At 44.7% G+C, this 110,686-nt stretch overlaps 4 protein-coding genes and 1 pseudogene across 4 annotated transcripts in view; 2 read left to right on the forward strand and 3 right to left on the reverse strand.

Moving 5' to 3' along the window:
• Pnrc1 (proline rich nuclear receptor coactivator 1) overlaps window positions 1–477 on the forward strand; it is a 3,414-nt gene extending 2,937 nt beyond the window's left edge. Inside the window, exon 2 of the mRNA XM_041667644.1 lies at window positions 1–477. This exon is cut by the window's left edge and continues 612 nt beyond it. The gene's annotated coding sequence lies outside the window, so the exon portion shown is untranslated.
• Window positions 478–18,588: 18,111 nt separating this feature from the next.
• On the reverse strand, window positions 18,589–19,665 carry LOC121458208 (annotated as a pseudogene).
• An 8,540-nt stretch (window positions 19,666–28,205) lies between these two features.
• On the reverse strand, window positions 28,206–40,535 carry Srsf12 (serine and arginine rich splicing factor 12). Its single transcript, XM_041667593.1, has 5 exons — window positions 40,184–40,535; window positions 33,548–33,652; window positions 32,532–32,635; window positions 32,218–32,359; window positions 28,206–29,813 (listed from the first exon to the last, which is right to left on the reverse strand). The coding sequence occupies exons 1-5, from the start codon at window positions 40,420–40,422 to the stop codon at window positions 29,444–29,446; spliced, it is 960 nt and encodes a 319-aa protein (XP_041523527.1). The 5' UTR covers window positions 40,423–40,535; the 3' UTR covers window positions 28,206–29,443.
• A 28,471-nt stretch (window positions 40,536–69,006) lies between these two features.
• Window positions 69,007–81,254, forward strand: Pm20d2 (peptidase M20 domain containing 2). The gene is made up of 7 exons (XM_041667831.1): window positions 69,007–69,676; window positions 71,409–71,557; window positions 73,117–73,259; window positions 75,211–75,365; window positions 77,637–77,772; window positions 79,277–79,384; window positions 79,527–81,254. Exons 1-7 carry the CDS (start codon window positions 69,224–69,226, stop codon window positions 79,679–79,681), a joined length of 1,299 nt encoding a protein of 432 aa, XP_041523765.1. The 5' UTR covers window positions 69,007–69,223; the 3' UTR covers window positions 79,682–81,254.
• Window positions 81,255–88,693: 7,439 nt separating this feature from the next.
• LOC121458405 (gamma-aminobutyric acid receptor subunit rho-1) lies at window positions 88,694–109,369 on the reverse strand. The gene is made up of 8 exons (XM_041667679.1): window positions 109,264–109,369; window positions 107,551–107,618; window positions 106,295–106,518; window positions 95,162–95,244; window positions 94,115–94,255; window positions 91,871–92,023; window positions 90,528–90,724; window positions 88,694–89,210 (listed from the first exon to the last, which is right to left on the reverse strand). Exons 1-8 carry the CDS (start codon window positions 109,280–109,282, stop codon window positions 88,917–88,919), a joined length of 1,179 nt encoding a protein of 392 aa, XP_041523613.1. The 5' UTR covers window positions 109,283–109,369; the 3' UTR covers window positions 88,694–88,916.
• Window positions 109,370–110,686: the final 1,317 nt, after the last annotated feature.

Consider the following 110,686-nt stretch of genomic DNA (forward strand, 5'->3'; position numbering starts at 1 on the left):
CTGTATACCATGTATTATGTGTATATTGTTCATACTTGAGAGGTACATTATAGTTTTGTTATGAAAGTATGTATTTTGCCCTGCAGATGTGGTGGGTGTTTTGTATATATACAGTGGAGATATTTCAAGTGGGTGCTTACGGCACGTGGAAGACTGTTCGCATAGGTACATAAAGTTTTTTAAGAACAGCTCTCAAATCTCAAAAGTGAAGACCTAAATGTGAAACAATTTACTATGTACTACTGAAAGTTAGATCTGGCACAATCACTGTAAACATGGACTTCGTCTGTGTTTCTCTAAATTGACTTGCCTTTTAATCTGTAATTGCTAGAAAATTTCTTGTTTTTACCAAACTTGATTTCTGGATATCAATATATAGCCATTATTGAGATTTAAAACTCCTCAAATTTTAAATGCCAACAAAATTGGTTGTAATCAAATTTTAAATCAATAATAATTTGGCCTCCCCCCTTTTAAGCTAGTCCTGGCTTTTTGTGTATGACTGCCGACTTGAATGAGTGTGTGAGCAGGTGACTGTGTGTGATTGGACTTGGAAGATTTTACTGTCTTTGTCACTATGTTAAAATACCAGTCTTGCTACAAAATTTAAATGTGACCAATAATCTAACCTACCTCTGAGAGCAAGAACTTCCCGTCTTAGAAATAGAAAAGGAAAACTGGTTATAAAAATACAGGGAATTAGGACAAGCTGTGGAGTTCAGGTAACCTGGAACTTGGGATTCTTCTGCCTCTGCCTCTCCTGTGCTGGGATTACTGGCATACCCCACCTCCCCTGGTTGAGGTAGTGCCAGGGATCAAACTCAGCTTTGTGGATTGATCTAGGCCAGCAGGCATCCTTTCAGAAGACTCTATCCCTAATCTAGAATACATAGGTTTTCATTTTTATTTTGACTTTTTTTTTTTTTTTGAGTTTTCCAAAGTGTTCTTGAACTTGTCTAGTAGTCCAGCAGGCCTGAAACTTGTAGTCTTTTTGCCTGGGCCTCCTGAGGACCTGGGTTACAGGCAAGGTTCTACAACTGACTTAGAATTTACTTTCATATAGGAACTATTAACTGCTTGGCTTATATGCTTTTTAAACATTTTTATTTAACGATTAATTTTTAATTACCTGCATGTGAGTGTAGTGTCCTTGGAGGCTGGAGAAATTGGATCTCTGAAGTTCAAGTTACAGATGGCTGTGGGCTGTGAGTGCTGGGAAGTGAACTCAGAAGAGAAGTGTGTTTAACCGCAGAGCTCTCGCCTGTCCTGCATTTTTCATTGAGAAAATACTACAAGGGATGGGGAAATGGCTCAGGGTAAAGGAGCTTGCCACGAAAGCCTGATCCTGAAACTCAAAAGGTGGAAGAAGAGAAGTGACTCCACCACTTGGCCTTTGAGGTCTACTTGTGTACTGTGGCACACATAGTTGTTAAAGTGTTTGATGGAGACTTTGGAATTTAAAGCTTACGTGAAGATAAATGCCAGTGGGAAGGCAAGAGGCAAAAAGATCCCAAGGCTCCCTGGCCAGCCAGCCTAGCAAACCTGGATGCCCCAGTTGGTCAGCAGGTGTATGTGCTACTGCACAAACCTGACAACTTGAGTTTCAGTCCCAGAACCCCCATGAAACAACTCAAAAGTTGTTCTCTGACCATGACTTGCTGTGGTACATCATCTACATATGTACACAAGATAACAGCCATTGAGTAAGATATACACGAGGATTGATGCACGAATGCCCATATCCTAGTCCTCCTAAGTTGCAAGCAGGAGGCTCAAAAAAGTCATGATAGCTTTTCAGTGACTCTAACCCTACTACACAGTGCCAAGACCAAGATACAGTGATCCTTTAAAACTAGTACCATGTAGGAGATTCTTAGACATTATTGGCCAAGTTCTCATGCCACCTAGAGTTAGTCTTGGCCCCCTAGACCACGGTTTGCGTGGCTGCCGTTCAGGAGCTACTCCACTGTCGCAGTGAAATGCAGAGGTTTCTACTTAGTGATGCTGGTTATTCGCAGCTCTTTCAGCCCCAGCAGATCCATTGTCTAGTATGTCAAAGTTTTCACGTCAGTGGTGCTGTCTCCTTGGTCACAGCAGACCAGAGGCTGCAAATTCTTGATCTGGAATGTCACTCTGGTTCACAGACTTCTGCTTTTGTCTGAAACTTAAGCCACACCTCTCTTGCCTGACTTCCCTCAAAGGTGGCCACCACTTTTAATTGCAGTACTGACTAGACAGGCAAATCTCTTGTGAGCTCAAGGCCACCCAGGCTCTCACAGAACTAAATTCCCAAATTGCTTCTGGTCATGCTGTTTACCATAGAAAAGATGAGCTCTTAAGTTTTCGTGCTGAGAAAAAACAAATCCAAGGTCCCCCTGCAGGGTTTCTCCTGTTGAGCACAAGGCCCAGAACGGTTCTGTGAAGGGTGCAACCAACTAAACACCCACCCAGTAGGAGTGGTGATCAAGAGCACCTGCTGGACTGACAAGGTTCCTGGTCCTGGTGGTACTGGCACAAAGCCAGCAACCCCACCCCATCCCCAGCCCATTCCTGATTCACAAAGGGGTGCTGGGGAGAAGGGTACTTAAGGTGACATTACAGAAAGGGAAACCAGTTTTGCCAGGGAAAGTGGACAGTTAGCTGCTCTCTGTTGCTGTAATAAACAAGATGAAAAAGGAACTTGGGGCTTGTGCCTTTAATCCCAGCAATCGGGAGGCCAGCCTGGTCTACATAGCAAGTTCCAGGCCAGGCAGGGAAGCAGAAAGAGGTCCTGTCTCAAAACAAGAAAAAATGTAACTTGATGAAGCAAGGATTTATTTTATTTTGCAACTCACAGGTCAGGCTGTGACTGAGGGAATTAGGGCAGGGCCACCAGAGGCAGGAACTGAAGCTGACCAGTGAACAACACTGCTTAGTAGCTTGCTCCCTATGACTTGCTCAATCTCCCAAAACAGAAGCTTCCCCCAAGTTTCCATCTCAAACCTCTGGAAGAAGCAGAGGGGCTTTGACAGTCTGCTTTGTCATGCATCACCATTAATTAGACATTAAACCCACCCCTCACCAAAAAAAAAAAAAAGTTCTTTTTGTTTGGTTTTAAGTCATTGTCTCACAGCACTGTAGTCCAGGAGTTCACTGTGAGGCCTGCCTCAGCCTCCTAAATGCTGGGATTACAGGTATGCACGACCATACCCATCTCTAAAAGTTCATCTTGTGGGTGTGGGTGTGTGTGGTGCAGAAGAGTAAACTGGGCTTTGGGCATGCTGGCAGGAATGGTAACATTGAGTTATATACCAACCTCTTCTTGATGTTTCACTTTGAGACAGGTCTTTCTATGGAGACCAAATCACCTTGAGTTTGTGGTCCTGCCTGTGCCTACCAAGTTGGGATTACAACCGTGTCCAGCAGTAGGCTGGGTGTATTGAATGCTTCGTCGGGATTGGGTATATAGTTCTATGCTAGAGTTCTTGCCTACCAGGCAAGAGGCTCTAGTTTCAATTTCCCATGCTGAAAAACAAACAAATATTTAACAACCACTAAATTATTTGCCAGACATAGCGGTACATACCTATAATCCCATGCCATAAGCCCCCCTCCCCTACACATACACACAATAAATTTTCAACATCTATTTTCTTTTAAAATGGGTTTATAAGGTCATACTGCTTCACTAATGAAAACGTACCTATAAATATTCCAGGTAATCCTCCAGAGCTGCTTGTGCATACACGGACAGGTACTTCAGTTACAGAGAGCTCCCCAAGGTTAGCGCGTTAAACTGACTGTCAAGTGTGAGCCGCAGCTGTGTCCTTGGCAGTCTCCTGTGTTGGGAGGAAAGACAGCCGCTCAAAACTATTTTCCTTTCATCTTCAGAATTTGTTTTTCATTTATAAAATTTCCCATTTTTGCCTACATCTCTGTAAGCACATTGCATGGCTGCTGCCCACAGAGGCCAGAAAAGGGAGTCAGGTGATGCTGGGACTAGAGTTAGGGATGTTCTTGCTGGAAATCTAACCACCTCCTCTAGGGAAGCCCTTAACCACGACACCATCCCTCCATCCTGAGGTTTTTGGTTGGTTGTTGGGGTGTGTATGTGTTGCTTTTAATTGACGAAGCTGGTTTGGAAAGACGGCCACCTCCCTTCCTGATCTGAATTACAGGCATGCACTGTGCCTGGTTATTTTCAGTTTTTTTTTTTTCTAACAAAAACTTCCCCCTTGTATTTTCACTTTCGTATTTTATTTTTTTTAAGTAACAAAACTTGATTTTGCACACTTTGTCTTCCTTATTCGTTCATTTATTTATTTATAGGCGGGGACTGCTATAGCCTAGGCTGGCCTCAAGCTCCTCATTCTCCTGCCCCTGCCTTCCAAGTGCTAGGGTTGCTGGCGTGTGCCATGGTACTCGGTTTTTTCCTTTCAGTAAACATTTTGACGGCTTTTGGTTATCTCTGGCATACCTCAGCTGTAGAATGCTTACCTAGCATGGGACAGAAATAAACAACATCCCCTACACTCTACTGTTGTCTGAGGTTTCTGTCCTGCCCGGTCCTGCAGTCATTCAGCCAAGAATCACACAGAGGTCTACATCAATTATAAACTGATTGTCCCAGTATCTCAGGCTCTTCTTATTAACTAATTCTTATAATTTATATTAGCCCATAATTTTTGTCTGTGTTGGCCATGTGGCTTGGCACCTTTTTTGGCAAGGCAGTCATATCTTGCTTCCTCTGCTCCTGAGTCACAGCTAGAGACTAAGCTTCCCTCTTCCCAGAATTCTCCTGTTCTCATTGTCCTGCCTATACTTCCTGCCTGGCTACTGGCCAATCAGCATTTTATTAAAAATAATACAGCCGGGCAGTGGTGGCGCACACCTTTAATCCCAGCACTCAGGAGGCAGAGGCAGGCGAATCCCTGTGAGTTCAAGGCCAGCCTGGTCTACAAGAGCTAGTTCCAGGGCAGCTAGGACTGTTACATAGGGAAACCCTGTCTCAAAAAACAAAAATAAAAATAATACAAGTGACAGGATAAATGACCATTGTCCCACGGCACTCTACCCCTATCCCAAAACCTATGTGAGGTGACCGCAAATTGCCCAAGGTATTTAAACAGCAGAGTTTTGATGGTGGTTGTGGTGGTAGTGGTGGTTTTTGCTGTTGGTGTTTTGTTTTTTCATTTGTAATTTTTGAGATAGGATCCAAATGGGTATTACAGTCATGGACTACCATACCCAGGTGAACAGGAACATATTGTGGAATTTACTTGAAAACGTGAAATCATAGAGAGCCTTGGTTTTGATCCTGACAAGGCTAGATGTGGTAGTTTATGCCTGTAATCCTATGTGGTGCGGGAGAATTGTCTGTATTCTGTCAGTCATGTTATAAATAAATGCTGATTGGCCAGGTGGGAAATATAGGTGGGAAAACCAGACAGGAAGTAGAAATGATGTAATGAGAACAGGAGAATTCTGGGAAGGAGGAAGTTAATTCCTCCCACTCCTGCCCAGACCACAGAAGCAGCAGGATGTGAGCTGCCCCACTGAAAAAAGGTACTGAGCCACATGGCTAACATAGATCAGAAAAATGGGTTAATCAAGACGTGAGAGTTAACCAATGAGAGGCTAGAGCAAATGAGCCAATCAGCTTTATAACTTATTGAGATCTTTGTGTGATTTTCTTTGGGACTAAACAGTTGTGGGGTACTGGGCGGGACAAAAACCCCAACAAACAAATAAGCCAGCCCCATCATGTTACACTATGTGTTCTGGAGATTGAGGCAGGAGGTCAACGTCTTTCAGGATGACATAACTGATTTAGAATTAGCAATACCCTTTCTTAAAACAAATTAAATGGGGCTGATAATATGCTCAGTGGTGGAATTCTTGCCTAACATACAAGGCTCTGGGTTCATTCTTCAGTACTACCCAAAACAAACTACACACACACACACACACACACACACACACACCTCAGACAAGTTGGGATTTTTCTTGTTACAAAACAAGGGTTCACCCTGGTTCTGTAAGGGAGGTTGGCCCCCTCAGAATTGTTAAAAGAAACACCCAGATACCAAAGTCTCAGCACACAGGAGATTTATCCAAGATGGGCAAGTAGGGGGTGGAAGTAGCAGTGGGGGGGCTCTACAAAGGCAGGCAGACAGCAAGCAGCAGGTGTTTTTTGCAGGTATCGGTTTTTAAGAGGAAAAGGGGAGAGTGTGTGCTAGGGTGTGTTAGTAAATCCTAACTGGACATGTTAGATAAATAATGAATTTTGATTGTTGGACCTCAGTGTTTTATCTCAGGAATGAGTAAGTGGTCAAACAAGGGAATGGACTTTGAGGGCTAGCTTTAAGAATGCAATCTAGGGTTTAGCAAGAGGGAAGAAGGGTAAAAGGCAGACCCTGTCAGTGCCGTCTTTGCCATGCCTGGGCCTGCTAGAACAATTCAGGTTCCTTACAAAGGTGGACAAAATAAAGCTTACTCTTCAAATACTAGGCTGCTCTTAAATGATAGAAGAGATCAATCTCAAAATGAAATTGCCTTTCTCCGCACCTTTCATGGCTCTTAAAACCACTGTTCATTCAGGCCAATGTCCTTAATCCTGTGTATTATTTTATTTTTCTTTTGTTTTCAATTTTGATTCAAGTTTCATGTAACCCAGGATGACCTAAAACTCTGGAGGTATCTGAGAATGACCATGAACTCTTGATCCTCCTGCCTCTACCTCTCTTGTGCTTGGATTACAGGCACACACACACACACACACACACACACCCCACTCTGGTGACTTGAATAAGAATAGTCCCCAAGCCGGGCAGTGGTGGTGCACGCCTTTAATCCCAGCACTCGGGAGGCAGAGGCAGGCGGATCTCTGTGAGTTCGAGGCGAGCCTGGTCTACAAGAGCTAGTTCCAGGACAGGAACCAAAAAGCTACAGAGAAACCCTGTCTCGAAAATCCAAAAAAAAAAAAAAAAAAGAATAGTCCCCAAAGTGCACACATTTGAATGCTTGGTCATCAAAGAGTGTCACTACTTGAGAGGCGGCGTGGCCTTGTTTAAGTGTGGCCTTCTTGAAGGAAGTGTGCCACAGGGGGGTGGGCTTTGGGGATTCAAAAGCCAGTCCCAATATCTCACTTCTCACTCTTCCTGCTGCTTGTGGGTATAGATATAGAACTCTCAGCTGCTTCCCCAGTACCATGTATGCCTGTATGCTGCCATCATATTCCTCCCCATGATAATAATGCTCCCTGCCATGTGACAGTGGACTAAACCTCTGAAACTGTAAGCCAATCCCAATGAAATGCTCCCTTATGAGTTGCCATGATCATGATGTCTTTTTAGAGTAATAGAGCATTGACTAAGACAGACACCATGCCTGACCCTAAGATATCATCTATATTGATAGGAGGCAACTTTCTATGATGCACGGTCAACTTTCACCCAGGGCCACAGCCCACACTGAAGTCCACGGGCATTTTAAAATGTATTTATTTGTGAGCATTCACACTACAATACGCTTATGAAGGTCAGAGAACAAGTTTTTTGGAATCAGTTCTCTTTATATGGATCCCAGGTATTGAATTCAGGTCGCCAGGTTTGCACAGTGCAGCACGCCGCTACTGCCAGCAGAAGAGACGACTGCAACAGGATCCTTCTCAGAACGCCCTTTATTGGAGCACTTACACTTGAGGTTTGAAAGAGGCAAGAAGACCCCGTCCCCGTGGAAGCAGAAGAATATATACGGTGCCAGACAAAGCCCTGACATGTCATCAACCCAATGGCTCAGGCCAGAATGGAGCGATAAATGTGCTAAATAATGATTGGCCAGATCGGATGGCCAGATCGAAAGACTCCCCGCGCTGGAGGGGGGGGAGCTTGTGCGCATGCGCACAAGTTCTCTCAAGTTTGACGTGGAACAGCAAACGGCGTCCAGGCTCCGTGCCCACGACATGACAGTGCCATGGTGCACGCTACATCTGACAGCGCCATGGTGCGCGCTACATCTGACAGCGCCATGGTGCGCGCTACATCTGACAGCGCCATGGTGCGCGCTACATCTGACAGCGCCATGGTACGCGCTACATCTGACAGCGCCATGGTGCGCGCTACATCTGACAGCGCCATGGTGCGCGCTACATCTCCCCCTTGTATATTTTAAAGCAGAAACCCGATCTAGTTTGAGACCTCATGATGTCCCCAATGATCAAGGGTTAGGGTGCGCTGTGCGCGTCATGCTGTGTATCCTCTCATGTGCAATGGCAGCAAGGCCTATGAGGTGCAAGGACTACCAGCACGTTTAAAAAACATTGAGAACTGGGTGTGCCTGTCCCAGTGCAATGTCTCTAACGACTTGGGGTGCGGAGGCCACATCCAGTTATAGGTCATGCTTGAGGCTAGCCAGCCAGACCTGAGGGGAGATGCCATGTTCGAGGGCGGCAAGGGCCTGGACTATAATTGCTTTGTCCCGAGCTTGCCGTGCACGAAATCGGCACAGAAGCCAAAGGCAGAGAAACACGCCGAGGCAACATATGGCACCGAATATACCAACCCCCACCCACTCCTTAAAGAAAGAAAAAGCGATTGCAGCCAATCAGTAAATTGTCCAAGGGTTATGGGCTGTATACGAGTATCGTTCAAGGTAGCAATCTGCAACAGCTGGTCCTGGATCAGGTTCTCCGCTTCCTTGGACCGGTTGCCGGCAAGGAATTCGCCCAGGATCTTTGATTCATTTCTGGAATTATCAAAAGAAAGTGGGGTTATGCATACATGCTTTTGATACGAAATGCAACCCATTTGAGCCAAATCATTAATTTGACTTTGTAAAAAATCAATTCTTTGATTAGCTGCCTCTATGCCTGACAGCATGTGTCTATTTATTCTGCTTTGAGTATCCAGCACTGTAGCGGCCTGTGCAACCACATTATTAATGGTATCTGCAGTTTGTACTTGATTGGTCATAGCCACTGCTGCGGTAACCGCGGCAGCCGCTGACACCGCTATCGCTGTTACTATAGCGGCGGTGAGTCCAAAATCCCTTCGTTCTCGTAAAAGAGTAACGAGTGGGAACGTATCAGGATCCGTTTTAACAGGAATTGGCACAAATGTTGGTATCCTCATAACCACTACAAGGTTCCATGAAGCATTCCAGCATTGAGCTAGAAAGCAATCGGTACTCCTGCAATCTACCTCTTGGGTAGCATTAGTAATATTAGTTAGCAGAAACACAAAAGGAGAAGGCACACACACTGGTGCTGCCGCCAAGGTAGTATTGGCCAGCTCCTCCTCCTGAAGTACACGAAGTCGCCTACCAAGGGATGTTTCGGTTACTATACCAGAAACATTAATCAGCCGGGTGGTGAGCTTTTGGATTTGGGCTAAGGCGGAAATGTCTGCTGTTGCTCCTGCCTCATTGGAAAGCAACCATTGATACCAGGACCACCCATCCCCTATGGTTGAACTTTTGTTTGACTGATTATAAAAATATCTCTTCATAGACGGAGAAAGGGAGAATCCCTGTGAAATCTGTAACTCCTCCCATGTCCTGCCCTGACAGGCAGTATAGGTGGGAGGGAAAGAAAAATCTGGGACACAATGTGGGGATGCTTTAAATTTAGTGCTATTATAATCTCTAAGAGAGGGATCTTTCATAGGCACCAACAATGTGGTATTCATAGCCAAGGTGGTAACGTTAACTGAAGTTGCATTACTGGATGTACCACCGCCTGATTGGGCACCCTGAACAATCTGATTTAAAGCTGATGCCAATATGCCTATATTCACCTGACTATAAAGCAAGGGATCCATCCAATTAACCAAATTCTTTTGTTTTAACAGAATGCATGGGGTTTTATGTTCCAAGGAAAAACAAAAGGTCCCATGAAGCACAACTTTAGTTGAATTAAATCGTTCTATCTTATCATCTCTTGGGACCATACAAGGGGCTTCCATATCGCATGAGGTGGAAACCAAGGTGGGAATAATAGAGGAATTAGCGTGAACAGGCATAGGTATTGGCCATGCCCTGGTTACTGCCCACAGTTGCGTCATTTTCATCTGTATCATTGGCATCCACAGGAGGAGAATCAGCACCACGAGAGTCGTCCTCATTGTCCTGTATCCATTTCAGCTCTCTTGTCAGTCTTGCCGGGACCCAAACCGGTTGTTCCTGGCCCTGCGGAAAAATACAAACAGCTCCCCTGGATCTAGCAATCACTGGATCCGGGCCACACCATGTGTTATTTAACACATCTTTCCACTTTACTTCAACGTTTTCGGTGGGTAGAGCCCCAGCATGTCGGCTGTCCGCTGATCGTCCCTGATCATCAAGGTTTAAAAAATTCAGAGTGAAAGTAGCTAGGGATATGGCATTCTTGGGTGAATAGCCCTGGGCTACTCCCCCTTTTTGTTTTTGTAACATTTCCTTTAACGAGCGATTAGCCCGTTCTACAATGCCTTGCCCTTGTGGATTGTACGGCAGGCCAGTGTGATGGCAAACACCCATCTGAGAGCAAAACTGCTGAAAGGTTTTGGAGGCATACGCAGGACCATTATCAGTTTTTAAGCGTTTGGGTTTACCCCAAGCGGCCCATGCCTCCAGGCAATGAGTTATAACATTAACCACCTTTTCACCTGTAAAGGGTGATGCATGGATCACACCAGAACAAGTATCAACTGATACATGCACGTATTGCATACGGCCAAAACTAGGTACATGGGTGACATCCATTTGCCAGAGGTCACCTGGCAGCAGGCCTTTTGGATTGACTCCAACATGTGGGGGGTAGTGAAAAGGGACACAGGCCTGGCAAGATTTAACTATGTCCCTAGCCGCTTGTCTAGGAATTTTAAATTTAAGCGTTAGTGTTCTGGCGGGCACATGATATAACTCGTGAAATTGGCGTGCTGCTGAAAAAGGATCTGATGTTATCATTGGAAAAGCTCGGGTGGCTTCGTCGGCGCGAGCATTGGCCTCTGCCATAGGACCTGGCAGCAGTGTGTGCGCTCGTATATGAGCCATGTGAAAAGGATGCGACCTCTTTCTAATGGTATCACATATGGACAACAGAATGGAGACCACGGGGCTCCTGTCAGAGATCACTGCAGAAGATTCAAGTTGATTTATAGCATTGACCACATAATGGGAATCTGAGTAAATATTAAGAGGACCTGTAAAGGTGAGAAACACCTCCAGAACCATTTGACACTCTACTAGTTGTGGCCTATTTGGCTCAAAATGTTTAATGACTGTCTCCCCTCCCTGGACAACATAGGCACCCACACCAGAACTTGACCCATCAGTATATACAGTAACTGCATTATCCAAGGGGCAAGGCTTGGTCACCTTAGGAAAAATAACTGGATGATTCATGACAAAATGTAACAGTTTATCCGATGGATAATGATTATCAAACCTTCCAGAAAATGCACAGACAAAAACAGCCCAATCATCTAGTGTTGCACTCAAGACTTGTATTTGTTTAGGGGAATATGGCTGGATCAACAACTGTGGTTGCATAGCAAAATGTGTTAAAGACATCTTTATACCCATCATGGCAATAGACGCCACAGCCGTGGGGAAATACTCAATTGTTTTGCGAATGGAGGCATGAGCATGTATCCATAACAAAGGCCCATCTTGCCAAAGGACAGCTGTGGGTGCTGACTTAGTATGCAAAACACACAACACTAATTGTTTATTCGCATCATATCGTCTTAACTGTGCATTCTGAATGGCCTGTTCAACCCTCACCAAGGCCTCTCTTGCGTCCTGTGTCAGCATTCGAGGGGACGTCACTCTTGGGTCTCCCTCCAAAATTTTAAATAGGGGTCTCAACTCAGCTGTAGTGAGCCGAAGGTACGGCTGAAGCCAGTTGATATCACCTAGCAATCTTTGAAAATCATTAAGTGTTTTAAGATTGTCAAGTCTCAGACTTATTTTCTGCGGTCTTATAGCTTGTGGGGTTATAATAGCTCCCAGAAATCGTCCCACCTCTTCCTTCTGTACCTTTTCAGGAGCAATTTCCAGCCCACATTTCCTAAGTGCATCAACGGTGGTAGAAAACGCCAAATCAAGCACATCATTAGTAGGGGCAGCTATCAAGATATCATCCATATAATGGCATAATCTCAAATTTGGAAATTTTAAGCGCACTGGCTCCAAGGCCTTTTGAACAAACAACTCGCACATGGTAGGGCTATTGGCCATTCCTTGGGGGCAAAACCCTCCATTGATACCTTGCATCAGGTTGTTCATGACTAACGGATGGAATTGTAAATGCAAACCGAGGACAATCCTCCTTGTTCAAGGGTATCGAGAAAAAGCAATCCTTTATATCAATAATAATGATCGGCCAATCTCTAGGAAGGCTAGAAAGCAAAGGCAATCCCCTTTGCACTGATCCAAATAACTGCATTTGCTGATTAACTGCTCTAAGGTCATGTAGGAGCCTCCATTTCCCTGATTTTTTCTTGATCACAAAAATAGGCGTATTCCAAGGAGATTGAGACATCTCCAGGTGCCCCAGAGCAAGTTGCTCTTTTACCAATTCTTGTGCTGCCTCCAATTTTTCTCTAGAAAGGGGCCACTGAGGGACCCAGACCGGGATGTCAGTGGTCCAGGGTATAGGGATGGCATCCTCAGTGGCCCCTAGGAAAAACCCAGGCCTTGACGTCCAGGACTCATTGAAGGCATAATCGGTTCAGGGGTGCCCTGAAGCCCCTTCCCTAGTCCCTTGCCTGGAACATATCCGGACTGCAGCATTAACTGTTGACTAACATCTGAATACTGTGTAACAAGTTTTATTCTCATCTGACTCAAAACATCTCGCCCCCATAAGGAAATGGGGAGATCAAGCACGAAAGGTTGAAATAGTCCCTTTGGCCTTCTTCATATGTCCAAGTTAATTCTTTAGCACTGACCTTTGGCATATTGGCATACCCCAGGCCCTGTAATGTTTGAGATGATAGCTGAAGAGGCCACCGCTTCGGCCAATCCCCCTCTCTAATAATGCTGCGGTCTGCACCTGTGTCCAGCAAGCCTTGAAACGTTTTGCCTTCTATATTAAGGGCTATGATCGGTCTTTGATCTAAACCCATAGACAGACAAACAAGATCTGTGCCAGTGGATCCAAACCCTTGATCCCCTCTATTCATAGCCTTGGCTGGAAAATGGTTATGCAGACTAGGCAAGATCAACATTTGAGCTATGCGATCCCCTGGGGAAATAGCTGTAATGCTCCTTGGGGAGGAACACATGATCTTAACTATGCCAGTATAATCAGGGTCTATAACACCCGGGGTTACTACCAGCCCTCTCAGAGCAGATGATGAACATCCTAACAGTAAGCCCACAGTGTCTCTAGGCAACGGACCTTTAAAGTCTGACTCGATGGGCTGCACTCCCATTTGTGGTGTCAATACCAGCCTGGTGGCGGCACAGATGTCCAACCCTGCAGAGCCCCTGGTTGCCCTTCGGGTTTCTGAGGTGGCTGCTCTGCCTGATCTTGCAATGCCCCATACATTTGAGGGTCCTGGGGACGTGGGCCCCTCTTGTCGTTTGTTGAACCTGGTGGATTAGTAATGGGCCGGCCAGAATCTGATGGATTAGTAATGGGCCGGCCATTGATGTCTTTCACCGACCGGCATTCATTTCCCCAATGCCTCCCCTTTTTGCATCTCGGACAGAGGCCTGGTTGATGTCCTCCACCTCCCTGCCTCCCTTCTCCATTCGGACATGTTTTTCTTATATGACCCGGCTGGCCACATTTAAAACAGACTCCTGGCCTATTGCCAGACATCCGGGCAGCAGGCAAAACAGCAGCTGCCAGTCCAGAATTAGTCAATGGCCCTCCTATTTCCCTGCAAGCTTTCATCCATGCTTGGAGTCCTTTTCCTTTCCAGGGGGTGATTGCTCTCCTACATTCTTTGGTACATTGTTCATAGACGAGTTGCTCTACTAAGGGCATACACTGGTCCATGTCGCTAAATACTCTTCCTGCTGCCTTCATCATTCGAGTGACAAAGTCTGAAAATGGCTCTGCTCGTCCTTGTATTATCTTGGTTAAATTACCCGACACTTGGCCCCTGTTAGGCAGGGTTTTCCAGGCTCGTATGGCTATTTCATTAATTTGTTGGTAAACTTGAATAGGAAACACGGTCTGATTGTTTATCCACTGTCCTTGACCTAGTAACATGTCTGCCGTCCAGGCAGCATTGCCGTTATCTGCATTAATACGGGCCTGTGCATAAGCATAGTCGGTGTAAATGGACCTGAAGTCCAAGTATTGGCCTAAAGTAACACACGCCTTAACAGTACTCATCCAATCGGCAGGTGTCATTGCCGATTGTCCTAGGCGCTCTACAAGTCCGAGCGTGAAGCTCGCAGACACTCCATAAGTCTGTGTGGCCTCAGCCAAGTCCTTCAACTGTTTATAAGCAACTGGCTCATGAAACCTCTGCCCTGTGTTGGGATCCTGAAAGACGGGGAACGCAGCAGCCAATCGGCTCCATGTGCCAGGCTTAATGAAGGAAGCTGACGTGGCAGGAGGTGCCGTTGGGCCACTCCTGGTACCACTAGCTCTAGGTGAATCATATGGCGGAGGCTTAGTACGCTCCGGACTACACTGTCCCCGTTCATACTGAACTGCAGCTTCCTCTAGATCTTCCTCTAGACCTTCCTCCTCCACCTCTAATTGGTCCTCATCCTCGGAGGACTCATCTATACAAAATTTAGGAAATTCCTCCAAGAGTGGATACCGCGTATCCTCTAGCTCCCTGTCTTTCTCTGGAGCTTTCTCTTCCCTCTTCCGAGAGCTCTTGTCGCCCTCCCTTTTCCGAGAGCTTTTGTCGCCCTCCTTAGGCCTATGTTTTTTGTGTTCTCCTGTCATTTCTTCCTTGGTATCTAGCTCCGACATGCTATCCTGGTAGTCTGAAAGCGCTCTTTTGCCTTCTTTTACTGCCTCGATGCATTTCCCGTCCGCAAACAGGCTCGTACCAATTTCCATAATGGATGACTTCCCGGCCGAAGCTTACCCTCTGCCTTTGCTGTCTCAAGGGCCCTACCTAGCTTGTTCCAGCAGGGAAGATTGATGTCCCCCAAACCTCCAAACCACGGTGCTACTCGATCCACATCCTCCAAAAACTTTCTTACGGTACCCTCGGAGATTTTTAGATCTCGGTCCCTAAGCAGCCTCTGGATAGGGCGCGAGAAAGGCGCCATGCCAGCGGGTCCAGATGCTACATTTCCCATGCTGTACGTTATCTGCACACCTTATGCACGAGTTGAAATGCCTACCTATCTACACCGGGCTTACTTTCAGTTTCACTTACTGCCGGTCCCAGCAAATACACTCTTGACCGGCTCTATGAAAACGTGGAAAAAAGGCAATGGGTCAGCACCAAGACGACCATACCCCGAATGACAGGGGCTCCCCAGAGCGGATTCACTCCTCCACTCAGCACGTCAGAAGTAATACTCACGGAGAACTCACCGGCGCCGCCGCTCCGAGCGTCTAAGTTCTGAATCCTCCTGCTTCCGCAGGGGTCTCTGCCTGATGCCGTGATGGAAGTCCCGGGGTTCGGCACCACTTGCAGCACGCCGCTACTGCCAGCAGAAGAGACGACTGCAACAGGATCCTTCTCAGAACGCCCTTTATTGGAGCACTTACACTTGAGGTTTGAAAGAGGCAAGAAGACCCCGTCCCCGTGGAAGCAGAAGAATATATACGGTGCCAGACAAAGCCCTGATGTGTCATCAACCCAATGGCTCAGGCCAGAATGGAGCGATAAACGTGCTAAATAATGATTGGCCAGATCGGATGGCCAGATCGAAAGACTCCCCGCGCTGGAGGGGGAGCTTGTGCGCATGTGCACAAGTTCTCTCAAGTTTGACGTGGAACAGCAAACGGCGCCCAGGCTCCGTGCCCACGACATGACAGTGCCATGGTGCGCGCTACAGCACAGCAAGTATTTTACCCAGTGAACCATCTTGCCAGCCCTCCATATGTATTTTGCCCCAATTCACTTCTCTGGTTTTCCTCTAGACATTGTTTTAGTTTTAAGGTTATTTCTTGGTTGTTTTTGTTTATTTGTTTTGAGATTAGAGGCTTAACTATGTAGCTGTAGCTGGCCTAGAACTCATTAAAGCTGCTTTGGCAAATGGTATGCACAGTGCTTAGGTAAAGAACTCTAAATGAACTTTCCCTCAGCTTCCCAGTTGTAGCTGTGTGTGTCCCTGTAACTAATCCTTCTGCATCTTAGCCTCCTTATTTGGAATGGTATTTTTTTTTATTATGTAGACATGGTCAGCAGTGGTATGAGATTGAGCATCAAAATGTATAAAATAAAAGACAAAAGGTCTCTGGGGGTGGAACCATATTCCCTCTTTTTGTGTTTTATGCAAATAGGCTTTGCTTGACCTTGAAGATTATAAGATATTCCTGTTTTATGAGAAATAGAGAACTCAGAGCAAAATCTAGCAAAGCCAGTGTGGTGTAGGCTGGCCCATTATTAGTTTTTACAGTTTTTGGAACTCCCATGTAGGCAAAAGCCTGGAGACAATGACTTCTAACATCCTGTAATTCTTCTCCTGTATGGGCTGAGGCAAAAATAAGATGAGAATATGTGTCCATGATTACGTGAACATATTGTATACAACCAAAAGAAGGAACATGGGTAACATCCATTTGCCATAAATGATTGGGAGCAAGCCCACGAGGATTAACTCTCAAATGGGGAACAGCTAAAAGTTCTGTACACAAAGAGCATTTTTTTAACAATTATCAGTGGCTTGCTCTCGAGATATCTTAAAATGAAATCTTAAAGATTCAGCATTGAGATGAAAACGATTATGAGCTTTTTCTGCAGCTTCTTAAGATTCTTGACTAACTACACAAATTTGGTGGGTAAGCTGATCAGCCAATGCATTCCCCTCACTCAAGGGACCAGGGAGGTCAGTATGAGCCTGCAAATGCCCTCGTAAATGGGAACAGATCGGGCCCAAAGCAATGTTTGAATAGCCAATAACTGCATCTGGACTTGAGATACAGAAGCAATATAAGCTGCAGTTTCCAAAGATGAAAGAATTTTGCTTATATATATATTGACTGTCAGTAAAAAGGTTATATGGAATATCAGCATATTTCTTTAGGGTCATTTGTACAGCGACCAATTCAGCGACCTGAGCAGATTTAGCATTAACAGGCTGAATATCAAAATCAGGAGGGAGGCCACCACAGCTCTCTTAGTGGAAGACCCATCAGTAAACACATTCCATGCCCCTGCTACAGGTTACAAAGAAATAACTTTAGGGAAGCATACCAGATGATTTTTGAGAAAAAAAAAGTGACCAACTTATCAGAAGGATAATGATTATCAAACCTGCAGGAATTAGTGCTTAAAAACAAGGTCTAATCAGCAAAATTTTGCAGCCAAGTTATTTCTGCCTGGGTATATGGTGTAATAACCTTATCAGGTAACATTCCAAAGGTTTGCAAACTAAGTTTATACCCTTTCTGAATAACACATAGCACAGCTGATGGATACGAGATAGCAATTTTTACAGGTGACAAGGACCATAGGATGGTTCCTTGCTGCCAGAAAACTCCAGTAAGACTATACTGAGAGGGGAAAAATTATCAACAGCAGAGGCTGACTTTATATATAGAATATGAGCAGAGGCAAGCTTTTCTTCAATTAAAGTAATACATTGCCTTGCCTGGGGTGTCAACTTACAGAAGGAGATTTGGTCTGGATTCCCCAGCAGAATGTCAAAAAGTGGTTTTAAGACTCCCGTAGGAATTCCCACAGGCTGAGGCAACCCAGGTTGGGTTGCCCCCATTATTTCCATACAATCATTTGCTGCTCTAAGATCTTGCAGCAACCTCCATTTATCAGACTTTTTCTTAATACCAAAGATAGAAGTATTTCAGGGAGAAGTGGATGGCACTGCGCATCCTGCACTTCACCTATCCATAACAACAATCTCCTCTGGAAAGACAGGCTCAGCAAAGCTGCCTTTCTTCTTTTTTTAGCAGTATAATCTCCCTTTCTAAAGGTTCTTCTTCCTCTTCTATATCTCCTTTAGGACTTGTAACTTCCTGCTCCTCAAAACTCTTAAGAGAACCCACAGATTCTACATCCTGAATCTCCTCAAAGGTTTTGTTCGAATTCTCTTAATTGCTCTTTTACTTTTACATCATCACTGAGAAGAGCATCTCTGACTAAGCGCCATAGTGAAAATATCGCTATGGGAAATTCTTCTGGCCCTTGCTCTTTCAATACTTTTTGAAGGTCAGCCTTTACCTGCTCCCAATCAGTAATACTAAAGCCCCCTGCATGGTTTTGAAGGCACCCACTACAACCATACACTTTGACCAAAACTTGACATGCGATTGTTCTGAAAACAAGCGCCCACAGGCAGGCAGCTGCTGTGTCAAGTTCGACAAAAAAAAAACGAAGTGAGAGTTCTCATACTGCAACACAAGCTGGGCAGCAACAGAGCAAAGACTTAAGGCAAGAAGAGGAGCTCCAGAGTCAACCCCACGGCCTCCAGTAGAAATGGTTTCTAACAGCGTGTGTGGTGGGTGCTTCTCAGCTCCTAGCTGTCAGGCACCATTTCCTCCTCGTCATCCTCATCTTCCTTCCTGTCTACTTCAGAGGGGTCTGAAGACTCATGGAGCAAGATGTATTCTCTGCTACTGAACCCAAATTTAAAGACATCTTTTTCTTTCAGTTCATAGTATCTCTGTGGCTTAATACGCTTTGGTATTCAAGAAGGTTCCGTTGCCTGAGCCAAGGTCAATGATGCAGGGCTTCACTCTTCGACCAACCGTGCCGTCAGCTCGATGGGAATGTCGGAGGTGCAGCGATCTCGACCCAGAAGGTAAGCACTCCGCCAATGGATGAACATGACCGGAAGTAGCTCATCATTTTTAAAGGGGTAGAGACGCCACCGTTTTGGGGGATCCGTGCTTCTGGGGACTCGTTGTACTTAATAACCACATCCCAGAAGGTACTGGTGTCCTCAAGAAGTGCCCCAGAAAGTTCAAAGCTTGGTTTTTCTTTGACAGACACCTCTTTGCTTCTGTTACCAGCAGGGCGAGGGATCACCTCCTGAGCCTCACTGCCAGCACCTTCATTCTGCTGGCGATGCTCCCGGTGCCTGGCATTATAACAGTCCCTCTCTTTTTTCTGGGCCTGTAGAATCTGGCTGTCTGGTCCCGGCCCTGTCCACTGACTTGCCTCTCACCGGAGCTACTTCTTTGGCGGGAATGGTCCCGGTGCCTGTCTCTCTCCCTGTTACTACGAGCTCTCCTTTGTTCCTGTTCTGATGGCTCCTGGTGCGGTCCATCCTCTCCTCCTCTCCATGGATGGTCCTCACGTTCCTGCTTCACTGTAATCATGACATAGTGGAGACTCCGGCTTCTCTCAGTCGGTGGAGACTTGTTTCTCTCTGAGAACTTGTTTTTCTTTTTTAACGGGGACCGCCTCGCCCCCCGGGCTCGACCCCCGCGGTGGCCACCGCAGCCTGTCTCAGCGCCCGGCGAGGACAGGTTAGAGGCTGGGACTGCGTGACTGGTTCGGGGCTCAGACGCCCCTGCTTCACCACCATGGTCGCCAGTTTGTCGTCCGCCCGGTGTCGCTGCCAGTCACTTCGCTCCCGCTCGCTCTTCATCCTGCGACCCAACGGAGAGCCACCAAGGAAGTCATGAAAAGCATTCGTTAATATTATAAATTAGTTTAGATTGAATGGCCACTCTGTAAAACGTGGTTCTAATTAATCTTATCAATAAAAAACCGGGAATCAGATGTTAGGGTGAAAGCTGAATTTTTAGAAAAGGAGAGTAGCCGTCACAGTCTCTTCTTAGCGCTACAAAATCTCAGATCAGGTGGGGGGGGGGGGGGGGCGGGAAATCCTATCTCTGCGAATCCTCAGACTGAATGGGGCAAGATCCTGTCTCCACCCACCTTATGTTCTTGTCTCACCTCCATCATGATGGGATTAAAGGTGTGAGCCTCCCACATGCTGGGATTAAAGATGTAAACCTGTACTGCCTGGCTGCTTCTCTTTCACACAGGTTCAATCTCAGTTAACCCAGGGTGGCCTCGAACTTCGCTTCTTCCTGCACCCTCTTCCCAGGTGCTGGAATAAAAGGTCTGTGCCACCACTGCCCGGCCTCTATGGTTAACTAGTGGCTTTCTCTGTTCTCAGGCAAGCTTTGTTAGAACACAAAATGTTATACAACAATGCTGTTTGATGAACTATCGCCTCTTCTAATCAAGAGGTCTCTCTTGCTAGAATTTAATCTTTTTTTAATTTTGATGGCATGCGCAGCTTTTCTTCTCCTGTGGAAACAACAACAAAAGAGCAAACAAACCTTTTCCCAAACATAACACTTATCCTGGTTTCCATTCTGAGGTCAACACGTCTTTAAAGTATACAAACTGATTTAATTCAACAATTTTCTTTTGTCTACTATCCAATGTCTCTGTGCAGCAGTTTCTCATGAAAGCATTTAGAAAACTTAGAATAAAGTATCGTGCAATCTGTTAGGATTCCTGCATTGGACTAGCCCTAGCTGACGGCGGTGACTGCATTCCACTTGCGCAGTGCTCTTGTCATCGTCCCCCTCCCTGCCTCCTCTCTTCCCTCCGCCGCCCCCCCGCCCCCCCTCCCCACCCAGCCTTGGTGCATTGAAGCCAGAGCCTGCTAGGCCCCTCTCCTAGGACCCTCCAGCTGGAGCCGCGCCTCTGCTGCAGCATTCCCGCGTCCTATTCCTTCCCCTGCTGCCTCCACTGGAGCCGCCTTGCACGCTGTTGAAGCCGCTCATTGGTCCACAGTGTACTCAGAATCGTTGGCATTCCCAAAGGCCGCCGGCCGCACAGCAGCAAGACGGTCACCAGGGGCACAGAGCAAGATGCGCACCAGTGGCACAGAAAAATGGCCACCAACAGCACAGTAGATGCTCAGCGGGGCCACAGTGGCAGCATAGCACTGCAGAGTCTCACTAGCTGCACGGGCGCGAGATGCGTACCAGTAACCCAGCTCTGCAACCGCTTCTCTCCCCGGGGGAGATTCCGCACACAGTCCCAGGAGCAGATCACACGGTGAACAGTTGCCACCGTCCAGATTGTCACTCACCGACAAGGCCTGCCTGCGGCTATCAGGAGATGACCCTGGCCAATGGCCACCCAAGGCAGCGAGGAGCCTGGGAGACTGCTGGTCAGCATTTCCTTCGCCTTATCCCTCTTCTTCCCTAATAAACTACGTGGGTTTGTCTGCCACAGAAACAACACTATGTCTGGCGGATCTTTATTACCCTTTTCTGTTTATTAAGCATATCTTTTAGAGTTCAAATAGATCTTTCTATAACTGCTTTCCCCGTAGGATTGTGGGGTATACCTTTAATATGCTTTACATTGTAATACTAGAGACGTATCACTGGTCTTAATTCCCATAGTGGGCATAACTTCTAACAAATGCACGATTACAGAATCAGCCTTTTCAGAACTCAAAGCAGTTATTCATTGAAATCCTGAATATGTATCTATGGTGTGTGTACATATTTTAATTTTCCAAACTCTGCAAAATAAAATATACCCATTTGCAAAATTTAATGTCTTTGGGTTACTTCCTGCAGGTAGTGGAGTTTCGTTAATTTCCTTATAATTTCCTTGGCTTGTTGCCAAGCCATGGAAAATCTTTTTTCAAGCCCTTTCTATTGACAAGGTGTTTCTTATGCAATTCTGAGGCTCCTAGAACACTTCCTACTAATAATTGATCAATTTCATCATTATCTTGTGCTAGAAGGCCCATATGGGATCTGATATGTACTATATATCAGGGTTGATTTCTATTTCTGATTATTTCTTGTAATTAAACAAATAACAAGGTCAATTCTGAATTTTCTGGAATAAATTCAGCAGTTTCAACATGTAAAACAACTCTGTATAATGAGAGTCAGTAACTATATTAAGAGGTTCTGGAAAATCTAATAATACCATGAGAATAAAATATAATTCTGACTTTTGAACAGAATTGTAAGAATTTTGAGCCACTTTATTTAAATTTACTAACTTATAACCTTCCTTTCCCAGATTTGTTTGCATTAGTATAGAATGTAGGGGCTCCAGAAATTGGCCTTCTTCCCCATACAGTGTGAGGAAGGATCCAATTAATTCTCTTTATAAACTGAACGCTCTTCTTTTGGGATAATTGTTGTTAGTCTCTCCTAAAAATTGCTACAAACTCTTAGCCCATATTCATTTTTTGCCCATAAAGAGAACATTTCAGCATTATTGAAAGGTACTACAATTTCTGCTGGGTGTTTCCTGCTAATTGACAAAGGCTCAATTTTCCTTTTAGAATCAGTTCAGAAACCCTTTCTACATACATCTTTAATTTTTTACTCTGTGTGGTAAAAATACCCACTGTAAGATATTATCTTCTCTCTGCATTAAAAGTCCTGTAGGAAAATGCATAGAAGGTAAAATAATGTAATTAAGTCCAGATCCAAATAATACACATGTGCATCCTGTAATTTCTCTCCTACCAAAGCCAATTCTCTCTCAGCCTCAGCTGATCATTTTCAGACAATTTAAGTCCTTATCACCTTGTAAGGTTTGAAATAAATCAGTTAGTTCTTGAGTTGTCAATACATTTGTGGGCTGTAGTCAGTTAATAACTCCCAGCAATTTTTGACTATCATTAAAGTGTTCATAATTGATCTCTCATGATTTGTAATCTCTGAGGTTGAATTTTTTTGTAAGCCTATCTTATAGCCTAGGTATTAGAATCTCTGTATTTTTTCAGGAGCAATTTTTAATCCCCAACCAGGCAAAATTTTCTTTACTTCTTTAACATTTTCTCTAAGGTATCTACGAGTAAGATATTGTTCATATGATGGTAAATTAATAGATTTGAGGAAGCTGTTTATGAATCATTTCTTGCTGCAGCCAGGGCAGCCTGGATAGCCAAGACTGGTGTGTGGGGGGGGGTGCCGGGATTGAGACACAGAGGCTTCTTTTCAGATGGAAGAACAGCAACCTTTAGTTTGCACAGCCAAAAAGAACACAAACATCCTTGTCAATTACAGACCACAAGGAAGTTCCTCTCTCAGGGGGAGTGAGGGGAGCTGGATCACAACAATTTCTGACTTATGTTAAACAAAATAATGGCACAGGGTGAGGTTGTTTACATCTCTTGTGGGAGAATATTTCAGTGCTATCTTTTAGTAGGCTGAGAATTATCATTAGTAGGCACCGTGAAGGCAAATCTTTCCCCCATCTTGTTCTTGTAAAGGTGTAGTGAAGAAGCAGTCTTTTAAGTCAATCTCTATAATGGACCATTTTTTAGGTAATAGAGAAGGCAGAGGAATTCCAGGCTGTAGAGAGCCCATCAGCTGAATTACTTTCTTTATGGCTCTCAAATCCACTAACATTATCTATCCATTTTCCAGATTTCTATTTAATGACAAATATAGGAGAATTCCAAGGACTGGTCAATTCTTCAATATGTTGAGCATTTAGCTGCTCCTATGACAGCTGTTCTAAAGCCTCTAATTTTTCTGATGTCAAAGGCCATTGCTTAACACATACAGGTTTGTCCATTAACCATTTTAAAGGTAGGGCTGTTGGTACCTTTGAAAGATCAACAGCTGTTGTGCCCTGCTTATGTTGTGCTGACTGAATGGTCAGTGACTGTTCTTTATAATACCTTTTAATGCTTTTCCAGGAATATACATTAGCTTATAGTTTGTTTCTGAGATTGGAGGAATGTTAATCTGAGTTTTCCATTGCTGTAACAAATTACATCCCCAAAAATGCATTGCAATGTTAGCCACATATGATTTTAATTTTCCATTCTGGCTTCTGGCCCTATGTATTCAACCAACACCTCTTGCACTTTGTTTTACCTGAGTTAAAGTTCCAATACCCCCCCAAAAAAACCCAAAACAAAACAAAAAGCTGAACATTTATCTCCTGAAGAGGCCAGTTTCAAAGCAAAGATTCTGATACAAGTATTGTTACATCTGCCCCTCTGTCTACAAGACCCTCAATTACAATGTCATTTATTCGTAGTCTGTCCTAGGTAGGGTTACTATTATGCAATGAAACACCATCTTTTAAAAGACAGCTTTCAAGAGAAATCATTTAAATGGGGGGCAGGTATCATGGTGGCAGGCAGACAAACATGATGCTGGAGAAGTAGCTGGAAGCTTCCATTTGACCCATCTGGTATGCTGAACAGATGGAGGCAGGAAGACTATGGAACCAGTCCAAGAGAGAAGTGTGTTGTAGCCAGAAAAGCTGGAAGGAATGGTAATACAAATAGCCCTCTAATAATCCCTTTGACGTTGGCATGGACAAGTGGGATTTGAGTTTGCCCTGGTGGTTTTCAGTGTTGCTTCGGTTCAGCGTTTCCTTATTATGTACCCTTCCTCCCTTTTAGAATGATAATTTATATTCTATGTTGGGAGTATATAATCTGCTTTTTGATTTTATAGGGGCTTCTAATTAAGAGATTGCTTTGAGTCTCAGAAGAGATTTTGGACTTATAAACACTGTTGAGACTAGGAAGGACTATGGGGACTTTTGAAGTTGAACTAAATGCATTTTTGCTTTATGATATGGCAAGAGCCTACAGGGGTTAGGGAGTGGTTTGAATGAGAATGGCCCCCAAAGTCTCACATATTTGAAAATTTGGTTCCCACCTGGTGGACTATTTCAGAAGGATTAGGAGGTGTGGCTGTACTGGTCGGTTTACACAAGCTAGAGTCATCAGAGGGGGAGGAGCCTCAGTTGAGGAAATGCCTCTATGAGATCCAGCTGTAAGGCATTTTCTCAATTAGTGATCGATGGGGAGGACATAACTCACTATGAGTGGTGCCCTCCCTGGGCTGGTGGTTCTGGGTACTGTAAGAAAGAAGACGGAACAAGTCACGTAAGCAAGCCAGTAAGCAGCACCCCTTCATGTCCCCTGTATCAGGCCTGCCTGCAGGGTTAGCCCTGTTTTTGAGTTCCTGTCCTGACTTCCTTTGGTGATGACAGCAATGTGGAAGTGTAAGCTGAATAAACCCTTGCCTCCCCAACTTTGGATTTGTGTCACTATAGATGAGCCTTAAGATTTCAAAAGTCCAAACCAAAGCCAGGCAGTGGTGGCACTTGGGAGAGAGAGAGATAGGCTGATCTCTGTGAGTTTGAGGCCAGCCTGGTCTGCAAGAGTTAGTTCCAGGACAGGCTCCAAAGCTACAGAGAAATCCTGTCTTGAAAAACGAAACCAAAAAAAAAAAAAAAAAAAAAAAAACAAAAACGTAAAACAAAAAAGTCCACGTAAGGCCCAGTCTCCCCCTGGGAGACATATACACTCTGCCTACAACTTTTAGATCAGATGTGAGCTCACAGCAATGCCCTGCCTGCCACCACACACTCTGCCATGAGCAAGCCCCCAATTAAATCTATTTTTTACAAAGTTGCCTTGGCCAGGTGTGGTGGCACACACCTTTAATCCCAACACTTGGGATGCAGAGGCCGGTGGATCTCTGTTAAGTTTGAGGCCAGCCTGGTCTACAAAGTGAGTTCCAGGACAGTTAGGACTGTTACACAGAGAGAAACCCTGTCTTAAAAATGAAAAAAAAAAAAAAGTTGCCTTAACTGGACAGTGTTATCACACGCCTTTAATTCCAGCACTTGGGAGGCAGAGGCAGTTGGTTTTCCAAATTCAAGGCCAGCCTGGTCTACAGAATGAGTCCCAGGACAGCCAGGGTTACAGAAAGTAGTCCTTTTTCATAAAACCACCCCTGCCCCCCATGCCAGAAATAAAAAGCTGCCTTGGTCATGGTGTTTCATCACAGCAGTAGTAGCCCTAACTAAGACCAAGACCAACAGGAAGGGTGGGTGGGGCCATCCCCTGGGCTTGGGTTTCAGAGTCTAATAAAAAGGAGAAACTGAGCACACGCATTTATCCGTTGCTTTCTGTATCTGCCGATACGATTTTCCCACTATCATGGATTGTGTATTGAACTGTGAGCCAAAACAAATCCTAGCTCTTAAAAAAAAAATCTAATTGAGGCTAGAGAGATGGTTATCAGCACTGAAATGCGCTTCTTGGGAGCTTAGGTTCAATTCCCAGCACCCACATGGTGACCCACAACCATATATAACTCCAGTCCCAGGGATTTGATGCCCTATTCTGGCCTCCCTGGGGCACCTGGCACACATGCAATGCACAGACATACATGCAGGCAAAGCACCCATACATATAGTAAAAATTTTAAATAAAAAAAATTTAAGCCACATTTCATTCAAACTGAACACTGTCCTCATCAGCACTAGGGACTGATGAACCAGCCAGTCTCCATCTTGGGCTTAAAAGCCATTTTATAGTAAAGACAAACTAAGTTTATTCCTGTTTATGATTAAACCTCTGTTTCTCAAGGATTGGATTCTGCCCCTCTTGTAACCTTAGCTACAAATGGTTCTGAACTGCCTGTTGCAGGAAATGACAACCATGCTTTTGTTTCGAGAGGTTATATGACCACCTATGACAAACCTGTGGTTATGACACCCTTGTTATGACCACCTTGCAACCATGTATTTTTTTCAGGAGGTCATTATGACTAACTCATTATGCTTATGTTCTGCGTCTCTAACCCCACCTATTACCTGTCAAATCACCCATTTGGAAGCCCCTACCTCCGAGCTATAAAATCCTTCTCTGCTTCATATCCAGTGCTCATCTCTTGAACCTCGACTTTGGTGGGAGACAGCCTGTGTACATGAATAAAAAAAGCTTGCTTTAATTAATTTGGCCATGATGATTCGGGTCAATGACCTGACCTTTCTCCTTGGATCTTTGGGATTAACAGTATTTTACTGAAAAACCAAGTCAAACATAAGTGGAAAATTTAAGCATGTTCAGGATTGTATTAACTTTTTCCTAAGTGTTACAGAATGTTGTTTTCTGGGCATGACATGGCCATTGCCAGGTGGAAATCAGAGCAGGCATGGTAACTTCAGAGGACCCTCATAAGGCTGGGCTCACTAACACTCCCTGGAGAAAGGGGAGGAAGCTCATGAGACAGCCTATAGGACACAGAAACAGTTGCTAGGGGAGGCTTTTCTTCCACAGCCTGTAAGCCTACTTCTCCTCAGCAGCTCGCCAACCGAGACTGGGATGGACTGTTGTTAGTAACCTTTCTAGGGTGACTACAAGTTTGCTCAAGTTTCCCCAAGAAAAGTCATGCACCCTTGAGGTAATGGTCCCTTGATAAATGGATCTGTGAGGGTAAAGACAATGTAGAAGTACAGTGAGTTCCTCGGTTCCCTGCTCCCACTCCTGCAGTGCTGGGATTGAGGAAGCCAAGGCTTTACATGTGCCACTATTGAAGAGCAGCGTATACGTACGCACGGGCCAGGATAACTTCAAACTCCTCAAGCTTCCAACAGTCTCTCAGGCTTTTATAATCGCTTTATTACAGAGGAACATCAGAGTGAAGTTTGGAAATAAATAAATGTTGCTATGGTTAAATAGACAAAATATATCCAGAGAGTATAATATACATTAATTTGCATTACTTCTCCAAGTATCACCAATGTACAAATTATTTTGTGAAGTTTTTCTCACATAAAGGATTTAAAATGCAAAGACTATGGAACTCTATATTGGAAATTAATAGAAGCAACATAGCTCCAAATACTGAAAATGTAAGACAGGTTTCTTAGGTATTCCAGGCATACATATTAGCTGTAAGGGCTGACAGTGTGTTTCAGCAATGTGATTCAACAAAGCTAATCTGTAAACATATCTCCTATGACAATCAGATGCAAACCATTCTATCACAAATCTGCAAAACCCTCTGAAATGTAAACCTCAATGACATGGTAAAAGAAATTCTAAGTAATAACAACTACAAAAGCAGTAACTGTCAACAAAGTTATTTGGTTTTTAAGATGTAGCGTAGCATAATGTAAAAGTCAAATGCCTCACCTAGAAGCTGTTTTTATGAAGACCTTTTTCTTTGTGTGTGTGTGTGTGTGTGTGTGTGTGTGTGTGTGTGTGTGTGTGTGATGGATCTCAGTGTTTCCCAGGCTGGTCTCAAGTTCCTGCCTCGGCCCTGCCTCGGCTTCCCGAGTCCTAGGATGGCAGGCATGTATGTGTACTACATGTCTGGTTTGAAGGTATAGTTTTGAACTTAAAGTTTTTGCATACATTTATGTGTGTGTGTGTGTGTGTGTGTGCGCGCACACACACACAGGCCATTGCACAGTGTGGAAGTCGGAGACAATTTGCAGGAGCCAGTTCTCTTCCACTTCTGAGTGGGTTCAGGAACTGAACTCAAGTTGCCCAGCTTGCACTCGGGTGGCCAGGTGTGGATGGTGAGTGGATTTACTCACCGAGCCATCTCATTGGCTAGCATTTCTTAATATAATGTACTATGTGTTTAATTCTTTTCTTTAAAAAGACTTTGTATATAATTAGGATATTGAACTAGAGCTCTAAAAAGAAAAATGCAGATGAAAATAGCTATATAGAAATAATGGTATAAATGTGAATTTATACAAAATGTACTGTTCTTCAACTATGTAAGGCTTAATATGAGTATTTGTGGGTTCTGAGTGTTCCACACCATAGTTTTTAGAGTAGTCGTAAAGCATTTAAAATCTAGTACTTCTAAAATGGTTTCGCCTTTTTAAAAAGCATCTGTTTATTTATTTCTAGACAGGGTCTCGTGTAGCCCAGTCCATGGTGGGTTGACCCTCTGACCTCATCTCCCAAGCGCTGGGATTGCAGGCATGTGCCACCATACCCAGCTTTGTTTTCGTATTTTCAGCAAACATGGATATCATTTCATGCCAACTGGTCTATGCTGCTGTATTCAAAAACAATGAAAGGTTCTTTATCTTTTAAACATCTTTTAACTATTTTTTGAACCGCTGCAGAATCTATATAGATGTTTTTTCTTTTGAGATTTCAGAATGCTGTAATTTGAACTAATTAATGCCTACCAAGAATTGGCCCAAGCTTAAACAGAAGTCACAAGAAAGACACAGGTGTCAAACAGTTTAAGTCTGGCCTATGCAATTACATAGAATCACGATTACTTTTTATGTGAAAAGTGTTTCAGAGTAAAAAATACTTTTGTAAGGAATATTATTGATAGTATTTCATATCTAAGTAGAATTTTTATACTGGGTCTTGCCTCTTTCCTTTGGGAAGTACCTGCTTGCTACAGCGTGAACCAAGTACAGCCTACGCTGGCCATGGTGACTTGTGGGTGAGCCCTTAAATTAAGATCAAATACTTATTAGTCAAAGCTAGGGCGATGGTATTCCCCCCACATGGCCAAGGTAACTAACACCAGTTCCCACTTCTGTAAGCCTTGAGGAATTTTAACCACAACGAGGTCTAATAACTCATAGCAGAGCGTGGTGGCTCTTCCGGAAGCGGCTGTTCACCAACTGTTTTTATGGTGGTAACCCCGTGATCTGGAATGCGACGGAAAGTGAGAATGCTTTGCTGTCTGTGTCTTGGTTCCGGAGCTGGTGTACCCTCTGGGAGACTTGCATGGAGATCTTGCGAAGGAATCACAGTGCCGTCCATGTGGTCTGGATTTTGCTCCTGAGCCAGTCTGCTTTGGGGGTGAGCGTGACTCTGATTTTTCTATTGACTTGGACCTTTTCGGTAAGGACTTGGATCTTGACCGGCCTCTAGATCCAGAATTCCTTCTCGGTGTTCTCGACTGCCTTGCTGAGGTAGACTGCCTTGGTAGTGATTTGGAGCGGGATTTAGACTGACTGTAGGAAGATCGCCTGTGTCGAGACCTGAAAGCATGTGTAACATTAGAGCGTGTACTTTATACAAGACAACAGGCTGAGAGACAGCACTTTCTGATGGGCTTCATAGTGCTATGGTTCGAATAGGAAATACACCCCCACGGGGCTGTCAGAGTGACTCAGGGGTTAAAAGCATTTGCTGTTCTTCCAGAGAATCTGGATTTGAGTCCTAGCACTCATGTGGTCAGTCACACACAACTGTCTGTAACTTTAGTTCCAGGGGATCTGGCACCTTCTGAACACTGAAAGCATTGCATAAATGTGAGGCACAGACATACATACAAGTAAAAGACCCATATGGATAAAAAGAAAAAAAATCCTCCCCAGACTCAAGTATTAGGGGCCTGATTGCCAGCCAGTAGGCTTTGGGTGTGTGACTAGATTCTGAGGGATCTGACCTAATCACTGGGTTGGTCCCTGATGGACTCACAGTGTATGGAGTCATCAGGAGGTGTGAGGTAGGAGGGGAGACGAAGTAGTGGATCCCCAGGGGTGCTTTCAAAGCCTGCTTGCTTGCTTTCTCCCCCCCCCCCCCCCCCCCGTCTGTCTGTCTTTTGAAACAGGGTTTCTCGGTGTAGTCCTGGCTGTCTGAGAACTTGCTTTGTAGACCAGACTGGTCTTAAACTCAAGGATCCACCTGCCTTTGCCTCCCAAGTGCTGGTATTAAAGGCGTGTTGTGCTACTGCCTGGCAACAGCTGTTTCTTATCACCTGTTCTATCCCCCCCCCCTTACTGTTTGCCATGAATTGAGCAACCTGCATGATAAGGTCACTGGGTACAATAGTCTGCCTCACATCAGGCCCACGGCAATGGATCTAGCCTCCCATGGGCTGGACCCTCTGAAACTCTGAGCAAGATAAATCTTTCCTTCTTAAGTTCTTCTTTGGAGTGTTTGTCATCATGATGGGAAGTCTGATTAATACATTATGTTCATTATGTTTTAATAGATTAATGACAAGACACTTTTTTTTTTTGGCAGCACTTGGCCTAGAACCTGGGGCCTTGTGTTTGCTCGGCAAATACTCTACCACCAAACTACACCTCTAGCCTAAAAGAAATAATTCTAATTTTATCATTCATGCTTTTGACTCAAACATACATAACAAGTCTGTAATATCTGTTATACTAGAAAATATGCTCAAAACATTTTTACCTTGTGACGCTATATCATATGCCTTAGTTCTACAAAAAAGTCCTGTATTATCCTGTTCAACCTCCCAAGTGCTGGAATTACAGACATGCACGCAACACCCTGCTGGGTTAAACAACTGTTAACAGGCATAAAAATTGGAAGAAGAAAAACCTTATAAATAAGGAAAGAAAGGAAACAATCATTAAAAGTTTACAAATAATGCTTGTAAAAGCAAAAACTGCTGTATGAGTTAGCATGATGGGAAATGCCTATTGTGACAGCATTCCAAGAGACCAAGGCAGAAGGATCTCAAGTTCCAGACCAGCCTTGGCTGCACAGCAATGCTCTCTATGAAAAGAAAAGCAAAGCCACCCTCTGAAAGCATGAGAGAGTGATCAACATAAGCAAAAGTTGAGCCCAGAAGCCTCAGAGTTCAAAGCTACTGAACTGGCTGGGACTTAAGGGACAAAAAGCTTGGATTATATAGCATCTTTAAACAGTTTGGAGGCACTGGTGCACATCTGTGAACCCAGCAATGGGGGGTGTAATGGGGTAGAGAGAGGTGGACTTCAGTTCACTGGACAGGCAGTCTAGCCTGAAGCATGAGCTTCAGGTTAAGTGATAGACCCTGTTACCAAAAACCAAGGTAGAGAGTGATCAAGAAAGACACCTGAGCCAGGTAGTGGTGGCATATCCCTTTAATCCCAGCACGTGGGAGGCAAAGGCAGGGGGATCTCTGTGAGTTCAAGGCCAGCCTGGTCTATAGAGCAAGTTCCAGAACAAGTTCCAAAGCAACACAGAGAAACCCTGTCTCAAAAACTAAAAAGATAAATAAATAAATAGACACTTGGTAATAAGCCTCTAACGTGCATGCATACGCACATGCACACAGTGCACACACATCCATAAGCATGTACCTATAATACAAACAACCAAAACAACAATAACAAGACCCTGCCTAAAGCTAAAGAGTCTACAAATCAGGGAGTGCTGGGAATACAGCCTCAGAGCCAGTGTAGAGGTCCAGCAGAGCACCTGCGAGCATCTGCCAGGTCCTGAGTTCAACCCCACAGCCCAGGAAAACAAACAGAACCCATATGTGATAGGGAAGAGCATGTCTTTCTACAGAAATTTGTTTGTCCATATTAAACAAAATCATTGTCTAAGTACCTCCCTCCCCCACCCGCCCTAGTAATTCTTTAAAATATTTCCTAGAAAAAGGGAAGAATGAAGCTGTGTGCTGTAGCTCTCAGTGCTCACTCTTTCAGGCTGTCTGAGCGCCTCCGGTCTCTGCCCCACGATGAACTTCGACTTCGAGACCTCCTCTGGCTGGGGCTTCTGGATCTCCTGTGGTCACTCGGCGAGCACAGGTGGCGTTCCTTCGACTTCATTTGCCCAGGTGCTAGAACATGAAGAACAAGGTTCCTAACAGTTTACCCCTGAAAACCACAGTCCCTGCCGCTCGGTCGGGACCTTATTCTGAAGACCTTTAAGTGACACACTACTGTTGCTGACACTCGGAAACAGTAACAGCTTGGCTCTGTCATGGAGAGCTAAGGGTCCTTTACACTTACTTTTGCGATCACCTTGGGCAAACTGTATCTCGATTTGCCGGCCACAGACCCACTTCCTATTGAGGTTATAGAGTGCGTCTTCAGCATCTCGAACATCTTCAAACATGAGCTGCTGTTAAGGACACTTTGGACATCAGACAGTAAACGAAACTGTTTCTGGGTATTATTTACATGTGAAATTCAATCGACAATAAAACCAAGTTCTGGCTCCAATATGAATAACCAGAAAAGCTTTTCTGTTTTATTATGAAAACAGATGCACTCTTGTGATTTAGAAGCATGAACAAAAGAACAGAATAGCAGATACAATTAGCAGCATAATTTGAAATGTGAGGAAAGAAATTAATCTCAAATTTGCTGGCATTATAAAATCAGGAAATAAAATAAACTGTTTAGGGCTTAACCCCCTTTTCAGAGAAAGGATTTATCAGGTTTTCAGTGGAAATATCAGCACGCAGAGCTTTTATTCTGCAAGTAAAAGTCCTCTATCGCTAAAAGTCTAGTTATGAAATGTAAGAGAAATGACTCATTATAAACAGAACTGCAATAATAAAAGCAAGCTAAGACAAAAGATGACCTTGGCTCTTTGAGGGTGGTGCCCACCTCTGAACCTACTACTTTCAACAGTCCCCTATGTGCTACTAGTTAGTTGTAAGTATAAAGTAACAGGAAACCATAGAGGTCTCAAAGAAACCTGGCACAAATGGCTACCTGAAGCGCCTATTAACATATCAAAGGGGACGCTGGCTACCAGTCTCTCCCATCGCTTATGGTTGGAGTCTAGCTAACAAGCTGGTCCAGACTGGGGGAAGGGGAGCTCGGAGAGGGTGGTAAGGCGATGGGGGACTGGGGGTGGAGGCACTGTCCAGCTACTGCAGACTGTTGTAGAGTTTCTGAGATAAAGAAAAAATACATTTAATAAGACAATGTTGATCTTATAACATCCATCCCTAAACACGTATGTGGATAAGCACACTATGAAGCATGTTTGCATGTGCACGTACAGTAGAGGATATTGAACATAGGCGAACCCTCGGGGGCGGCGAGTGTAGAAGTCAAGCGGGATGTAAACGTCCACTATGGGGCCGTACCGACCAAACTCTCGGCGTAGGTCCTCGGGCCTGGAGCGGTACAGAAACAAGGCAAGTAAATATAAATAGGCTGAATAACACTTGGCCTACAGAAATCCAACTGAAACTTTCAAAACAAAGCGTATCGTCCAGCCAGTGAGAGGGCCCAGCTCACTGGGTAAAGGCTGAGTAGCTCAGCCTAAAGACCAGAGTTCAAAACCTTAAGCCCACATGGTGGAAAGAGAATCATCTCCTGCAAGTTGTCTTTTACTCTTTAAGCATGGAGAGAGAAGAGGAGGAATAGAACACAGAGAGAGGCCCACACACAAATAAAAGTAAAAAAAAAAAAAAAAGAGGAAAATGAAAGTATATTGTCTAAACTTCCATATCTACAGCCGTCTCTTATAACAGTTACTCACATTTCTTTCTCTTTGCAGGTGGGGAAACCAAGCCTTGCTATATGACCAGGCTGGCCTTGAACTAACAGTCCTTCTGCCTTAGGTCCCCAAGTGCTAGGACTGCAGGTTGCACCATCAAGCCTAGTTTCACCCAAGGCTTTAAAAGGAAAAAAAAAATCTCCTCTGAGTCCTTTCTTTCTTGGAGACCCTAATCCAGGAAGTCTGGATGGGGGACCTGGGAGTCTGTATTTTTAAAAACATTTTATGTGGTTGTTAACTTAATTTCAAAAGGCCTGGCCCAGCACGTCCACTCTTGAAAATTACTTCCATCACAAGACTTGATGTTCATTTAAGAATGCATTCTTGTCTCACTATAACTTCATGTTTATTTGAATTTTGTTTTCAGAAAGCAAGAAATTAGAACCTAAAGCAGTCTCAGAATTATTTCTTGGACTTTAACAACAACAAAAAAAAGTGTGTTCTTTCCGTATACCATAAAGCAAAGTTAACTACTTTATTCTTATAGCTAATGATATTTTGAACCTTCTGTATGTCTTCTACCATTATAGGTACAGGGCTTACTTAAGAAAAAGCAGAGAGAGACAGAGAGAGAGAGAGAGAGAGAGAGAGAAGTCAGAGGCATCTGAAGGAGTCCAGAGCAGAGAGAGAGAGAAGTAGAGTGGACATGACCTGTAGTGAAGAGGCAAGAAGGCCTGCTTTTTGTCCTGCCCAGCTCCCGCATGGTTAGCTTTACACCCGAAATAACAACACACAAACTGTATTCTTTTAAACACTGCCTGGCCCATTATATCTAGCCTCTTCTTGGCTAACTCTCATATCTTGATTAACCCATTTCTATTAATGTATGTAGCACCACAAGGTGGTGGCTTACCGGGAAGATTCTAACCTATGTCCATCTTGGGCCAGAGCTTCATGGCGACTGCCTCACTGCCTTCTACCCAGCATCCTGTTCTGTCTACTCCACCTATCTAAGCTGCTGTCCTATCAAAGGGCCAAGGCAGTTTCTTTATTAACCAATGAAAGTAACACATAGACAGAAGACCTTCCCACATCAATGACCAGCAGGATGGACATGACCAGGACTATCTGTGAGAGAGGGGAGAATAGCAGGGGATAGGGAGTAGAGAAAAGAGCGAGAGGAAGAGAGTCTAGAGAGAACATAATAGGAATAGCAGGGTTATAAGGAAAGTGAGGAGCTTTGGAGGAGGGAAACCTGTGAGCTGGAGGGAATCTGTGAATGGGGAACTCCTCCTATCGTCCATGTTGAGCTCATTTCTGGGTTTTTGAACTGCTTTTTGGAGTTTGGAGAATTGGCATTTCCTTTGAACCTTGACAACAGCATTATTTCTCTTTGTGGAGCGACAATTTAACTGGAGGCACACATCTAGTTGTGCTAGCTGACAATTACATACACAAGAAGCTGTTTGTCTGAATATGACTTAATTCCCACAACTCTGGCTGTTTACACACAGATTAGTCTGTCTATAATGTCACTGAGCTAGCAAGTAATGGAGATGGAATCACACACCTGTCTGTCATCAATCACTGTCACACACAGCCTGAGAGAGCTCACAGAGGCTCAGCCTTAAGTTCTAAGCATGCATGGTCCTGAAGAAAGAAGAGAGCTTTAAAAACAATGCAGAAGTGACTGCACAGCTTCTGGTCCCGGTGAATGGAAGGAGTTGTTATCAGTAACAGTGATGGAATATCAGTACCAGTGGTGGAATCTGGGGATCAAACTCAGGTTGTCAGGATTGCACATGGAATGCCTTTTCCTGAAAACAAGAACCCAGAAATTAAGTCATCCACCTATAAACACCTGAGTTTTGACAAGGAGGCCAAAAATACACACTGAAGAACAGACAACACCTTCAACAAATGGTGCCGGTCAAGCTGGATTGAATGAAAGTGAATGGAAGTTACTGAGTGGAAGAATGAAACTAGACCCGTATCTCTTACCCTGTGCAACACTCAACTCAAAATGGACCAAGGGTCTCAGCAGAAGACCTGACACCCTGAATTGATGGAGGAGAGAATTGTAATATAATAGCTCTTATAGGAACAGGAAGGAATTTTCTGAAAAGGGATCCACATAGCAGGCATTAGTACCAATAACTGACAAACGGGACCTCATTACACAAAGCAACTTCTGTACAGCAAAGGACACCATCATTCCAGGGAAGAGCAGCCTACAGAATGGGAAAAAGATTTGTCAACTATATATAATATACAAAGGAATAAAAAGACCTTAAACACCAAGAAAACAAATAACACAATTAAAAAATGGGGTACAGAACTAAACAGAGATTAGTCAAAAGATGAAACACAAATGGCCGAGAAGCAGTTTAAGGAATGTTCAGCATCCCTAGCCATCAGGAAACTGCAAATTAAAATAGCTTTGAGATTTCATATTACACCAGTCAAAATGGCCAAGCTTAAAAAAAATGACCCCAGATGCTGGAGAAGAGTCACAGAAAGGGAGCTCTTAGTCACTGCGGATTGGAATGCAAACTAGTGCAGCCGCTATGGAGATGGAAGCTGAGAATCGACCTATGTCAAGATCTAGCTGTAGCACTCTGGGCATACACCCAAAGGACTCCATCTTACCGTAGAGACACTTGCGAATTCACAGAGAATGAAGACACAGCACGCACGGAGCCTGGCACTGGTCTGCATCAGTTTGGGGTCCAAGGACTGAGGAGACGTGGACACAGGACCCCATTCCTAACCCAGAGCAATCTCCAATTTGATGATCACTTGCAAATGAAAATTCCATTTCCTCCAAAGGAGTCTCACTGGGGAAATAAACTACTCTCACTGGTCGGCTGCATGCCCAGGAGTAGATGCCAGCAGAAAATGAACTCAGTAGCATCTCTGGATGTCCCTTGTCTCATGATGTCATGTCACATCTCTTCATTTAAAATAATTTATTATTTATATTTTCTTTGTATATTTTTCCTCTCTTTTACCCTACACGTCCTTTGCATATCTATTATGACTTTTGTTTTAGTACTTTCTGGGATTACTGAGTATGCAGATGTGTGGGCCTCTGCTCCTCGTGCCTTCTCTTGGCCTCATAGAGAAACTCTGTCTCTAAAATCTGAAATAAAATGTAAACATACACACAGTGTACTGGCTTGCAGTATGTCAGCCTGAACAAGCTAGAGTGGAGGAAGCCTCAACTGAGAAAATGCCTCTATAAGATCAAGCTGTGGGAAGACTGTAGGGCATTTTCTAAATTAGTGATTGATGTGGGAGGGCCCAGTCCATTGTGGGTGGAGCCACTCCTGGGCTTGTAGTCCTGGATTCTCTAAGAAGGCTGAGGGAGCCCTGTGCAGCAGGTCAGTAAGCAGCAACCTCCTCATGATCTCTGCATCAGTTCCTACCCTAGGCTCCTGCCCTGTTTGGGCTCCTGCCTTGGCACCCTTTGATGATGAATTGTGTGATGTGGATGTATACACTAAATAAGCCCTTTTCTCCCTCAGTTGCTTTTGTATTTCATCACAGCAGTGTTAACCCTAATTAAGGCATACGGGATGACAAAAACTAAATAAGATGATAAATGTGAAGCTTTTAAAAATGACATTTACTCTCTGCATGGGTGTATGTGTTGGGCACAGATGTGGAGATCGAACAATAGCACGAAGCAGTCAGCTCTCCTGCCTTGTTTGCCCTGGGGACTGAACGCGGGCTGTCAGGCTTGGCCACAGGTGTTTGACCCGACTGGGCCATCTCTGACTTATTCTAAGTTTTTCACCTGGCACTTGTCACACAGTGGGTATTTAACAAAAGCGAGAAACTATTATTCTCTTGATACAAAACAATCTCAGTTTTGATTACCTCCCCAGTGTCGGACTAAAAAGTGATGAAAGAACAGAAAATAGAATTAGTAACTCTCAATTATCAGTTTAAGCACTCAGGGGAGGGTTACCTGGATCCAAGGTTCGTAGTCACATGAAGACATGTTTGTTTTGTTGTTGTTGTTGTTGTTTGTTTTACTTTGTGGTGCTGGGGACAGAACCCAAGGCCTCACGAATGTAAGGCAAGCAATCTGCTGAACTGCACCCCCAGGCCAGATGTGTTTTATTCAGAATGCACAATGTTGGAGCATTATAGAAATATGAAATATCCACTATTTTAGAGCTTCTAAATCTACAAAGAAGAGAATCCACATTATTCAACTGAATACATCTTTAGCGTGGTGTGTGCATGTGGCTTATGTGAGGTCGGAGGATAACTCGAGGGGCTTGTTCTCTTCTTCCAGCACGTAGCTCCCAGGGCTAGAACTCAGATCCTCAGGCTTGGAGGCAGGCATCTCTACTCACGGAGTCATCTTGCTAGCCCCTTATACAACTTAATAATAGCGATGTTTTCAAAGCTAGTTCAATATACACAAAAATCCAGGTTTCTGACTTCTCTTGAAAGTAAGATGAGGCAAGGCAAATTGGGGGTGCTAGTGGCATATGCTTGTAATCACAGCTAGGGGAGAGGTTGGGGGTGCTAGCGGCATATGCTTGTAATCACAGCTAGGGGAGAGGTTGGCATGGGAAGCCCAAATCCTGGTTGCTGAAGCGATGTCCCATTAGCTATAGATCAGTAGGGAGCCCAGCATGCACACAGCCCTGGGTCAGAATCTCTAGAATTGAAAAGTGGGGGGGAGGTAGCAACATGACTTCCCCATTAGATGGTGCATACTCATTTGCTGCAGTCCGGGCCATTCTACTATGCCTTGTAAGCTGGCAGCCTCAGTCACCTGCATAGCTCTTGGGGCATCTGATTTGGAAATGTCTGGGGTTTCTTTTGTAAACATGCCATGAAGACCTGGCGCTAATTGTCCAAGTTGTCTAAGTGTGAGATTTTTTAAAGCCTACCCAAATATTAAATTCTGCTTCTCTATGTAGCAATATATTGATAAACAGGGTAAGAAAAAAACCATAAAACACAGGCATCTTAAAATTCTATTAACCAACAGTCTATAGTTGTGGCACATATATTTATAGTGATCAAATTTGAAGCACTTAATATCCCTAAAAGTAGATTATCAGCTTAGTGGTGGTGCACACCGGTGATCCTAGTACTTGGGAGGGAGGTGGAGGCAGAAGGATGAGAAGTTCAAGGTCATTTTCGCCTATGTAGGGAATTTGAGACCACCCTGGACTAGATGGAGACCCTCTCTTAACAAATCAAAACTTAAGTCATGATTATTCCAGAAACCAACATGTGAAGAAATGCATAGTTTTGTGCCTATTTGGGTCCAGGCACAAAGGTTAAAACCTTTGAACTTCAACTTTTCCTTAAGTGGACAAGATGGTAGAACTAGAAAGTGGGATTAAGTGATTCCAGTGAAATTAAGGTGTCTTTTAATGTCACCTCTCCCATTTCCTCCTACTCCTATTAAAGGAAAAAGTGCTCTATGAAAAAGGACATTTCTTAAGCTCTATGCTTGACAATCCTCTAGATTTTCAATGAGGGCTGCAGGAGACAGACTCCCAGGATTGAAACTGACAACTTAACCAAGATGAAGGGCTAAGACTGTCTCCAGCACTCAAAGAAAAACAAGAAAAATATACATCAGATAATCGACTAGTCGTGTGTGTGTGTGTGTGTGTGTGTGTGTGTGTGTGTGTGCGTGTGTTGGCTTTTCAAGACAGGGTTTCTCTGTGAAACAGCTTTGGCTGTCCTGGAGCTCGCTTTGTAGACCAGGCTGGCCTCGTATATTAAATTTGGGCCGTCAGCACTGCCTGAACAGCGCAGAGGAAATTGCAAGGCCTAAGGTGCGCATCCTGAGATGAGACAGCCCCAGTTACTCCGGAAGGTTAGTGGGCGGCGTCTGCAGGACGCAGTGACAACAGGGCCTGAGCATGCACTGCCACCACGGCCTGCACCTCGGCCAGCATCCTGTCATCATGACAGCACCCCAACACCTGGTCAGCACCCCAATGCCCGTACACCCCGTAGTTCGGTACACGGACACCTGTCCATGACTCCAACACCCGGCCAGCACGCCAACACCCACTGGTACCCCGACACCCAGCTGGCACCCCGACAGCCTGCAGCCGGGCACCGAGGCACCCGGCCGGCATGGGACAGCCCACCACCCAGCCCGCACCCAGACACCCCTCCATCCCGACCCGTACTCCCGCGGGGTCCCGTCTTGGCTCACCTAGTGGCGTCGGCGACGTTCCTGACGAACAGGGAGGTGTTGGGGGGCCTGGTGTAGCGAGACATGCCGCTCGCGGCCCCGCTCCCAGCCGCCCGCCGCGCCCCCTCCCGGGCCGGCCGCGCAGCCGCAGACGCGGGCTGGGGGCGCGGGGCCTGAGCGGCCGCGCCAACATCAACCTGGACACTGTCTCGGCCGCTCGGGAACAGACCCAATATCCACCGATCCAGACCGGGAGACATGCCTCATCCATGCAGTCCCAGAAAAGATCCCGGACAGGGCTTCGAAAGAGTCATGAGTAAGGGGCAGGGCCCCTACTGCGAGCATGCAAGCGTAGCCTCAGCGTTTCCCTGAAGAGATCAACTCCATCCTCAATGGAGAAGGAATGTACACACACGAATAGCGAAGAACAGCTACAGTACTGCGGCTTTAAGTGTGAAGGCCCGCAGCAATCCACTGGGGTAGCATCAAAGAAACCCAGACAGCAGATCTTTTGTTTGTTTGCTTGGCATATTTTTGTAACAACGTTTCAGGCCTAGGATCCCTTATGTATTGTGGCTGCACACCAGGCTCCAGCTGGACTTACTAAGGAGAAAGTTGAGAGTACTTTGTATTGCTTAGCTGGGCCGCTGTAACAAATGCAACAAACTTGGTGACTTAATGAAATTTATCCTCTTAGGACTGGGGGGGGGGGGGGGGAGGATTGGGAGAGGCTCGGGTAACTCAGTTGGAGTCTTTGCCCAGCATGCAGGAGGCACGCTGTTCCAGTACCTCCTAAAACCCGAATGGTGGTGGCACCTGTAATCCCAGGGCTGCTGGGGAGGGGATGGTAGAGAGATCCTCTACGACAGAAGGAGTTTGAAGCCAGCCTGGTCTTAGTGAGATGTGTCCTCACTGATATTGCTTAGACCTCCTCTTTCCATTTCCAAACATGTTTGAAGCCTCTAAGCATTTTTTTCAGAACAACAGCATTCCCTTTGAGTGCCTGAGGCAGGAACATTTTCAAGAGTAGACAACTCAATAATATTACACCAGGGTGGGGTAGGGGTAGGGGCTGGAGAGAAGTTTAGCAGTTAAGAGTGCTTGCTGCTTTTGCTGTGGTCCTGGGTTCGGTTCCCAGCATCCACATGGTCACTTACAATCTCCTTAACTCCAGTGTCAGGGTATTCAGCACCATCTTCTGGCCCCTGTGGGGGCACAAAACACACGTGCAATGCACATACATACATAAATACATAGATGTAGGCAAAACACTTATGAACATAAAACAAAAATAGTTTGAAAAACAGAATACTGTACTAAGATTACCCAGTGTCCTAAGCAGTTATGTTCAGTAACTGATAAAACTGAGCTTCATTGTTCTTTTGATGTTTCCTGAGGGCCCAGACTAAAAGCCCTCCCAGTCCTAGATTTAAAAATGAAACAACAAACAAACAAAACCCCCACATTTAACCAGAGAAAAGTGCCCCCTTGCTGACCCATGTCTTCACGCATCAGATGACCCGTCACAGAGTGGCAAAGGCTCATCCAGGAGTGGACTCGGTCCAGTGACTGGGAGAACAGCTCAGGAGAGAAGCAGGCTTGCTGTGCAAACATGAGGTCCTGGGTTAGAATTCCCAGCACCCATGTGATAAAATCCTGAGCATAGCCACACACCTGTGACCCCAGCCTTGTGAGGTCAGAAGCTCACTGGGCAGCAAGCCCTGCAGAAGTGAAGAAGTACAAATCTTCAGGTTTAGTAAACGACTCCATCTTCAGAGAAGAGAGAGAGGTAGAGTAGAAGACACCTTGTAACCTCCTCTGGCCTCTGCACAGGCACACATCTGTGACTCCTCCCACTAAAACAGAAACATTTTAAATTAGGAGAATAAAGAGTTAGTCTAGAATGACAATGTGGCTAGAGACATGTGCCCTGTGAAGGACACAAGAGTCTGTGGACCTCTTTGCCCATCCTCACCTTCAAGCCTCATGAAGACAAGACTTATATTTTTAAATATTTTAAGAAACTACTTATGTAGATTCTAATTGTTTTGCCTTTTCCCACTTGAAGACAGGGTCTCATTATGTAGCATTGGCTGGTTTGGTACTCACTGGTGTAGCTCCAGCTAGGCTTGAATTTACAACAATCCTCCTGTATCAGTCTCTGTAGCACTGGAATTACAGGCATGTATGCACCCCATACCTTCCTATTTCACTTAGAAAAAAAAAGTTAAATAGTTGTGATTGAGCCAGGAGTGGTGGCACACACCTTTAATGCCAGCACTCGAGAGGCAGAGGCAGGTGGAGCTCTGTCAGTTTTAGGTCAACCTGGTCTACAGAATGAATTCCAGGACAGCCTGGGCTGTTACATAGAGAAACTCTGTCTTGAGAAAAACAAACAAAACAAAACAGAAATAAACAAACTCAAAACTTGTAATTGAAATCAACACAGAGCTGGGGATAGAGCTCAGGATGGCAGGGCACTTATCTAGTGTGCATGAGGCCTTGGGTTTGGGTACCAGCACTGTAAAAAACATGAGGAAGAGGAAGGAGGAGGAGGAGAATATTATAGCTCTACAAAGAGTACTGTAAAAAGAAAAAGGCAGAACCCTTTTTCAACCGTTAAAGCTTGCTTTAACGAACAAATTCTTAATTTTTTCTTTTGAGACAGGGTTTCTCTATGTAGTCCTGACTGTCTCTGAGCTAACTCTGTAGACCAGGCTGGCCTTGAACTCAGAGACCTGCCTGCCTCTGCCTCCGGAGTACTAGGATTAAAGACATGTGCCACCACTGCCCGGCTACACAAATGTAGCGCGCACCACGGCGCTGTCAGATGTAGCGTGCACCATGGCGCTGTCATGTCGTGGGCACGGAGCCTGGGCACCGTTTGCTGTTCCACGTCAAACTTGAGAGAACTTGTGCGCATGCGCACAAGCTCCCCCCTCCAGCGCGGGGAGTCTTTCGATCTGGCCATCCGATCTGGCCAGTCATTATTTAACACGTTTATCGCTCCATTCTGGCCTGAGCCATTGGGTTGATGACATGTCAGGGCTTTGTCTGGCACCGTATATATTCTTCTGCTTCCACGGGGACGGGGTCTTCTTGCCTCTTTCAAACCTCAAGTGTAAGTGCTCCAATAAAGGGCATTCTGAGAAGGATCCTGTTGCAGTCGTCTCTTCTGCTGGCAGTACCGGCGTGCTGCAAGTGGTGCCGAACCCCGGGACTTCCATCACGGCATCAGGCAGAGACCCCTGCGGAAGCAGGAGGATTCAGAACTTAGACGCTCGGAGCGGCGGCGCCGGTGAGTTCTCCGTGAGTATTACTTCTGACGTGCTGAGTGGAGGAGTGAATCCGCTCTGGGGAGCCCCTGTCATTCGGGGTATGGTCGTCTTGGTGCTGACCCATTGCCTTTTTTCCACGTTTTCATAGAGCCGGTCAAGAGTGTATTTGCTGGGACCGGCAGTAAGTGAAACTGAAAGTAAGCCCGGTGTAGATAGGTAGGCATTTCAACTCGTGCATAAGGTGTGCAGATAACGTACAGCATGGGAAATGTAGCATCTGGACCCGCTGGCATGGCGCCTTTCTCGCGCCCTATCCAGAGGCTGCTTAGGGACCGAGATCTAAAAATCTCCGAGGGTACCGTAAGAAAGTTTTTGGAGGATGTGGATCGAGTAGCACCATGGTTTGGAGGTTTGGGGGACATCAATCTCCCCTGCTGGAACAAGCTAGGTAGGGCCCTCGAGACAGCAAAGGCAGAGGGTAAGCTTCGGCCGGGAAGTCATCCATTATGGAAATTGGTACGAGCCTGTTTGCGGGACGGGAAATGCATCGAGGCAGTAAAAGAAGGCAAAAGAGCGCTTTCAGACTACCAGGATAGCATGTCGGAGCTAGATACCAAGGAAGAAATGACAGGAGAACACAAAAAACATAGGCCTAAAGGAGGGCGACAAAAGCTCTCGGAAAAGGGAGGGCGACAAGAGCTCTCGGAAGAGGGAAGAGAAAGCTTCAGAGAAAGACAGGGAGCTAGAGGATACGCGGTATCCACTCTTGGAGGAATTTCCTCAATTTTGTATAGATGAGTCCTCCGAGGATGAGGACCAATTAGAGGTGGAGGAGGAAGGTCTAGAGGAAGATCTAGAGGAAGCTGCAGTTCAGTATGAACGGGGACAGTGTAGTCCGGAGCGTACTAAGCCTCCGCCATATGATTCACCTAGAGCTAGTGGTACCAGGAGTGGCCCAACGGCACCTCCTGCCACGTCAGCTTCCTTCATTAAGCCTGGCACATGGAGCCGATTGGCTGCTGCGTTCCCCGTCTTTCAGGATCCCAACACAGGGCAGAGGTTTCATGAGCCAGTTGCTTATAAACAGTTGAAAGACTTGGCTGAGGCCACACAGACTTATGGAGTGTCTGCGAGCTTCACGCTCGGACTTGTAGAGCGCCTAGGACAATCGGCAATGACACCTGCCGATTGGATGAGTACTGTTAAGGCGTGTGTTACTTTAGGCCAATACTTGGACTTCAGGTCCATTTATACCGACTATGCTTATGCACAGGCCCGTGTTAATGCAGATAACGGCAATGCTGCCTGGACGGCAGACATGTTACTAGGTCAGGGACAGTGGATAAACAATCAGACCGTGTTTCCTATTCAAGTTTACCAACAAATTAATGAAATAGCCATACGAGCCTGGAAAACCCTGCCTAACAGGGGCCAAGTGTCGGGTAATTTAACCAAGATAATACAAGGACGAGCAGAGCCATTTTCAGACTTTGTTGCTCGAATGATGGAGGCAGCAGGAAGAGTATTTAGCGACATGGACCAGTGTATGCCCTTAGTAGAGCAACTCGTCTATGAACAATGTACCAAAGAATGTAGGAGAGCAATCACCCCCTGGAAAGGAAAAGGACTCCAAGCATGGATGAAAGCTTGCAGGGAAATAGGAGGGCCATTGACTAATTCTGGACTGGCAGCTGCTGTTTTGCCTGCTGCCCGGATGTCTGGCAATAGGCCAGGAGTCTGTTTTAAATGTGGCCAGCCGGGTCATATAAGAAAAACATGTCCGAATGGAGAAGGGAGGCAGGGAGGTGGAGGACATCAACCAGGCCTCTGTCCGAGATGCAAAAAGGGGAGGCATTGGGGAAATGAATGCCGGTCAGTGAAAGACATCAATGGCCGGCCCATTACTAATCCATCAGATTCTGGCCGGCCCATTACTAATCCACCAGGTTCAACAAACGACAAGAGGGGCCCACGTCCCCAGGACCCTCAAATGTATGGGGCATTGCAAGATCAGGCAGAGCAGCCACCTCAGAAACCCGAAGGGCAACCAGGGGCTCTGCAGGGTTGGACATCTGTGCCGCCACCAGGCTGGTATTGACACCACAAATGGGAGTGCAGCCCATCGAGTCAGACTTTAAAGGTCCGTTGCCTAGAGACACTGTGGGCTTACTGTTAGGATGTTCATCATCTGCTCTGAGAGGGCTGGTAGTAACCCCAGGTGTTATAGACCCTGATTATACTGGCATAGTTAAGATCATGTGTTCCTCCCCAAGGAGCATTACAGCTATTTCCCCAGGGGATCGCATAGCTCAAATGTTGATCTTGCCTAGTCTGCATAACCATTTTCCAGCCAAGGCTATGAATAGAGGGGATCAAGGGTTTGGATCCACTGGCACAGATCTTGTTTGTCTGTCTATGGGTTTAGATCAAAGACCGATCATAGCCCTTAATATAGAAGGCAAAACGTTTCAAGGCTTGCTGGATACAGGTGCAGACCGCAGCATTATTAGAGAGGGGGATTGGCCGAAGCGGTGGCCTCTTCAGCTATCATCTCAAACATGACAGGGCCTGGGGTATGCCAATATGCCAAAGGTCAGTGCTAAAGAATTAACTTGGACATATGAAGAAGGCCAAAGGGACTATTTCAACCTTTCGTGCTTGATCTCCCCATTTCCTTATGGGGGCGAGATGTTTTGAGTCAGATGAGGATAAAACTTGTTACACAGTATTCAGATGTTAGTCAACAGTTAATGCTGCAGTCCGGATATGTTCCAGGCAAGGGACTAGGGAAGGGGCTTCAGGGCACCCCTGAACCGATTATGCCTTCAATGAGTCCTGGACGTCAAGGCCTGGGTTTTTCCTAGGGGCCACTGAGGATGCCATCCCTATACCCTGGACCACTGACATCCCGGTCTGGGTCCCTCAGTGGCCCCTTTCTAGAGAAAAATTGGAGGCAGCACAAGAATTGGTAAAAGAGCAACTTGCTCTGGGGCACCTGGAGATGTCTCAATCTCCTTGGAATACGCCTATTTTTGTGATCAAGAAAAAATCAGGGAAATGGAGGCTCCTACATGACCTTAGAGCAGTTAATCAGCAAATGCAGTTATTTGGATCAGTGCAAAGGGGATTGCCTTTGCTTTCTAGCCTTCCTAGAGATTGGCCGATCATTATTATTGATATAAAGGATTGCTTTTTCTCGATACCCTTGAACAAGGAGGATTGTCCTCGGTTTGCATTTACAATTCCATCCGTTAGTCATGAACAACCTGATGCAAGGTATCAATGGAGGGTTTTGCCCCCAAGGAATGGCCAATAGCCCTACCATGTGCGAGTTGTTTGTTCAAAAGGCCTTGGAGCCAGTGCGCTTAAAATTTCCAAATTTGAGATTATGCCATTATATGGATGATATCTTGATAGCTGCCCCTACTAATGATGTGCTTGATTTGGCGTTTTCTACCACCGTTGATGCACTTAGGAAATGTGGGCTGGAAATTGCTCCTGAAAAGGTACAGAAGGAAGAGGTGGGACGATTTCTGGGAGCTATTATAACCCCACAAGCTATAAGACCGCAGAAAATAAGTCTGAGACTTGACAATCTTAAAACACTTAATGATTTTCAAAGATTGCTAGGTGATATCAACTGGCTTCAGCCGTACCTTCGGCTCACTACAGCTGAGTTGAGACCCCTATTTAAAATTTTGGAGGGAGACCCAAGAGTGACGTCCCCTCGAATGCTGACACAGGACGCAAGAGAGGCCTTGGTGAGGGTTGAACAGGCCATTCAGAATGCACAGTTAAGACGATATGATGCGAATAAACAATTAGTGTTGTGTGTTTTGCATACTAAGTCAGCACCCACAGCTGTCCTTTGGCAAGATGGGCCTTTGTTATGGATACATGCTCATGCCTCCATTCGCAAAACAATTGAGTATTTCCCCACGGCTGTGGCGTCTATTGCCATGATGGGTATAAAGATGTCTTTAACACATTTTGCTATGCAACCACAGTTGTTGATCCAGCCATATTCCCCTAAACAAATACAAGTCTTGAGTGCAACACTAGATGATTGGGCTGTTTTTGTCTGTGCATTTTCTGGAAGGTTTGATAATCATTATCCATCGGATAAACTGTTACATTTTGTCATGAATCATCCAGTTATTTTTCCTAAGGTGACCAAGCCTTGCCCCTTGGATAATGCAGTCACTGTATATACTGATGGGTCAAGTTCTGGTGTGGGTGCCTATGTTGTCCAGGGAGGGGAGACAGTCATTAAACATTTTGAGCCAAATAGGCCACAACTAGTAGAGTGTCAAATGGTTCTGGAGGTGTTTCTCACCTTTACAGGTCCTCTTAATATTTACTCAGATTCCCATTATGTGGTCAATGCTATAAATCAACTTGAATCTTCTGCAGTGATCTCTGACAGGAGCCCCGTGGTCTCCATTCTGTTGTCCATATGTGATACCATTAGAAAGAGGTCGCATCCTTTTCACATGGCTCATATACGAGCGCACACACTGCTGCCAGGTCCTATGGCAGAGGCCAATGCTCGCGCCGACGAAGCCACCCGAGCTTTTCCAATGATAACATCAGATCCTTTTTCAGCAGCACGCCAATTTCACGAGTTATATCATGTGCCCGCCAGAACACTAACGCTTAAATTTAAAATTCCTAGACAAGCGGCTAGGGACATAGTTAAATCTTGCCAGGCCTGTGTCCCTTTTCACTACCCCCCACATGTTGGAGTCAATCCAAAAGGCCTGCTGCCAGGTGACCTCTGGCAAATGGATGTCACCCATGTACCTAGTTTTGGCCGTATGCAATACGTGCATGTATCAGTCGATACTTGTTCTGGTGTGATCCATGCATCACCCTTTACAGGTGAAAAGGTGGTTAATGTTATAACTCATTGCCTGGAGGCATGGGCCGCTTGGGGTAAACCCAAACGCTTAAAAACTGATAATGGTCCTGCGTATGCCTCCAAAACCTTTCAGCAGTTTTGCTCTCAGATGGGTGTTTGCCATCACACTGGCCTGCCGTACAATCCACAAGGGCAAGGCATTGTAGAACGGGCTAATCGCTCGTTAAAGGAAATGTTACAAAAACAAAAAGGGGGAGTAGCCCAGGGCTATTCACCCAAGAATGCCATATCCCTAGCTACTTTCACTCTGAATTTTTTAAACCTTGATGATCAGGGACGATCAGCGGACAGCCGACATGCTGGGGCTCTACCCACCGAAAACGTTGAAGTAAAGTGGAAAGATGTGTTAAATAACACATGGTGTGGCCCGGATCCAGTGATTGCTAGATCCAGGGGAGCTGTTTGTATTTTTCCGCAGGGCCAGGAACAACCGGTTTGGGTCCCGGCAAGACTGACAAGAGAGCTGAAATGGATACAGGACAATGAGGACGACTCTCGTGGTGCTGATTCTCCTCCTGTGGATGCCAATGATACAGATGAAAATGACGCAACTGTGGGCAGTAACCAGGGCATGGCCAATACCTATGCCTGTTCACGCTAATTCCTCTATTATTCCCACCTTGGTTTCCACCTCATGCGATATGGAAGCCCCTTGTATGGTCCCAAGAAATGATAAGATAGAACGATTTAATTCAACTAAAGTTGTGCTTCATGGGACCTTTTGTTTTTCCTTGGAACATAAAACCCCATGCATTCTGTTAAAACAAAAGAATTTGGTTAATTGGATGGATCCCTTGCTTTATAGTCAGGTGAATATAGGCATATTGGCATCAGCTTTAAATCAGATTGTTCAGGGTGCCCAGTCAGGCGGTGGTACATCCAGTAATGCAACTTCAGTTAACGTTACCACCTTGGCTATGAATACCACATTGTTGGTGCCTATGAAAGATCCCTCTCTTAGAGATTATAATAGCACTAAATTTAAAGCATCCCCACATTGTGTCCCAGATTTTTCTTTCCCTCCCACCTATACTGCCTGTCAGGGCAGGACATGGGAGGAGTTACAGATTTCACAGGGATTCTCCCTTTCTCCGTCTATGAAGAGATATTTTTATAATCAGTCAAACAAAAGTTCAACCATAGGGGATGGGTGGTCCTGGTATCAATGGTTGCTTTCCAATGAGGCAGGAGCAACAGCAGACATTTCCGCCTTAGCCCAAATCCAAAAGCTCACCACCCGGCTGATTAATGTTTCTGGTATAGTAACCGAAACATCCCTTGGTAGGCGACTTCGTGTACTTCAGGAGGAGGAGCTGGCCAATACTACCTTGGCGGCAGCACCAGTGTGTGTGCCTTCTCCTTTTGTGTTTCTGCTAACTAATATTACTAATGCTACCCAAGAGGTAGATTGCAGGAGTACCGATTGCTTTCTAGCTCAATGCTGGAATGCTTCATGGAACCTTGTAGTGGTTATGAGGATACCAACATTCGTGCCAATTCCTGTTAAAACGGATCCTGATGCGTTCCCACTCGTTACTCTTTTACGAGAACGAAGGGATTTTGGACTCACCACCGCTATAGTAACAGCGATAGCGGTGTCAGCGGCTGCCGCGGTTACCGCAGCAGTGGCTATGACCAATCAAGTACAAACTGCAGATACCATTAATAATGTGGTTGCACAGGCCGCTACAGTGCTGGATACTCAAAGCAGAATAAATAGACACATGCTGTCAGGCATAGAGGCAGCTAATCAAAGAATTGATTTTTTACAAAGTCAAATTAATGATTTGGCTCAAATGGGTTGCATTTCGTATCAAAAGCATGTATGCATAACCCCACTTTCTTTTGATAATTCCAGAAATGAATCAAAGATCCTGGGCGAATTCCTTGCCGGCAACCGGTCCAAGGAAGCGGAGAACCTGATCCAGGACCAGCTGTTGCAGATTGCTACCTTGAACGATACTCGTATACAGCCCATAACCCTTGGACAATTTACTGATTGGCTGCAATCACTTTTTCTTTCTTTAAGGAGTGGGTGGGGGTTGGTATATTCGGTGCCATATGTTGCCTCGGCGTGTTTTTCTGCCTTTGGCTTCTGCGCCAATTTCGTGCACGGCAAGCTCGGGACAAAGCAATTATAGTCCAGGCCCTTGCCGCCCTCGAACATGGCATCTCCCCTCAGGTCTGGCTGGCTAGCCTCAAGCATGACCTGTAACTGGATGTGGCCTCCGCACCCCAAGTCGTTAGAGACATTGCACTGGGACAGGCACACCCAGTTCTCAATGTTTTTTAAACGTGCTGATAGTCCTTGCACCTAATAGGCCTTGCTGCCATTGCACATGAGAGGATACACAGCATGACGCGCACAGCGCACCCTAACCCTTGATCGTTGGGGACATCATGAGGTCTCAAACTAGATCGGGTTTCTGCTTTAAAATATACAAGGGGGAGATGTAGCGCGCACCATGGCGCTGTCAGATGTAGCGTGCACCATGGCGCTGTCATGTCGTGGGCACGGAGCCTGGGCGCCGTTTGCTGTTCCATGTCAAACTTGAGAGAACTTGTGCGCATGCGCACAAGCTCCCCCCTCCAGCGCGGGGATTCTTTCGATCTGGCCATCCGATCTGGCCAATCATTATTTAACACGTTTATCGCTCCATTCTGGCCTGAGCCATTGGGTTGATGACATGTCAGGGCTTTGTCTGGCACCGTATATATTCTTCTGCTTCCACGGGGACGGGGTCTTCTTGCCTCTTTCAAACCTCAAGTGTAAGTGCTCCAATAAAGGGCGTTCTGAGAAGGATCCTGTTGCAGTCGTCTCTTCTGTTGATAGTAGCGGCGTGCTGCACACAAACTCTTAAATCTTTGTGTATGTTACATGTATGAAAGCAGATGGTGTCTGGTGAGAAGGCTCAGCAGACAAAGGCGCTTGCCACCAAGCCTGACAACTTGAGTTAGAGTCCAAGGAGCTACGTGGTGGAAGGAGAGAGCAGACTCCAACTGCTGTTCTCTTACCTTCACATCCACACACACAAATCAACAAACTGTAATTACAATATTAAAAACAGAAAACAGAGGCACATAGGAAATTATAGCTGATGTTTGGGTATTGTATGACTTGTGTCTGATAAAATAGCTAAGAGTAGTGGTCACCATTTAGAATCTAGGATGTAGCTAAGGCCTTTCTGCTCATTCTCTGTTTGCTCCCCTCTGCTGTCTCTCCAGGGAACCTCTCCTAAATAGTGCACGAGAACACAGCTTTCTGGGTTCTTTCTGTTGCTGTCATTGTTGAGACAAGGTCTCAATCTACAGCCCATGCCGTCCTGGAACTCATTATATAATACAGCCTGACTTTACCATGGTAATCCCCTACCTCCACCTCCAAGTACTAGGATTGATTATAGTCCATAAGTCACCATGTGTTGTGTGACATTCCTGCGGCATGTGAACAAATGCGTACTCATAACAGACAGCACGGAAGTTCAGTTTGAACAGATGAGTTTTATTAGGGGTGACCTGCAGGGATATGGGTAAGGGGTTACTTACGGGAATGACTTAAAGACAGTTGCAGCACCAAGGTCCGTTCTGGAATCTATAGCAGCTCAGAAAAGCTGGTAACCAGCTCACCCAGCAACCAACAAGCAACTAAACAAATCGAAAAGTATTTTCTAGGCAGCTCAGCTGGTCTGAATCTCTTCCAGGAGCTTAGCTTGTCCGAAAGTGTATCTAAACAGTCTTTGCACACTATAGACGCTTGAGGAGGGGGGGATCTTTGTGTATCAGATCAGTTTCGGGGACTTTCTGAATGAAGCCTTTGAGTTGTCCACTTCCTGAAAGTAAGGAATTTGTACAGTCCAGGTCCTGTACTCTGAGACTGTCCCGTCTCAGCCCGTGTCACCGCACACAGCAGACTGGTGTAGCTTAAGCAGATTAATTATCTAGCGTTGGTTTTGAGTGTTATAGTGGGAAATCAAGTTGTGCTTAAGCCTCTGTGTGCGCCTCCAAGCGTGTGTGGTAATTTGAAGAATTAATGCTGCAGTTCCCCAGCAGGTGGCGGTAACTCTCCTCTAGTGAGAGCTGCCACAAGCTCCCTCAACAGTGAAGTGGGAGGTGATGGGAGGCTTGGTTTTTTTTTTTTGCTTGCTGATTTTGTTTTGTGTGCTGTATTTGTTTGGTGTGTGCGGTACTGGGGATCGAGCCTGGACTTTATGACTGCCAGTCAAATGCTCTATCACAGACCACGCCCCTCAGCTGATAGATTTATATAGGATGGATTATAAATCCCCCCCCCGCATTATCTCACACTGTTTAGAAAACACCATTCATATAGCCCAGTTGGAGAACATGATTGCCTCCTATTATGAAGTTTATACTTATGCTGCGTGTAGGAAATATGTAAAATCTCATTCTATGACAACCTAAGTAGAAGGGGTAAATTAATCTCTTTCAGAAGTCAGTGAGCATGTTCCCTAACGTGTATGAATCTAGATCTTGAATGTGTTGGATATACAGGTGTTTCTTCATTTGCTAATTTTTTATGGTTGATTTACTGTATTCAAAGTGACTATATTACTATATATATAATTAATATATTACTATATTCTTACCTTTCCTTCCAGTTTTCTGCTTTGTTCATCTTCAGTTGCCCTCCTGTTTATCAAGGCCTGCTCTAGAAGCCACATCATTCAGCCAAAGAGACTATGTCACTCAGCCTCCCTTGCTCAGGTGTCAGCGTGACTGTGTTCTGATCAAATACATGTAAACAGAAATGTTCTACAGAGACACCTGGAATAGCACCTGAAAGGGAGTTTGTTCAGCTTTTGCCCGATTGCCTGGAGTTTGCACGGATAGCTACAACACTGTGACTATCTCCCACTCGATTGCCTGGAGTTTGCAGGGGCAGCTGAAACACTGTGAGTATCTCAGACTCAATTGTCTGGAATTTGCAGGGATAAGTGGAACGTTGTATCTCACACTCGATTGCCTGGAGTTTGCAGGGATAACTGAAACACTGTGACTATCTCAGACTCAATTGTCTGGAGTTTGCAGAGATAGCTGGAACACTGTGAATATCTCAGACTCAAAAGGATTTCTTGAGGAAGAACTCACATACTTGATGGCAGCAGAATAGAAGTATACTGCTTAGTCCCTGAAGACAGTGAACTTGTAGCTAAGATAGACATCTTTTATGTGAAATACTCTTGCTAAATTATCTGTTATTTTGAGGGCTTTTTTTTGAGTAAATGATGCTTTTTTATTTTTGAGACAAGGTCCCACTATGTAGAGACTACCCTAGAATTCACTGTGTAGAGAAGGCTGGCCTTAAAAGAACAGAGATCTTCCTGTTTCTGCCTTCTAGGAACTGAAGTTAGAGATGCATGCCGCCATACCTCACATAGATAGATACATGGTGTATGCAGAGAGGAAAGGCACATTTGATTTTGTGGACTCCTGTGTTTCCTATGATTTGTGTTTGAATCTGTATTGGCCAACTGTCCAAAGTCTGCCAGAGCTGTCTTCTTTGCATACAGGGCTTCTGACGACCACCCTGAGCTTTGTAATGGTGGGCAAGGCAGATTCTCCCACATCCCCAGGATTCCCCAGTTTGTATCTCCTGAGGTAGCTAATGAATGGTATATCTTGAGGGCTCCTCCCAAGTGTGTTGGGAATGTGGGAAAAAGCCACAGTCCTGAGATCTGAATAGGTGAACTTGGCTTCATAATTTCAAAACCCACCAAGTATCAATCACCCTGCTGGAGGAATACAGCTGTGGATGTCAAGCACTCTGTTGGAACCTCAGTATTTGTCAATTGTGTATCAGTGAGTTTCATGGAAGAAAGGTGGTAATGGAAGTTGATATATCCACATCTCAGGCTCAGAGTTATCAAACTCCACATTTGTGGTGATATTTTGTTTGTGAACTAACAAATAAAGGTTGCCTGAAGATCAGAGTGCAGCATTAAGCCACTAGTTAGTCATAGAGCCAGGCAGTGGTGGCACACACCTTTAATCTCGGCACTCGGGAGACAGAGGCAGGCGGATCTTCGTGAGTTCAAGGCCAGCCTGGGCTACACGAGATTGAATCTGTCTAAAAGAGAAACAGAGCTCACACAAAGGTTACCCCAGCACTGTGGATCCCATGCCTGTAATCCCAGCATTAGGGAGGTAGAGACAGGAGTGATATGACTGGGTGGAGAGAGGAATCTAAGGCAAGAGGAGACAGGAGCTCAGATGCAGTCTGAGGTTTTATAGAGACAGATGCCGTCTGAACATCCGTAGAGATAGGATCACCCCTTTGGTCTGAGCATTGGTAGAGGTAAGAACTCTGTAGTGAGATTTCATTTGTATTTTAATAAATAAAACCTGCCTGGAGATCAGAATGCAAAACAGCCATACTAGTTAGCCATATAGGCCAGGCGGTGGTGGCACACACCTTTAATCCCAGCAGCCATACTAGTTAGTCACAGAGGCCAGGAGGTGGTGGTGCACGCCTTTAATCCCAGCACTAAAGAGGAATATAAGGCGGGATGAGACAGGAGCTTGCTCCTTTTCAGTCTGAATTTCATAGAGGAAAGCGCTCTCTAGTGGCTGGCTGCTTTGCTTTTCAGATCATCAGGTTGAACCCCAAGATTTGTCTCTGGGTTTTTATTATTGTGCTACAGAACTCTCTAGTGATTGGCTGCTCCATTTCTCTGATCTTTCAGCATGAACCCCTATATCTGACTCCAGGTTTTTACTGTTAATACCAATTACAATTCAAGCTACACATATTAATTTCATTTGATGCGTTCTGCTCATAGGCCCTGAGGTTAGGGTTACCTTTCCCTGTATCATCGCTGCCTGGGCCTAACCATTCCTTGCTTGTACTTTTTCGCCTGTGAGCATTCAGCACTTGTGCCCTCCACAGCCTCCTTCTGGGCTGTCTGTCACCATGGACCTGAGGCAGGTTGAATCTAGGCTGCCAGGCTGGTGACCATTCCCTGTGCCCCAATCCTTCGGGAAGGTTCAGTTTTAAATAATAGATTTCATGTCAGAGGGGCACCAGCCACGGCCCTCTGAGGTCTGGGAACTCCTTCCAGGGATGATCCATCCCACCCGGAGAAGTCACGGTCTCAGCAAGCCCAACAGCTGGATTTGAGGTTAGTGAGAGCCGCAGGCTTGTCCTACAGCTGGGACTGACAGTCTCTTTCCACCACGGCCACTTGGAGAAGGCCTCTGCTCCCCTCCTGTCCTGGAGAGCCACATTGGGGTTGCACTCAGCTCAGCTTTCTCATGGCGGGTACATTGCTTCTGCGCTTGTCACTCCTTGTGTGGGTTTCTTGAATCTTTTCATCTCCCCCTCTTTTTGGAAGAGCACCTTTCTGGTTCTAATACTGGCACTTCTCTGCTGGATCACGTGGAGGAAGCCTGCCATCTCACCTGGAATTCTTTTGAAATAGTATCTTTTAAAAATAGAAATAAAACAAAAACATTGAGAGAGAAACAAAGCTGAGTATGCCGCTTAGGAGTGCTTGCCGAGTACGCAGGAGGCCCTGGGTTTGGTTCTTCATATTACAAAAAAGTGGGGTGAGGTGGGGCTGGGGGTTGGGAGAGCAAAAGAGTTAAAATGTTGATGGGAAGGAACTTCCCAAATCTAGAGTATACTTACTTTTTCTTACCCCTATACACTTTTCCATATCCCTATACATATCTCCCCAAAGTTCAAATTAAAGAAATAAAGGAGGGGCTGGAGAGATGGCTCAGTGGTTAAGAGCATTGCCTGCTCTTCCAAAGGTCCTGAGTTCAATTCCCAGCAACCACATGGTGGCTCATAGCCATCTGTAATAAGGTCTGGTGCCCTCTTCTGGCCTGCAGGGATACACACAGATAGAATATTGTATACATAACAAATAAATAAATATTTTTTTTAAAAAATAGAGGAACCTAAATCATTTGAGGAGATACTGGCTGTGTCTGGCCAGGATAGGATCCCAAACTCCTTGCTACATTAATAGAGAATATACAAGTTAAAAGCATGTTTTGAAGATGCAGGCTTAGGAGGATTGGGAAGCATTTTGGCAATGTAGTCTGTCTACTATGTGCGTGCCTTCCCCACCCCTACAACATGTTTTGTTGTCTGTCTGTCTATCTATCATCTATCTACCTATATTTATATCTATCTATCTATCTATCTACTATCATCTGTCTATATCTATCTATCATCTATCTATGTCTATCTATCTATTTATCTATCTCTTTATCATCTATCTAATCTCTTTTTATTTATTCTTTTACTTTGCCACTCTAAATACTTGAACTCACTCATTCAACACCAAATCTATGCCTCTCCCAGAGTACTCTCTAGACTGTATATTGTGTGCCAGTTTCCTAGGAGATTGGAATATTCCATCTCCCAGAGAAGCGCGGTAAGATAAAAAGTGAAAAACTCAAAATAGCTCCAGGAAGTCCCTGAAACAGACTAGATTCACTAGGCCCCTCCCTCCCAAGAATAAATGATAAAGACTGCTGAGAGTTACTCTCAGAGGAGCTGCTTAGATAAGCCCAGCAGTATTGCTGATGTTACTTTAACTATGTGAACGTGTGTTACACTTGTTTCCTCTGCCTTTGTTAACAATGTAAAAATGTGTCATATTTGTTTGTTCTGCATTTGTTTAATTATGTCAAGTTGTGTTGCATTTGCTTGGCTTTGCCTGCCTAAGGTATTTGATGGATCTAATAAAAAGCTGAATGGCCAATAGCCAGGCAGGAGAGGGATAGACAGGGCAGGCTGGCAGGCAGAGAGAGTAAGTAGGAAGAGAGAAATCTAGGCTCGAGAGAAGAGATGAAGGAAGAGAATGAGGGAGAAATAGAGGGACATCCCTGGAGCCAGAAGCCGTGCTGCTGCTAGCCAGCAAACAGCAGGACGTACAGAAAGGGGAAAAGCCCTGAGGCAAAACACAGATGAAGAGAAACAGTCTAAGGCGTAAGAACTAATGGGACAAGCATAAGTTAAGACGGAGCGTTCGTAACTAATAAGACGTCTCTGTGTCATGATTTGGGAACTGCTTGGTGGTCCAAAGGGCCTGGTAAACACTGGCCTGAAAGAAGCAGGAATCCCGAGCTACTTGTGAGCTGTCTGCAGGCTGCGCAGTGAGCTCTCGGTTTCCTGCTTTTGTGAGCTGTCACCCATGCTGGAGTAGGCTTTGGTGATGCTGATGTCTTCGAGTCATTCTTGTTCCTGCAAGTTACCCCTCGCTCATACCTCTGGAAGTACCCCCAATAGAACTCATTGGCTCACCTGTGCTTTGGTTGTATCCAAACTTTGGTCTGTCGTGGGCTCATATCTGGGGTAAGTGTCTGTATGGTGCATGTCCCCAGGAAAAGTCTGCCACACAACTCTGTACAACACAGAGACATAAAACGAAAGGCACCATGTAAGACCTTTGGAAACACTGTAACTGTATTTTCCTAATAGGTTTTGCTAGAAATTTCAGATTTGCACCCAGCTTCATCTTCTGTAATGCCTGTAATAGCTGGATGTTTTTAGACCACAGACAGCTTAATTTATTAATAATTCTTCTTTTTGGAAGAAATGTTTTTTATAAACATTTAAATATAAACATTAAACATTTACATTTAAATGTTAAAATGTGTACCACCCAAATGAGTGGGAAGTGTGAGAGTGAATGTTAGTGCCAGAAATGATTAACCAGGGTACGCCCACATCAAGCTACACGCATTGGGGATGGGGAGATTGGTACAGGGAGTAAAGTACTTGCCATGGACATGCAAACACCTGTGTTCGCATCCCTAGAAACTATATGAAGACATACATGGTAGCATGTGTCTGTGTCCCAGGCCAGCTACCGCAAGCTGCTAGTCGAGGCAGGACTGTCCTCAGTACCTCATGGGGCCAGCTAGCCTGGCAGAGGCTTCAATGAACAGTGAGTGACCCCTTTTTTTTTTTTTTTTTTTTTTTGGTTTTTGGTTTTTCGAGACAGGGTTTCTCTGTGGCTTTGGAGCCTGTCCTGGAACTCGCTCTGTAGACCAGGCTGGTCTCGAACTCACAGAGATCCGCCTGCCTCTGCCTCCCGAGTGCTGGGATTAAAGGCGTGCGCCACCACCGCCCGGCCAGACCCCGTCTTAAGTAAAGCGGAAAGCAAGGACAGTCAGTTGCCGGAGGGTTTCTTCTACTTTGCACGTATGTACTGTAACATGTGCGTGCCCGCACATACATACATTTACACACACACATACGTACGCACACAGTAAACCATTGTAAGAATTTTTAAAGCCCTATATGTTGCTTGAGAGATCAAAGCAAAGAGCTGTCACAGGTCTTTCAGGGGCTGCTCCCAGCTGGGTCAATGGAATGAGGAGCAGTATAGTGATATTTCATTTCTATTTTAATAACTAAAGCTTGCCTGAAGATCAGAGAGTAAAACAGACCCACTGGTCAACCTTACACACCAGACAGTGGTGACACACACCTTCAATCCCAGTAGTCACGCTAGTTTGCCATAGAAACCGTGTGGTAGTGGTGCACGTCTAAAGAGAGGAATATAAGATGGGAGGAGACAGCTCTCACACACCGTCTCATTCTGAAATTCCTGGAGGCAGGATCACCATTTCAGACTGAGGTAGAGGTAAGAGCCAGTGACTGGTTGTTTTGCTTTTCTGACCTTCAGGTTGAACTCCAAGATCTGTCTCTGGGTTTTTATTAATTGTGCTGCAGAGCAGTTGGCATTTTCCACTCATGACCCTTAACAGAGAAATATCCTAAGTGTTTGTGTATTGGTCAGGGGGGTTAGCACAAAAGAGAGGCCTGTCTCTGGATGGCCCTTTACTGTCCTCGTTTCCAAGAATGGCTGTGGCAAGCAGAGCAGCTAATCTCACTTGGCAGGAGAGAAGGAAGCCCACGGGAGCTTGAGGTCACTGAGCACTGGGACAGCCAGGACATTGAAATAGCTGCCTTCCTTTTGTGGGTCCTTTGAGAAAACCTGGACGGAATTGAAAACAAGGGGTAACAGACTCTGCTGGCTAGGTTTACGTCAACCTGACGCACACTAGAGTTATCTGAAAGGAGGGAACCTCAGGTGAGAAGATGCCTACATATGCTCCAGTTATAACACGTTTTCTTAATTAGTGATTGATGGGGGAGGGCTCAGCCCATTGTGGGTGGTGCCATCCTTGGGCTGGCGGTCCTGGGTTCTATAAGAAAGCAGGCTGAGCAAGCCATGGTGAGCAAGCCAGTAAGCAACAGCAAACTCCCTGATCCTTTGGCTCTTAAAAACTTTCTGCCCACTCTTCTGCTGTGATCCCTGGACCTTGGACGCTGGAACTGTGTTGTAAATGTATCATTTGGGACTGGGCTCCAGAACTCTGCGTTTGGATTGGTTTTAGTTTTCTGTAATGGTCTCCATCTATTGCAAAGAGACGTTTCCTTGGTGAGGGGTAGTGACTCCACTTCCCAGGCCGCATCCCAAAGAAGGATCCCCCTTGTTTACTTAGTAACTTTGCCACATATCCAGCTGTTAACACCAGAAACCTGGTGCCATTTCTCTGCTGTGCCCCTCTTCCAAGAATCAGATGTTCAACCAGGCATCAGCTGAACTGTGGAATGTTCCTGGGATTGTTGGGTTAGCAGGAGCCTAGTAGTTTCGCTCATACTTAAATGTTTCCTGTTTCTAATTCTTCTTTCATTTAGTCTCCAATTAGTCCTGTTAACAAAATTCTGATAAAATTTAACACACCCAGTGGTTAGATTGTGGGTTTAGTTTGGTAATCCTAAGTAGCATATATAATTCCTCTCTGTCCCTGTGGTTTGAAAGAGAATGGCCTCCACAGACTCATACATGTGAGTACTTGATCACCAGAGAATAGAACTGTTTGATAGAACTAGAAACTAGGGGGTAAGGTTTTGTGGGAGGAAGTATGTCACGGGGGTTTCCAAAGTCTATGCCAATGCCAGCCTCCCCTCCCCACTTCTCTTCCTCCCCCTCCCCCCACTTCTCTCTCAGCTATTGCTCCAGCCATAGAGAGAACGATGCCATGTTCTCCACCATGATAATAATGTACTAAACCTCTAAAACTGTAAGCAAGCTCCCAATTAAATGCTTTCTTTTATGTGATTTGCCTTGGTCAAGGTGTCTCTTTATATCAACAGTGTAAGCGTTACAGCTAAGAAAGGATTTTGTGGCCCGATGTTGGTGAGCTGTTTTTTGTTTTTGTTTTCCTGTAGGATGGGTCTGGACCATTCTCTTGCCTCAAGGGAGTAGAAATGACTGTGAATGCCCTTAGAGTAGTGGGGAGGGGGAGCATAGGGCCTGGCCACTTGTATGCCTCAAGAGGCTGGGAATGGCCATTAGAGAAGTCAGGGTGGGGGTGTTATGCCCAAATCTGTGAAGTCCCCCAAAAGCCAACAAGGAGACTGAGTCCCATATGTAAAATCAAAGAGCCTTTATTTTATGCAAGTTCGCAAACTCAGTCTCTCTGCATGTCCAATGTATACTAGTAAAGATGGGGGTGAGGGGTTTCTGAGGTTCAGGACCCCTGATTGACTGACATTTGTCTAGGGGTGTCCCAGTGAGTGTGTGCTGGCAGGTGATCCTATCTACAGCAGTTGGAATGTTAGGCATTTTCTTTGGATGGTCTATTCTTGGGTGGTGCTCAGGTAATCTTAGTTTATGGTCCTTTCTGCAACCAGGCATTGCTTCAGGGTAAACTATTGAGACTCAGGTGATTATGGTTGGGAGTAAAGAACTTCCTTTGGGTGATCTGTTCATATTTAGCTTATCATGGCTGGCTCCTACAGGGGCTAGCTGTTCAAGCCTGCAGGGGCTTATTAATAGAACAGTGGCTAAGGCAGAAGTTGGTTCCAAGGTCTGAGGTATTGTTGTGAGGGGCCTGACCACGCTGTTTCTTGTAAAAATATGGGAGACTTTGGGACTTTGGAATAGAAAAGCTGTTGGACACTTAAAGTGAGGCTTAATGGACCATTCTAGTAGGAGCATGAAAAATAGTACTGAGGACGATTTGAACTGTGGGGGCCCAGTTCAAGAAGTTTCAAGATGGGAGAATATCAGTAAGTGGCTAGAGACCATTCTTGTGATATGTTAGCAAAGAATGTGGCTACATTTTGCCCTTGTCTTAAAAATCTGCCTGAGTGCCCATCAAAATCCCAGCAAAATTCTTCAAAGACCTCGAAAGAACGGCACTCAACTTCATTTGGAAAAGCAAAAAACCCAGGATAGCCAAAACAATTCTGTACAATAAAAGAACTTCTGGAGGCATCACAATCCCTGACTTCAAACTCTACTACAGAGCTACAGTACTGAAAACAGCCTGGTATTGGCATAAGAACAGACAGGAGGACCAATGGAACCAAATAGAAGATCTAGATATAAATCCACACATCTTCGAACACCTGATCTTTGACAAAGAAGCAAAAAAATATCAAATGGAAAACAGAAAGCATATTTAACAAGTGGTGCTGGAATAACTGGATATCAACATGTAGAAGAATGAAAATAAACCCATATCTCTCACCATGCACAAAACTCAAGTCCAAATGGATCAGAGACCTCAACATAAAGCCAGTCACACTAAACCTTATAGAAGAGAAAGTGGGAAGTACACTTGAAAGCATCGGCACAGGGAACCACTTTCTAAATATAACCCCAGCAGCACAGACACTGAGAGAAACAATAAATGGGACCTCTAAAACTAAAAAGCTTCTGTAAAGCAAAGGACATGGTCAACACGATAAAACAACAGCCTACAGAATGGGAAAAGATCTTCACTAACCCCATATCAGACAGAGGTCTGATCTCCAAAATATACAAGGAACTCAAGAAATTGGACACCAGAAGAATCACATAATCCAATAAAAAAAAATGGAGTACAGACCTAAACAGAGAACTCTCAACAGAGGAAGCTAAAATGGTTGAAAGACACTTAAGGAAATGTTCAACATCCTTAGTCATCAGAGAAATGCAAGTCAAAACAACTCTGAGATTCCATCTTACACCTGTAAGAATGGCCAAAATCAAAAACACTAATGACAACTTATGCTGGAGAGGTTGTGGGGAAAAGAGAACACTTCTGCATTGCTGGTGGGAGTGCAAGCTGGTACAGCCCCTTTGGATGTCAGTGTGGCAATTTCTCAGGAAATTAGGAAACAACCTTCCTCAAGACCCAATAATACCACTATTGGGTATCTATCCAAAGGATGCTCAATTGTGCCACAAGGACATGTGCTCAACTGTGTTCATAGCAGCTTTATTTGTCATATCCCCAACCTGGAAACAACCTAAATGCCCCACGATTGAAGAATGGAGTACTATTCAACAGAAAAAAAAATGACAGCTTGAATTTTCAGGAAAATGGATGGAGCTAGAAAACATTAGTTTGAATGAGGTAACCCAGACACAGAAAGACAATTATCATATGTACTCACTCATAAGTGTTTTTTTTTTTTTTTTTTGGTTTTTCGAGACAGGGTTTCTCTGTGGTTTTGGAGCCTGTCCTGGAACTAGCTCTTGTAGACCAGGCTGGCCTCGAACTCACAGAGATCCACCTGCCTCTGCCTCCCGAGTGCTGGGATTAAAGGCGTGCGCCACCACTGCCCGGCCCATAAGTGGTTTTTAAACATAAAGCAAAGAAAGCCAGCCTACAAACCACAATCCCAGAAGAACTTAGACAACAATGCGGACACTAAGAGAAACTTACATAGATCTAATCTACATGGGAAGTAGAAAGTAGAAAAAGACAAGATTTCCTGAGTAAATTGGGAGCATGGGGACCTTCAGGGAGGATTGAAGGGGAGAGGCAGGGAGGGGAGCAGAAAAAAATTTAGAGCTCAATAAATATATAAAAAAAAATCTTCCTGAGGCTAAATTGAGTTTTGTGTGATAGGATATTTGTACACTGTGAAAATGTATTGCTGTGATTGGTGTAATAAAAAGCTGAATGACCACTAGCCAGGAGGTATAGGCTGGTCTTAAGGGCAGAGAGAGAATTCTGGAAAGAAGAAGGTGGAGTCTCCAGCCAGACATGGAGGAAGCAGCATGAGCAGACAGAGAGATGAGGTAATGAGCCACATGACCGAATATAGATTGTAAGTTGGTTCATTTAAGTTAAAGGAGCTAGTGGGACAAGCCTAAGCCAAGGCTGAGCTTTCATAATTAATAATAAGTCTCTGTGTCATTATTTGGGAGCTGGCTGTTGGGACAGAGGAAGACTCGTCACAGTTTTGGCAGAGGGAATTTCAAGACAACCTCGTATTAACTTTGTCGTGTGGAATTTAGTGGTCATTCTTATGCTGATCTATAATGAAAAGAAAGAAACTGGAAAAACAGAAACGCAAAATATAAAGTGTGTGAGATGAAAAGGTTGGAGCCAAGCCAGGGCTCAGAAAGATAACAAGTTTAAAGAAAAGTCTGATGCTAAATTCCTTAAGGGGAGTGGTGACCTCAAAGCAAGACCTCATGAGTTAAAGTAAAGCTCAAGCAGTGAAGGAATTCTGAAAGATGATACAAATGTTACTGAAAGAGGGGCCAAGTTCAGCCCTGTCAAGCAGTGGCACCTGGCAGCTTCTAACACGTGGTTCCGGATTTTGAATGAAGGCTACAAAGAGGTTGTGGAATACCTCTCTGCATCTGAGGAAAGCCACCGAGGCCAGGTGTGCTTCACGGGTGATCCTGAATGAAGGCCCAGAGAGGCCATTGTGTGAAGCTGTGAAGGTGAAGCCTGGGTTGCATTGGAGACCCCAAAATGTTGGAGAGAACAGAGTCACAGGAAACCTGTCAAGGACAGCTACAGGCCAGGTAGGGAACCAGCCCAAGAGAAGTGTGTTACAGTCTACAAAGCTGAAAGGAATTGGAGATAGGAAGACAGGTCAAGACAGGGCAAAGTTTCCTCCATCTTGTATTCTTGTTGAGGCCATTTCAAGTTTTACTAAAATTTGATCTCCTTGATGGAGCATCCTATGGGAAATTATCCAACTCTGTTCCAGGAACCCAAGGTCAGGGTGTCCTAGCTAACTTATATTCTGTTAAACTGTTTGTCCCCACTCCCCCAAGCTGTCAAATGAGATGCCAGGTTGTGTCTTCTGCCTTTAAAAGCTCATGTTCTGGACACTCAGAACCATATCTAGGTCCCTGAATACCTGGATGTGCTCCCATCCAGTTGGAATAAAGACTTTCGACTGGTTAAACCATATCTAAACACCCAGACAGAGAGATGCAGAATTTGGAGTTTTCCCAGGTGGTTTTCAGTCTTGCTTTGGTCCAGTATTATGCTTCTATTGCTCCTTTTAGAATGGTAACGTGTATTCTGTGTATGTTGGAAGTATATGTTCTGCTTTTTGATTTTTGTTTTACATGGGGTTGCAATTAAGAGATTGCCAAGACTCTCAGAAGAGACTGGACTTTTAAACAGTGTTGCTACTGTGGTAGACTATGGGGACTTTTGAAGTTGGACTGAATGCATTTTGTTGTTGTTGTTGTTATAATATGGCTACAAACCTATGGGGATCTCTGAGTGGAATGTGGTAGTTTGAATATGGATGGCCCTCCTGGGCTCATATATTCGAATGCTTGGTCCACTGGGGAGTGGAACTGTTTGACAGGATTGGAAGAATTAGGAGGTGCGGCCTTGTTGAAGGAAATATGCCACGGGGGATAGGCTTTGCGGTTTCCAAAGCCCGTGCCAGGCCCAGTCTCTTTCTCTCTCAGCCTGTGGATCCAGGACGTAGCTTGCAGCTACTGTTCCAGAATCACACATACCTCTGTGATTTCCATAGTGATGATGACGGACTAAACCTCCAAAAACTGTAAGCAAGCCCCCAATGAAATACTTTCTAAGAATTGCCTTGGTCATGGTGTCTCTTCACAGCAATAGAATAATGACTAAGACACTCCTCCAACCCCAACCAAAATCCACCTTTCTGGTGACCTACTCTCTTAGCTCTCTGCTTTCTGCCATGTGGCAGCTAGTTCTCCGGACACCCCGACCCAAATGGGTTTTTAAATTGTATGGTACGTGTTTATTTCACCTAGCCATTCTTGAGATGGTGAAGTGCACTGGGGACTGGTTAGGAAGATTTTATCAACAATATTCTCTTGTCACACAGTATTTCTCTGCATTCAGGTAGTGGCAGTCCCCAAATCATGCCATGGTTCTGCTTCATTCTCGACAGAATTGTTCAGGATCAAAACACCATAGCTGGAAACATTTTCTTTATTTCCTATTTTGTTTGGGGAGAGGACACAACTGCACTTTATCCACGAATCAGATCTTTTTCTCTCCTTCCGTATGCTGCTCCCACCAGCGTTTCTGGCTGACTTTGCTTTCTCCTTAATTTTCTTTACCACCCCCCCCCCCCACCCCCATTCCGCTCCACTTTCTGTGACCTCTTTTAGGTCATGTTTTGTCAGTCTGATGGGGATTTTATTTAGGGATTATTTTCATCCTACCCAAAGCATATAAACCATGCTGAAGCCTGTCATTTGTCAAAAGGAGGTCTGAATCTGAAGCTAAAATAACATGTAATACAACCATGTATAATTTGAATGGTATTTCAGTTCTGTTTTGCACAGTAACTGAACTTTCTCCCCCTCAGTTTTTTTTCATAAACACCTATTTGTCAGGAATTTTCTATTTCAAAGTTTTCATTTCCTATGATGGGGGCTTGTTTTGTGAGTATCTTGGGAGAAAAGACACATCTTCATACTTTAACACTAGACAACCCATAAGGACTACTAAAGTATTTCTGTTTGCCCTAGGTCCTTCCCTCCAAAAAGGAAATAAACAAACAAAAAACTTAGTAGTAAATTGTGTGTTGTTTCTTTAACTCCAGCCCCAGGTAAAGAATGGGAATTTTTCTACATGCTTTCGTTCCTAGCGACAACAATAACAGTTCAGTGTCCTTGGTGGCATCATAGACAGGGCAGACAGTTGTTTCGATAGCAGATGTAGAAATGAAAATAATAGTAAAAAATACTGAACTGGCCGGATTCAAGAATGCCACATGTCCAACCCCAGCTGTGGGAAGATGCTCTTGATCTGGGAAGATGGCTCAAAAGGTAAAATCTCTTGCTCTGCAGGCATAAGTTCAAATCCCCAATGACCATGTAAAAAGTTGGGTATGGTTGTGTGTGTTGGTTCTAGTTCTGGGCGGTGGACAAGTGGATCCTGGGAGGTTGGCCAGCCAGCTTAGCCACAAGAGGGGGCTTCGATTGATTTAGTGAGAGACCCTGTCTCAAGGCAATAAGATGAAGAAGACACCTGGAGTCCTGCTGTGGGTGCTGCATGCACACACACAGGTGCAGACACACACAGGTGCTCACACCCACCTTCCCACTCACACACACAACAACAACGACAACAAATACATGACATTCTTTCTTCACACCCAACTCTAAGCTCAGGTAAAAGTCTGAGAATCTGTAAAGCCACATGGAGTCAAGGTCTCTGTTTCTTAGACTGGTATAGTGTAACGGGTAATACAACCCTTAGAGTCAAGAAGAATAAGCACCCAAGAAATGTCACAGAAGAAGGATGTCTTAGTCAGTGTTCCGTTGCTGTAAGCAGATACCATGACTATGGCAACTCTTATAAAAGAAAGCATTTATTGGGGCTGGCTGACAGTTACATAGGTTTAGTCCATTCTCACCATTGCGGTGAGCATCTTGGCACACAGGCAGACGTGGTGCTAGAGAAGAAGCCGAGAGTTCTACTTCCAAATCCGCAGACAGCAAGAATAGAAAGACAGCGGGCCTGGCTTGGGCTTTGAGCCCCTAAAGTCACCTCCAGTGACAACACGTACTGCAACAAGGCAACAAGTAATCGCTCTCAGGTAGTGCCACTCGCTGATGACCAAGCATTCACACAGAGAAGCCTCTGGGGACCATCTTTATTCTAACCGCGACTAGGGATATGTGATCTATGCCGTTAGGAGATAGAAAATGAGAGAGTATGAAGACTGGAGAGAGGGCGTGCATTCAACAAAGTATCATACTTCAGTAAAGAGACTCAAGAATGCAAATGACCACGAACAAGAAATCCATGCTGCCCAAAGTAGAAATTGAACGCATGCGTGTGTGTGTGTGTGTGTGTGTGTGTGTGTGCGCGCGCGCGCGTGCGCGTGCACATACATACTCAGGAGGAACAGAATTAGCTCTCTTTCCACCACCTCAGATGACAGCACTGTTAATGTGTAGCAGGCGACCTAACTAGTAGCTTGTATTTAGAGTGTGTATACAAGTCTGTCACCAGCTACTTAGTGTTGCCCAAAAAGAACAAAAGGGATTTCCACTGCTCTTGGCAGAGCTGCTGCCATAAAAGTTATTCAAGATGATTCTGTCCATTATGATGTGAATAGATGCGTTTATGAATTCAGATGTCTGTTTACAAAAGCAATCAAGCGCAGTGACTAAACATTGTCTGCTATATAATACTGGCCCCAGTATTTAGTAGGCTGTGTAATCAAATGGTCACGTTAATAGCCTCATAGGTTGGGATAAGGACTAAGTAATAATGTCTAAAACACCTGGAAGAGCATTTGGTACAGAGTAAGTGCCTTTTTAATTAAAATTTATTTGTTTTATGTGCATTGGTATTTTGCCTGAACATATGTTTGTGTGAGAGTGTCAGATCTTGGAGTTACAGACAGTTTTAGCTGCCATGTGGATGCTGGGAATTGAATCTAGAACCTCTAGGAAGAGCAGTCAGTGCCCTTAACCCCTGAGCCATCTCTCCAGCCCAGAGTAAGTGCTCTTAATATTATTCTGACTTTTCGCCAGTTCACTGAGCAAATTAATCTCGAGTCTTAGAGACGCTGGAGGATTTCTACAAGATGTGTATCAGAGTAAAGTTTATTAAGAAAAATGGGGGGGGGATGGAGAGAGGGTCCAGGCAATTAAAGTCTATGTTGTTCATGCCAGAGGACCAGGGTTCAGTTCCCAGCGCCCACATGGTGGCTCACAACCATGTGTATCTACAGTTCCAGGAGATCTGATGCCTTCTTCTGACCTCAGGCACCAGACACACACTGCTATCACTTTTATTATGTTTAGGGCTGAGTATAAGTTAGGGTGTTAACTGAGGACAGTGTTTACATGTTAGAGTGTGGATAGAAACTAGTAAATCCTCATCACTTTCTTCCGGAGACAGAGTTTACTCTGTGAAGCCTCGGCTGTCCTGGAATTCACTCCGTAGACCAAGCTGGTCTCGAACTCAAAAATCTGTCTGCCTCTGCCTTCCTAGTGCTAGAATTAAAGGCATGAACTACCTCAACGCACTCCTTCAGACTCTTTTTCAAAGGTACAGTTGTATTTTTACGTTATCTTTTTTTTACATTATATATCATATCTTATTTAATCTAGTTGTGGCAAATTAAGAGCTGGTAGGATGGGAAGGACCGGCTGAAGCTTTTAATACTAGAAAACCTCAGATCACCAATTAGGCGTATCATCAATAACAATATTTTGAAATTTGTATCACTCTGGAAGAAAACGAGTGCATGACTTCTTGAATTTCTTCATCAGATAACTTAGACCTGCTATGATATGAACACAAGCTGTTATTGTCAATCAAATTTTTAGATTAAAAACTTGTCAGATACAATTCTTTTTCTTAGGAGGAGTTTAAACCCCAGCTCCACGCCCAGCCTGGAGGTGGAGCTGCCTGGCAACCCCTAGCCTGGAAGGTTCCAGTTAGGGTTAGTCGGACGCAGGCTGCCGAAGCCACTGCGTGCTGCCGAAGCCACTGCGTGCTGCCGAGGCGCCGAGCGTTGCCGAGGACTGACGAGGACCGCCGAGTGTTTCCGAGGGCCTCCGAGCGCTGACGAACCTGTCTGAGAGCTGACCTGGGTAGAGCGCCATGGGTCCGGTGGTTGAGCGGCCGGCGGCTGAGGCGGGCACGAGCGGCGTCGCCGAGCTGGAGCGGCTGAAGCAGCGCGCCGCGGAGCGCATCGACGAGGCGGCCGAGCGCCTAGGCGCGCTGAGCCGCGCCATCTGGAGCGCGCCCGAGCTGGCCTACGAGGAGCAGCGCGCGCACGGCGAGCTCACGAGTTTCTTCGAGCGCGAGCCTCCGGCGGGGTCGTGGGCTGTGCAGCCGCACTTCCGGCTCCCCACCGCCTTCCGTGCCGAGTGGGCGCCGCCGGAGGCCGCCACGGGGCCCGGCGCGCTGCAGCTGGCCTTCCTGTGCGAGTACGACGCGCTGCCCGCCCTGGGCCACGCCTGCGGTCACAACCTCATCGCGGAGGTCGGGGTGGCTGCTGCTCTGGGCCTGCGGGCTGCCCTCGAGGGCGTCGCCGCGCCACCGCCTGTCAAGGTGAGCCACACGGGGCTGCAGCGGTGTCTGTGCGGACCCAGCTCGGAGCACCGCCCCGGTTGTTTTTGGTGGCACACAGCTGCAGTTTGCTGACTAGGCTGTGCGAGCTCTGGACAAAGTAAAATTTTGTAGACTCAAGAAAGAAAAGAAAAAAGAAGAAAAAAAAGGATTTTGATTTGAGTAATTGGTATTTGCATAGTAAATCTTAGTCTTTGGAACTACCAGACTACCAAACTTCTGCAAGAGTAGAAATAACGAAGAAGCGAATAAATATTTATTACGTAGATGGGGTCATATTTAAGTGTTGATCTTTATCTCACAATTACAAGAGGCGTCTTGGTTCTTGAAGCAGAATGTCATGCCGGTCTGCCCTCTTACTCCTCAGATGGTATAGTTAGTTATTCATTCTGTGAGCCAAGAACCGGCTGTCACTCAGCCGGGTCCCCCACACCACCTCCATGGCCAGTAATCCTCTATTGGCTTAATCTCTTGTGGCTCTTTTCTTTAGCTACCTTCTCTTTTATGCCTCTGGGTTTTTGTCTTGTTGGGGAGGGTTTGAGACCCTGGGCCGACTTAGAAAAAAGTTCGCAGCAGTCATAAGGCCCGTTAGGTTCGGAGTAGGAGCAGCTCAGTCGCCAGGCGTGGTGGTGCAAGCTATACGGACCTCTGAGTTAAGCCTGGTTTACAGATGAGCTCCAGGACATGGGGAGAGACTGTCTCAACCCTTCCCCCTACCCCAAAGCAGCTCAATTTAAGAATTTCGATACTTTATAAATTTAAAAATAAATACAACCAGATTTGAGAAATATGCCAACTTCAAATGGTTGTTCTCAGCAAGGTTCCTCTCCTATCAGAAAATTGTAAGTGGATTCCCTTTGCTCATAAAGCCTTTTTTTTTAAAAAAAAATCAACTTGTTTCATTGTATTTTTATACATGGTCTTGAGAATACATTCATTTTATGAAGATAATTTGTCTTTGCTTAAAAAAATTGCTTGAAGAAGTTAATTTACATATCAAAGTAAAATGTTTATTCTGTAAAGTTCTCTTTTGTTTGATTAGGTGTTTGGTGACCATTAAATCTTCCTGGTTGAACTGGTGGAATCGAATTAGTAAGTTTGTGTAATAGCTGGCGGTTTCTAACCATGGTACTGAGATTGTTTAATGCTCAACAATGAAGGCTTAATGAGCTAGGCCTTTCTAAGTTTGCCAGTAAGGAGTGAGAGTTAGCTGAAGCCAGGGCAGCTATCTAAGATAATTGCAGTCAGGAAGCCTAAACCTCCCGGAACCGGTCCAGACTGCTCACCAACCTCACAGGGATGTTGTGAGGGGAGGGTCACAGGTCACATGCAAGCTCCTTACCAGTCAAGCTATGACTAACTATCTACCTATCACATAGTATGCTAACAGGCTTAGCTTGAAGAGACTGTAACAGATGAGTCCTAGCTAATGTTGAAGAACCTATGCACATAGAATCCTTTTTTTTTTTGTCTTTGCTATAACTTAGTTAAAATTGAGTTATAAAATTGGGGAAATTTTCCTGTAGCATTTCTAGCATGCATTTATACCAGATTACTATAATGATACAAATTGAACTTTGTGATATTTACTGTGTGTGAGAAAATAACTTCTCTTAAGGGTTTAAGGACTTAAGTATATACATTCTAAGTATGCACTATATAATGTTTTTTCTGTTACGAGTCTCTTTGTGCTAACATATATATTTCCTTATAGGTCATTGTCTTGGGAACCCCTGCAGAGGAAGAAGGTGGTGGCAAAATCGATTTAATTGAAGCAGGTGCTTTTAAAGATCTCGATGTTGTTTTTATGGCTCATCCATCTCAAGAGGATGCCGCCTATCTACTGGACGTGGCCGAGCATGAGTGAGTAGTCACATTGAAGATACATTCTTGGTGGACAGCAGACTGAAGAGTACTCAAAACTAGGGCAGCGAGATGGATTAGTGGGTAAAAGCACTCATCAGGTGAGCATGGCAACCCAAGTTCTATTGTCAGAGCCCACCTCGGGTTAAGAGCTGTCCTTTGGTCTCCGCGGGTACCCCATTGCATGCTTAGCCCACTCCCCCATCAACACAGACAGAATTTAAAAAAGAAAAGGAAAGGGAGCCAGACTCTTAACACTCTGCATTTATACATTTAAAAAGTGAAATGACCTGAGCGTGATGCGACTCACCTGTGATCTCACCTGTGGACTGAGCAATAATGATGTGACGTTTGTCCTACATTGGCAATCGTGATTTGTTATCATGGTCATAGTCGAACTATTAAAGGGGTATTAAACAGGGGTACCAAACACAGTGTTCTCTTTTAAGTTCAGTCTGGTTTTTGGAATACAGTTGTCCCTTCATAAGGAGTTGTCTGTACAAGGGATGGTTTACTGGACCTGGGAAGAAAGCCCTTCTCCATACTGTTTTTAGCTTGGTTTTATGGAACTGGAGGAGGTTAGTCTTTTATATGTAGAAGGACGTGGCATTGGACCACAGACGACAGTGAGAGTAGTTGTGGTGTGGTCAGTGGTCCAGGCCCTAGGAGCCCCTGCTAGACTGTGTCGGCTGATTTCTGTGTGGCGGAGACTCTGGGGAGTGGCAGTAGAACTTCCCTGCAGAGTCGTTGAGCCTACCAGACCTTGTTTTCAGAGGGCAGTAATCTTGTCGTTGTGCTATCTTTCTTCATTATCAATTTAGAATTAGTACTGTGAGAGTAGAAACATTTCACTTTGTGTGGAGGGGGTGGAGATAGTTTTATCTGTATTTCTGGAAAATAATAGAGATTACAAATCTTTGCCTGCACTTCTGGCTGGAGGGAGCCTGCAAGCTGTAGGCAGGTTTCCTAGACTGTTAGGATTAGATATAGGTTTTATTGTCTTGATATTAAAGTCAATCCACTTGGCTCCACACACCCCACCCCCTCAGTTATGGTCTGATGTATAGCCCCAGGCTTGCCTGGAATCCACTGTGTAACTGAGGCTTTCCTTGAATTTCCTATTCTTCTGCCTCTGTTACCCCATGCTGGTACTGCAGAGTGAACCTGCATGTCCTGTTTGTATGGTGCTGGGGAATGAATGAGCCTCAGACATTATATATGCTAGAATAAACACTGCCATCTGAGCTATGCTCCCAGACCAGCTTTACTTTGTTTTTTCATTTAAGCAATCTTATGTAGCCTAGGCTAACCTCATATTTGCTGTATAGCTGGGGATGATCTTGAACTTCTGATCCTCTTGCCTCCTAGTGCTGGGATAACAGGTTTACACCACTGTGCCAGAGATTGAGCCCTGGGCTGCAAGTGTTCTACCAGCTGAGTTATATCTTTGTTAATACCTACACTACACTACACTACACACACACACCACATCCTGGGGTTTCTTATGTTAATGATGATGGGGGAAGTAATTTCCAGTGATTTCTCCTTCTATTTCCTAGTGTTACTGTGAAATACTATGGGAAGGCGTCTCACGCTGCTGCTTACCCTTGGGAGGGAGTGAATGCCTTAGATGCTGCAGTCCTTGCCTATAACAACCTCTCTGCATTAAGACAACAGATGAAACCAACCTGGAGACTTCATGGTATATGTGCCAAATGTTTGTATAGTAAATTATATCTCAGTGCAGTGAAATTGTTTAATACTAGATTTTTTTTATTTTAAATCGGGGGTTGGAAGCCAGGCAGTGGTGGTGAAAACCTTTAATCTCAGCAGGCCGAGGCAGGTGGATCTCTGAGTTCAAAGTCAATGTGGTCTACAGAGTGAGTTCCAGGACAGCCCGGGCTACACAGAGAAACCCTTTCTTGAAAAACAACAAAAATTGGGAGCTGGTGATGTAGTTCAGTTGTTAGAATGCTCACCTAGGATGCAGTGTGCATTGGGTATGATTCCCAGCACTACGTAAAACCTGGCATGTGTCATACCTGGAATTCCAGTACTTGGAACCACATCATCCTCAGCTACAGGTGGATATGAGGGCAGCTTAGGATAACTGAGATCCTTTCTCAAAAGAGAAAAAAATAGCAGTTGCTAGTTGTATTTACTCAGGGACTAGTATAGTACACTCTTCGAATTCTGTGTGTATAAATATAGTAGCATGGTCTTCTCTTAGGGGTACACATTTCCTCCTTCCCAGTCTGAGCTACCATACTGATTTAAAATTTTCTTTCTTTTCCTCCCTTCCTCCTTCCCTTTCTCAGTTTATTTCTTTATAATCTAGTAAATCTCTATTCTTTACCCATTTTTGCTATATGTAAAATCGTTTTGTAATTGTGCTTTTGCTACTTTCTTGTCTTAATTTTTTCCTGGTGTGGGTAGCAGTTGGTCTGAGATAGGCTCTCACTGTGTAGTCTAGGGCGCCCTTATATTCAGGCAGCCCTGCGTTAGCAGCCTGTACACGTACTGCATACTGGCCTAGCCCATCTCACTGCTTACCTTAATTCCCTCCAAAGGGATTAGAGTGGAAAATTGTGAATTAGCTAATGGAGAATTCAGTTTCTCTGTATTTCTTTCTCTCTCTCTCTCTCTCCCTCTCTCCCTCTCCCCCCCCACACGTTTAAGAAGAGGTCTCCTATAGCCCAGGCTATAACCAAGGATTACCTTGAACTCATGATATTCTTGCTTCTTCAAGTATTAGGATTATAGAGTTTCACAATTATCTGGAATTAGTTTGTATATATCTGTTTTAGTTACTGGTAGAAACAAATAAATCTTGATTTTGTGTTGTCCCAAATGTGTGTTTTGATAGTTTGTAGTATTTAGGAGTCTTTGTTCAGTTTTTGTTTTTATACACGATTACAGCCAAAAGGCTGAGAAGTGATTGTAGAAGTGTAGTAGATTGGTGTGAAAATTATTTCTCCACTGCTAAGTGTCATTTAAAATATTGGTAAGATTTTTCAAATAGGATGACGGTTACAGAGCCTCATGCAACTGTAAAAGATTATGTCAAAAGTTTATCAAATCACAACTATAATAAAGCCTACTGAGATAAATTTCCTTCAGAAAGTTTAAAACTACTGCCAGGTTGGGCAGTGGTGGCACACGCCTTTAATCTCAGCACTCGGGGAGGCAGAGGCAGGTGGAGGAGCTCTTTTGAGTTTGAGGCCAGCCTGGTCTACAGAGTGAATTCCAGGACAGCTGGAGATACATAGAGAAACCCTGTCTCAAACAACAACAAAGATACTACTGTCTGTTTTGTGGCTATAAAAGTCTGTGTTTCTTTATAATTTAGATTATCATCTTTCTCTCTTCACCTCTTTTTTTTCTTTCTTTCCAGTTCTTGGAATTAAACCCGACTCACACGCATGATAGGGAAGTGCTCTGTCTTTGAACTTTACCCTCAGCCCAGATTGTGATTCCTTAGAATAAAGTACATATAGACGATTTCCCCTTATTATCTGGGAAATAACTCCTCTCTGTGGAAGTGTTGTACAGTGTATCAATTATGTATAAATTAATTTCCTTTTTGTAAGGGCTACAAAACTTTCTTTAAACAGATCATCAAATTTAACCTCAGTAATGTGGTTCTTTTATAGGTATAATAAAAAATGGTGGTGTAAAGCCCAACATCATCCCCTCTTACTCTGAATTAATCTATTATTTCCGTGCACCCTCAATGAAAGAGCTTCAGGTTCTGACCAAAAGGGCAGAAGATTCCTTCAGAGCTGCTGCTTTGGCTACAGGCTGCACAGTAAGAGCTTTTCAGAGTGAATTATGGTCAGTTACAGTGGACCGTGCTGTTTGCGCTGCTGCATTAAACCCTGCTTTGCTTCTATTCCGTGCAGTGGTTTTTGTTTGGGCCGGTGGTGGTGCTGGGAATCTGTCTCAGGGCCTTGCCCTCACTGGTGATGTCTTAAACCTGTAAAATGAGTTGGCTAGATTTTTAATGTGAAATTTTTTAATGAACATTTAATATTTAATTAATTTTTAATTTAATATTTAATTCTTGTGCATTTTCTTAAGTGTCTGCAATAGAGAAAACTACAAGTCACCTTACTTAGACAGTAGCTAGAGGGCTTAGCAAATCACTGTGCTAGAATCCCTGCCTCTTACATCACTTTGTGTAGTTCTCACATAGGGCACTTTATGACAGTATCTGTGTGTCTCTTTGGCAAAGCATTGGGCTAAGTGTGTGTTTGGCTTGCTGGGATGGAAGTTAACACAGACTCAGAACAAAGGAGATTTTGTTGACTAGAATCGTAACTCAGAAACATTTCAGTATCAGCTGTTGGGGCTGCAACAGGGGATGAAGTTCAGATATTGCAGTCGGGTTGGAGAGATAAGATCTTAGATGTTGTTTTTAGAGAGAAACAAGCTCCTGTGTCTCGGCCATGAGAAACAGTATCTCTGGGGCTGTTTCTCTCTCTCAAAAATAGGGGTAATATTGAAATCTCCCCAGGTTTCTGGAGGGAGACAAATGAAATAGCATCTGTGAAGAGGCCCAGCCCAGCCTTCCTGGGTCTGTCCTTGGCCTGGCAGTGCACGGCTTGTTTGCATGGTAGGAGTGTCTCTGCAGTTATCGTTGTAGTCTGTACTTCCTGTCTCAGAAGCAGACACTGTTGGGAGGAACAGAGCAGGTAAAGTTTCAGGGTGGGAACTATAGCTTAGCCTGACAAGCACAAGCCCCTGGGTTCCATTCCCAGTTGGTGGGATGGAAGGAGAAGGTTTCCTGGAAGACTGCAGACTAATTGAGCTTTGAAGGATAATCATACTCCAGATATATGAACAACAGAGAGATCTAGATAAATACATGGCTAAGTGTGGCAGTGAGGACATATCCTCTTAGGCTATTGGCAAAGAGATTTAGTGTGCAACTGTAAAGCTTCCACAACCTAGGAAAGCTAAACACTTATTCCCTTATAACTGTAAATAATTTAAATATTTTTAAAGTTAGATATGTAAACTATCTTTAGTTAATATCAGGATATTCCCTAAGCTAAGGAGTTAAGGGCTGGAGAGATGACTCAGCAAAACACTTACATTGCAAGCTGAGGACCTGGTTTGATCTCTAGAACCAGCGGCAGCTGTGGTATAGTGCACTTGCAATCCCAGCTCTGAGAGGCAGAGATAGGCAGATTTCTGTGCTCACTAGCCAGCCAGCCTTCCTTGCTTGGTGAGCTCCAGGCGAAAGGAGAGGGAGACTCTATCTCAAAACCCAAAGAGGATGGGCTCCCGATGAATGTCACCTAAGCTTGTCCTTTTGTCTTTCACATGCAGCCAAAAAATAATAGGATTTACGGTTGGATTTAAATCTATATTTAAGTAGTCTTTTACTAGTTTATATTTTGGCTGATGTGTAAAATTTAATTGGGTTGCCATTATTTATTCCTATCTTAGATGTTGCCAAGAATAGAAGAAATTTGATCTCTGCTGTTTGGTAATTAGTTTTTGCTTATTGAAAATAAACTGTTAAGTGCGCTTATGCACTCATGTAAACCTGCTTCTGTGTCTTCATGTACTCAATCTATAAGCAAGGCTCATTGTGAGCCTGCCTCCCTAAGTGTCTGTAATCTCTGAGGGTCCCTTTGAAACGAGGCTGTGACATCAGGGACAGTTCCGTGTTAAGTGTGTTGAGTTGTTTAGATGCTCCGCCTTCTCCTTTTTGGAGACTGAAGTATAAGCAGTGTCCATCAGAGTGGTTTGGATTACCTGCATCAGAATTGCCTGGAGGTTCAGGTTTTAAAATGGAAGTTTCTGGGTACTCACGATGACCTTTTTAGGTGACTGAAGTTGATTCTTGCTGGCCAGGATGGAGTTTAGTGACAGTCTATGGTGTGGTGCTTTTGTAACAGAGGAAATGGGGCATTAGGAGCTCTAACTTGATAACGCACTGTTTGTTGGGTTTTATAACTGGGATGAAAAGTGCCCGTTCTGAAACTTTTTCTGTTGGAAACCATCACTGTTTTGGACTTCGTGAATTTGAGTTTTTAATCCCTAGCTCTGTTTTGTCATTTTTTATTAGGTGGAAATTAAAAGTGAAGCACATGATTATTACAATGTTCTTCCCAATAAGACACTGTGCAGTGCATATGTGGAGAATGGGAAGAAACTGGGCATAGACTTCATCTCAGAAGATGCAGTATTGAATGGCCCTTCAGGTACCTAAGCCGCCGTAGAGTGAGCTGTTTGAACAGGAGAAATGCCAGCTTAGGTTGGGCAGTCTTCAGGAGTAAGGAAGAGCTGCTGGTGTGTCTGCTTCAGGCAGGGCCTTGGTGTAGCCCAGGCTGGCCTCAAACTCCGCACATAGCTGACACTGACTTGATCTTGACCCTCCTGCCTCTGCTCCCCAAATTCAGGGATTATAAACCCGTGCTACCACACCTCGGGTTTATTGGATGCTGGGGATTGAACCCAGGTTTCGTGTATGTTAAGCAGGCACACTGCCAACTATAATAATGAGTATTTTGCCTGCATAGGTATGTGCATACCATCAGCTTACCTGGTGCCCTTGAAGGCCAGCAGAAGGCATTGTATTCTCTGGAACTGGAGTTACAGGCAATTAGGAGCTACCATGTGGGTGTTGAAGCCCAAGCCTGGGTATTCTGCAAAAGCAGAAAATGCTCTTAACTGCTGGGCCATCTTTCCATCTCCATGATGATATTTTTTTTAATTGTTTTGATTGAGCAATTATTTTTCTCTGCTCCCCTCCCTACAGTCTCCTCTGCTACCCTTTCCGTAATCCTCACACTCCCAATTTACTCAGGAGAGCTTGTCTTTTTCTCCTTCCCATGTAGATTAGATCCGTGTATGTCTCTCTTAGGGTCCTCATTGTTGTCTAAGCTCTCTGGGATTGTGATTTGTAGGCTGGTTTTTCTTTGCTTTATGTCTAAAAGCCACTTATGAGTGAGTACATACGATATTTGTCTTTCTAGGCCTGGGTTACCCCACTCAATATGATGTTTTCTAGATCCATCCATCCATTTGCCTGCAAATTTCAAGATGTCATTATTTTTTTCTGCTGTGTAGTACTCCATTGTGTAAATGTACCACATTTTCCTTATCCATTCTTTGGTTAAGGGACATTTAGGTTGTTTTTCCAGGTTATGACTATGACAAATAATGCTGCTATGAACATAGTTGAGCATATTTCTTTGTGGTACAATTGAGCATCCTTTGGGTATAAACCCAAGAGTGATATTGCTGGGTCTTGAGGAAGGTTGTTTCCTAATTTCTGAGAAATTGCCATACTGATATCCAAAAGGGCTGTACCAGTGTGCACTCCCACCAGCAATGGAGGTGTGTTGCCTTTACCCCACAACCTCTCCATTATAAGTTGACATCAGTGATTTTGATCTTAGCCATTTCCTGATGATATTTTTAATGATATTCCTTTACACTTAGGTTGAAAAGAAACTAATAAATGGTTCAATGAGTGTAGAGTGTTAAAATAGCAACATTGTTTTTAAAAAATGTTCATTCTGCTAGGCATATTTTTGTAGTAGGCATTTACTTTTGGACTGCCAACCAGCTCCCATATAAAGATACGGAGACTTATTATTAATTACAAATGCTTGGCCTTAGCTTAGGCTTGTCCCACTAACACTCCTCGTTGGAGGAGGCTGCTCATTCATTTCATCCTTTCCTTCCTTGTTTTGTTCCAAGGCTCTACTGATTTTGGAAATGTCAGCTTTGTGGTTCCTGGGATTCACCCTTATTTTTACATTGGGACCGATGCCTTGAATCATACGGAACAGTACACGCAAGCTGCAGGTGAGCACGAGGCGTGAACACACGGCTCTCCCTCTAACATCGCTCAGAAGTAGGAGAGGCAGTTTCAGGAGGTAATATGTGGAATTAATGAATGCATCGTAGTATAGGGAAAGGTATTTAATTTGTTTTCTCTACCTTCTAGGATCACAAGAAGCTCAGCTGTACACCTTGCGTACAGCCAAAGCTCTGGCCATGACTGCACTGGACGCCATCTTTAAACCTGAGTTGCTGGAGGGAATCAGAGAAGAGTTTAAATCGAAGCTTCAAGAAGAACAGCTTTTAAACACACCAGCGTAGAAGGAATGCTAGGGACTGCTCAGGAAGCATTAAGTTTTGTTTGTTTTACCGCTAATACTTTTTCAATGCAAGAGAGCATACTTGTTTCTCAGTTGTGGTGAGGACAGACTATAGTGAAGGCCCTAATGGAGTTTGTGATCCTTCAGACATTGGTCTGTGATGACATGTGAGTCTATAACATGGTAGTGCCTTTTGTATAGCTTTACAAATCCCACAGGTTTCAACACGTAACACTTGTGAACTGTGTTCAGAGAAGTGATATCTTCTCAGCAGTTCAAAGTTGGGGGAGTTTAAGTCTAACTGTATCTGGTTTGATCTCGAGAAAAACTTAAACAGGTGCCTGTAGGACACACCTAGAATCTCCAGTACAAAGAATTACTTTTCTTTAACATTGTTTTAAAAAAGAAAATGTTCTTTATTTGCATGTAATTACCCCAAGAAGTGGCATAGGAGCAGTGTAACAGCCAGCAACAGAAGTGACAGAAAAGCAGGGTGGGGAGGCTGCCATGTGAGAGAGGAGGTCAGACTGGGTGTGTACTGGTCTCCAGTGTCCTGCACTGTGCCCACCACCCAGCAGCCTCCCGCCCCACAGAAGCCCCCTAAGCCCCTGCTGGCCCAGTGGCAGTAAACGTGGAAAGGCGGCCTCTTATCCCCATGCTGTGACTTAACTAAGTTTCTGGCCTTCTCTCTGGACTTTCTCTTTGCCTTCTCAGCTTGCTTTCTGCCTTTGTGTCACCAGAGCATTCTGGAAAAGCCAGGATTTTACCTAGAAATTTGAGACATTCAGTGGTTGTCAGTAAAATCACTGGAAAAGAGGGAGAAAGTCACATAAAACCACCAGTATCTCATGATTCTTACTTGGCATAAATTTCTCTGTTTCAGACAAGTGTTTCCTTCTGCTCCGCCCTCCTCCCTTTCTTTTTTTTTCTTTTTTTTTTTTTTTTTTTGGTTTTTTCGAGACAGGGTTTCTCTGTGGTTTTGGAGCCTGTCCTGGAACTAGCTCTGTAGACCAGGCTGGTCTCGAACTCACAGAGATCCGCCTGCCTCTGCCTCCCGAGTGCTGGCATTAAAGGCGTGCGCCACCACCGCCCGGCTCCTCCTCCCTTTGTAGCTGCAGTCTTGCTGCCCATCAGGTACTGGGGCCGTAGGGATGAGCATGCACTCCTGCCGTGTAGAGTGAGCTTCTGCACATGATTAGAGATCTGAACCGCTGGTGAGACAAACCCTTAGGCACAAGAGAGAGAGCTTGGGTGTGGGACCCAAATAGAGCTGAACTCCTTTATGCATCACGTGCACTGCCGTGTACACATAGCTGGAAGTGTCCAGTGCTTTTAGTGTGCCTGAGATTTAACAGACCTCTTTGTCCAGGCCAGTTGTGCAGTTATCTGCCTGCTCATACCACTAAAAAGGTTTGAATTTTGAAGCATTTTGGATTTGAGGTCAGGTGTGTTCAACTTGTACTATTACTAATAAGTTGCTATGTATTCTATGACTGTAGCTAATATTTAGCTTGCCTCAAAATTTTTAAACTGATTTTTAGTCTTAATAAATTCTCTTTATTGAATGAACTACACAGGAAATTTTTTTAACTTTTTCTGTCTGTAGCATAAATGCTAAGAGTATTTAAGGTAGACATTGCATGTTTTTATGAGGATGTATAAACATGAAGGGGTCCCCACACTCTCCCAGGGTGTTCAATGGTATAGTTCCATTGGTTTAGAAAAAAAACTGTACAGTATTCTTTAAAAAGAATAGCTGTCTTTGTAACATTTTTTAAAAGAAAAAACCTCTCTGATGGTTTTTATGTCTTGTATTTCTGACTTTTTACTTGAAGCAATCTTCTGAAACATGTCCCAAATCATCAGAGTAAGTTTTGATGGGAATTATAATCTTTGTGCCAGTTAGCAACTGTGGTCATTTGTGAGATAGGATAAACTCACTACTTTAGGCTCTGTGATCTAATGACAGACATATGCTACCTCAGGTAAGGAACCGGTGACAGACCACAGAAAGGACACCATCAAAGTCAGGGAACCGGTGACAGACCACAGAAAGGACACCATCAAAGTCAGGGAACCGGTGACAGACCACAGAAAGGACACCATCAAAGTCAGGGAACCGGTGACAGACCACAGAAAGGACACCATCAAAGTCAGGGAACCGGTGACAGACCACAGAAAGGACACCATCAAAGTCGGGGCTGGGTGTTGCCTGGTGGGAAATTTTCTTTGGACCCGGTAGCTGTGGTCACTAGGGGTTCTGGATATTGGGAGCTGACTCTTAAGACTGGGGACAGGCTAGGGGTCTGAAGAGGTATGCCTTCAGGCCCTGAGGCTCAGGGAATGCCTGCTGGTGTTGGAGGCTGGGATACTAGGATGAATTGGGGAAAGAAGGTTGGAGATAGTCTTTGTGGTCCTTGGAGATGGAGTTGGAGAGGAAAGGGAGACAGCAGCAGATGTTCTGCTACAGAGTTGGGGATGAGACTGAGGGGGCTGGGTATGGAGAGGCAGAAGGAGAGATCTGAAGTCAGCCTGCTTCCCTGAAAGGAGTGGCCTTTGAGTTAGCAGGGGATGTATGCCAGCTGGAGTTAGGTTAGGGTGAAGGGCAGGGGGCAGGGAAGGTTGTAGCAGGATTTCTGTGGCAGAGCTTGGGATCAGACTGGGGAGCTGGGTCTCAAGAAACAGAGGGAGATGAGACCTGCAGTCTGCTTACCTGCAGGGAGTCCCTCCAAACACTTAAGAAATGAATAGGATGCAGAAGGATCTTTGCTGTTGAAAAAAGGAGGTAAATGGGTGCTGGGGATTTGAACTCAGATCCATACACTTACACAGCAAGTTCTCTACTCTAGGCAGGGTTCTCTAGAGTAACGGAACAGAATGTGCATAATTAAATGGGACCACTAGGGTGGCTTATTATACAACAGGGGTGAGCAAGCTGTCAGTGGTCGTGTATAAGCTAGAGAGGCTAGGAACCTGATTGCTGCTCAGTCCATAAACCAGACGTCTCTGGAGTCCCAGCCTGGCACTGATGGCCTAGGAGACTCCGGTGGCCCTAACAGAGTGGGAGGGAGGGCGGCAGCAGCAACAGCGGCGGTGGATGCAATACGCTCACCAGCAAGAACCTAGGCAGGCAAGATGGACTTTTGCTCGGATCTTTTTACATCTAGGCTGCAGCTAGAAGGTTCTGCCCACTCTAGAGAAGGGTCTAATCCACTCTGGAAATGCTCTCATAGATCAACCAAAGACATGTCTTTAAGTAGATTCCAGATCCTGTCAAGGTGATAAGACTCACCATCACAGTATCTTGGTACATGGCTGTGTTATCAAGATAGTTCTTGTCTATTCATGTGACCCTGAACCCCAGACTTAACACACCTCAAAATTCCAAAGCTGGGGCTGATGGTGGGCTGCACCAGGAGGCAGAGAGTCACCAGGAAGCCTGTGGGCCAGCTGGGCTGGGGTACACAAGTGGCAGAAACAATCAAACGCCCTGCCTCAATGAGGCAGCAGAGAAGCAACTCCTGGAAAGTTGTCCTCTGACGTCCACGTGTTGTGTAGCATCTTCCTGTCCATCTTAGAGGAAACCCATTGTTAAGACATAGGATGCTCTACAGAGAGAAAATAGAAACCAAGGGACAAAGTACTCACCCAAAAGAAACAAATCCAGAAACCAGCACCTAGACTTATAGTCATCCCAATTCCAGATACCTAGAGGCCACTGTAAAAACAATAATATTAGCCAGGCAATATATCCCCACAGAGCCCAGCTATCCTACCACAGCAGGCCCTGAATACTCCAACTCTAACATAGCTGAAGCACAGGGGAAAAAAAATCCTTAAAATTCTCTATCTGGAGATGGATGATAGAGGTCCTTAAAGGATATAAATAAATTCTTTAAAGAAATACAGGAAAACACAAGCAAACAGTGGAAGAAAATGAACCTAACTATTTAAAATCTGAAAGTGGAAATCAAATCAATAAAGAAAACCCAAAATGAAGCAATTCTGTGCTGTGGGACAATGGTCTTGTACACTAAAGATTTGTCAATTCAAGCAATGGAAGAGAGAATCTCAGGCATTGAAGATATGATAGAAGAAATGGATATATTGGCCAAAGAAAATGTTAAATCTAAAACACTGACACAAAACATCCAAAAATCTGGGACACTATAAAAAGACCAAATCTAAGAATAATAGGAATAGAGAAAGGAGAAGAATCTCAGTTCAAAGACTCCAAAAAATATTTTCAGCAAAATCACAGGAAAAAAGCTTTCCTAATCTAAGAAGGAGATTCCTATAAAGGTGTAAGAAGCATACAGAACTTCAAATAGATTGAACTAGAAAAGTTCCCTTGGCACATAATTATCAAAACACTAAATGTATAGAACAAAGAGAATATTAAAAGCTGCAAAGAAAGAGGCCAAGTAACATATAAAGGCAGACCTATCAGAATTACACCTGACTTCTCAGTGGAGACACCAAAAGCTGGAAGGGTTTGGACAGACATGCTACAGGCTCTGAGACACCACAGATTCCATCTCAGACTACTATACCCAGAAACACTTTCAGTCACTAGGTGGAGAAAATAACACTTTTCAGAGAAAATGAGACCTTGGAACACACATCTAAATGGGATGTCTCCATCAACTCCCTCCCCTCAGAGTATCCTGTGGAAGAGGTGACAGATTTAAGAGTCGAGGGGATGGAGCACACCAGGAGAACAAGGCTCTCTAAATCAACTAAACAGGGTTCCTATGAACCCACAGCCTGAAGCAGCAAGCACAAGGCCAACCCAGGTCTGTACCGGGTCTTCTGAGTATATATTATAGCTTCCAGCTTAGTATTTTTACAGGACTCCTGAGTGTGTGAATCAAGTGGGTCTCTGATTCTTGTGTCTGCTCTTGGGGCTCTTTTCCTTCTGTTGGGATTCTTTTCCCAGCCTCAATGTGATGGTTTCTGTTTTATGTTTTATTTTGTCATGTTTGGTTGTTGTCTTTTAGAAGCCTGTTCTTTTCTAATGAGAGATAAAGGGAGTGGATTTGATTGAGGGAGATGGGGGAGAGTAGAAGGAGGGAAACCACAATCAGGATATATTATGTAAGAAAATCTATTTTCATTTGCTTGTTTGTTTTGATTTTTTCGAGACAGGGTTTCTCTGTGTAACAGCCCTAGCTATCCTGGAACTCACTTTGTTGACCAGACTGACCTCAAACTCACAGAAAGAACCTATTTTCAAAATAAGAAAAAAGAGTTTGGGGCTGGAGAGATGGCTCAGAGGTTGGGAGCACTGGCTGCTCTTCCAGAGGTCCTGAGTTCAATTCCCAGCAACCACATGGTGGCTCACAGCCATCTGTACTGAGATCTGGCGCCCTCCTCTGGCGTGCGGGCAGAATGTTGTATACATAATAAATAAAATGTTTTTTAAAAAAAAAAGAGTTTGGAGGGTTAGAGAGATAGGTCAGTAGGTAACTGATTGCCGCAGACATGAGGTCCTGGTTCCGATTCTCAGAACCCATAGGAAAGCTGAGTATGGCAGTGCTGCACCCAGAGACAGGGAGATCTAGGGCCTCACTATTCAACCAGGTTAGCCAAAAAGCAAGCTTGAAGATCAGTGAGAGGGAAGTGATTGGGAAAGACATCCCGGTGTTAACTTCTAGCCTCTACACATTGACACAGACAAGCACACACACACACACACAGAATTATCAAATGTAGTTGGGTTTTCTTATCTACAGGTTCTGCATCTATTCAACTAACTTTGAATAAAAACTTATTGGTAATACCACATTATTATTGAACACAGGCAGACATTTTCATGTGTGTAAGTATGTGTATATGGCATGTGCATACGTGTATGGTGACTTCACATGCTGGATGAGCACTCGAAAAGACCAGAGAAGACTATCAGGTGTCTTGTTTCATTACCATCCACTTATTTCTTGAGACACTGTCTCTTCCTGAATCTAGAGCTAGGCTAGTGGTCAGCAAGCTCCAAATGTTCCTCCTGTCTCCACTGTGCCCCTTACACACACACACACACACACACACACACACACAAAGCACTAGGGTTGCAGGCATGCACACACATGGCCACACACAGTTTTCTGGGTGGGTGCTGGTGATTTCAGCCCAGTTTCTCAAATTTGGTAGCAGTGCTCTTACCCATTGAACCATCTCTCCAGTCCCCAGAATTTTCTTGTCATTTCCTAAATGCTATAGTATAACTATGTATAAAATATTAGGTGTACTGTGATGCCAATAGACTTCCACGGGCATATGCTATCGAATGTACATGATAGTGTTGTGTGACACTGTTCCTGTGCATACGTGAGCAAACATGTACCACTCCAGATAGGAAACCAATGACAGACCAAATTAAAGATACCACCAAAGTCCAACTTGGTGAACCAATCAGCTTTATTGGGGTTACTTAGAGGTGCAGAAATTATTCAAAGACAGCTGCATCACTGAAGCCCACCCCATTATGGGTGAAAACCCACAATAGCTGGAAATCTGGAGCTCATTGCATGACTTGCAGACAGCTGGATGTGCTGGAATGTGTCCCCTCCAGATAGCTTAGCTGGTCTTTGCCTCTTCCTGACAGCTTGGATCACCTGAAAGTTACTCTCAGTGGCTCTTATTGCTTATGTTTATTTGGTGGAGGGAGATAGTTTATCTATTTAGTTTCAGGGGCTTCCTGAAACTTTTGAGTTGTTTGCTTCCTGAGGTTAACTGTGGGATGGAGGGCATCACCTTTTGTTAAGCGCATCCTAAGGAGCTTCCCTCCAAGATAAAGTATTCTAACTTGGAGGAGATTGCTATAGAAAAATTGATCTATAGACAAGGCTTCTAAAGAAGTACCTCAGGTTAAATGAGGCCATGGATGTGGGTCCTGACAAAATATAACTAGGGAGAAAGGGATCTAGACATTGTTGGAAACAAAGGAAAGAAGGCAAGGATATAGCAAGATGGTGGCCATTGGAAAGTCAGGAAAGGAGGCCTCTGGGGAAAGCATATCTGCCAGCACATTCAATGTGACCTTGAACATCAGTCTCTAGAACTGTGAGAAAAGAAATCTCTGTTGATCAAGCCATTTGGCCTACAGTCTTTGATATAGCAGGTTAGCAGACTAGTAGAACATTCTACACACTGCCTCAAATGCTAGAGTATCCCAAACAGTAGGTAAGGTTTAGTTTAGACAACTCAGTGGCCCTAGTGGTGAGGGAGAAGACAGTGGCAAAGATGTTGACTTTAATGATAAATGTTTCACAAAATAAAAATGAAAACTAATCTTTTTAAACCTCACATAGCCCAGGCTGCCTTCCAATATGCTATAAAGCTAAGACTAGCTTTGAACTCCAGGTCCTCCCACTTCTACTTCCCAAGTGTTGAGATTTCAGGCATGTGTAAACTATGCTTGGTAAAACAAACAGTCATTTTGTATATCAATGATAATTAATAGTTTAATTTATGCCCTTCTAAGTTTACTACTTGTGTTTGCAAAAAGCTTTTAGTGGCCTTACATTGGGGAAAATGAAAGACCATCTAAGTAGGACTCTCATTGGGGAAAATGAAAGACCATCTAAGTAGGACTTTGCAAATAGTTCTTTAAAAATCAGAATAAAGAATAGGCATGCATATATCATTTAGTGTTGATCCATCAAGTTAACTTTGAAATGATGGGAGATAGAAGGACATATATGAAGGGCGGCTTCCTAGCACAGAGGGTGGTGGCTCCTGGATGGGTCTCTTAGACCACCTCCTTTTTATTAATATGTCCCATAATGTTAAATTATCATTTATGTTTCACTAAACTCTGAACACAACCACAATTCTCTCTCTCTCTCTCTTTTTGGTTTTTGAGACAGGGTTTCTCTGTAGCTTTTGGGTCCTGTCATGGAACTAGTTCTTGTAGACCAGGCTGGCCTCGAACTCACAGAGATCCGCCTGCCTCTGCCTCCTGAGTGCTGGGATTAAAAGCATGCGCCACCACTGGCCGACAAACACAACCACAATTAAAGGGCAATGTCTTAACTTGTTTTAGAGGCTGCTGGGATGTGAACAGATGCTAAATAGACGTCTCTGTCTCTGTGAGTGAAAGATGTAGCCCAGAGAAAACGCCATACTGTTAATGACTTTTGGGCAAGTTTGGTTGGACTTATTGTATATCTTCTAGATAAATAACATGAAGCCTTATTTTTTAAACATTATTTTAAAATAACACATCAAATTACAAGTGATGACTGACATCATCATCTGGTCTATTGAACGCTCAATCTAGATGATAACTGCGCTAGTTCCTAGACAGTGTTGGCTCTCAGAGTGGAAATGCAGACGTCTATCTGTTTCTTTTGCTTTTTGATGTTATTTTCTCTTAAGAAATTGTGTGCTTCTCGTTCTCATGAGCTGTATCACCTCAAGTTTCCTTGAAATGCTGATTATTCAGAAGAAATTAATACCTTTTCGAGCTCCTCCGTGATAATATCATGCTACTGAGAAAACAGTTCATTTTGAAAGAGCACGTGCTCCGTGGTAGAGACACAAAACAGTGACTAGAAAACAGAGAAAGGAACACGGTTCTCTAGCACACTCAGCTCCACAGGACAGACAGAATGCATACACGTATCTCCATCTTCAGAGTTTGTCTGCCAGAGAAAAGTCAACCATCTAAAGAGCATTTCTTATAAGGGGAGATTATCTATAGCTTGTTAAAGAGAGCCTGTGAACAGCCCTACCATACATTAACTATGAGTGGACGGAGGGACAGACTGAGGCATCAACACTACAGTACATTAACTGGGGGGGGGCGAACAGGTGCAGGGACAGACCAAAGCACAGCTTGTCACCAGAGGGGCTTATGTGCACGTGAGCTAAGTGCAAAGGAGTTTTATTCAGGTGCTCTCCAGTTCCACATAGTCTAAAGAACACAGTGCCGCCCACGAAGGAAGACCTCCATGAGGGGAGAACCCAGAGCCCAGCACTGAAATGCAGCATGACCATGTGTCCTCTGTGCTCTTCCTGAGCACAGCTGATCTGGGAACAGCTAATACTGTGTGTACAACTGATGCTTAATACATAGAAAAACGCTGTCTTGTCAGTGCAGCTTTGCATGGCTGAAGAAGGGACAGTGAAAGCCCAGGGGGGCACTGGGGTGGTTTTCATACTTTGTCATTCACAGCAATTTCTGTAGTGCATACAAACCATGAAGAAGGCGAGGTTTACAGAATTACAGACATCTAAGAGAAAATTGACCAGTATATCAAATTGAATAAGATGTAGGCGGCTGGGAAGACGATCCTGGAGTATTTATCGATGGCATGGGTGTTGATCTTCATGCTCACATAGCTGCCTCTCTGGCTTTTCCTCTGGGGAGAGCCCCTCTCAGGGGCCAGGGTCAGCTGCACCATCATCCTGTCGGGTTTCTCGCCATTCTCAGGCATGTAGCCACTCAGGTCATTCACCTCCCCGTCACTGTAGCTACCATCCAGCATCACTGCCCGGGGCTGGGCCAGTCCGCAGCTGCAGGAGACCTGCAAACACATGGGGCACGTGAGCTGAGCGCTGTCCCTCAGGTGCCCGCAAAGTACTGTGTATGAAGGGTGTTACCCTCTAGCCTCTTTTATTCTCAGCTTTAGGGAGAAGGTAAGAAAAATGATGATGGTGTCACTGTGAGCATCCTAAGACAGCTGTGAGTACAGCCCTGCATCTGAGAGCTTACCAGCAGCCTCAAGATCAGGGTGCAAGCACTAGCATGGTGCTGATGGGAACTGGTGTTGAACTGTTATCTTCATGCTAACTTGTAGGAAAGAGCACACTGCTGTACCAGAGACGGATAAGACTAGCACCAGCTAGCCCCGTCCTCCATGAAGTCATAATCCCTGAGCTCATACCATGTTCCCTTTGGGGAAAGTAGCGACAGACCCAGGGTCTATATGCTAGACAAGAGTGATATCCTGAGCTACCCCTTTTTTTCATTTTGAGACAGCCTTGGTAAGTTACCCAGGCTGGCCTCCAGATTGTGACTCTCCTCCTGAGAAACTGCAATACAGGCTGTTGACTTTACACCTGGCACCAAACGAACCCTTCATAAAAACGTTTACAGATGACGCTATTTGGTGTTTGCCACGAGGGTTGGGACTGAAAGGCAGCAGTTTGGGAATAGTGTTTCGGTAAGGGATTGCTGGAGGAGAGAGGCTCTACACTGTAGGCTGGGGAGGGAAAGAAAGGGCAGGAGCAAAGATAACTTAAGAAATGGTGGGAGAGGGCTGGAGAGATGGCTCAGAGGTTAAGAGCATTGTCTTCTCTTCCAAAGGTCCTGAGTTCAATTCCCAGCAACCACATGGTGGCTCACAACCATCTGTAATGGGGTCTGGTGCCCTCTTCTGGCCTGCAGGCATACACACAGACAGAATATTGTATACATAATAAATAAATAAATAAATAAATAAATAAATAAATAAATAAGAAAAAGAAAAAAAGAAATGGTGGGAGATAGGAGGCCTTATATGAAGGGAAGTTTCTTAGGATAGAATATGGTACCCCTGGAGAGGTCTTTTAAATCACCTCCATATTTGTTAATAATATGTTCCGCAGTGTTAAATTATCATTTATTTCCCTCACTAAACTCTGAACACATCCACGATTGAATGGGCCATGTCTTAATTTAGTGGCACTGGGATGTAGGTGCTGAGTGAATGCTTTCATTGAACAAAAGATGTAAATGTCAAATATTCATGACCATGGCTGGAGGTAGGCTGAGGAGAGGGCATCACAGCCTCATTTTACAGGGAGGGTAGAACCTGCCCACCATGCCAAGGCTAGCCCAGTCTATGCCATGGCAAAGTCACCTTCTCCCGTAACTTCCGTTCCTTTCGCTCCTGCACTGTGGTCAGGTAATTGACAGCCGCGTACTCCAGCACTGAGAGGAACACGAACACGAAGCTGACCCAGAGGTAGATGTCCACGGCTTTGATGTAGGACACTCGGGGCATGGAGGCATTCACGCCCGTGATGATGGTGGACATGGTCAGCACCGTGGTGATGCCTGCCACAGACGGTGAGAAATAAGCACGTGCTCACATTTGCCAAACACTGTGTGCCTTGTCCCTCTGTGACTCCGCCTTTTGTTCTGCCTGCTCCCTCCTGGTGACCATCCTCCTGTCTTCATGAGCTAGCTGTCACTGATCTCTCCCTGCTCCTCTTCTCCTCATTTCCACTTTCTCCTCTGCACACCTGGCACATTTGTTACAGCCCCGGACACTTCAGCATGAAGGGATTGCCTTCCTTTGTCCCAAGAAAGGAGATACGGATATAAGCAACCATGTGGTAAAGGAAGTCATTTCAACACTGTGTCCTTGGTGCCATAAAAGTTCTATAATCCTGGGCTCGTCTCTTTAGCTGACAGCTACCCCATGCTGGGCCTGTGTGCCTATCCAGCAGGACTACCTCAAGCACCTTGACATCAGGTTTATCAGGATCGCTTTATTTATAGGAGACAGATTTTAATGAGCTTGCACATGCGCTCTGCACAGTAGCTGTTGGAGTGCCAGCTAACTGCTGAGGAACAGGGCATCATGGGTGGGAATTTGCCCAGGATTGCAAATTAAGCTCAGAACATTCGCTTGGAAAACATTAAATCACACACGATTGGGGTCACCTGAAGGGCCAGCTCCAAACCCTTTCACTGAAGCCTGGTGGGACACCCTGTCACTTGCAAACCTGAGCCGTCTGAGCTGTAGTGGTGGCTGTGACCTGCGGGCTCAGGGTTTACGGTGAGGGCATTTGATGGGGTGCTGAGGAAGGAATGGAAGGAGAGCAGGAAAACTCAGGGATTCTGACTGCAGATATGGTGAAGCCCAAGACTCCTCGTTTTTAATAATTCCCTCAAGGATTCTCTACTGCAAAGGTTCCTTGGGCCACCCTTTGAGAAACCTTGTTGCAGAATACCTTATACAGACCAACAAGAAGAGCACACCAAGACTGGGAGCCCCCTGCCCAGGACCACAGGGAGCTGTGTGGATGGACAGCCCTGGGGCCTGGATAGATTTCCATGTGGTGCTTAGATTGTATGGTGCTACTTAAACATTTCCAGGTTATTCTGTAGAGAGGAGTACAGGACCCTCTTGAGAAGGGCGGAAGGAATGCCTTGGATTTCCAGACACGTGTAGTGTACTCTTGAGATAGTCCTTACCTAAGGGAACTCTGGCAGGCACAGCTCTGCGGTCGATCCAGAAGGACACCCAGGACAGCATGACCATGAGGGTGGCAGGGAAATAGGTTTGGAGCAGGAAGAAGAAGATGTGGCGGCGTAAAGTGAAGTTAATGTACAGACGGTTGTACCAGCCTGGGGACAAAGGAATAAGAGAGAGAACACAGTGTAGCTGCTTGGCTCCTTTAAAAGACAAGGCTTATTTATAGAATCTTAAATTTCTTAGAGCTCACTCTGGACCCCTACCTTAAACAGTGACTGGGCCATGTGGCAACCCTCACCACTCGTGTGAAGCCACTGTGAGGAATCTTTGTCCCTTTCGTAAACATGAAGGGAACCCTTGAGAAAGTCACTTAAAGTTTTGTTTCTCAAAATATGTCCTTGGGCCTGTCTGCCTCACAATCACATGGGAGCTTCTTAGAAGTTCAGATGTAGCTCATGGATAGAGTCCTTGACCAGGATACACAAGGCCATACGCTCAGTCCCCTCCCCCTTTCTCTCTCTTCCTCTTCTTCTCTCCCTCCTCCCCTTCCCATCTCCCACCAGACTCCTACACTGTAGCCCAGACCACTGGAGCAGAATCTTTCTTGAGCAGCAGCCTCATGGGGTTTGTGTGCAGAGCAAAGCTAGAGGCAGTACTTAAACAGCCCCCTTTATTTCTTTCCTTTTTCTTTTTTAATTGTATTTTTTTTTGAGGCAGGGTTTTAGGTAGCCCAGACTGGCCTCAGACTCACAATGTACCTGAGAATAGCCTTGAATTCCTGATCCCCCCGTTTCCACCTTGGTAAGTGCTGGGATGTTGGTGACTATCCCCAGGCCTGGCTCCCTTCCTGGATTTCTTTATGGGAAGAAATGGGTTTTGAGGTAGAACACAGTCTTTGATCTGGGCATAGAGTAACAATCTCTGGTCCATTGGGCTTTACTCTGCCTTTGCGATTTCCAGAGAAAGGAACACGTGTGAGGATGTGGGAGGAGGGTGTCCAGGGCTGGGAGTAAGTGGGCAGCAATAAGAGCGGATTTGGTGTCGTCAGTGAATACGTTGCATAGAGCTGGCCTCTTGGTACCAGCAAGTGTAGAGGACTTTCAGAAGACAGACCCAAACCACTGAGCATCCAGGGTGAGCAGTGCAGCATGGGAGTTGGATTGGCACGCTAAAACTTGACTGTCAGTGCTCTCTAACGGATTAGGATGCGCTTACATGGGGGAGCTCCCTCAAGAAGTTCTGCAGAATCTTCTGAAAAGTGAGATTAAAACAGAAGCAAGGGATGGAGAATGTCAGCTGTCTACCAGCGCAGGCCAGCTGCTGGGGAAGGCCATGGAGCACAGCCTCAGGCAATGGGTGCTGATGAGGCCTGTATAGACCTCTGACTCATAAGGCCACAGCCAGGTCCACATGATGACCAGGGGTCATTCTGAGGAACGTGGGTAGTAGTGGCACACCCGGGGAAATGGAGAATGGTGGTCTGAACTGAAATTTGTTTGTGGCTAGAGAGAGGCTCTGCTGAGCACATCAGGGATGCAGCGCCAACGGGACACAGCATCATCTCAAATAAACCTACTCACACAGCTTCCCTCGGAGCCTTAGCTCGCATTTCCTAGGTAGCTATCTCTGATACATTGATGGGTCAAAAATTACCTATAATCTGGGTGGTGGTGGCACATGCCTTTAATCCCAGCACTCAGTAGGCAGAGACAGGCATATCTCTGTGAGTTTGAGACCAGGCTGATCTACAAAGTGAGTTCCAGGACAGGCTCCAAAGCTATAGAGAAACCCTGTCTTGAAAAACTAATAAATAAATAAATAAATAAATATTACCTGCAAAGCTAGTTTCCTTGGAGCATACCTATAGCCCAGCCCTGGAGATACTGAGCCAGAGGCCCAGCCTAGGTGCATAGTGTATAGTGTGTTCACCAGCCTGGATACATAGTGTATAGTGAACTCACCAGCCTGGATACATGGTGTATAGTGAGTTCACCAGCCTGGATACATAGTGTATCGTGAATTCAGGGTAGCATGGGCAAGGGAGTGAGCTCCTGTCTTAAAGGAAAATAAGTCACCTCTCCTTGACACATACCACCCACTGGATTTTATTTAGGACTCTAATCTTCTGTTTCAAAATTCTGCTCACTTGATGTGACAACCAGATCATACACGTCCTAAACAGAGCCTGAAGCACCTAGCCACCATGGGGCCTCCCTGGCACTCCACGCATTCTCTGAGCTCACCTGTACTGCTGTAGAAGGCCAGCTTTGTGGTGGTGTGGAATTCTTGGATGAGGAACTGGGAGAGGGAGATCCTCTCGTCTGTCTTTAAGGAGTCGTTGCCCTTTTTCCAGTATAGCATGAGGTCATCTTCTGTGTAGGCGTCTGGGAGATGAGAGCCAGTGTCAGGAACGGGGTGACATGCAAGCCAGGCAGCCTGTGGGGCTGTGTGACACTAAGTGTCCTAAGCCACACAGACTGCCTGGCTTGGGGAAAGATAACAAACTGCAAACTAGACAATACAGACAGACAACTCTAGTTCATCCCAGTTTCTCAAAAGTTATCAGAGCAAGGCTTCTAGGCTCAAGGGCTCACAGTTCCTACAAAAAAAAAAAAAAAAAACAAAAAAAAAAAAACACCTCACTCGGCAATCCAGCTGCGATAGGTTAAACCAAATGCTACTGCTGCTTGCATGGCAGAGACAGTTCAATACTGCAAGATTTCCTATGGTCAGCTTTATAGATTAGGAACCAGCCAGCTTGCTCCTCTCTTGCACAGGTGCAATACATCACCTGGGGGCCAGATCACGACTCACTCTCAGGCAGCATGAGTCTAGAAGGGGCTTCTCCTTGGGCCAGTTGTGCCCATTTCCTCAAAAGAAGGAGGAGATGACTGTGGTCAGCATCCTCCCAGCGGCTGCCATGTGCCCAGCACGTCCCCTTTAGGTGAGGCACTGGGTTGCACAGGCACATGTGCCCCTGGTCGTAACTGAGGGGGAACATCTTGGAGCTGCAGATAGCGTCTGCCTCCCTGTAATCTGTTCTTCTAAGGGCTCGCTAAGCCTTGACTGTGTGATAGGAGCCCTCACGCGTCAACCGGTTTGGCTCTGGTACACAGGTGTCAAACCAGACACTAACGCGTGAAGGTGTTTTCTAGAGGCGACTAAGGAGATTATCTCAGGTCACCCGGGAGAGCCTGACCCTAGGACGGGAAAGGCAGGAAGAGCAGAGTTCCTGGGAGAACTGTCCCCTGCCACAGAGATGGGTTTAGACGTGCTGGTGTCGGACTCACAGCTCTCGATTTCCAGGGAGCAGGTCTGTGTGTCCAGCGGAAACCTGCTGAAGTCCATGTTGCACATCGCCGTCACTGTAACTCTAGAAACAAAAGGACGCACGGCTTCAGCACCTGCTGGAGACAACTGCGAAGTGATGAACAGGTAGAAAAGGCTGCTTCCTGCCCCCGGGTCCTAAGCGGTGTGCTGGCGTCAGGAAAGACCCTTAGGCATGACCTGCTCTTTATGTTTGACATTAGGAGCTGTACAAGCGAGTGAGGATCTCTGCTAACACCAGCACATTCCAGTGTGGTCAGTCAGTATGGTGGTGTAAAAGACACACACACACACTGTTCATTTAAATGATTGCTGAAAGAAATGAGTGTTCCCCAAATACAGGTATCCAAATATTTGCCTCACCAATAACTACTCAAAACTCACTGCCTCTCGAGATATTAATATGCTTTCCCGTTTGCTGTGCTCCCGCTGCTGATGGCATCTACTTATCTGCAATAGAACGTTGTGGGGGTAGGGGAGCCCATACCTGACACTGGTAAGCGATGACCTGAGACTAGAAAGGCCATAGGCCTATGGGGAAATGTAACTATTATTATGCTAAAGGGACATAGCAATAAAATGACTCCTGATGACCTTCTGCTGCACCTAGAGACCGGTACCTCCCTCAGTCCTCAACAGAGAAAGTTGCAGTAGATAGGGATTACCAGGGTCCCACAAGCAACATACAGAGAGTGAGAGACTTTGGAGCACTTGTGGGACAATATTATACAGCCCACATATATCTGTATTGTATCCGCAGTCAGCCTCTCAAGCCATAATAGCAACTGAGGTGCTAAAAGCATCTCCAGACTGTCTCCTGAGCTCAGGGTATGCTGATGGTGTGTTGCTCCTTTGTCCTAATCATGAGGACCACCCGGGAAGAAGTGTTAATCCCAAGCTAGTGACAGAGTTGCTAACATAACTTTAGTCCTCCTACCTCGGAAACAGAATGTTAATGAACTTCCCCCTCAGTTTACCTTGGGTAATCAAAGATGTTTGGAGAATAAACGCTGGTAACCTTCAGGATTTGAAGGAACCCTGAGATTCCCTTCCGATATTGCTGTGTGAACTTGTGTCTCAATTATTCCCACACCCCCATACTGGTCCAGAGAGATAGTTTATGTTAGGGTTTGGACCCTGGCAAGCACTTATCCCTAAAATGAATGACTTTATCACCTCACCCCTACAAATACACCAAGGCTCAGGTAGCTCTGCAGAAGCAATTGAGAAAAAAAAGCAGCTATTGTGAAGGGTGTTGTTTCTCTGATTTCCTTCCCAGCATGAGTCTATGACCTCTGAGGGAGTAGGTCTGAGCCAGGTCCTCTGTAGGTTCCAGTGCACCTGAGTCTGGGACCTCCTAGGGAGAAGCTCAGAGCCAGAGACCTTTGCAGGACCAACCCCTAGCCAGGGACTTCCACAGGAGCAGATCCTGACCAGGGACATTTACAGAAATAGGTCTGAGCCAGCAACCTAGACCAGAGCAGGCCTGGGACAGCAAACTCCAAGGGAGTAGAGCAAATCCTGGGAGTGCTGAGTGACCTCCAGGAACACGGAGTGACCAATGGGGTAACTAGAACCATAGCACTAACTGTACTATGAGGAACAACCGTCTGAGCCTTGGATCCACTGGCACCTAGAATATTAATCACCAGAGTCATAGACAGCCCAAATTACACCACAGCAATCAGAGGAAAAGATGAGTAGAAAAGGTAAGAACACATGCAACACCACAAAGAGCAACAGGGCACCAGTAAAATCTAGAGATCCTACAACAGCAAGACTTAAACAACCAAATATAAATGAAGCAGAAGAAAATGACTTTAAAAAATAACTTCAAGAGAATGTTTGAGACTCTTAAAGAGAAAAGGAAAAACAAAAAATTGGAAGACATCAGCAAATCCCTTAAAGAAAACCAAGGAAAAGCAATCGAACATATAAAAGAGACTATTCAAGACTTGAAAACTGAAATAGAGACAATAAAGAAAACACAAGCCAAGGGAATTATAGAAATAGAAATCATGAGAAAATGAACAGGAACCACAAATGCAAACACAAACAGCAGAATACAAGAGATTTTGGAAGAGAGAAGAATCTCAAGTGTTGAAGATACAATAGAGGAAATAGACTCATCAGTAAAAGAAAACATTAAATCTAACAAAAACTTAACACAAAATATCCAGTAAAAGGCTGGAGAGATGGCTCAGAGGTTAAGAGCACTGCCTGCTCTTCCAAAGGTCCTGAGTTCAATTCCCAGCAACCACGTGGTGGTTCACAACCATCTGTAATGAGGTCTGGTGCCCTCTTCTGGCCTTCAGGCATAACGCAGAAAGAATATTGTATACATAATAAATATTTTTTAAAAAATCCAGTAAATATTGGACACCATGAAAAGACCAAACCTAACAATAATAGGTATAGAAGAAAATGAAGAAGTCCAACTGAAAGGCACAGAAAATATATTTAACAAAATCATAAAAGAAAGCTTTTCCAACCTAAAGAAAGATATGCCTATGAAGATACAAGAAGCTTACAGAACACCAAATAGACTGGATCAAAAAAAAGTGCCCTCATCACATAAAAATCAAAACACTAAACATATAGAATAAAGAAAGAATATTAAGAGCTGCAAAGGAAAAAGGCCAAGTAACATATAAAGGCAGACCTATCAGAATTACACCTGACTTCTCATTGGAAACAATGAAAGCCAGAAAGTCATGGTCAAGCATTATGCAGAAGTTAAGAAACCACGGGTGCCAGCCCAGACTACTATACCCAGCAAAACTTTCAATAGAAGGACAAAACAAGATATTCCATGACAAAACCAGATTTAACCAATATCTAGCCATAAACCCAGCCCTACACAAAGTACTAGAAGGGAAAGTCCAACCCAAGGAAGTTGGTACCTCAACAAAAACACAGACAATTGATGAGCTCACAACAACAAATCCCAAAGAAGGGAAAACCCCCACAAACTAACATTAACAATGAAAACTAAATTAACAGGAGATAGCAATCACTAGTCATTAATATCCCCTAATATACATAGACTCAATTCACCTGTAAAAAGACACAGGCTAACAGATTGGATACGAAAACAGATTCCATCTTTCTGCTGCATACGAGAAACACACCTCAACCTCATAGCAGACATTGCCTCAGAGAAAAGGGTTGGGAAAAAAATTTCCAATCTAATAGACCTAAGAAAAAGCTGGTGTAGCTATCCAAATATCTAGCAAAATAGACTTTAAACTAAAATTAATCAAAAGAGACAAAGAAGGACATTTTATATTAGTCACAGGAAAAAGCCATCAAGAGGAAGTCTCAATACTGAACATCTATGCTCCAAACACAAGGGCACCATCATATGTAAAAGAAACACTTCTAAGGCTCAAATCATACATTAAACCCCACACACTAATAGTGGGAGACTTCAACACTTCACTCTCAACACTGGACAGGTCAGTCAGACAAAAAATTAACAGAGAAATAAGGGAACTAACAGATGTTATGACTCAAATGGACTTAACAGACATCTATATATACCTTTTCAAAAATTGACCACATTCTCGGCAACAAAACAAACCTCAACAGATACAAAAAGATTGGGATAACCCCATGTATTATCAGATCACCACGGCTTAAAACTAGAAGTCAACAGCAACACTAATTCCAGAAAGCCTACAAACACATAAAAATTAAACAATGCTCACCTGAATCACCAATGGGTCAAAGAAGAACTAAAGGGAGGGAGAAATTAAAAACTTCCTATAATTCAATGAAAATGACCACATAACATACCCAGATTTATGGGACACAATGAAAGCAGTGTTAACAGGAACGTTCATCGCACTAAATGCCTACATAAAGAAGCTGGAAAAATCCCAACTAGTGAATTAACAGAACATTTGAAAACTTTAGAACAAGAAGAAGCAAACTCACCCAAGAGAACTAGATGGCAGGAAATAGTCAAATTGAGAGCTGAAATCAACAAAATAGAAACAAAGAAAACAATATAAAGAATCAATGAGACAAAGAGTTGGTTCTTTGAAAAAATCAAGAAAATAGACAAATCTTTATCCAAACTAACCAAAAGGCAGAGAGAGAATATCCAAATTAATAAATCAGAAATGAAGAGGGGGACATAACAGCAGACATGGAGGAAATACAGAGAATCATCAGGTCATATTTCGAAAACCTGTACTCCACAAAATTTAAAAACTTAAAGGCGGTGGACAACTTTCTGAATAAATATCACTTACCAAAATTAAATCAAGATCAGATAAGCAAATTAAACAGACCTGTAACTGCTGAAGAAATAGAAACAGTCATCAAAAGTCTCCCAACCAAAAATGCCCAGGACCAAATGGTTTCAGTTCGGAATTCTACAAGATTTTCAAAGAAAAACTAATACCAATATTCCTCAATTTGTTCCACACAATAGAAACAGAAGGAACATTGCCAAACTCTTTTTATGAGGCAACAATTACCCTGATATCCAAACCACATAAAGACATTACTAAGGAAGAGAATTACAGACCAATCTCACTCATGAACACTGATGCAAAAAATACTAAATAAAATACTGGCAAATCGAATCCAAGAACACATCAAAACCATCATCCACGCCAGACGCACAGAGGCACAGCGGCAGCAGCGCCAGACGCACAGAGGCGCAGCAGCGGCGCAGCAGCGGCCAGACCCAAGCGGCTGGGACAGGCGTGCAATAAGGATCGCCCTACTACAATTGAATCAAAGAGGTAGGCCTTTGGTTGGCCAGGTCACTGGCACAAGGGGAGCCTGGTCCTGTCCTGAAGATCCTTCGGAGGGGTGAGAGGGTTCTTGGCCTGCAGCAGGAACCACAAAAGAGAGTGAGGGCATTTTGTAAGCGGAGCCCTTGGCCAGCAGGGAAACCTGATCCGGTTTCTAAAGGATCCATTGGATAGGATCAATAGGAGGAGATGGGCAGGCGCCAAGGCAAGAACTCACCCAATAATCCGAAAAACAACATGAAAACATCAGAACCCAATGATCTTACAACAGAAGTATTTGAACAACCTAACACAGAAGAAGTGGAAAAAATCGACTTTATGAAGATAATAGAGTCCCTTAAACAACATGTAAAAAATGCCCTTATAGAAATGGATGAGAAGTATAACAAAAAGTTTGAAGAAATGAGTAAATACGTACATGATACCCTGGGAAACCAAGAAAAAACCATCAAACAGGTAATGGAAACAGTTCAAGAATTGAAAACTGAAATGAAGGCAAAGAAGAAAATACAAACTGAGGACCAGCTGGATATGGAAAATCTAGGCCAACGAGCAGAGTCTACAGAAACAAGCATAATCAATAGAATACAAGAGCTAGAAGAAAGACTCTCAGATGCTGAGGACACCATAGAGAAAATAAACGAACAGATCAAAGAAAACAGCAAAGCCAACAAATTCTCAACACAAAACATTCAGGAACTATGGGACACAATAAAAAAACCAAACCTAAGAATAATAGGAATAGAAGAAGGAGAAGAGTCACAGCTCAAAGGCTCAGAAAATATTTTCAACAAAATTATGGAAGAAAACTTTCCCAACTTAAAGAAAGATATTCATTTAAATATTCAAGAAGCATACAGAACACCAAACAGACTGGATCAAAGAAAAACATCTCCTCGCCATATAATAATCAAAACACAAAATATACAGGTTAAAGAAAGAATATTAAGAGCTGCAAAAGAAAAAGGGCAAGTAACTTATAAAGGTAAACCGATCAGACTTACACCTGACTTCTCGATGGAAACTATGAAAGCCAGAAGGTCCTGGATAGAGGTTCTGCAGAAGCTAAGAGACCATGGATGCAAACCCAAACTACTATACCCAGCCAAGCTATCGTTCACTATCAACGGAGAAAACAAGACATTCCAGGATAAGAACAAATTTAAACAATACGTAGCCACAAATCCAGCCCTACAGAAAGTAATAGAAGGAAAATCGCAACCCAAGGAATCCAACACTGCCAACACTGCCTACAATAACCCAGGCATCTAATGACCCTTCACGAGCACATCTCAAAGAAAGGAGACACACAATCTCTACTACCAAAAGCAATAAGAATAACCGGAGTAAACAACCACTGGTCATTAATATCACTTAATATTAATGGGCTCAATTCACCTATAAAAAGGCACAGGCTAAAAGATTGGATACGAAAATAGGATCCAACATTCTGCTGTTTGCAAGAAACACATCTCAACCACAAAGACAGGCACCTACTCAGAGTAAAGGGTTGGGAAAAGGTGTTTCAAGCAAATGGTCCTAAGAAAAAAGCAGGTGTGGCCATACTAATTTCTAACAAAACTGACTTCAAACTAAAATCAATCAGAAGAGACCGAGACGGTCACTTTATACTCATAACAGGAACAATTCATCAGGAGGACGTCTCAATCCTGAATATATACGCCCCCAATATAAAAGCACCTACTTATGTAAAAGAAATATTACTAGAACTCAAGGCAGACATCAAACCACACACACTAGTAGTAGGAGACTTCAACACACCTCTCTCTCCAAGGGACAGGTCAATCAGACAGAAACCTAATAGAGAATTAAGAGAATTATTGGAGGTAATGAAGCAAATGGACTTAACAGACATCTATAGAACATTCCACCCAAATAGGAAAGAATATACCTTCTTCTCTGCAGCTCATGGAACCTTCTCAAAAATTGACCACATACTCGGAAACAAAGGAAACCTCCACAGATACAAAAAAATATCAGTGTCCACCTGTGTCTTATCAGATCATCACGGATTAAAGTTAGAAGGCAACAACCACGCTGCCCCCAAAAAACCGACAAACTCATGGAAACTGAACAGTCAACTACTGAACCACACCTGGGTCAAGGAAGAAATCAAGAAAGAAATTAAAGTCTTCCTTGAATTTAATGAAAATAAAGGGACAACATACTCAAACCTATGGGACACAATGAAAGCAGTGCTAAGAGGAAAGTTCATAGCACTAAGTGCCCACTTAAAGAAAACGGAGAATGCATACATTGGGGACTTAAAAACACACCTGAAAGCTCTAGAAAAAAAAGAAGCAGACGCGCCCAGGAGAAGTAGAAGACTGGAAATAATAAAACTGAGGGCTGAAATCAACAAAATAGAAACACAGAAAACAGTCCAAAGAATCAATGAAACAAAAAGCTGGTTCTTGGAGAAAATCAACAGGATCGACAAACCCCTATCCAAACTAATTAAACGACAGAGAGAGAACACGCAAATAAATAAGATCAGAAATGAAAAGGGGGACATAACCACAGACACAGAGGAAATTCAGAGAATCATTAGATCTTACTACAAAAGCCTGTATGCCACAAAACTGGAAAATACAAAAGAAATGGACATTTTTTTAAATAAGTATCATATACCAAAGTTAACCAAGACCAGGTGAATGATCTAAATAGACCGGTTTCTCGCGAAGAATTAGAAATGGTTATCAAAAATCTCCCTTCGAAAAAAAGCCCAGGACCAGATGGTTTCAATGCAGAATTCTACCAGAACTTCCAAGAAGAATTAATACCTATACTCCTTAAGGTATTTCACAATATAGAATCAGAAGAGTCATTGCCAAATTCCTTTTATGAAGCTACAGTTACCCTGATACCAAAACCACAAAAAGACCCAACCAAGAAAGAGAATTACAGACCGATCTCACTCATGAACATCGACGCAAAAATCTTCAATAAAATACTGGCAAACCGAATCCAAGAACACATAAGAAAAATTATCCATTATGATCAAGTAGGCTTCATCCCAGAGATGCAGGGCTGGTTCAACATACGCAAATCTATCAATGTAATCCACCATATAAATAAACTGAAAGAAAAAAACCATATGATCATTTCACTAGATGCGGAAAAAGCATTCGACAAAATTCAACACCCCTTTATGATAAAGGTCTTGGAGAGAATAGGGATACAAGGGTCCTACCTAAATATAATAAAAGCTATTTACAGCAAGCCAACAGCTAACATTAAATTAAACGGAGAAAAACTCAAAGCCATCCCACTAAAATCAGGAACACGACAAGGATGTCCACTCTCGCCATACCTCTTCAATATAGTGCTTGAAATTCTAGCAATAGCAATAAGACAACATAAGGAGATCAAGGGGATTCGTATTGGAAAGGAAGAAGTTAAGCTTTCATTATTTGCAGATGATATGATAGTGTACATAAGCGACCCCAAAAATTCTACCAAAGAACTCCTACAGCTGATAAACAGCTTTAGTAACGTGGCAGGATACAAGATCAACTCCAAAAAATCAGTTGCCTTCCTATATACCAAGGATAAGGAAGCAGAGAGGGAAATCAGAGAAGCATCACCTTTCACGATAGCCACAAATAGCATAAAATACCTTGGGGTAACCCTGACCAAGGAAGTGAAAGATCTACTTGACAAGAACTATAAGTCTTTGAAGAAAGAAATTGAAGAAGACACCAGAAAATGGAAAGACCTCCCTTGCTCTTGGATTGGGAGGACCAACATAGTAAAAATGGCAATTCTACCAAAAGCAATCTATAGATTCAATGCAATCCCCATCAAAATCCCATCAAAATTCTTCACAGATCTGGAGAAGACAATAATCAACTTTATATGGAAAAACAAAAAACCCAGGATAGCCAAAAGAATCTTATACAATAAAGGTTTGTCTGGAGGCATTACCATCCCTGACTTCAAACTCTATTACAGAGCTACAGTATTGAAAACAGCTTGGTATTGGCATAAAAACAGAGAAGTTGACCAATGGAATCGAATAGAAGACCCTGACATCAACCCACAAACCTATGAACACCTGATTTTTGATAAAGGAGCTAAAAGTATACAATGGAAAAAAGAGAGCATCTTCAACAAATGGTGCTGGCAAAACTGGATGTCAATCTGTAGAAGAATGAAAATAGATCCATATCTATCACCATGCACAAAACTCAAATCCAGATGGATTAAAGACCTCAATATCAGTCCGAACACACTGAACCTGATAGAAGAGAAAGTGGAAGTACTCTACAGCACATGGGCACAGGAGACCACTTCCTATGTATAACCCCAGCAGCACAGACACTAAGGGCATCATTGAATAAATGGGACTTCCTGAGGCTGAGAAGCTTCTGTAAAGCAAAGGATACTGTCACTAAGACAAAAAGACAACCCACTGACTGGGAGAAGATCTTCACCAACCCTGCAACTGACAAAGGTTTGATCTCCAAAATATATAAAGAACTCAAGAAACTAGACCGTAAAAGGCTAATCAACCCAATTATAAAATGGGGCACTGATCTGAACAGAGAATTCTCAACAGAAGAACTTCAAATGGCCAAAAGACACTTAAGGTCATGCTCAACTTCCTTAGCGATCAGGGAAATGCAAATCAAGACAACTTTAAGATACCACCTTACACCTGTCAGAATGGCTAAAATAAAAAACACCAATGATAGCCTTTGCTGGAGAGGTTGTGGAGAAAGGGGTACACTCACCCATTGCTGGTGGGAATGCAAACTTGTGCAACCACTCTGGAAAGCAGTGTTTCGGTTTCTCAGGAAATTCGGGATCAACCTACCCCTGGATCCAGCAATACCACTCTTGGGAATATACCCAAGAGAGGCCCTATCATACAACAAAAGTATATGCTCAACTATGTTCATGGCAGCATTGTTTGTAATAGCCAGAACCTGGAAACAACCTAGATGCCCTTCAACGGAAGAATGGATGAAGAAAGTATGGAATATATACATATTAGAGTATTACTCAGCAGTAAAAAACAAGGACTTCTTGAATTTTGCATACAAATGGATGGAAATAGAAAACACTATCCTGAGTGAGGTAAGCCAGACCCAAAAAGAGGAACATGGGATGTACTCACTCATATTTGGTTTCTAGCCATAAATAAAGGACATTGAGCCTATAATTCATGTTCCTAGAGAAGCTAAATAAGGTGAATCCAAAGACAAACACATAGGCATCCTCAGGAATATTAACCTTCATCAGGCGATGAAAGGAGACAGAGACAGAGACCCACACGGGAGCACCGGACAGAAATCTCAAGGTCCAAATCAGGAGCAGAAGGAGACGGAGCACGAGCAAGGAACTCAGGACCACGAGGGGTGCACCCACACACTAAGACAATGGGGATGTTCTATTGGGATCTCACCAAGGCCAGCTGGCTAGGTCTGAAAAAGCATGGGATAAATCCGGACTAGCTGAACATAGCGGACAATGAGGAATACTGAGAATTCAAGAACAATTGCAGTGGGTTTTTGATCCTACTGCACGTACTGGCTTTGTGGGAGCCTAGGCAGTTTGAATGCCCACCTTACGAGACCTGGACAGAGGTGGGCAGTCCTTGGGCTTCCCACAGGTCAGGGAACCCTGATTGCTCTTCGAGCAGATGGGGGGGGGGACTTGATCGGGGGAGGGGGAGGGAAATGGGAAGCGGTTGTGGGGACGAGGCAGAAATCCTTAATAAATAAATATATTAAAAAAAAAAACCATCATCCACCATGATCAAGTAGGGTTTATTCCAGAGATGCAGTGATGGTTCAACATATGAAAATCTGTCAACATAACCCACCATATAAACAAACTGAAAAATAAAAACCACATGATCATCTCACTAGATGCTGAAAAAGCTTTTGACAAAATACAACATGTCCCAGACTCAGAGAGAGGAAGATGTGTATCAGAAAACAAGTCTATTTATTTACTTATTTCCCTGACTCTTACTATAAAAACAAACTTAAAAAAAATATTTAAATTTTCAGGCTAGAAAGATGCAGTGGTTACAAACACTGGCTACTCTTGTAGAGGACCTGAGTTTTATTCCCAGCACCTACATAATCACTCACAACAGTCTGTAACTCCAGGCCTAGGGGATCTGGCACCCTCTTCTGGCCTTCACCGGCACACACGTGGTGTACAGGCACACGTGCAACCAAAACGCGCATATGCATTATGCAAAATTTAAAAAATTTAACTAATTAAACTTTTAAAAGTTAAAATATTCAGGTAAGGTGGAAGCTCTCAGCACCAGCCTGCCTTTGTCCCCACCTGAGGCTATACAGCACTTTCCCATCGGGCTGGACCCGCAGCATGACGTTGTCTGTGGTGGTGTCATGGATGAAGGAGCGTTTGGAGTGCACGAAGAACATGTCAGGCACCCAGATCTTCTTTACGAGCCGGCCGTCAAATGTCATGCTTAGATTGTTCGTGCTTGGAAAAGACAGCCTCTCGTCCTTCCAATAGTGCCTCAGATAGAGGGTCATGGTGAAGTCCTGCAGGTGGGAGGCAGAGCAGAAGCATACCCACCCACTGTGGGGACATCGGCAGTGGGGCATGCCATTGAAGCCAGTGGGCTGAGCATTGCCCCTGGAGAAGGCAGAGGGGAACCCAGGAAGAGGCCTAGCACAGACCGCCCCTAAACTCCACCCACCCGTGACACCCATCATCTCCATAACAGCTGCCCTGCTGACACCAGCGACTCAGGCTGTAAGTGCCAGGGTTAGGGCAGTGAGCCACTCAGCGGGAGAGCCCAGTCGGTTCCCAGACCCTGAGCAGGACTGACCTGAGCAGTGTTCTCCACAGCCTCCTGGAGAGCGGTGGGAGGAGGGCTGTAGGCGTGGCTTGCCTGAGAACCCTGCTCTTCGCTGGCTTCCCTGTCTCCCTTTCTCATTCTCTTTAGCGTTTTCAGGAAGGAGTCCCCAAGTACACGCTGGGTTAGCATACTTCTTTCTGGCCTGCTTCTTGGAGGCTCCAAACCAAGGTAGACTTGTAAAAAGTCCCCTAACTTGTAGAATGCTTCCCGACCCCGACCCGTGTTACCGTTAAAATTTTGAAGATATGGTTTCACTGTATAGCCCAGACTGGTATGGAGCTTCCTATATAGAAGACCAGGCTGGTCTAAAACCCAAGATAAGCCTTCCTCTACCTCTTGGGTGTTGACTTGAAGACTCACACCAACATGCCTAGCCGGCAACATTTTTTTTTTTAAATTGGAACCCACTGAAAAGCAAAAAGGAATAATCTCATGATTCCAGGTTCCTAGAGCAAGATACAGACTCTGCAGAAATACAGGGGGCCTGCATCTCAGGAGGATAAAGACCAAGTTTGTCACCTGACTCCATCTCATACCAGCTGGGAACTCTGGACACATGACATGATGTCTGTGAGTCATCTGCTAAGTGCGTGTGACAGCTCCCATCTGCCAAGGAGTTATGAGTTATGAGGGAGTTCAGCAGTGTCACGCTTCTGTCCAGACAGGTGCACATGGGCTCCCACTCCCCAGCCCCCATCAGAGAAGCACTCACCATGTCGACCTCCGAGATGCTGTCCAAGCTTTCCACCTGCACATCTACACCCACGGGGATGGCCGGGCCTGGGGAGGGCAAGACAGGGCACTCTCTTATATCCCCTCTGTTCTTTCTTTCTCCCCTCCCTTCTTCCCTCCTTCCCTTCTTGTCTCTTTCTTCTTCTTTTTTTTTCTGACAAAGCCTTGCTATGTAGCCCAGACTAATCTCAGGCTCTCAATCCTCCTGCCTCAGCTTCCAAAGTGCTAGGATTATAAGAATATGCCAGCACATCCAGATGAACAGGTTAGGTACAGGGCATGTTTCAGTTAACCATGACACAAAGAGTTGGTGTTGAATCCAACAGTTTACCTATGATAAAGAATAAAGACTTTTCTGGAACTTGGGGGATTGGTTTGCAGGGGGATGGGGTTGGGGTGCAGGTAAACATGACTAGAAAAAAAAAACAAAAGGCACGAAAATGATTTCTAGGGGCTGGAGGGATGGCTCAGTTAGTAAACACTTCTGGCCTGGTCAGCATGAGGACCTGAGTTTGACCCCGGGAACCCATGCAGAAATACTAGATGAGGTGTTATGTACTCCAGTGTTGGGGAGGCAGACGCAGGATTCCTAGGGCTCATGGGTCAGCCAGTCTAGCCTAATTTGCTCCGGGACAGTGAGAGTGTGTCTCAAAGGAGGCAGGCAGCGTTTCTGCAGATGGCAAGCCCAGAGGGCTGTCCCCTGGTCTCTGCAGACATTCACACCTACGCCTACATACGTGTATCTACATACACACGAGCACAAATACCCACAGGCATAAAATATATTTTTCTCCAGAAAGAAACCAAACCTAGGTCAGTGAGATGGTTCAGCAGGCGGGGCTGCTCACTGCCAAACCTGGAGACCCTGAGCTGGGTTCCCAGAGCCCACATGGCAGAAAGAACCAACTTCCATAAGTTGTCCCCTGATAGCCATGCATTTTGTGATGTGCACACCACACCATCAAATAAATAAATAAATGTTGAACACACAGAGGGATAGAGAGGGGGAGAGAGAGAGAGAGGGAGAGAGGGAAAGAGAAACAGAGAGAGGGAGGGAGGGAGAGAGAGGGGGAAGGGGAGGGGAGAGAGAAAGAAACAGAGAGAGGGGGAGAGGGAGAGAGTGGGAGAAGGAGGGAGGGAGGAAAGGAAAGAGGGAGAGAGGGAGGGAGGAAGAGAGAGAGAGAGAGAGAGAGAGAGAGAGAGAGAGAGAGAGACTGAGACTCTTTTGGTAGAGGGCTGAAACCTGGCAGCTACTGAGCCCCGGATTCCGGATTCCGGTTCTGCAGGGTAATCCTTACATTCTCGAGCTATTTTCATTTCATTAAGCCCAGCAGACAGGACTCTGACGTGTCAGTGAAACTCATCTGCCAGTTCCCAGGGAGAACCAATCCAGCACAAGGTTGTTGCATGGGATTTCAGAGCATCCTCAGGAGGCAGCCCCTGCTGCAGCTGCCCTGCCTTCTCGCGGCAGCCTCTGTCTCACTGACCTCAGTGAGCCTTCTCACAGCACAGCCCTGGGACAGCTAGCAGCTGGTACCTTGGCAATGCCCGACAGAGCCAGGGACACGAAGGACAGATGCTCAGAAGGTGCAGCCCACCAAGTTCAGCCCAGGCAGACATGATAAACCGATCTGGGTGCAGAAAGAACCCCAGAAAATAAGGGAAGCCCCACCCTCGAGAGTACATCCCATACCTCCAAAGCCAGGCCTCATACTGAAGTCATGGTCATCTATCCTCAGCAGCTGCTCTGATTTGGTGAGAGGTGACTTGGTTATGTCGGAGCTGCGTTTCAGAATCGGGCTGCCACAGAAGGAAAAGCAGATGGATCAAACGTGCTAACCAAGGCTGGTCAGAATCATAGCCATCTGTGTTCTTCCTGCTCTTGGCAGGTTTCATAGGGTGTGCTTTCTCTTCTAAGCTTCCCCCCTCCCTTTTTCCAACTTTCTGGATAAAGAAACTGCCCTGCAGCTGAGGATAGGGAACCTGAAATGACCCTATCCTATAGCAATACTCACGAATATCTTGCATATCACCATAGAACCTTCATCTGGTGATGTGGGAGTGTCATATATCAATCTGTGGATTTCATTGGTTAAGCAATAAATAAACTGCTTGGCCCTCATAGGTTAAAACATAGGTGGGTGGAGTAAACAGAACAGAATGCTGGGAGAAAGAAGCTGAGTCAGTGAGTCGCCATGATTCTCCCACTCCAGGCAGACGCAGGTTAAGATCATTCCTGGTAAGCCAGCTCATGGGCTACACAGATTATAAGAAATGGGCTAGTCCAGGTGCGAGAGTTAGCCGAGAAAAGGCTAGATATAATGGGCCAAGCGGTGTTTAAAAGAATACAGTTTCTGTGTAATTATTTTGGGGCATAAGCTAGAGCTAGCTAGCCATGTGGGCGGCCGGGTGCCAGGGATGCAGCCCCGCAGCCCCTATTTCAACAATCTGGTGATGGATGGAGATAGAGACAGAGACCCACACTGGAGCACTGGACTGTGCTCCCAAGGTCCCAATGAGGAGCAGAAGGAGGGAGAACATGAGCAAAGAAGTCAGGACCACGAGGGGTGCACCCACCCACTGAGACAGTGGGGCTGATCTATTGGGAGCTCACCAAGGCCAGCTGGACTGTGACTGAAAAAGCATGGGATAAAACTGAACTCTCTGAACATGGCAAACAATGAGGGCTGATGAGAAGCCAAGGACAATGGCACCGGGTTTAGATCCTACTTAATGTGCTGGGAGCCTAGCCAGTTTGAATGTTCACCTTCCTAGATATGGACGGAGGGGGGAGGACCTTGGACTTTCCACAGGGCAGGGAACCCTGACTGCTCTTTGGACTGGAGAGGGAGGGGGAGAGGAGTAGGCAGAGGGAAAGAAGGGTGGGAGGAGGGGGAAAAGGGTGGGAGGAGGGGGAGGGAAATGGGAGGCTGGGAGGAGACGGAAACTTGTTTTTTTTTTCCTTTTCTCAATAAAAAAGAAAAAAAAAAGAAACTGCCCTGGAAGTTCCAAGATTGTGACCCCCGCCACATGGAGGGGCTTCTCAAATAGCAATGCCAGACCCTGCCTCTGACATCCTGATTATAATCTGGGAATTGGTATTTTATTAATTTAAG

Source organism: Microtus oregoni, unplaced genomic scaffold (assembly GCF_018167655.1).
Source record: "Microtus oregoni isolate MIOR12 unplaced genomic scaffold, Mior012 000017F_ref0000208, whole genome shotgun sequence".
Taxonomy (NCBI): Eukaryota; Metazoa; Chordata; class Mammalia; order Rodentia; family Cricetidae; genus Microtus; species Microtus oregoni.

Bases quoted from the DNA above. Each gene is read 5' to 3' on its own strand.
- LOC121458405 (XM_041667679.1), bottom strand. The intron at 106,519-107,550 runs GTGAGTGCTTCT...TCCCACCTGCAG, and splicing joins GCATCTCGGAGGTCGACATG to GACTTCACCATGACCCTCTA. The intron at 92,024-94,114 runs GTGAGCTCAGAG...CTTTGTCCCCAG, and splicing joins GGCCTTCTACAGCAGTACAG to GCTGGTACAACCGTCTGTAC.
- Srsf12 (XM_041667593.1), bottom strand. From the start codon at position 40,422: ATGTCTCCCGGTCTGGATCGGTGGATATTGGGTCTGTTCCCGAGCGGC. The intron at 33,653-40,183 runs GTGAGCCAAGAC...GTACCGCTCCAG, and splicing joins AACGTCGCCGACGCCACTAG to GCCCGAGGACCTACGCCGAG. The intron at 29,814-32,217 runs GTGAGCACTGAG...ACATGCTTTCAG, and splicing joins CGCTCAGACAGCCTGAAAGA to GTCTCGACACAGGCGATCTT.
- Pm20d2 (XM_041667831.1), top strand. From the start codon at position 69,224: ATGGGTCCGGTGGTTGAGCGGCCGGCGGCTGAGGCGGGCACGAGCGGC. The intron at 75,366-77,636 runs GTAAGAGCTTTT...ATTTTTTATTAG, and splicing joins CTTTGGCTACAGGCTGCACA to GTGGAAATTAAAAGTGAAGC. The intron at 77,773-79,276 runs GTACCTAAGCCG...TTTTGTTCCAAG, and splicing joins AGTATTGAATGGCCCTTCAG to GCTCTACTGATTTTGGAAAT.